General features: G+C 45.0%; 1 protein-coding gene and 2 pseudogenes across 15 annotated transcripts; 2 read left to right on the plus strand and 1 right to left on the minus strand.

Moving 5' to 3' along the window:
- Positions 1 to 31,869: 31,869 nt before the first annotated feature.
- Positions 31,870 to 41,819, plus strand: LOC136491738 (uncharacterized; annotated as a pseudogene).
- A 599-nt stretch (positions 41,820 to 42,418) lies between these two features.
- On the minus strand, positions 42,419 to 93,757 carry LOC136494710 (uncharacterized). Of its 15 annotated transcripts, none has more exons than XR_010768660.1 (15): positions 93,601 to 93,755; positions 93,127 to 93,172; positions 92,953 to 93,028; positions 91,928 to 92,011; positions 88,067 to 88,132; positions 87,817 to 87,948; positions 80,693 to 80,809; positions 80,420 to 80,460; positions 78,916 to 79,021; positions 71,026 to 71,061; positions 70,318 to 70,887; positions 69,542 to 69,684; positions 68,695 to 68,804; positions 67,018 to 67,310; positions 66,620 to 66,925 (listed from the first exon to the last, which is right to left on the minus strand). XR_010768660.1 is itself a non-coding variant. In XM_066490880.1 (15 exons), exons 1-6 carry the CDS (start codon positions 93,647 to 93,649, stop codon positions 87,897 to 87,899), a joined length of 369 nt encoding a protein of 122 aa, XP_066346977.1. In that variant the 5' UTR covers positions 93,650 to 93,757; the 3' UTR covers positions 66,620 to 66,925; positions 67,018 to 68,203; positions 68,299 to 68,804; positions 69,542 to 69,684; positions 70,318 to 70,887; positions 71,026 to 71,061; positions 78,916 to 79,021; positions 80,420 to 80,460; positions 80,693 to 80,809; positions 87,817 to 87,896. The 15 variants fall into 15 exon arrangements, 11 of the variants coding, with proteins under 11 accessions (XP_066346982.1, XP_066346983.1, XP_066346977.1 ...); XM_066490880.1 differs by having other exon boundaries at positions 67,018 to 68,203; positions 68,299 to 68,804; positions 93,131 to 93,172; positions 93,601 to 93,757; XM_066490879.1 differs by having other exon boundaries at positions 67,018 to 68,804; positions 70,768 to 70,887; positions 93,131 to 93,172; positions 93,601 to 93,757.
- A 15,909-nt stretch (positions 93,758 to 109,666) lies between these two features.
- On the plus strand, positions 109,667 to 111,570 carry LOC136491739 (uncharacterized; annotated as a pseudogene).
- Positions 111,571 to 125,155: the final 13,585 nt, after the last annotated feature.

Here is a 125,155-nt window from a genome sequence, read left to right on the forward strand (position 1 = left end):
AACTATGCGCTAGGGCTACCAACCACAATGGCCAGCTGAGCATGGCCAGGCGCATGCGCGGGCGATCGGCGCATCGATGTCATGGCTCAGGGGCACGGTGATTGCGCCTACGCGAGGAAAACCGACCGAGTGCGTGCCATGCACGCTTTTTAAAGCACTCAAAAAAACTAATCGGTTGTCCAAACACCCAAACCATCTTCACCATCCCTTAGAGGGTACATTAGGCCACTAAAACAACTTGTAACACTACCCTACTTCTTAACTAGGTTATCGTATAAAATTTACCAAACATCGCAATGTCTAGCTCACCAAAACTTCATGAAATCTTCTAAGTGTTGAATGACTTTCTATTTCTAGTTGCATTTCCAAACCCTTAAAATATAAGCTAGCAACATTATTTATCAACACCAAGTATTTCATTGTCATCTACAAAGGTTTGTACTTTCAAACTTTATTTAAGTTTTGCATATATGTTCTATATTTATTTTGTTCATAAGAAAAATTTATTTACAACCCTACTTGATAATTACGTGAAATCATGGAATAACTTTTTGATTAACATTCTATTGATCCTTCTACATTATGACACTTCATCTACTCATTTCACCACATGCCATTAACACACAAATACGATGCTCATGGCATGTTTCAGTAAATGATTTAAGATACAGTGTAACACCGAGGGTGTTACACTATTGGGCCTGCTATCAACATGGGCAATGAAAACTTTGGGCTAAGGACTGGCCTCATCATGATAGTGTAGGCAAACCCATTATGTGGTTTGCCAAGCGAGGACGCCAAACGCACATCTCCAACACTTCCTTGAGCTATGCGACACCATCGTCTTCAAGGACATCGCACCGGAGAGCATTAGGCTCCGCTTGTTTCCCTTCTCCCAAGTGTTGAAGACAAAACAATTGTTCTACAGGATTAAGGAAGTTGTCAACATGTGGGAAAAAGTGTTCCATGGCATTCCTCGCAAAAATTCTTCACCATGGGTAAAACCAATGCCCTACAGGGAAGAATTTCAAACTTACAGCAGAATGCAATGGAGTCCATCCCTGAGACATGGGAGAGGCTGCAAGAATACATCCTTTCCGTGCCCACACCATGATATGGAGAATTGGCTCGTGCTCTAAAAACTTCTATAATGGGTTAACCCCTATGTCAAGAGGGCACATCGATGCCGCTGCTAGAGGAGCTTTTCTCTCACTTACCATTAATGGAGCCATGGCTCTCATGAGAAGATGGTGTCAAATCAAGGGTGGAGCGACGAGAGGCTCCAAAATAAGCAACAAAAAGGCATGCATACCGTGAAGGAGACAGATATGCTTGCCACAAAAATAGATCTCTAGATGAAAAGACTTGACGAGCGTTGCCACAAAAAGGAGGCTATGTATGGCACCGTCCAGACCATCGACTCACATATGACATGTGAGGTCTGTGGAGAAAGTGGACACTCGGGGAATGACTGCCCCGAGACCCATGAGGATGCTGCCTACATCAATAACGGGTTCTGTCCACAAGGAGATAACAACAATTAGTCATGCTTCCAAGGAGATAATAATTATAATTCAAATTTCAATTAGAATTATAATTCAAACCAGCCCTCATTGAAAGAATTGGTCTTAGGACAAGCAAAAATTAATGAAAATCTTACCAAAAACTTGATGTTTAATGAAAAAATGCTAGAAAATATAAATACTAAAATTGAAAGTTTATCCTCCTCTGTGAAAAATAAACTTAGTATTAATAAAATGATAGAAACACAAATCGCTCAAATAACTGCTGCTAGTCCTGTCAATAACACGGGAAAAATCCCAGGGCAACACAAGAATTCCTCCGAGTTTGTTCATGCAGCTATAGATCAATGAAGGAGAGAAGGCGTGCCCGGGGACGAAAAAATGGAGCCAGGGGCGAAGGGGAAAGCGGCAGAGTTAGCTTAAAAACTAAAAAAGGCAAGAAAAGATTTCCAAAGGGGTAAAAGGGAAAAGGGGACGGCAAAAGAAAGGATGAGAAAAAAAATAAAAAAAATCATTCTAAAGTAATTAGAATATATTATCAGGCTCATTTTTAAAATATTTATGAAAACATTAAAATGTAATAAAACTTTTGTGGAAAATAAAAAATGGAGCAAATTCATGTTTGAAAAATGCCAAACCCCAATGGCTAGCTCCCACGTAGCCATTGGGAGCAAACCGCCAAAGGGGGCAACAACGGGCCCACTGCAGGTGCGGGCGCACCAGTGGTGCGGCCGCACCCTGCTGGCTGCCGTGCATGCCGCCACTCCTCCAATGGCTCCTAGCCTTTGCCTCCTGTCCCCCAGGTCAGTTTGGTGCCCTCTATAAATAGAGAGGCCAGGGTTGAGCCCTCACTGACCCCACTCTCTACTCATTTCACTCCCTCACTCCCTTTTGCTCTCTCACTCTTCTTGCAACATTTTTTGACAAAACCATTAGTACAAGGGCACTCTACATAATTTTCACAAGCTCTAGTCCACCAAACAAGGCACGTGGGTTGCTCAATTTATTGTTGCTAACCTTAACCCGCACTCAAGTTTTTGCTTGTTGTTTGTGTTGTTTTGCTACCATGGGCATGTTCGAGAAGAGGATTGTCGGTGCACTCAAAAAGATCACGAGGTCAAGCTCAAGTCACTCCCGTGGAAGCTCAAGCACGCACTTCACCAAGCTCGAAGAGAGCCTGATGCATGAAGACAAGGAAGTTTTGCCAACGGAGGAAGAACAGGAGCAAGAGCAGCCAGTGGAAGTGTAGGATGATGCTTCCTACCTCGGCTTGGAAGGAGATGAATTCATCCACATCAAGGACCACGAATTTGTCCACACGCCGACAAATGACCTAGACCTCCTCGAAAAGATAGGTTTGGATGTTGAATTCTCCAACATTTGGAAATCCATTTGATGGGAGGACATTTCTCCTGTTTGGGAGGAAGGTTCTCGCCTCCTGACTATCCAATTTTTATGCTCCTTGCAAGAAGTTGAGAATGGGATTACTTTTCGATTATTTGAAGAAGAATATTTTCTTACATGGAAAGATCTTAGTTCTCACTTAGCCTTTCAAAGAAAATGCTCAATTGACTTAGATCATTCTCTCAAAGGTTTTAATCGTCTTGAATTTTGGAGAGAAATTTCTGGTCAAAACGTAGTTCACAAATTTCAACCTCGAAATTGGAACATTCAACATCCTACTTTGAGGCTCATGCATCATTGGATTGCCATAACTTTGTTTCCTAGACAAGACATAAGATTTGTTCACAATGTTGAATTACAATTGCTCTATGCCATGATTAAAAAGATTAAAAATGCTCCCGTGAAAGATATGTTCAAACATTGGTTAGCCTTATTCAAGGCTTCTACATATATCTTGTGCACATCTCTTATTACACGTATTGCCACTAGTATTGTTGCGTTGGATGGTCAAGATATAGTTTACATTACTACTCCATGCATTATTATTAATGAGCATTACTTGTTGCTAGGACATCATTTGAAATATAATGAAATATGAAACCTTGTATTTTTTCTTCCCTGGATATACGAACAAAATCCTGTTACCTATCCTAGGGTTTCATTTGTATAAGTTTCAGGAGCTAACCTTTTCTCTTGAACCACAAGAGGAAGCACGCGGGAGTTTTGTGTCTGGCAGGTTAACAAGGAGCAAAGCTAGGAACGAGGCAGGTAGTTCACAGCAAACACAATTGTCACCCTCCTCAACTATGCCATAGGTGTACCATGCGGAGTGGTTCCCAGCTGGACAAGTGCCAGGGTTCACACTTGGGTCCATCTAGGCTGGGAACACACCCTGCAACCACACGAGGCTAGAGGGTCGGGATGGCCGGAGGCAGATGACATGGAGTGAGCAAGGCAATGGCGTCCCGCCCACTCCTCTGACTTCGAGGGGTTACCACCACCAGTCCAGCCACGATAGTCTGTTTTGGACCATCATGAGTGGGGTACAATCAACACCCAACTAGGAGGATTAGAGATCCGCATAAGTGAGATAGAAAATACTCTCAATACTCACGTGCAGGGTACAGTCCAATGGCAGCAACAATAGATGGCGCAAAAGAACACGTTGCTGAAGCAACAACACGATCAGTAGATGGCCTATTGGCGGTCAATGGGATACAATCCTAGACCATAGGCTTTGAGCTAGCCTTGGGGAGGAGCCTCGCAGAGGTAACTTGTATCTTTTATTTTTTGGATTTTATTTTCTTGCATTTATTTATTTATTAGCATTTAAAAAAAATCTAAAAATTTAAAAGACTAAAAAATAAAATATGATAAAAGCAACAAAAATATTCATTCCACTCCACATATGTGTATTAAGAATGTTTAGTTTCTCCTTTGTTGAAATGATGAATAGTAGCTCTGTTTTATAATTCATCTGAGCCTAGGCTATAACTTAGTATTCTCCAAGATTTATGTTTGTTGGCTAAAATGTCTTATCCTAAAAACTTGAAACTTGTGGGTTGCAAAGGCATGATCCTTTTCTAAGTTATTGTGAGTTATGATATGGTACAAATAGAATATGCTATGATTTTGTTCTAAGAGAAACTTGACATCCAGAGTTTTTAATTTTAAAAATGCTAAAATAAAAAGTTCCTCAATGGTTATCAATTCCTACCAAGGCCATATGACAATATGCAATGAATACAAACCTTAGTCATAGGCTGCTTGTTATTGCATTGAGCTTTATCAAATTGTTGTGACCCTTGTTGAGATTCTTGTCATGCACCCATGATCAAGATTCACGTACACCCACAAATACAATGCTGACTCTTACAATGAAAGTTACGCAAAAACATACTTTTTCATCCACCAAATAAATACTCCCTTCACATGTCATGAATCTCTCTCTAAAAATTTTCATGTGCCAAAAGGAAGTATGGGCTATGCTAAAAAAAGAAAAAGAGAAAAATATCCATGCTAAAAAGCATGAGAGAAAAAATGCATGCTAAAGAGCATGAGAAAAAGAAAAGAAAGAAAAAATAGCCCATACTTTCAAAATAAAAGGCACACATCAAAAAGAGAGAGTCATGATCAAAAGAGTACAAAAATATTTAGAATTAGGAAGATGCGAAAAAAATTTCACACACTTGCACTTCTTGATCAAAGTGTATGACCTCCATCTTCTTGGATCTGGTTTTTGACTTAGCAAAATATGTGATGCAAGTTTGCCTCATTTTCATACCTACCTAAAACTCCACCAAAAAGCCTTTAGAGGTAGGATGAAAAAGAAGACAAAAATATTAGATGCCTTGGTGAGGTTTATACACCTTGAGCGATCGAGTGAATCATTTGAGGAACTCAGGCCATGGTAGTGGCTTTATACCTCGCTGACAATCATCGGTGGAATCTGTTTGTAGCCTATTATGTTCAAGGGAATGGTAGTGGCTTTATACCTCACTAACAATCATCGGTACCAACTGATGCTAGAGGGCATGCCTTCGTTGAATGATAATTTGTGCTTGAGTTTGTTAAGCAACTACAATATCCTGATAGCTACCGCCTAATGTTAACTAACATTCAGTAGTTCCAAAAGATTCTCAGTTTCATGCTCCTTGAAAACCTGTATTGTTAAAACCCAACAAGAGTTAGTAATAAAATCATTTGTCAAACAGAATAAAGGGTGGATAAAAATGTTGTCTTATTTAAATTGCGGAAGAATACATTGTTATGCCACTTGTGAATTGTAATCAGCATAGTAGCAACTCCTGATCAACAACCAATGACTTAGCTGTTTGCTCAAGACGAGCAGAGGTTAATGTTAGATTATTTAGCTTCAACAATGCCTAGCAACGTGATCGTGTAGATAGATTCAGATGGTAGCACACGGGACACAAGGGTTTATACTGGTTCAGGGAATGGTAGCACGCTAAACCCTACTCTAGTGGTGTGGCTATTCTTCTTGTATTTGTATGCTTGGTTACAGGGGATGTTGCTCCTAGCTACGAGGTAGATTGGAACGGCGTATGGTGTCGTGGTGGACATGATGATCGCAGAGTCCTTACCCCTCCTTATATTGGCAGAGGGGTAGGGTTACAGCAAGGGTGATTGGCGCTACAGATTGGATTCCTAGTTTGTTACAATAGATCAATTCTATCCTACCATAGCTAAGATGGTGGCAGATATGCTTGATATGTCGTGATCTCCAAGTTGGTGGTTCCGCCTAGTCCTCACGGGCTTCTCCTTTGATCATCCTCGATGGGCCAGATATATGGTCGGTGAGAGTACTCTGGGCCCATATCTCTGATAGTAGCCCCCACAGGATTTAATGACGGGCTCATAGAGCTATACCATCCTTCGAGCATCACAAGTCCCTATAAGGTTCAAGTACCATAGGTCCCGATGAATATTTCTTGGGTACCGAGATGCTTGAATAAAGTCAGGAGGTCCCGAGTATCAGGACGACTATGTGCGCTGCACTGACTGGCAGTAATGCCTTCCTAAGTTTTGGGATTCCTTCGGGTGAACGCATCATCTGTGTGTCATTGAATCCTATAAAAGATAAGGATAGTGGTGCCTGGGAACTCAAACCCTTCAGTCTCCCATGCTCTTGCTTTGTGGAACCCTCTTGATGCCTAAGTGCATTTTTAATGCCAACCACCCACTCCATCACCATCCTCAGGGTGCTTATTTAAGCGGGGGGTAGGGAGGCTGGTGAGTCTCACCCCTTCTTTCCCCCAAATCCCCTAGCCTTAGACTGAGTGTGAGAGTGGTGATTCTGCTAGTGCGCCATGGTCCATGGCGTTCTTCAGCGGTTGCGCCATCGCTGGGAGAAGGCTTTTAAGATCAGGTTCCATGGTGGCCTGGCGATGTCCGTTCTCCTTAGGTGTTAGAGGAAGGTCTTTGAAGATGGGGAAGAATAATACCATTAGTGGCCCAAGTCGTCGAGGACATGGTGACTGAGCTCACTGATGGTCGGCGCGTGGTAGATCTCTAGGTCAGAATATTTGTAGGGAATCCTAGAGGGCAAAGGGCGTCCCGCTGCAAGAAAATTTTTGCCCCATAGATCTCCACCTGGGTGGTCTCGTGTATCGATTTAGAGGCTTGAGGCCATCAAATCGATGTCGTTCGCTCCTCCCTGACGCTGCAGAAGATGGTGCAGGCCATCCTCCTCTCGAGTCTCCTCCTCCTCTTGGATGCTAGAGGAAGCTACGTGAGGCAGAACTCCCCGAGGAGTCTTCTAGGTGTCATCCATACTCATGAAGGCTCGGAGGCGAGGTGAAGGTCATCGTGCATCTTCGTCCAACTTCTCTGCTTCATGAGGTGTCCATCTCTTGAGTGCGATAGTAGATCCTTCACTCACAAGGCTATCATAACCGTAGCAGTTTCTAATAGATTTGGGTTATTGTAAACCTGTTGATGTAAAATGTAGTAGAGTTTAATCAAAAAAGAATGACTTTTATTGATTTTGGACACTGCTACCTATGTCCCAATTTAATCGGGTAATTTGACGAATTTTGTTCAGTCGAACCAGCTTTGCATTTTTATGGGCCCCCTTCCCGACCCGATGGGTAGTTAGTACAACTATGGGTTATGTAGGTGATCCGAACTAAAAATTTACTCTGACCAAGTGTGGTCGTTCATGGCTCTAGAAGCCAGTGATCCCGAATGCTCAAGGATCACTTGGGCAAATAGTGAACACATGTAAACCTCTAGAGTTGTGGCGAATGCTATTCTATCGAGTTAATAATGGGTAGAACAGGTGATCATCCACTATCTAAAAGTAAAAGGACAAAGCCTGACCAGCTGGGGCATGTCATGAAACTCTTTTCCCAGATTCCAGGAGCTCGTACTTTGGTTGCAGCCAAGGGCTGACCAGTTTTCTGGTTTCCCACAAAGAGGCACACATCCGCTGAAACAAGGTACTTTGAGCCTGTTTGAACATTCGAGAGATTTACATAGCCTCGAGGCCAGAGGTTTTAGGATCGGCTGGTGACCCTCCCGAACATCCCCTTCACTCTAGAGATGGTAGGGTTTAGCTTTCACAGTTCTAGGCTAAAGCCACCGACTACACTTGTCGCTTTGGTGGACTACACTGGGCTATGGTGGGGCCCAAATGCTGGTCCACCCAATTTCACAAGCAATTTTGGGCCTTTGTCCTAGGGTACATAAGGGTTTTGACTAGAATTAGCCACCCTAATAGGTTAGCTGAGGGTGGAGACGGTCCGTCTCTTTGCGGCCACCAACAAAAGTAGTAGTACTCACTACTTGCTTACCATGACCTAGCAGACATTGTCACATCTAGATTATGCTTCTGGTAGTCATAGTGATGGCACCGAGAAAGACCCTGGCCAAGAAAACCAAAAACCATTAGTTTAGTAGGTGAAGAAGATATGAGATCGAAGAGCAAGGGGATGGAGTCCTGTCCCTAGTTCTCCGTGGGAAGTGTCGATGGCGATAGAGGAGGACATCAAGAATCTTGTGGTTGGGGGATTCCTAGGGTCAAGGGAACTTTCGGGTTACCGGTGTCCCTCAGCCAGGACATGCCCACCCTTGATTCTGGCGAGATCGGAGTCTTTGTCGACTTCTTTCACCATGGATTTGGGGTGCCCAACCACTAGTTCATCCAAGATCTCCTCTGATACCATGACACGTGGGTGCATCACCTGACCCTGAACGGGATCATGCTTCTAGCGATGTTCATTTCCTATTACGAGGACTTCGTAGGGGTCGAACCCCACTAGGCATTGTTCTATCGCTGCTTCGATGTTCTTCCTCAGTCAAACCGAAAGGTCACCGGCAACCTTTTGATCAAGGCAGCAGATAAATCTCCATTCTTTCACATCAATCTCCCTTCCAACGTCCCAAATTGGGCGAAGAAGTGGTTTTATGTTTACGATTGCTCGGCTCTGGCCTTTTTCCACAAGCTTCCACCCCCTCTGCTAATGGCAAAGAAAGATGAAGTCCCCGAGTCTGAGCTGGAAGAAGCAGACAAACTCAAGTGTGACCTATAGGATTATCACCAGAGGAGAGGGGTTACTGGTTAGGCTTGCCTGGTAGCTTTTTTTGGAGGTGGGTCTAGCCCTTGAGGGAATGTGCATCCCTGATGTGCGACACTCCTAACGCTGACTGCGCTTTAGTTGCTTGTTGTTACCGACAAGGTGTTGGGTCAAAAATCATAGCTCATAGGCAAAGACCGTGTTGGTATTTATTAACGCACACAGATAAATCTGCAAGTGCACAGATACCGATGTAGCTTTCACCCAGGAGTATTCTAGGGTATCGTATTTATCCATAGGGAAGCAATTGTAAAAGAAGTTGATAGCTAACCATCATGTATCTACTAACTTAGTATACCAACTAAACTAAAGTGGGGTAAGTGACATACAATAAAATAAGGTGACACATAAGAAATTCTACTCTAGAAAGGATAAAAGTGAAAGCATAGCTAAATGGGGAGGACAACAAGTGAGGGAGTTTCCTAAGTTCTTATCTATATTCTAGAGCAGACTAGATGGGATAACTAGGAATGGGTAAGACATAGCTATCACACAATAACACTTTGGAGCATAGTACCTTTCCAACCCTCAAAAGAAGTGAGAAATAGTGGTCGAGGGAAGGCTGCCAAAAAGCTCTATGAAAACACCAATCCAAACATGGTGGATTGCAAAGGCCTTACAGAGCTGTCACCTCTAGGGCTACCACAACTATCCATGGGATTGGGCATAAACTTAGGTAAACACTAGCCTAGACACCATGTACATGCTAACGATTACTACTCTAGTCACGTACGATAACTTAAGCACTCGATGCGAGCGGAGATCCCATACTAAGGTGTGATACAACTATACAAACCATACTTAGCTAAACAACATGACATGAACTAGATAAACAATAAAGAAGATACTAATATATTGCATAGAAAGTAATATATTGAAATAAGGAAAGTACTACAAGAGAGATACAAAGCTATACTATTCTCCTGAAGATCGCTCTAGACTCTAGGAAGAGCTCCTCTTCACTCTAACTCACACTAAAGCTCACACTAAGACTACATCTTGAGAGTAGAGATAGTTTCTCTTGTGGTGTGTGTTACAAGTGAGGGGTGAGGGTCCTATTTAGAGCCTAAGGTGGAGTAGGGGCTACTCCAGCGCCATGTCAGTGATCCTTGTGATGTCCTCTCCTTGCCCTTGGATCAAACCGCTACTGAAACTGACTTAACCAACGCTTGGGATGGCTTCCACTTGTGCTTCTTTGCATGATATCCAAAGGAGAGGCGGTGGAGCCAAAGTGGGGCTCTGGGTAGCACCCTTGTAGGGCTGGTTGGCCCCCTATGATAGTTGGGGCCTCCCCCTTTCTTCTAGAAGCTTGGCCCACATGTGATGAGTGGGTTTGGGTGGCTAAAGATGTTTGTCATGTTGGTTTATATTTCCATGACACGTCAATGATCCATGAGATGCTCCATTCGAGCCCTTGATGTTGAACCGACATTGAACCAACGCTTCTCAATGCTCTAGGCCACCTTCCCATGGATTAGTGATGTGGCAGGGCACTAGGTGGGGGCTGGGTGGTGCCACCATGGCACCGCGGCGGTGCCCCTTATGGGCCCTGCCTCTCCTGGACACATGGATGGCTTCTAGAAGGCTTGGTTTTGCTCCTCTTTGACTATTTTGTCCTTGCAAGCACAATTCTCCAAATACATGTGGAACCAAGTAAAATCTAAACATAAAATGTTGCTTCTTGCTTGATTTTATACATTTTATGACCAAGTGTTGATGTCAAAAGAGGGTGTTAAGAGCCATCAACCGACCATCTAGTGGAGCCCCCAAGCTTAAAGCCGAGAGGCGACGAGAACTCGGTAAGGTGTAAGTTGCTTGTTTGATCAGTTGATGACCCGTCCCGATTCCCTCGTGTAACTTGCTCTATTTTGTAGGATCATCGGAAGTATAGCTCTAGAGCCCCTTTGAACAAGGTTTGAGAGCAGACGACCGATGGTGCGGAGATGTCTACCAATAATGGTGAGATGTCTGCACTTCGAGAGGAGTTGAGTGCCATTGTCCCTACTCCTCGCCTGAGTCGTGCCTATCACAACGCGTCAGGTTTAGGCGTGTAGGGGAGGAGGCGTAGAGCTACAATAGAGTTTGGAAGCACCAATGAGGGTGATCGAGCCCCGAAGAGGAAGAAGAAGAGGCAACACTGAGCACAAGCATCAGTGGTGCCAGGTGCATTGGTTATATTTGGCTAGCTGTGGCCTCGGTGTATGTCGATTTTGCTTATCGTGAGATGTTCGTAGTGCCGAGGGCTCTGGGGTCACCCAAGCTTGCTGATGATAAGCCATCAGCCGGGACGGTCTCACTCTGTCAGCAACTTTGGCCCGAAGGTTAGACTATGTCCCCTTTAAGCAAAGTTCTGGAACCTCAGTAGGCGAGTTGAAGAAGCCTGCATTGTTGGATGTTCCTAGTGATGAGAACATGTAAGTCAATTCCTTCACCTTATTGTTTTGATCGAGCGATGAGCTCCTGATGCTTGTTTTTAGCACAACTCCAATCAAAGATCTCGTTGATCGAGGAGTTGCCTGAGGCGATTGATTTAGTCGGTGCTAATGAAATTCATAGGTCTAGAAGTTTGCCCAAACGAGAGTGAGGATTTGAGCATTTTAGAGATATTTGGGTTGCTGATACCTTACTGACATCGCGACTGGTATCAACACAGCGCACCGCCTTTAGAAGATACTCGGAAGATGTTTTCTTCTCCGGTTATCCAGGCGGGCCTGTGCAGGGTGAACCTACTTGGGCTCTCAGTGTGGATGCCCGAGGGAAAGAGCCTATCATTGAGCCAGGTCCATGGGCTTTCACCCATCAGGGTTGTCCCTAGAGGTTCTTCTAGAGGAGGGCCTCAAGAGGGTGTTGCTATGGGTCAACTCTCCTCCATAGGTGGACGATGTTCGCCTGGTCCCTCTCGGATGTTAGATCAACCAAGGAGGGTGAGGTCCATCGTTGCAAGCTTTCAACGCTGAAGGCAGGAGCTTGTTCAATGATGTCGAGAAGCAATGTCATCTTCTCTCTAGCTTCAGAGAGCTAGACGAGATGGCGAAGCATGCGGATAGTCTATCTGCTGTGCTATAAGCCCTTACTGATGTTATCAAGACCAAGAGCCTCTCGGCTGTGGATTCCCTTAGCGCTACCCTAGAGGTATGATCCATGTTGGGAGCTCCAGCCCCTGAGCATTCGCCTGGTTGTCGCACTAGGGGAACGTTGCCCTTGAGCTACACTCAGGGCCACACAATGGACCTGATGGGTCTAGCCCCTGAGTCTTTGGTTGATTCATTTTGAATGAAGTTAAGACTTATGTTGTCTCAAGCTTGTAGTATCTTCAAAAGAGTTCTTCGGCCAAGTTCACGTTCATCTGAGAGAGGTTCTCTCAGCTAGGCGATGAAGCAAAGGCACGGATAGCTAAGCTGGAGAAGGAGGTCATGGCCCTAAAGCGTCATCAGGATGAGACCCAAGGTAGGGTTTCCGCTAAGACCTTCTCCTTTAGCAGAAGTGGGTGCTTGCTCAAGAGGAGACAGAGAAGCTTCGGAAGCTAGATCCAAGGTGTGTGTTATTTCTAGCAATGAATCATGTTATGATTGTATGTGGGTTTTGACTGACACTTCTGTTAACAGCAGAGTCAGCTAAGGTGAGGCGCCTTAAGAACAAGCTTACTGAGTGTAAGTTTGATTACACAAACCTAGATGTTGTGGCTACTGAGGCTGAGCTGCTGCACGCAGGGATCCTTTCAGCCATGGAAGCGAAGTACATGTATCAAGTGACGTCCCTTGAAGACGAGCTCCCGGAGTGTAGTCGCAGCGGGCCATGCTACCTACCAGGTGGCCTATGCTCTACTGGGTGGGCTTGCCTCTTCGTTAGAGGTGGCTTCCTAGCTGAGGGGGATCCCAAGGCACCTAAAGGAAGTTGCCTAGTATGGCATATCCACCAGGGCACACATGGCGCTAGTGTCCATCGGGACAATCTACACTGACCTGAACATCGGCTTCATTAGGGGCAAAACCGGTTTGAAATGGATCCCTTGCTGTATAGTTGGATTCAACAACAGGCCATAGAGCACTCCGAGGCCATAATTCATGATGTAGATCTCTCCGTGATAGTATAGGGCAGTGTGCCTAACTCATCAGAAGATTCAGGCGGCGCTTGGGGCTGTATTGTAATGTGCTACACCTAACTTTTCATACTCTATCTTTTGTTGTCTTTAGTAGTTGATGCTGGTTAAGCTTTAGACTAACTACCTAGGGATTATTTGACCAAAATGAAATACTTTGATCAAGTCCACGCAAGGTCTTGTTAAGTCACTTATACCATTTCAAGGCCTATGAGACATTGATCGATTCGAGAGAAAGCATGAGTGGGCGGCATGCATGGTTATCATTGTAGCCCCTAAGCACGTTGATAAGTTAGTATAACATGTGAACATGCTAAATAGGAACATGACAGCTACAAAGCTTATCCCACGAGCCACTTAGAGAGGTTCTTCATAAGGTACTCAAGAGATCACAATTTATTCATGTAACAAATAAATGCTCTTTGCAAGATGTAAATGATAACTGAAATTTAGGAAAATAAAAAGGCTGACATAAACCATGGGTCATCGACTGCCTTCTCAAGGTCCAATAGCGAGGGCCATAGGGGTCAAAGCTGGCAGCGGGGTCAAGGACGATGGGTCGATGATGGTGATAGGCTGTTGCCTCAGAATCATCGATAAGAGCTTCTTTCCTGGCCTCGAGCAGGCGAGACTTAGAGCCCTTGAGTCCAGGTTGTTAGCCTCCTCATACTCGATAGCGTCTCTCTCTCATTGATAGGCGCTCTGCAAGTTTTTCCAACACCGTGATTATGTCGCACGGTCCTGGCATCTTCAGCTTGAGGTAGGCGTAGTTCAAGACTGCCATGAACTTGGCGTAACATGGCTTTCCCAGATATGGCGTTGTATGGTCCCTGGAAGTCAACGACTTCGAAGGAGAGTGTCTCCTTTCAGTAGTGTACCGCATCATTGAATGTCACATAGAGGTCTATCATGCTCAGGGGCATGACGTGTTGCCTAGGAATGATGCCGTGGAAGGGGGACTGCGATGCGTGCAGCTTCCTTATGTCCATGTTTAGTTTGTCGAAGGCATCCTTGTAAAGGATGTTGATGTCGTTGACTCCTTCCAAGAGGATCTTCATCACCCTCACATTCTCAATGACTATAGTCACCACCAGAGGGAATCAGCCCACCTCAACCACATGGTCTGGATGATTAGTTTGATCATAGGTAATTGGCTATTCTGACTAGCGTAGGTATAGCGGGGTAGCTGGTGGCGGTCACGTAGATCTATATGTGGGTTAGCTTTTGTAGCCTTCGATCTTGGTAGGCCTAAGGGCCATCAAAGATGAGCATGGAGTGCCTAGCAGCTACATCAAGATCTTAGTCATCATCATGGTCTTTGGAGTACCCATCTCGTTCTGTCCGCTTTTCAGCTTCTAGGATGACACGCTTATGATAAATGAGGCAATCCTTGGCGAGGTGGGTTATGATGAAGCCATGATTCTAACATGGGTTGTACATGATCCTTCTGAACATGTCTCAATAGGCCCTGCCTCTTGTGAGGGATCAAGTCCGTTCTTAGGATGGTGTACTCGAGTTTGATCGGCGGTGGAACCTGCTTCCTAGGAGTTGTTGAGTGCTAGGCAATGCCATGAGTATCGTGTTCCTACTTTCACGCGTTGATCAACAGACGCGCATCTTTTCCATTCCTTGATCGACCATAGATCAAGTTGGGGGGGCAATATGCTCCATGTCCTCCCATTGGTTGGCCTTGGTTCCTAGAAGGAGTTGCCGGCAATCGCGCAGGGTAGGCCTGTGGCATACCTCGAGAGTCTCCCTATTGAACCGCAACTTTTGAGTTATTGGGTGCGTCATCTGCTCAACTCTAGCGGTCGACTGAAGCAACCTGACAGTCTCATAGGGACGGTCAACTAGGTTCTAGCCACCCATTGGGTGAGTGTTCAAGGGATAGATCTCCTAAGTATTAAGAGACTTGTCGAGCTGTTGACGGAGGTGGTTGTTTTCTGCTTGGACATCGTCATTCTGGCGAAGAAGGCAGAGGCGTGCTTCATTGCTAGTCTCGTATGTGGCCTTAGGGATGGTAACATCTCCTAACGAAGGAGTAGCGCTATCAAGCATGAGCTTCTCGAGTGCTTCCCGAGGTGGCTTGGGACCTTATAGATTCATGTAACAGTCGGGTTGCTCTATGGACTTAGTGCCTTTCTCTTTGGGCAACTCCTCCTCTAGATTAGGATTTCGAGGAGGAATTGATTGTACTCTTCGAGATCAATGTCAAGCTTAGGCCCCTCATCCTCTGCCTGTTCCCAATCTTCTGGCAAATCAGCCATGTTTTCATTGCCATTGGCGATCATCCTGACAAACTGGGTAACCAGATTGTTGAAGCGCTCAGGGCAATGGGAACCGTATATAGAGTGATTCTCATGCGAGGTATGGCGGGTTCTGCCAGGGCTTATCAAAGCTAGCTTGAGTAGGTTGATGTCGCTTTCCTTAATCCAACCGGAAAGCTAGAAAGGAAGTGATCAGGAGGCAACAGTAGATCCGATCGGGGGCTCTAGTTTGGATCTTCCTAGAGTCGGAGGGTGGCCTCAAGATTGCTCTCTTGGTCAAGCTTTGTGAAGACAATCGCGTCTGTAGTGGTTCAGGTGTTGGGCAAGAGTGCGGGGCCCAACATCCACAGCTTCCTCCAATACGGCAAAGAATTCACAGATCAGGGGAGGTTGTTTTCTGCTCCTCCATAGATGATTTGGGTCCTTGCAGATGGAAGTCCCCAAACTAGTTAGCGATGAAGTATAGGCTGCCAAAGGTGATCTTCTCGCCTGGATGCATCTTCTCCACAGCGACATCGATATTGATGATGATTCCCATCTGAAACACAATATTAATTTGAACACGAAAGGCCCCTACCTGGCACACCAACTATCAAATTATTTAACTTCGACAATGCATAGCAATGTGATCATGTAGATAGATCCAGATGGTAGCACACAAGACACAATGGTTTATACTAGTTTGGGGCATGTTAGCATGCCAAACCCTACTTCAGTGGTGTGGCTATTCTTCTTGTATTCGTATGCTCAGTTACAGGGTTGTTGATCCTAGCTATGAGGTAGATTGGAATGGCGTATGGTGCCATGGTGGACGTGACGATCATAGAGTCCTTACCCCTCCTTAAATAGGCCGAGGGGTAGGGTTATAGTGAGGGCGATCGATGCTACAGATTGGATTCCTAGTTTGTTACAACACATCAATTCTATCCTACCATAGCTAGGATGGTGGTAGATAACCTCGATACGTCGTGATCTCTGTTGATATTTCCTAGCGTCGCTACCAGGTTTTGTAATCCACAGCAACGACGCCAGAAATGCTTGTTGACATTTCTTAGCATCGCTACCAGGTTTGTAATCCCCAGCAATGGTGCCAAAAAATGCTTATTGATATTTCTTATGCTCAAGTAGGATAATTATGCAAGCGCACAGAATATCATTGTAGCATTTCACCAGGGAGTATTCCAGGTATCATTATTTATATTTTATCATAGGGAAGCAAGGGTTAAAGATAGTGATAGTTTAAACATCATGTATCTACTAACTAATATACTGACTAGATTAAAGTGGGGGTAAGTGATATACACTAAAATGGGTGACACACATTGGTCAATCATGGAAAGGTAAATTGGAAACATAACTAAATAGTAGGATAATAATAAAGAGAACACTAGAATCCTAAATTACTTCTATTCAAGCACTACTCTAGCTAGTGACTATGGCCATAATGACAAACCAAGATAGTGCAAGGTAGGATGCAATAGCACTTGAGGCGTACCTGCCCCAAACTCACCTAGAGGGTTGATTGGGCACAAAGCACCACGAGCCCTATGATTTAACAACTAGACATATCATGGGGGAATAGATAGGATGGATAGGGCTATCAGTACCTACCAACTACCCTGATCTATCCAGAGGCCTAGCCACATTGCAAGGTGCCCCATAGTATAAGCACAACACTTACACTATTTGATACTACCCTAGCCTCACGTTAAGACTAAAGCATCAACTAGTGACAAACAACTCATGCTATTGAGAGCCCACTTAGGATAGGAATATAAGCATAACTAAAGCATAACTAGAGCACAAGACTAATACTTAAAGTAAAAGACTTGAAATAATACTTGCATAGAAAGTAACACACTAAAATAAATAAAAGTACTTACAAAAGAAAGATAGAGCTATACCAGACTCCTGAAGACTGCTCTAGAGCTCCCACCAAGACTAGCACTACTACTAGAGCTACATCTCTTATGAGTGAAGGTGCCAGTTACAAGTGAGGGAGAGGGGTTCTATTTATAGCCTAAGGTGGAGAAGGGGCTACTCCATCGCCACATCAACGATCCACGTGATGTTCTCTCCTTGCCCATGGATCAAACCACCAATGAACTTACCTTAAACTGACGCATAGGATTGCTCCAAAGTGTGTTTCCTTGCATGTGTCTGAAGGGAGAGGCGGTGGGAGTGGAAGTGGGGGCGTCGGGCGTCGTAGGTAGGGCATTGGCTGACCCTTGATTTCTCTGCCTTTCGATCGTAGGGCCTTGGTTGGCTCCCAAAGGTGGTTGTGAAGGCAGCACATGTGAAGATTTGGTCGGTAAGGCGGTTCCAAGGTCGGTTGGAGGGCTCCAAGTCCATGATAGTGGACCCATGGATCCAAGACCACTCCATTGTGACCATTGAATGCAAACCGACTTAAATCAACACTGGGACAGCTTGTGGAGCAGCTCCCACGGATCAGTGACATGGACAGTGCCAAGGTGGCACATGGGGGGCTAGGCGATGCCCTAGTGGGGGCCAGCCGATGGGCCCAAGTGGCCCCAAGGCTTTCTGCCACATCCACTTGTCTCCATGTGTCCATATTTGTCCACCTTTTTGCTTATTTTTTGCTCAAATTTCCTACATACAAATAAATCTCCATGTACAAGTGGAAATAGATGAATTATAAACATAAATCACTACCTATGTTGTTGTTTACACCCATTTTTTGTGCAATGTTTATGGTCAAAATAGGCATTTAGTGACCGTCAACAAGCTCCCCCACACTAAACCTTTGTTCGTCCCGAGCAAAGCGGGAAAACAAAGATTTAAGTGTATCTTGATATGAAACAAGACTTCAAAAGATATGATGCTAACATAAAAGATATACCAAGTCATACCTCGTACCTTGTGGATTTTGATGTGTCTACCATGTCACCTTGAGCGGTTGAAAGTGGAATAGCTTTGACACTAAGTCATCACTATCCCCTATTTAGCGTACTTGAAGTTTTTATAACTTTTGCAATTGAAAACTTAGCTCATACTTCTCCTCAAATGGTACTCTCAAGTCACTCAATGGTGTATGTATCCTCACCAAGGCAATGATATTTGCCTTCCTTCCTACTTCTAATAGGCTTATGTAGAGTTTGGGTAGGATAAAAGTAAAGCACACTTGCATTGCATATATTGCTAAGTCAAACAATGGATCCATGGAGAAAAATATTATACACTCGGATCAAGGAGTGCATGTGTGTGGAAATAAGATAATGATTATGATTACTCCATAGCAATGATTCTTTCTCCATCCTTTATATGAGAACAGGGCTAGTTTTTTTTCTCGACTATGGACTAAAATGTGTCCTCACATTTTTTTTCATAGACCTTCATGTGTCCACATTTTTTTTATTTTTTTTCTCGATACTATAGCCCATGCCTCATTTATGATGCTGATGGAGAAAAATCATGCTAGCAAACATGGAGTATTTATTTGGTGGAAATGTAAAGGCATGTTTTTGCTTACTTCTAGTGTAGAAGCATAGCATATATTTTGTGGAGTGTATGTGACCTTGATCTTAAGAGCATGATAAAATTCTCAACATATGTCAACAAAATTTGACAAAGCTCAATACAAACACAAGCAGTATGATGAGTACAGGCCCGATCTTCCGAGAGGTAGCCGGTAAGTTCGATTTGTGGAGATCTCGACGTTGGCGATCCGGCTTCAAATCAGACACGATTCGAACCCTGCAACCATTACACCACCGCTCCGTTGGTTATCAACCAAGCACAACTTGATTGACCTCGCCAAGAAGGCTTTTCCTGCAAGCGAATCGAAGCGCACAAGCAAGAAGGTAAAACACGCAATCTGAAATTGCAAATATGAATGACGCGAATATCAATAGAGGGTTCAAGAACTCGGTTCCAAAGGACTAATCGACACAGTGGAGGAGATCAAGAACGGGGGCCCTGGATCACTGTAAAAGGATTTGTCACCACAGTTACAATGAACGATTCAGTTTCTCGATGGAAAACTAAACTCTAAACAAAACCCAATTGTGTAGCGGCGGCGGCGGCTGTGTTTATAGTCTAAGACTTGACCTAGGGTTGGGGACGGCCAGGGGTTGGGCGCCCACAACTTGGGCTTAAGGCCCGACACGATACATGGCCAAGTTGGCCCAAATAGGTGACGCAGCACCTTGCCATGGTCACACAGAATGATCCACGGACCTTCTGGAGCTGGGACCAGATCCAAAACGACGGCATCGTCGTCCCCTTTCCAACGCATCCAAGAACGGCCCGTTTCGATGTCGTATGAGGAAGTTATGACCGAAACAGTGACGACGTGTCTACTGAATCCGAGGACGACGTGGCAGCTGAGTTGGAAACGAATTGCAACTTGGGGAAGACCATGGCGTCGGTGTGTCCAGCGTGGCGATGTCCTCATCATCCTCCCCTTCTCAAATTGGAGTCGTCCTCGACTCCATCTTGGCGATGTCCTCATTATCCCCTCCTTGTAGAATTGGAGTCGTCCTCGACTCCATCCCATCATCAGCGAACTCCTGCAAAAGGTTAGTGACAGCAGGCAATGCACCAAACATAAAAGGTTGACAAAACATAGTATAACATGGTGCATCAGGATTATCACATAACTCAGCAGTAGCAGGAGTTGTAGCAAGAAAAGCACCTCCTTTTAACTTAATCCCATTATGTTTAGCAATGTCTGTTGGAGGTTTATTTTTTATCTCATTAGCATGTTTAATAATGTCCGTAGGAGACAAAGGCAGCAATGTAATTTTCTTGTCCTTATTTATGATAGTGTATGTATTAGTTCTACCATGGTGTAAAGCATCATTATCAAATTCCCATGGGCGACCTAATAAAATGGAACAAGCTTGCATAGGGACAACATCAAAATTAGCAGTATCATGATAAGAACCTGTGAAAAAGCTAATGCGTGCTGATTTAGTTACCTTAGTCTTACCACTATTATTGAACCATTGAAGTTTATATGGATACGAATGTTGTCGTGTGGTCAAGCCAAGCTTGTCAACCAAATCTGAACTCACCAAGTTGTTGTAACTCCCGCTATCAATGATAGTGAGAACACGACAACCCTGCACAATGAGATACATGTGGAACAAATTGTGGCGTTGGATCTTCATCTCTTCTTCATGACCCACACGTGTACTCAACACACGCTGCACAAGAAGGCTAGGGTAGTCCGCGGCAGCAGCCACAGAGTCAATAGTGATGGCCTCCTTGTCATGATCGCCCTCGGTGGGATCTGCATCAATGTTAGCAGCAAGGGCTAAATCATCATCAACATCACTAGCACTTACATATCCATCCTCGGTAGCAATAAAAGCGCGACGACTGGGGCATTCCTTCATGACATGTCCCATGCCTTTGCATCGGTGGCAAATGATTTTAGAGCTGGACGAGGAGGAGCTAGTAGAAGCACCCGGAGTGCCACCTTTCTTCAGCTGTGGAAACTGCACATTAGACAATTTACTTACCCCGGAAGAAAATGGAGGTGTAGATGGCTGTGGTGCAACAGGAAGCTTGGGCGTCTCCGGCTCGGAACGCTGCTGAAAATTCCTCCCATTGTTAGACCTGAGAGGCTGGTGTTGTTTGCGTCCCTGTACTTCTCGTTCGGCCTTAATAGCAAGATGATACAATTGGGAAAAATTGCGCCATTCTTTGTAATCAAGTATGTTCTGTATATCATGGTTTAAACCACCAAAAAAATCTAGCACTAGCATCATCATCATCTTCATTTATACCACAACGTGCTAAACCAATAAGCAATTCTTGATAGTATGCTTCTACTCCTTTATCACCTTGTTTTAAAGTTTGTAGTTTCAAACGTAAATCACGTTGGTAATAAGGAGGAACAAAACGAGATTTCATACGTTGCTTTAAAACATTCCAAGTTTGAGGCACAGCAGCAGCATTATTGGCATTGCAAAGATCACTCCACCAGAACAAAGCAAAATTAGTAAACTCACTGGTAGCAAGTCTAACTCTATGCTCAGCAGGAACATTATGAGAATCAAATTTTTGTTGAACAGCAAGCTCCCAATCTAAATATGCCTCTGGATCAACATTACCAGCAAAAGGTGGTAGACTAAATTTAATTTTAGCAAAAGGATCATTATTACCATGATTATTACCTGCCATACCGCGACGATTGAAGTTGAGGCAGCGACGGGCACCACCGTCAGCATACGCATCTTCATCACCAGCATCTTCATCATCAGCACAATAAGGTGGAGGGCGTTGCTCAAGCTGTTCAATGCGGGTGACCAGATTGTTCACGTTGCGCATCAGCTCGGTCATAAGATTGCGTTGTTCAGTCATGAACGTTGCAAGCTCGCCCTTGGACACGCACTCATTGAAGTCCGTCGGAGTTCCTGCCATGGTTAGAAGATAGAAAAAGACAACACCAAAGTATTATCCCTATCAACTAAAAGGAAACAAGTGGTGGTGGTGAAAGTGGAATGCAAAATCACAAGCGGCTTACCACCGTCTTGCCTGTATTCTTACCAACGCCAAACAGGAGCTAAACCAAAGTGGCGAAGCAATATGTTGTTGAGCGTGGGTAACAGTTGCAAGATGAACCTGTGCTGATAGAAGAATATGTGGAGCTATGGGTAGGCACACAATATGACAGCAAGGATTAGCAATTAACGAGTGCAGAGTAGCGATTGTTCAATCTGGATCCAAAGTACAAATCACAGGTGCTGGCTAAGACGTGTCGAGACGTAGCGCAACAAGGTGAAAACAAAGGACGATCGAAAGAACTCACAGAACAAGCAAATAACCCGGATTTCTCCTTTTTCCTAAATTTTTCCCGGATTTTCCCAAAGGCACTAGTAGGAAACAAACTTTTTTTTTACTAATTTTTTTTATACTTTTCTCTGAACAAGGATCACAAAAGATGCAACCACAAAAATTGGCACCTACAACTGACGTGGGATGTGGTCTACAGAAATTCAGCACGTTCTCTGAAAAGCGTGCAAAAACTTTGACAATTTTTTTTTCTATATTTTCCCGAATTTTTTTGGCAATTCTGATGAAACCAAACAGGGCGAAGCCAAGTTTGGGTCGGGTCCAAATGGTGTCAAGAAGCTGCACAAAAAATTTCAGATTTTTCTAATAAACGAGCGAAAAGTTATGCCTATTTTACCGAAGGTATCTCAAGGTATGTTTTCTGGGAGGCACAACATGGCGGCGGCAGTTAGGGCAAAGCGTCTCTAAACTCTAACACCAATCACAGCAGCAGGTATTCGCCTGATGATGTAAGGAGGGCTGCGATGCAGGCAAAATAAGAGCGGCTGGCAACCTATCTAGGGTTTGCGCGGCGGCGAGAAGTTACACAAGGCGGCTAGCGGGGCAAGTCGAGTAATGTGGTGGCTTCGACTTGTTGTTTGGGAACGGTGGATGGGATAGCGGCGGAAAACAAAATCACAGCAACGGGCGATTGAACTACGACCACGAACACAATCCTAAACCAGCAACAAGACTCGACCACGGACACAAACTCAACAACACGAATCTGAAACGAAATTGCAAAGGCACAAAGGGCGATAGGACAGCGGAAATTGAAATATTTTTGGGCTTTTTGTGGACTCTAGGTAATGAACAAATATGAATCTAAGGCAAACGAGATTATACCTCGCGGTAAACCTGAAATATCTGATACCAATTGATGAGTACAGGCCCGATCTTCCGAGAGGTAGCCGGTAAGTTCGATTTGTGGAGATCTCGACGTTGGCGATCCGGCTTCAAATCAGACACGATTCGAACCCTGCAACCGTTACACCACCGCTCCGTTGGTTATCAACCAAGCACAACTTGATTGACCTCGCCAAGAAGGCTTTTCCTGCAAGCGAATCGAAGCGCACAAGCAAGAAGGTAAAACACGCAATCTGAAATTGCAAATATGAATGACGCGAATATCAATAGAGGGTTCAAGAACTCGGTTCCAAAGGACTAATCGACACAGTGGAGGAGATCAAGAACGGGGGCCCTGGATCACTGTAAAAGGATTTGTCACCACAGTTACAATGAACGATTCAGTTTCTCGATGGAAAACTAAACTCTAAACAAAACCCAATTGTGTAGCGGCGGCGGCGGCTGTGTTTATAGTCTAAGACTCGACCTAGGGTTGGGGACGGCCAGGGGTTGGGCGCCCACAACTTGGGCTTAAGGCCCGACATGATACATGGCCAAGTTGGCCCAAATAGGTGACGCGGCACCTTGCCGTGGTCACACAGAATGATCCACGGACCTTCTGGAGCTGGGACCAGATCCAAAACGACGGCATCGTCGTCCCCTTTCCAACGCATCCAAGAACGGCCCGTTTCGATATCGTATGAGGAAGTTATGACCGAAACAGTGATGACGTGTCTGCTGAATCCGAGGACGACGTGGCAGCTGAGTTGGAAACGAATTGCAACTTGGGGAAGACCATGGCGTCGGTGTGTCCAGCGTGGCGATGTCCTCATCACAGTATATGTGGAAGGTTTTCAACATGTAACATGATATTTGGCTTTGGTAGGAAATATCACCATTGAGGAGAAGTGAGGCTATTAATTGTGATGTTTTATCAAAACAAGAAATCTCCAAGAGCTTATATAGGAAGATAGGATTTCTTTAGTCTCTACCATATCTCACTTCACAACAACTTAGTTGACATGTTTTCCTAATATAGATGTGTCAACAAGTAATAAGTATACGAACTAGGAATAAAGTTTATGTTGACCAATCTTTATAAAGTCATATTCATAGTTTGGCATGATTCACATTTTAAGTTTGATTTTAGTATATAGCATTTTTCAACACATCAAACATATAGGAACAAAGCAAGAGTGGGTAGAGGGAGTGCAAACCAACGTGCCAAAGTGGCAGAGGCCTGAGAGGTGGTAGAGAAGAATCGATAGCCTCCCCCACACTAGGGCTTTTATGTCACTTGACAATAAAAGCCTAGTGTTGATGCTGGGGCATCCCTTAGAGTGTACTCCAATGTTGAATGTCAATTTGCTCAAGTTGTTGCCACCTTGTTGTTTTGACCCTCCATCCTTTTTGTGTTCAACCTGAAAGGTTTAGCAACAAATACCCAAAGGATACAAGTTCTACAAGATGCTTTTATTCTCACTTTACAAAGTTACTTCATTTTTTTAGGTGAGAACAAAGAGAAGAGACTAAACATTTTTTTAGAGTTCTTGGACATGTTCTCTCCTCATTCTTTTTAATCTTAAAACAATTAGTGAACAAAGATCCCAAAAAGAGTTTGTCCCAGAAGCATGTTTTCCCCTCATTGCTTTTTTAGAAAGGCTTTATTCAAGGAGTGGTTACAAGCTTATTATGCAAAGAGATAATGCAAGTAAGATAATGCAAGTAAGTCTTTATTTATTGTTTATTTTTATTTTAACCTAAGACAAGACTATTCTAATTTATTATGCATGAAATAAAAGGAAATGTAAAAAGTGAAAATTAAATACAGGATACACATTGATTTACCTGTCAGCGAGGACTTGTTTTGTCGAGTCAATTGATGACTTCCCCATTGAATTTAGTTTGAATTTCTTATTTCCGCCACACCATCTTGCTTCTTATTGAGTTCTATTTCCCACAAAGGTTAGTGGACAACATATACCCGAACGAATTCTCGAAGAAACAAGGGTGGCTATGACGACAAGTTGGCACTCCTATTTTGTTAGCATGGATAGTTTTTCCCATGTTCTTAGCTATTGTTTATTGTCCACCAAGTTCTTGCAAAAACTTTCACAAATAAAGCACAACATGACAAAAGAGAGATTAAAGTATTTACAACACACCCTTCAAAGATGAGAGGTGGCTCTTTTTCATGATGTGCAAAATTTTGTTGAAGCCTTTATCTCCATATTTGAATATATCTCAACAACTTACTCATTCATATTTACAATTTTACATGCGACCACTATCTACAAGAGTAGTTTTAGTTCAATAACTAAACCAGACTCCATGTCTAACTTAATTAAGGAAGGCTATTTAACCTAAGCACCATGCTTAATTTAAAAAGCCTATGGAAATATGATCAGTTCATCCAAACCTTAAACTAGGCACCAAGCTTAATTTAAAGGCTATAGATGTATGATCAACACTTCCAAACTAAAACATACTAGCATAAATGGAAGGAAGCATGAAAGCATATTAAGATTGATTCAAGTAGGGATGAGAATATTAATGGTGAACCAATTAAACAAGCATGCTATAGAAAGGAAAGCTAACTAAATGAATGCTATGATTTTGAAACAAGAAATCTAACTAAATGAATGCTTAAGCATAAATGTCTAGGCCTTAGCTTTTTCCCGTAGCGTGAACCATCAGCCGATATCATACCGAATATCATATTTAGCAAACATATGAATCTGTTGGTCCCTTTTAACTTACGTCTACTATGAAGCTAGAATAAGAACCCGAATAGATAGATAACAAAGGAAATTTGTCATCTACCTAGACTAGGAACAGTACTCAACTACAGTTCAGAGACTAGGAGCTACCCAAAGAAAGCACTAAGCATTTGCGATTCAAGCAAACATGGAATGGTGAGAATAAAATGAAAAGATAGGTTCTCACATAACTTGATTGATTTCGCTATCACCCAAAACTTGAGATGAAGTTGTGAGTGATGCAACGCCTTTGTTCCATCACATATGATGATTTCTTCTTTTGACAGTGACCTTTTCTCCATTTGCACATTGTTAGAAATGTATATATATACATACTTATGAGATGGCAAGGTGAAGGTGTTGATGATCCATGAATGACCAGACGCCCTAGGCTCTTGATGGTTTTCTTGTAGAAATAAGCCAGAAGGTCTAATGGTTGATTTTGCCCTGTTTATTCCACACTCAATAGGACAAGAATAATCCCACAAAAGCTAGTGGTAAACTAGATTAGCAGACATCAAGGTAACTATCAAAATCTTTATGCCAATTGCTTCCCCGGCAATGATGTCAGAAATGCTTGTTGACATCTCTTAGCGTCGCTACTAGGTTTTGTAATCCCCAGCAACCGCGCTAGAAATGCTTGTTGACATTTCTTAGTGTCGCTACCAGGTTTTGTAATCCGCGACAACGGCTCTAGAAATGCTTATTTATATTTCTTATGCTCCAGTAGATAATTCCGCAAGCGCATAGAATATCATTGTAGCATTTCACCCGGGAGTATTCCAGGTATCGTTATTTATATTTTACCATAGGGAAGCAAGGGTTAAAGATAGTGATAGTTAAACATCATGTATCTACTAACTAACATAACGACTAGATTAAAGTGGGAGTAAGTGATATACACTAAAATGGGTGACACACATTGATCCAATCATGGAATGGTAAATTGGAAACATAACTAAATAGCACGACAATAATAAAAAGAACACTAGAATCCTAAATTACTTCTATTCAAGCACTACTCTAGCTAGTGATTGTGGTTATACTAACAAACCAAGATAGTGCAAGGTAGGATGCAATAGCACTTGAGGCGTACCTGCCCCAAACTCACCCAGAGGGTTGATTGGGCACAAAGCACCATTAGCCCTATGATTTAACAACTAGACCTATCATGGGGGAATACATAGGATGGACAGGGCTATCACCACCTGCCAACTACCCCGATCTATCCGGAGGCCTAGCCACATTGCAAGGTACCCCACAGTATAAGCACCACGCTTACACAATTTCATACTACCCTAGCCTCATGTTAAGACTAAAGCATCAACTAGTGATGAACAACCATGCTAGTGAGAGCCCACTTATCATAGGAATCTAAGCATAACTAGTGCACAAGACTAATACTTAAAGTAGAAGACTTGAAATAATACTTGCATAGAAAGTAACACACTAAAATAAATAAAGTACTTACAAAAAAAAGATAGAGCTATACCAGACTCCTAAAGACTGCTCTAGAGCTCCCACCAAGACTAGCACTACTACTAGAGCTACATCTTGAGAGAGTAGAGAGAGCTACATCTCTTATGAGTGAAGGTGCCAATTACAAGTGAGGGAGAGGGGTTCTATTTATATAGCCTAAGGTCGAGTAGGGGCTACTCCATCCTTTTTGAGGGTCACTAACATCAATTATACACCATCAACATAACCTGCATTTATATTTAATTCCATCACCAAATAGAGGTATAGGGGTTTAAACTAATGAATTCCATGAGCTTTGGTAAATATTTGTATGTAGGAGGATTTATCCAGAAAACAGCTCTCGGGACCACTGCCATACACTCCAAACAAGCAAACCAACGACAAGTGATTCAACCCGTGAAAACTGCGAAAGACAACTCTAGAGGGTTCCAGAAGACACCATGCCAAAGCTTGGGCCAAACGGCCATGAAAGTGGGCCAGCCGGCCTAGCCCATTCATTGGTCAGCCTGTCATAGAGCTGGCTCGCCCTCGGCCACCTCGTACTCTTTCCTATGATCTACACCATTGATTTTAAGGCGGTGGTCGAGGGAGTTAACGCGGATCAATGATGTGGCGATTCCTTGCCCCCTACTCTACCTCGATTCCTTGCCCCCTAACCACCTTGGCCTATATATAGCAGCCTGTCGAGGACCAATACTAGGGTACCCGAAGAGGAGGGGCTAATGGTCATCAACATTAATTCATCCAAGCAGTCAAGAGCGTGACTATGGCTCTAATCGGCCCCTAGGTGCACGGGCTCCGCCTCAACCAACCTCTAGGGAGCCTCTAGGGGCGGGCTCTACCTCGCCCGACCCCAAGGTCGTGAGCTCTGCCTCGCCTAACCTTTGGGGTGGGCTCCACCTCGCCTAACCCTGAGGTCGTGGGCTCCGCCTAGCCCGACCCTAAGACCATGGTCCCCGCCTCGCCTGACCTCTAGGGGCAGGCTCCACCTCACCCAACCCTAAGGTCGTGGGCTCTGCCTCGACCGACCTTTAGGGGCAGGCTCGGCCTTGCTCGACCCCTCGGGTGTAGGCTCTGTCTCACCTGATGGGGTCCCATACCGCTGCCAACCACTCGAGGTCCAGGCGTATGGGCCTATATCAAAGCTCTAACACCAGGGAAGAGACCGGCACACCCCGATGTAACCCATGGCCATGATAGGCCATACCTAAGGATTCACATTAAGAACAGCGTCGGGCATACCGATGTTATTCTGCCTAACCCTCGATGAACACTAACAGGCGCATTAGTTCACCACGACGTCCGCTAGGATGAAGTGGAGCGCCATGATCGGTAGATGACGCCTGCGCATGGAGATAGTGATGGACAGGGCCACGACATGGCACCGTCCTTGTTTGTATCTATAGGGTCGGCGGGACTCGCACGAAGGAGAAGGACCCAGTGATCCTAAAGGCCTTTAGCTCTCTCTCATTCTTCTCTTTCCCTCCACTGTAACCTATGCTTTCTCTTGGCCTATAAAAGGGAAAGCAGGGCAAGCCATGAAGGGGATTGATCGATCAGACCAAACGAACCCATCGAATCAAACCGCAGACCGATCGGATTAACCCATCAAGGACTGATCAAGCCGAACCACGAGATAGCAAACACATGAGCACACGATTGACCAGCAACCAAGCTCTCAACACCCATTCACTCATTTCACTAGAGACTTGGGACCTGTCCCTCTCTTGCCCATTTGTAACCCCTACTACAAACTTTCAGTGCTAGTAACATGAGCAATAGTAACAAACTAGACGTAGGGACATTCTGCCTAAACTAGTATAAACCTCATGTCCTCTAAGCACACCATCCGAGCCAGACGCGCAATACTATAAATTTACTCGTTGGTGGTAATTCGAAACACCGATAGTTGGCACGCTAGGTAGGGGCCTTTTGGGCATCTCGACATCCACACCAGGCCTCGTATGGCTAGTCACAACGTCAGCTGGGTCCCGGACGTGCATGCGCGCTTCGGGGACCTAGACTTTGTCGTCACGACGGAGGGAGAGTTGGAACAGGATCCAACCACCATCCAACCTCTCCACTTCACCAGTCTCGATGCGATCGCCGAGGCGCTTGAGGAGCTGCAGCTGCACGCACCGGAGGCCCACACCCTCAGGAGCGACTAGCTCCTCGGCTTTGACTACGGGAGGTTAGAGCGCCAGCACGGCGCCTTCCTAGGACCCCGACCATCCTAGGATGACCTATGCCACCTCACCTTCTCATTCGCCAATGTCATGGCATAGCTTGCCGGAGGCGAGTCGCTCTCTCCGGAATACCTCATCTAGAGCGCCCCGATGGCACTCCCGCTCGGTCTGTGCAATGCCACAAAGACCGTTGGCCACCTTGTTGCACAACGCACTCCTCCATTCCCTAAGAACGACGAGTTTGTGGGGATGGCCGAATATGTCACGGAGTCTTTCCATGACCTCCTCATAGAAGAATTGGAGTCGTGCTCCAGCTCTGACTCTAGCAGGGGGAGCCATCACCCCTCTCGGGAGTGTTTCGTGACAGATACCCCCAAGGGACACGTCGAAAGCATCCACGAGGGAGAGGCTACCCCAACAAACGACCTCGATGACAAGGTTGAGGGGGATGCAGGGGCCCAACCTCGCCTGCGGATAGAGCAGCTGAAGGCCCGGCACCAAGAGCTCAAGGAAGCGTGACTCTAGCTCGAGCAGGAACACGTGGAGCTCGATTGAGACATCAAGCACCATGGAGACGGTTGGCGCGCGTGTCATGGCCTATGACAAGAACCGGATGATCATCAAGGACGATGAAGCCCTCCCACACTTCACCCGGGCGAGCCAGAACATCGTCGCTGTGGTGGCCTTGCTCTGGGGGCTTCTGGGGCTGCGACGCTCGAGGACCGTTAGGCCCACCATGAGATTCGCATGCTACTCGAGTGTGCGGCAGCGCAGTAGGCCAATAGATCGATGTCCCGATGACGCAAGCTCGATGCCAGCCAGCGAACGCCCTCAGAGCGACCCAACAAGAACGTGTCAGTCCACCAGGCGCCGTAAGGCAGCGAGCTGCGCACCATGGTCTCGCTGCAATAGTGTCTCAGCCACCACCGTGACGCACGCGACACCCTCGATGTCCACAGGCATGCTCACGGTGATGCGAGGGAGGGGGGTAGCCATGGCTACCACCTTGTCATGGTGGACGCTACAACAGCGGTGAGGATAGAAGCCCGAGCCCCCACTTGCTAGGACCTTAGGCCTTCGGCCGACACATCCTCAACGTCGTCATCCCACCATGGTACCGACCACCAACTAATATCCTAAAATACTCTAGGTTAACGAACCCCAGACTATGGCTTGAGAATTAGCGGCTTGCTTGCCAATCTAGTGGAACGGATAATAACAATTTCATTATCCACAACCTTCCATTGTTTCTGGCCAATTTGGCACGGACATGGTTGGAACACCTTCTGCCCAACAGAATCCAAAGTTGGGTAGACCTGAAAGAGATCTTCATGGGAAACTTTCAGGGCACATACAAGCATCCTCGGAACCCATGGGATCTCAAAAACTACTAACAGAAGGCCAGGGAAACCCTTCGTGGGTACATCCGGTGCTTCTCCCGGTAGTGCAATGAGCTGCCTAATGTCGTCGACACCGACATCATAGGAGCTTTCCTATCTGGGACCACCTATGAGTCCTTGGTCCATAAGCTAGGACATAAGGGCCCACAAACCACCAAGGAGCTCCTCGACGTCATCACTAGCCATGCCTTGGGCGAGGAGGTTCGACTGCCTCAAGGGCAAGGTGAAGTGGGACAAGGACGCCGGCGAAGGCACCTCCAACCATCCTAGCAAGAAGAAGAGCAAGTAGCGACGTGAGGGCTCGCTCATGGCCACCGCCGACCGCAAGGGGGTCGGAAGCCCGCATAGGGTACCCTGAACCACTTTGAGAAGCTACTCGAAGGGCCATGCCTAAACCATGCCTTCCCTGTCAAGTATCTATATAAGGACTGTGGCCTCATGAAGTGGTTCTTGTCCAGATGGTCCAACAAGGGGGAGCACAGGGGGGACCCCAACCCGGCCATAGACGATGCCGAAGAGAAGGACGGTGGCTTTCCAACACTAGATGTCTGCCTCATGATCTTCGGAGGGTCAGTGGCCTATGACTCCAAGCACCGCCAGAAGCTTGCACGCCGTGAGGTCTATACGGTCGAGCTAGCCGCGCCTTCCTCCGATGGTCGGAGTCTGCCATAACCTTTGATCGGACCAACCACCTAGAAAGCATCCCGCAATCGGGATGATATCTGATCGTGGTCGACCCGATCATCGGCACGAAGTGGCTCACCAAGGTACTGATGGATGGAGGCAGTGGCCTCAACATCATGTATGCTAAGACGCTCGACGCCATGGGCATCAACCAAGTGTGCATCATGCCTGAAAAGCAGGCCATGACACTCGGGCAGATCAATCTAACCGTCACCTTTGGGGATCTATCCAATTATAGTACAGAGACCCTCACCTTCAAGGTGGTCACGTTCCATGGAACCTACCACACCATCTAGGGATGTCCATGCTATGCAAAGTTCATGGCCGTCCCCAACTACACCTATCTGAAGTTGAAGATGTTGGGACCTTGTGGGGTCATTACCATTGGCACCTCCTTCAAGCGCGCCTACGAGTGCGAGGTCGAGTGCTGTGAACACACTGCAGCAAGCGTCGCCTTCAAAGAGCTCGCAGCCATCAGGAAGGAGGTCACCAAAGAAGCACCTAACCCCAAGCGGTCGACTAGGTCTTTTGAGCCTGTAGAGGGCGCCAATGAGGTCCTCATAGACCCTAGTGGCTCCAAGGGCAAAGCGGTGCGCATTGGCACCACGCTTTCCTCAAAATAGGAAACCACGCTCGTCAACTTCCTTCATGCCAACAGAGACATCTTTACATGGAAATCCTTAGACATGCCAAGCATTCCAAGAGAAGTCACCAAGCACGCCTTGAAGATCAGGCCAGGCTTCAAGCCAGTGAAGCAACGCCTACGTCGCTTCGACAAGGGGAAGCACAGGGCCATCGGCAAGGAGATTGCGAAGCTTTTGGCAGCCGGGTTCATCAAGGAAGTATACCACCCCAAGTGGTTAGCCAATCCTGTTCTTGTATGAAAGAATAGTGGGAAATGGAGAATATGTGTTGACTACATGGGTCTCAACAAAGCATGTCCAAAGGATCCATTTCCTTTGCCATGCATTGACCAAGTAGTCGACTCGACCTTAGGGTGCGAAACTCTTTGCTTCCTTGATGCGTACTCTAGGTACCATTAGATCATGATGAAAGAGTCTAACCAGCTCATGATATCTTTCATCACCCCATTTGGATCATTCGGCTATGTCACGATGCCGTTTGGTCTAAAGAACGATGGGCTACGTACCAGCGCTGTATGCTCAAGTGTTTCGGGGACCTCATTGGGCGAACCATTGAGGCCTACATAGACGACATCATGGTCAAGTCCAAATGGGCTGACCAGGTCATAGCTGACCTAGAGCAGACCATCGCGAAACTATGAGTAAATGGCATTAAGCACAACCCCGAGAAGTACATTTTTGGGGTCCCAAGGGGTATGCTACTGGGTATTATCGTGTCCGAGCGTGGCATCGAAGCCAACCTTGAGAAGATCTCAGCCATCATGAGGATGGGCCTGATTTAGAACGTAAAAGGGGTACAACGAGTTGTAGGGTGCCTCACCGCGCTCAGCCGCTTCATCTCACGCCTCGGCGAATGAGGTTTCCCCTTCTATTGGCTCCTAAAGAAGGCCGACCATTTTGAATGGATGCCCAAGACCTAGGAGGCACTTGACGGGGTCAAGCAGCTTCTAACAAAGGCCCCAAGAGCTGGTGACGATAGGTGTCTTTGCTAGCGATCAGTACAAGCCCTCGGTCCGCTACGATGAGCCAGAACAAGCCAGTGATGGGCCACCCGCCCAGGGCTCGAGGGCTGACCAGCCGACGGCTCCATCCTATGCCAAAGTCATGGAGCTTGAGGAGGGTCCAATGATAGAGCCCGACCCTCTGGCCGACTAGAGGACGCCTTACCTCAACTACCTCCTCCATGAGGCGCTGCTGAAGGGCAAGATGGAGGCTCATCGGCTCGAGCGTCGTGCCAAGTCCTTTGTCCTTATTGAGGGCGAGCTCTACAGGTGAAGCCACACTGGGATATAAAACCATAGTGTCACATACTCCTCAATTGGTGAGCAACTCCTACCAAAGCCAAATTTGACATCTTGCAAAGTCTCAAGCCTTCCACATAAGTTGCTTGTTATTGTATTGAGTTTGGTCAAGTCTTGTTGACCCTTGTTGAGAGATTTATCATGCTCCCAAGATCAATATCACGTGCACCCACATATACATGTTGCTCCTACGCTACGCAAAAACAAGCTTCCATCCACCAAAAACTCTGCTCCTACACTGGGGGTAAACATAAAAAAATGTTTGTTAGGCAAATACTCCATGTTCTAAAAAGATAATGATCTCTCTCTAAATATGTGGTTTTGAAGAAGAGACATGGGCTATGCAAAAAACTAAAAAATATATATGGACACATGAAGGTCCAAATATATATATAAAAATATGGACACATGAAGGTCCAAGTACAAAAGAAAAAAAAAGATGATAAGCACATGAAGGCTCATGTATCGAAAAGAGAAGGAAGAAAGATATCCATGTTTCAAAAATAATAAGTTATAGAGAGAGATCATATTCACAAAAAGAGTATAGTTTTAGTTTACCCTTTTTCACACACATGCACATTTTCATCTAAGAGTATGGCACTTCTCTCCTTGATCCTCGATTTGACTTTACAACATATGTAATACAGGTATGCCATATTGTTTATCCCTACCTAAATCTCTACATAAACCTTTTTAGAAGTAGGAGAAAACAAAAGAAGGCAAAACATTGCTATGCCTTGGTAAGGATTTATACACCATTGAGTGATTTGAGAGTGCCACTTGAGGAGTATAAAGTGAACTATGTTTTTTCTTGAGAAAAACTTCAAAAACTCCAAGTTGCTAATATGTGAAATTGGAAAGATGACTTTGTTTCAAGAACTGTTTTGCTTTTCAACAACCCAAGAAAACATGTTAGCTAACGCCACAAATCCCACTTGTGTAAAGAATGTGTTGAAATAGCTTTCATGTAAGCCATATATCTTAGAATGCTATGCTCATGATTACTTTTATCTCTAACTTTGCTCGAGGACGAGCAAAGGGGTAAGTGTGGGGGAGCTTGTTGGTGCTCCTTAATGATCAAATCTGATCGCCAATTAAGGCACAAAAAGAGGAGAAATTGGCAATCTTAAACACATATGCATTTACTATTGACCTAGTTCCACATGTATTTAGAGATTATTGTTTTGTAGGACACAAGTACAAATATATGGAAGAATACACCAAAAGGAGCTTTCCAATGCTGATTTGTGCAAAGGAATAATTAGAGAAGCCCATCAACTTAAATTTATCTGGGCAAAATACCCACCAAGGAGTAGCCCAGGAACCATCACCGACCCACCATGCGAAGGCGGTGGCGAGAGGGCCAGGTCAGGGGGTGGCCGACCCCCCATCGGCGCCTCTCTGCCGCCCCTTCGAATGATGGTGGCATGAGGGCATGTAGAAGGCAGTGAAGCATGTACTTCATGCCAAATATAGACGCACACACCGCTTTACTCCCTATATAAATAGAAGGGCAACACCCCCCTCTCAACACAACACCACAAGGAAGAAGAGCACACCTCACTTGAGTTAGAGCAACACTCCAAAGGGCTTTGGCCCTAGATAGCTAGTAGAGTAGTAAGGGAGAGATGTGAGGAAGAGCTCGGGGAAGCGCCGAACTTGTCGGTGTCTCCCCAGCTTGTACCTCGACGAGCATCTTTACTTCAATGGGTTCTCCAGCTAAGTGAGTATTCATGGTTCTTTTGGTTATAAAGTCTTTTGATTAGTTAAGCTTTACTCTTACTTATTTGTGGGTTTGTCGTTCATCCTTGCGGCGAATACTCTAGTAGAAGGGCCATGATAAAGATATATAACCCTTGCTAGCACGCTAGAGTAGTAGTCGATAGCATAGACGTGATGTCTAGGCTAGAAGCTACCTTCGTTTGCCTCATTTCCCACGGATGAGGGGTATGCGGCAAGTGGTAACAGCCCTGTTCGTCCCTCGTAATCCTCCACATCCGGGTTCGACGTATAGCTATAGGCCGGTATCGCTTGGCAGACCAGATGTAAGCCGGTGCCCAAAGTAAACAAGTAGAAGCAGAATTTATCTATCCTTAGACCCTAGAACCTTAGGAATCCACCTCAACCTCTACCTACTCTACCTTTGTGTTGTCCTTGAATGAAATAGCTAGAAGAGTACCTCCGTTCCCTATGGAAAACACGATACCCTAAATAGTTCTGGGTGAAGTGCTACAACGGTACTTACTGGCACTTGCGGATTATTTCTGTTTGCGTTAAGAAATACCAACACATACATATTTCAAATTTGCAACAGATCTTAAACGGAAATGTGAACCCCTTGATGAAGAGATACTTCATGATACTATGCAACAGGATTCTACTTCCCAGCAGCAGCAGCAGCAGCAACATTGGTTCACTCGACATCAGGAGGACTATGGATCATGAATTGTTCAGTGTTGTTGACTAGTCCCAGGTTGTATTCAATGATCTGTAGCTTGCTGTTCGCGCATGGCACGACCAGGATAAAACTCAACTCACTCAAACCATATATGGATGCGCCATTTTCCTAATTGTAATTCTCCTCGTCCCTATGAGTATTTAATTAAGCTAGCTCAATGTGTGCTGATGTTATTTTTGTGAGGTCTTAATGACTTGTCAATTTTTAGTGATGATATTTTCCTTGTTCCAATATGCTTGCTTCACCTATTCACCTACCTCACTATCATTTCACATTCCACTAACTAATCTGTCCTTTCACTTCGTGTTTTTGATTCCCCATAGTTCATCTTGTACTCAGTATCATTTATCCTAACTCATTACTTTGATTTCTTTCTCCTATTACCTTATTAAACTGCTAAGGCCTTTATTTGAGATTTACCGCATTAATTAATAACTCTTACCTATTTATACACCTACTTTTTATGAACAGCTTTACTATCTCGACAACATTGACCACCCCCTCTCCCCGGTGGACCGGACTTCCATTCCACGCATCACATTTTATGATAATGCTCTCATAGAGCACTTTACAGCTACTGATACAATTATAACTAGTGAGGGTGCACAGACTTTTGGTTTCCAACCTGTGAGACAGCTATCTCCTTTGTTATATTCTAACTTATTCCTTTCAACCATATTATAAGGGTCATGTTTTTGTCACTTTGACTTTATTTCATACAGTTCAAGAGCTGGAATACAACCTGCAATGATATTGCAGATGTCAGTGGTGTCCACTTGCAACACACAAACGTTGATAGGCCAGGAATGCCCCACTTTGACATCCCACACCTCCAGTTTTTGTTGTCTCAGCTCAGAGATGGTCTTACTAGCCTGCGTAAAGAGAGATTTGCCTAGTTTGATGATACGCTCCCGCAGAACACAAGGTCCATTGAGCATTCTATTGGAAACATTGTGAGAGCCCACACTAAGCTAGCTGAACACTGCCGTCCAATCTTACATGAACTCGTTGCATCATTATCTAGGCACAACAACAATCTAGTTCACACTTCCAGCACAATGCAAACACTCAGCGATCATGATACCCATGATTCTATCCACCGTACCCCGCCATCATCGTCCGGTCACCTTGTTCTATTTCATAAATAAGTCATCTCACCCTGTCTACTTGTTAAGGATCAAATATAGTGACAAAAGTTTACCACTTATGCCTAGGTCATGAGATTCACCCTCATTGTAGCTTTATTCCTGTTCGTACTTTACTTCCGAGCCAGATGCCTGACCATGCAACCAATTGCACCACTCTAGGTATACTCTACTCCTGCTATTGCATGTTTGCTTCTCCTTTCTGTGATATTTGTATTTGTTTTGCTATGTTTTCTCATAACAATCATGCCTTGTACATTTGTAGGTCCTAGCTCACTTACCCCCACACCACCCACTGGCCCATTTGGCTCACCTGTTCACAGTGTAGTTTCATCCCATCACATTTCTGAGCATTTACTTGTTCATAGTGTAGTTTCTGGTTCGCCCATCATAGTTTGTTTTCCTCTTGTTATCGTTTTCTCTTCCATTGTTCGAATGACTTGACATTTGATTCTTTTTAACAGGAATTCCTTCAAGGGGTACAACAGATTCCTATCAGGGCCCTAATGAAAGGTCCTAAATGGCTACAGGGGGTGAATAGCCTAATAAAACTTCAACAAAAACACTAGAGCAACTAATTAGTCAATTAGAAAGAGAAATTTTTTGCTCTAGCACTACACAAACGTTGCAAGCCACATATTCCAATAATTCTAGTAGATTATAATCTCTAGGCACACACAAAGGCTATGTCACTACTCTTACTCTAGTTGAGCTAACTAACAACAAGCTAGAAGCTAACCAAGCTACTCAACTAACTAGCAAGAGAGCTACACTACTCAAACTACCTCTACTACAAGTAAGTAAAGAAGTAATGCGAGAGAGGTAGAGAGTGGTATACCGATCGTGGCAAGAGAGATGATCAATCAATCAAATGAATACAAAGAGAATTCCAATACACAATTGACACAAGATTTTTCTCCCGAGGTTCATGTGCTTGCTGCATGCTAGTCCCCGTTGTGTCGACCATTCACTTGGTGGTTCGCAAGCTAATTGGCACCACGCCAAGCCCTAAACTAGAGCACCACAAGAACCTACCCACAAGTGAGGGTAAATCAATGATACGAGCAATTTACTAGAGTTACCTTTTGGCTCTTCGCCGGGGAAGCCACAAGATCCCTCACAAATCACCGAGAGATGGCCATGAACAATCACCAACTCATGCCAATGCTCCTCTGCTGCTCCAAGCCGTCTAAGTGGTAGCAACCACCAAGAAACCGCAGCTCAAATGATCCACAAGTGCCAGTAGATTCAATCACTCAAGCAAATGCACTTTGGATCACTCCCAACTCACTTGAATGCACAATCAAGCAAGAGATTGAATAAGAGAGGTTTGACTTAGCTCACTAGCAAGTATGGATGATCAAAATGTCCAAGAGAGTGAGCTAGAGCCGGCCAACAAGTATTTATAGAGCCCCTAAAGGAATAGAGCCATTATACCCCTTCATTTAGCTCACTGCGCGTCGACCGAATAGGCCTGCGTAATGACTAGACGCACCGGTACCTAGCGTCCGATCACTGGATGGCCACCACGCGTCCCTTGCATTTAACCTCGGCTGTCGATCTCCAATGGTCATCTCACGTACTCGCACACACTTAAGTTAGGACTAGACTCGCCTCTCGGGTGACCGGACTCGCCAGACCACGCGTCCAATCACGATCCTGAGAGGTCCAGAACGCGAAGTTTCTGATCGGACGCATTCTGTCAGCGATGACCGGACTCACCTAGAGTCCGGTCACCCCTCTGCGCTCTATGCCGGCTGAGGAATAGTGCCAAGGGACCATCAAGTCGTGCCCCTGTGCATGAGTCTAATCGCCGCTCGCTGTTGTGCCTCCTCTGTACACCATGACTAGACTTGTCAGCCAACGTTCGGTCGCTCGCTTGCGCCGAGTCTAGTCTAGCCACCACAGTCGATCGAGACCGAGGGTTAGGCACCAGACTCGTGCCCTCAGGGTCCGGTCCCACCGAAACCCAGAGTCTGGTCAACCTTCTCTTCACATTTTCAACTCCAATTACTTCACCTTTGTGCATGTGTGCCAACTCCAAGTATTTGAACACAAGTGTACATGAGTTAGCAACATTCTAAGCCAATTGCCAAGGGTCTTAAGTTAGCACAGTAGGTCCTAATGCATATGCATGATCAACAACACCTAGTGGCACTTGATAATCGCTTTAACCATGATTTTTTCCTCTTAATAGTATGGCTATCTATCCTAAATACACTCACACCCTCTATGGTGTCTTGAGTGCCAAAACAAAAACATATTTGATACATTTTCCTTGATCATCCTTGATTTTTGTTTCTCCTTCTTCTTTTTCAAGTTGGATCTTGATCACCATCATCACATGCATATCCATCTTCATCTCCATGGAATTCATCTTACTCCACCACTTGATCTTGGACCATCCTATCTTGTCTACACACTTAGATCAAGGATTAGTCCAATAGGTTTTATCAAATAGCCAAAACCAAACTATGACTTTTACCTAATTTATTTGGCACCTCATCAGGCACGATCGTCTATAGTTCCAATTCAGTTCTTATACCTTCAAACTGAAACCATAAATTTCATTGCCAATTCACTTCTTCATTCTCCCAGCTGAACCTACTCTTCACTCACAAACTTCAGTTCAAACCCTGATTATGGCCCCATTAGCAATCGCCACCATGGAAGACGGCAGCCCAAACACTTCTTCAGAGGGTTTACCATGCGTTTCTTTTTTGGCTTCATATTTTTTTCTATATTTTATTTCTAGAATTTTTCATCCAACTGCACTTTCAGCATGTGGGTTAAAAGTTCTTTATTTTTTGCGGCAATGGACCCATCAAGCCATCGACAATCCTTTGCTACGAAGACAAGTACATATGTCATATGTGATGATCATAAGGGCACATCCACGAGTCCTAAACTAATTCCACTTGGTCATGATAGTTCATCTAAGGTTCTCTCACAACTTATACCACCCTTCTTTTTTAACAAGTATCCTATTATTTTTTATTTCTAATATGCATTTACTAAGCTCTATTACTAGTTTTCTTAGTTTGCTTGTTCTTTCAGGATCAGTTGGTGGAAAAGGTGTCAAACATAGTTAATCGTGTAAGTACACCTAGCAGTTCACTCAATGTCACTCGTTTGCTATACATTCTAGTGTTTTTTAAATAAAAAATGTATGTTGTTACATAAAATTAGAATTGTTCCGAGCAACTTGTCCAAATCAACTGAAAAGGAGTTCCTAATAACTCGTAGTTACTATGTAGTTCTTTTCACGGACATGGCATAATTTCAATATCAGGCCCTCGTTTTATTTCAAACCTGTATAGTAGTATTTCGTTGCCTCCCCCCATTCCCATTGTGAGCATAACTCTCCTTATGGTCCATATGCTCCCAAACTGACTCAAGAAGGCACTAACACAACAATCGGATAAGGCACCACTTCTGTATTCAAGTGGCAGATTCTAGATGATGTGCCTATGTTCAAGTTTCCTGGAAAGAGATTAACGAAGAAGCCATTCAAGTTTTGTTCATCCTTCAAGCCTGGCATTATGTCTCATCCTCCACCCAATCTAGACATTTCATTGAGTATGCATGCCTTCCTGTGTGGAGATGACACTTCATTGAAAAGGTTCCTTCTGATTCCATTTGAAGACATCATACTCTTCCTTCCATTTTTCAGAATGCTTATTGAATTCCATTCAGGAAAACTTTGACGCACTTTGGGACACAATCATTGACTGGCCAAGATATTGCACTTTCCTTTGGCGTTGGGAAGTTCATAGACTTTGTGTTCATGTGTGGATTTGTGAAATGCAAAGCTGAAGATGACTTGCTTGTTCGTCCCGAATGTGGATACCGAATATTCCTACATCCTCTTGTCTCGGTACATCCCTACATTTTCAAACTAATCACTTCACTTTTCTTTTCTTCTTATAACATTGATAACATTCCAATCATACTGTACAGGACATTCTTAAGTCAGAGTCCTTCAATTTTGACAAATCTCAGCCTTAGTGCAGCCAGGACATTGTAGTAGACGTTATCAAGCGATGCCTCCCCACGATTGACTTAAAAAAGGTAAAGATGGCATGCGTATCATGTGCACATTTTTTTCTTCCTAGTTTTCATACCAATAGTTTACCGCTAAAATCTTATTTCTTTCATATACACATCTCGCAGATATTCCTTCCGGTCTTACATCTTCGTCATTGGTCTGTATATTGTATCAATCTTGGCTAAGTTCGTGTCAATGTTCTACACTCAATGAATTATAGTTCTAACAATGAGGCCACATGGGATACACACCATTCACCAATGGGCCAAATACTCATGCAACGCCTTAGTGTTGCACTATCTTTAGCTGCACCCCACACATTCCCCTAATTTGCAAATTGGAGACGTGTACCCATTTGGGTTTCATTTCAAAAGGATATAAATGACTCTGACATATTCTCCATGAAGTTTATTGAGTTCTATGAAGGTGAGGGTCATGGTTCTCTATAGACTACTATAGATCCGATATGAATCCTTTTTGCTTGTTAATATATCCCTCATTTTATTTTCCTTGTTTCTAACCTTTTTTCCTTCGAGGATCGGTCAAGAGAGTTGAGGGCAAAGATGCTACAATATCTAGCCTTCCATACTGCAAACAAAGTCCATGCTCCCCCTGAGCTTCTTCAGTTCCGTATTGGAGAGTTCCATCCTTCCTTCCATCCTATGTTTTATTAGTGGAAGGCAGCCCGATTCCTGAAGGCAGTCAAGGTCCTTTATTGGGCTGATCCTCATTATGTTACTATCCTAGGGAGTTTTGACGTAGGCTAAGTAAGCCATGTTTTAATCTTGTATTTACAGATTCATGAGTTCTCTTTGTTGGTTGATGGCACAGTCGAGCTGTCCTACTTATTGTCATGTTGAGCAAAGTTTCATATTTCTTGCTTGTAAAAATAGCTAGGTTCCAAGTACATTGTGATTTGGATTGTATGAAATGTGAAAATTGCTACAAAAATAGCCTTTGCATTTTGCTCCGATAGCTTAACCTTTCTTAATGATTTATCTTTATGCATGGATGGAGAAACTGTTTTATTTCTTGCTGAGTGTCAAAGTCCCATATGATGCTGCTGGTTTCATCTTTTCGAACCATGCTGGTCTATGTTTCATTTCTTTTGGTAATTCCAAATCCTGCAAGTATTAAACAGATTTAAGCTTACAACACCCAATTTACCATGTTCCTCGTCAAAGATAAATTAAATGTGTTAAATTGCACCATACAAAATATATTATTCAAGTACACACGCACCTTTCCATCTTTGTATGAATCCATCATTTCCTTACACCGATCCAAGCACCATACTTCTTTTCCTTTGTTTCCTTGGGTTCCTGTTGCCATGTTTTCCTCTTTTATAAATTGGATCCGTACGCTACCTAACGGGCAACAAGGTATCTGATATCACAGATTTAAGCTTACAACACCCAATTTACCATGTTCCTCATCAAAGATAAATTAAACGTGTTAAATTGCACCATACAAAAATATATTATTCAAGTACACACGCACGTTTCCATCTTTGTATGAATCCATCATTTCCTTACACCGATCCAAGCACCATACTTCTTTTCCTTTGTTTTCTTGGGTTCCTGTTGCCATGTTTTCCTCTTTTATAAATTGGATCCGTACGCTACCTAACGGGCAACAAGGTATCTGATATCACTTGATGTAGACTAGGCCCGATCTTCCGAAAGGTATGATAGCGTCGATTGGTGGAGACTCGACGTTCACGATCTAGGCTTCGAACCTAGACTGATTCGGACCCCCACAACCGTTACACCACTGCTCCGTTGGTTATCAACCACACGAACGAGATTGACCTCGCTGAAAGTGCATCTAGCCCTTTTGAGGGTTTTGGATGATTGAATGACAACGTGATTAAAGGACTAACCCGTTTGCTAAGTATGAACAGGTAATAGGTTATCTCACAAGGTACTTAATGAAAGCCAAAATGATGTATTGTTGTATAAACAATCTAGTTCAAGCACAAGACAACAATGCAAATGGAAATCATGTGAAGGCTTATTTCTTGTGGGATTTCCATGTACTATGTGAAAGCAAGCTCATGATTATTAGTTAATGAGACATAAGGGATTGCATATGGAATGGTCTCATATTTGAAGCTTGCTAAATTTAAATGAAAAAGATAACAATACATATGAATGGATGATTCAACACAAGATGTGACTTGATGGCTTGAGATGGTGAAGATAGCAAGGAAAGGCTTCGAGGTACTAAGCAAGGGTGAAGGGCAAGCGACGGCTTGGCGGCCGAAGAACCTAGCTAGGGTGAAGAATAAAGTACTTGCATTTAGTTGAGGTACTAATCAAGCTAAGATGGTCATATTTATGTGAAGGATAAAATCTATAATGAAGTATTTGATGGAAATGACTTGATACATCTGGGATTATTCAAACTTGATGAATGGAATCAAGTCACATGCTCAAGATGGCTATGCTCAAGTGAAAAGATCAACATCAACATGTTAGCACCCTTACTTGATGAAGATTGGAAAGGACGGCATCAATTCAAAAGAACAACTCAAGTGGTACAAATTCATATTTCCATTTATCTTGAGTTTAATAGGTATGTCGTACTATGAAGAGGGATGCATCATGTTGATAGATAATGTTTCATAAGTGCTCAAGCCAACCCATGTGAGTTTTGAGTATTTGAGCGACAAAAGTGCTAACTGATCACTTGCTGGTCTGACAATACCGGACGTGTCCGGTATTTGTCCAGCAGCTGTAAACTTGTTGTTCTCGGGTTGGTTCGTCGGGAGTTCCGACGCAGGTCGGGAGTTCCGACGGTCGGGAGTCCCAGCATGGGTCGGGAGTTCCGACGTGTCGCACTTCAACTGACTTGGAGGGTTCACTGTCCTGGTCATACCGGACATGTCCGGTATTCATACCGGACGTGTCCGGTATGGATGACCAGAGGCCAACGGCTAGTTTTCAAAAGCCGTGAGAGTCGGGAGTTCCGACGTAAGTCGGGAGTTCCGATGGTCGGGAGTTCCGACATGTGTCGGGAGTTCCGACACCTCACTAACTTTAACTCAGTTACATGTTTTTCAAAATTACTGAGGGTCGGGGGTTCTGACTTGAGTCGGGAGTTCCGACGGTCGGAAGTCTCGGCATTCTTCGGGAGTTCCGACACCTCACAACTTCACTGTAACTTAGTTACCGTTGGCGCAGTGTGAGTCATATCGGACATGTCCGGTATGCATACCGGACATGTCCGGTATTGCAACGGCTATAAAACGGCTAGTTTTTCAAGGGGGCTATAAATACCCCCAAGCCTCCACCTTTGGAGGCTGCTGATTCTGCTGTGATAGACACACGTTTTTGAGCCTTGCCAACTCTCCTAAACCCTCTCTTAGTGAGTGTGTGATCCAAATTGCAAAATCAATTTGTGGGTTGAGAAAGAATTTGAAAAAGAGAGCAAGCCACCACTTGAGCACTTGTGCATATTGTCAATCTCGTGATTCGCATTTGTTACTCTTGGACTCTTCGGTCCTAGACGGCTAGGCGTCGCCGGAGAGCAACCGAGAGATTGTGGTTGCTTCGGAAAGTTTGTAACGGTCGATTCCGCCGCCTCGGAATCATTTAGTGGAAGGAGGAAAAGGAGTTGGAAAAGACTCCGGCTAGAGTGACCTTCGTGGTACCCTCTAGGGCTGACCTTCGCTGGGTCGCCCGCAGCCCCCTCAACGGAGAGTAGGACTCGAACGAGTCCGAACTTCGGTAAAACAAATATCGTGTCTTAATTTGCATTTCATTTGATATTTGTGTTGCTCTAGCTGTACTGCAGGTTCTCTGTGTATATTGTCATCTCCATTAGGTGCCTGCAGTTTGGTTTGAAGATAGAAATCGAAAGGAGCAAGTTCAGGGCTGGTCTGCAGAAATCGTGTATACCGGACACGTCCGGTATTCATACCGGACACGTCCGGTATTTCCTGCCTGCACTGAAAATATTTATTCTCTGTTCTAACTTGGTGTTGCAGGGTTGTAGCTTCTATATATATTCTTTATACCTTGTTTACTTTGTGGCTAACTTATGAGGGGTGGTAGTACTCTTGATTTGGAGTTTCCATTTTGGAAACTCCCCTTTCTAATTGTTTCCGCATTTAAAGGTGTTAATTTTCAGAAACGCCTATTCACCCCCCTCTAGGCGGCATCATAGGTCCTTTCAATTGGTATCAGAGCGAGGTTCTCACCTAAAGCTTCACCGCCGTGAGAAAAGGATGTCGACGCCTATCGAGTTGGAGCCGGTGCTTCTCCAAAATGATGGTTCAAACTTTCTACCTTGGTCAATTAATGTACTCAATACTTTTAGAGATATTAGTCCTCTTGTTGAGCATATTGTGGATGCAAGCATACCTCTTCCTATAGTTGATTGGAGCAACTACAAAAATTTGTCAAAAGAGGAAGAGATATGCGTGCAACTCAATGCTCAAGCTATTAATGTCATTTTGAGTACATTAAGTGTAGAGGTTCAAGATGAGGCAATATTCAATGGACAACCACCTCCGGAGAGTGCTTATCTCATTTGGACTAGACTTTTTGATTTATATGGAAAATCCAAATGTGATGATGCACTTGAGATCGAGTCAATGGAAAGTGTGTCCATTGTGTCTTCATACAGCGAAGAAGCCTCACAAGACCTCAAGAGTACCGAGCCGAAGCAAGAGGTGCAAGCAGCACATGACGTGCTGTCTACCTGCACATACCGGACGTGTCCGGTATGCATACCGGACGTGTCCGGTATGGCCGAGGCAGCAGACCAGCAAGCAGCTGTTTGCAGCGATGCTCAAGCCCGATGGCGACCAAGTGATGAGTCAACCTCAGTATCTCATGATACTCATCACTTGTGTCTCATGGCCAAGAAAAGCAAGAAGAAGAATAACAAGAAAGATCAAGAAAAGGAGAAAGCACAAGTAGATGATCAAGATAAGAGTGATGTTGAAGTTGAAGACAACTACAACCTTGATCATCTCAACCATAAAGATAAGTTCATCATCATGAAGATAGTTGAAAAGAATGATGAGCTTGAAGAAGAGATTGAGAAGCAAGAGCAATCGCTTCAAAATCAAGAAAAGTTTCTCATCTCCAAATTGCAAGAGCTAAAGGCAATTAATGAGAGGTATGAAAAATTGTCAATTGAGCATGCTTTAGTTACTAACTCCTCTTCTAGTGTTTCACAACTAGAGAAGGAAAACTTTGAGCTCAAGGCAAGGCTAGATGAACTATCAAGCAAGTATAATGAGCTACAAGCAAATTATGATCATCTAAAGTGCTCTCATGAGAAAGTAGTAGAATCAAGCATCATGCTTGAGGTGGCTCATGAGGTTGTGATTACATCGGTAAAATTCTCTCAACCTCTCACACATCCGCTCACTAGTACACCATCTCAATTAAATATTTCTTGTACTAATGAATGTGCTACTCAAGCAAGCCAATCTTCGATTGAGCTAAATCTTATAGAAAACATAGAGCTCAAAGAAGAAGTGCAAAGATTAAAGAAAGATGTGATTCGATTGAAGGGTAAGGAGAAAGCACAACCTTCTCAAGATAACCGTGATAACATGGTGAAGAAGCTTGAGAAGGGTTCAAACCTTGCTTCCTCCAAAGCCCAACAAAAGAATCACATCTCAAGCAAGGCCAACACAACCAAGAGCAAGAAACATGGAAAAAGGATGTGCTATGGTTGTGGATTGTATGGACATGAGTGGGCTATGTGTCCACACAAGAGTTGGGCCGACAAAGTTGAAGCCGCCAATCAAAAGGCTTCTACCAAGAAATGCCCAATGTACAAAGAAGCAAGAAAGGAAGCCCAAGTTGCAACTAGAAGATGCTATGGGTGCAATGAGATGGGCCACAAGGTTGATAGATGTCCATACAAGCAAATCAAGCATAGAGCACACAAAGGCCGCATATGCTATGCTTGTAGAAGAAAGGGGCATCTAAGCTATGAATGCCCAAATGGTAAAACTCCTAAGCCAAACATATTTGTTTATAATGATATGCTTAGGAAGACCACAAATGGAGTTAGCACTAGTAAGGTGATGTGTTCACCACAAACTAATGCTAAAGCCATTTGGGTGCCTAAGCACTTATTGACTAACTCAAAAGGACCCAACAAGAGTTGGGTACCAAAGTGTGCTTAGGTTAATGATGTAGGTACTTGGTGATGAGATGAAGCCCTCGGGGTGGTTGAGCAAGCAATTTGACTATATTCACTCAATCTATCAACCAATTCTTATCTTAATCCCTTATATGGTTGACCCGAAGATAATACGATGAACATCTCATATATTTCATCCTCACCATTGGTAACACGTACCTAAACCTTTTAGGATAGCCATCTTGTTCATTTCATGTTCTATAGTTCACAAATAAGTACATTTGTGAAATAATGAAAGTGGCTAATTAATTTCACTTGAGATTCATCATGTTTGCCATATGATGCTTTTATTAGCTCTCTAGTAGACTAATTTATTTGTTGAGATGCAAGTATACAATAAATAAATATTACAGTTAAAATGAAGAATCACAAGCAGCAACTTAATTGGTTCTGTCTTTCACCTATCGGACGTGTCCGGCATTACTATCGGACGTGTCCGGTATGGACAGGGACAGAAGTCAGTGTTTCTGTTCTGTGTATTCCGGACGTGTCCGGTATACTACCGGACATGTCCGGTATTGCATGGACCAGAACACTAATTGTATTCCAACTGAGTATTTGATCCATATATTTTTTATATATCCCTAACTTACTCAGAAGCTTGTGTTTTATCAAATCTAAGTGGATTGTGAGCATCGCTTAAACTCACTTTTAACTATGGCAATCTTATTTGGTTTATGGTCAAAATGAAAAATTGGCTCTCAAATTTCTTATTAGAATAAAAGTGCTTGTTAAAAGTCATTCAAAATACGTGAAGCACTTATTTAGGGGGAGCTAAATTTCCATTTTGCACCATTGTGGACTAACAAATTTATCTAGCATTCTTTGTAGTTCTTTGGATGAAAATGTATCTAGCATGATTATTTGGCAATTGAGGTCAACATAAAGATCATCATGCTGCTTGTCTTCTTAGTGATATTCTTGCGGGCTCAAGGCAAAGGTATATGTTTACATACATACATTGTAAGTGCATCTAAGGCCCTGTATATGTTAGAATGTGCATTTGTGTGACATAGGAGAGATGTTTTTCAAAAATCCCTAACTAGCATGAGTAGGAAGTGTGAATTTGAAAAACTATTTGAATCTTGGTCTTTGTGACCTAGCCTTGCCATGTGATGATTATAGCTCTCCTTGATTGTTTGATTGGCTAATCACACATGACATGGCTCTCTTAAGTCCACAATCTACTTTGTCTCACTTTATCTCTCTCAAGCAAGCGAATTATTGTTTATGCCATTTATTTGGAAAAGAGAAAATAAATTGATGGCATTTGATAAGAAAAGTGATAGTACTCGGTTTGGATCAAGATCATACACCTTTTTGGACTGAGCAACAACAGAGAAAGGGTTTGGAAGAGTGAGAACACATTTTGGAATTATTTGGGCCAGCCCGCGTATACCGGACGTGTCCGGTATGCTAACGGACATGTCCGGTATGAGCGGGATTATAAAAACAGAGCTTACCCCTTCGGCCCAAACAGACTTGCCTCCTCCAAACCAACCAGCCGACGCCCTTCTTCTCCCATAGGGCGACCAAGGATCTCATCAAGGAAAAGAGAGAGAGGGAGATTGCATTGGAGAAGACTTGGATCAAGAATTGAAGGCCCGTGGATTTGGATTTCACATCGCTCTATCTTCTCTCCTCTCAAGGTACCCTAATCACGGACCTCGTCCGATCTACATGGTCAATGCAAGATTTTAAAATTCCTTCGGTCAATATGCTACATTGGTGATATAGAAGCAATGCCCAAAGTTTGGAATTGATCCGTGGTGGTTTGAATCGAGAAACCCCGGTTAGGGTTGCTAGTCGCCCATACCGGACGTGTCCGGTATGCTACCGGACGTGTCCGGTATGGCCCAGCAGAGCAGACTCCCTGCTGTTCTCTGACTCAATCCTATCTGAATGGTTTGTTAGGCTTAGTTTCTTTTGTATCTATGTTTTGCAAACCTTGTGACAACGGTGTGTCGAGGTGATTGTAAAACCTTGGATAAAAGAATCTATGTCTAACTACAATTCAAGAATAAGCTATGGGCATGTATCTAAAATTATTTGGAAATATTTGGATACAGGACAGCAGCCATGAGTGGACGACAGGAGCCGAGGTCCAAGCACAGGCATGATCCAGCACTTGAGAAGTACAAGAAGGCGAGACAGGATATGCATCCTGGATTTCAGCCTACCAGCAGGAGGTCCACCAGGGCTGCCTCTAGTGTAGCAGCTCAGTATGCAGAGGGGTCCGGGAGCTCTTCTTCTGACACAGACACTGATGAGTTCAGAATGGAGTCTAGAGATGAAAGAAAGAGGAAGAGCACTGATAGAGGATCAGATGGTGACAGCTCAGATGAGGAGCAGGAGATTGAGGAGGAGGAGTCCGTTCCTCCAGTTCAGCACCAGCCTGGTCAGGGGATGCATTATGGTCTTCTTGAGACATGTCTGCCCAATGTGCCCTCCTATGTTCCCAGAGTTGACTACAGGGGAAAGGGTATGACCAGGAAGGCTAGAGATGAGCGAAGGGTTGATCCGAGGAACTTACCTAAGGTTCAGTACGATCACCGCTTCCAGACAGCCTTTCACTTGGACTTCTACTCCAGTGTGATTCTTACCAGGAACCCAGTAATTGCCAGGTCTTAGTGGATTGACTGGCAATATATTAGAGAGTTGCAGAAGGCCTCAGTTGATCATGCTATTGCCATCTGCCAGAGCACAGGAGTTTATGAGATCATGGAGTTCCAGCATGACTGGAACACAGAGGTAGTAGCTCAGTTCTATGCTACTCTGTTCGTTGAGGAGGATGAGAGGCGGATGCACTGGATGCTTGAGGGCCAGTGGTACAGTGTTGACTATGATGTTTTTGCCGCCCAGCTTGGCTTCTCTGAGGATGATCTCCAGAGGGACAGGATCCACACCGAGCAGGTGTTACCTCCTGAGCAGCTCGCATATATGTATCCTCCTAGTGGTCAGAAAGGAGCTGTGGGGAAGGTTCTAGGTCTTCATCCTACCTACAGGTACCTGGACAGGATGTTCAGGAAGACTATTGACTGCAAGGGTGGAGACAAGGGCACCATTGCTGATTACTCCAGGAACCTACTCCACAGGATGGCACCTGATGCTCGGCCCTTCAGCGTGTTTGACTTTATTTGGTCCGAAATCAGGAGTGTTGGAGAGAGGCCCCTCAAGGGCTGTGGTTTTGCTCCTTATATCATGCATATGATTGAGCAGGTGACAGGGCACACATTTGAGTATGATAAGAGTCACAAGGCCCTGAAGATTATTGCAGATCTGCCTGAGACCGGGTTACCTCCAGCAGGACCAGGAGGAGCAGCAGCAGCACCAGAGGCAGATGCACCTGGGAGTGGTGCACCAGCAGGAGCTTCACCTTCACCATGTGCTCCTTCATGTTCTACTTCACGCTGTGGCAGTCCTCCTTCGCCTATCCGCAGGCTTTTTAGCTCCATATTTGGGATGTGCCGTGACATCCAGACCCAGCAGCAGAAGGAGAGGGAGGCTAGGAGGAAGGACACTTGGACTTTGAAGCAAATTGCTTCTAATCTTGAGCTTGATCCTCCTAGGTCTCCTCTATCAGATGAGGCAGCTAGTGAGCCTGAGACTGAGGAGCAGCAGCAGGCTAGATATGATAGAGAGTATGTTGAGTTCATACAGCGACAGCAGCAGCAGCAGGCACCTGAGCACCCTGACACTCTACCACTTCAGGCTCGTGTGCCTACTCACTCTCAGCCACGTCCCAGCACTGCAGACGATTATGCTACAGATTGGTGGAGTGACCTGACAGGTGGTGGTGGCTTCTACGAGACTGGTGGCTATGACGCGTCTGGTGCGGGTGGTTCTCGTCCAGCCGGTGTTGCACGCTCAGATGATGAGGATGCTGGTCGAGATGATGATGATGATGAGTGATCTCAGCTTTCCGTGACAGCTTGTAGCCCCTTTGTCCTTAGTATGTCATTGTTGGACCTTTGTGATGATAGATGACAAAGGGGGAGAGAGACTGATTAAAGCTTCAGGATAGTTTCATTTGCTTATCTTTGTACCTGAAGATATGTACTGCAGGCTGTAGTTTGTTTCTGAGCTTCATTGATGTATCCTGCAGGCTGTAGTTTGTTTCTGAGCTTCATTGATGTATCTTGGATTTGAGATAGATTGTATCATGTGAGAGATGAGACTTACTTATGCTTTATCTATGTATCTCTTGAGACATGATCTTTTTCTATATATATCAGTGGTTTCTGGACTTGAGAAAATTTGTAATGAGTGCTATGTGTGAATTACATGTGTCATATTTATTTTCATAAGGACTATGCATGCTACAATGAAAATATTTGATGTGATGCCTTTATATTTATTCTTGTATGATATATCATGTCATATGCATCACGGTTCCTCTTTGTCACACACACATGCACCCCACGGATGCAATGATTTAGGGGGAGTCTCCTATTTGTTTTAGTATGTGCAATTGACATTTGAGGTCATTTTGTGGATTCTAATCATAAGCACATATTAAGGGGGAGCCTCTCATAAATCATTGAACCCAAAAGTTTAAATGTTTATATCATTTTGTAAGCTTTAATCAAGTTGTCATCAATCACCAAAAAGGGGGAGATTGAAAGTGCATCTAGCCCTTTTGAGGGTTTTGGATGATTGAATGACAACGTGATTAAAGGACTAACCCATTTGCTAAGTATGAACAGGTAATAGGTTATCTCACAAGGTACTTAATGAAAGCCAAAATGATGTATTGTTGTATAAACAATCTAGTTCAAGCACAAGACAACAATGCAAATGGAAATCATGTGAAGGCTTATTTCTTGTGGGATTTCCATGTACTATGTGAAAGCAAGCTCATGATTATTAGTTAATGAGACATAAGGGATTGCATATGGAATGGTCTCATATTTGAAGCTTGCTAAATTTAAATGAAAAAGATAACAATACATATGAATGGATGATTCAACACAAGATGTGACTTGATGGCTTGAGATGGTGAAGATAGCAAGGAAAGGCTTCGAGGTACTAAGCAAGGGTGAAGGGCAAGCGACGGCTTGGCGGCCGAAGAACCTAGCTAGGGTGAAGAAGAAAGTACTTGCATTTAGTTGAGGTACTAATCAAGCTAAGATGGTCATATTTATGTGAAGGATAAAATCTATAATGAAGTATTTGATGGAAATGACTTGATACATCTGGGATTATTCAAACTTGATGAATGGAATCAAGTCACATGCTCAAGATGGCTATGCTCAAGTGAAAAGATCAACATCAACATGTTAGCACCCTTACTTGATGAAGATTGGAAAGGACGGCATCAATTCAAAAGAACAACTCAAGTGGTACAAATTCATATTTCCATTTATCTTGAGTTTAATAGGTATGCCGTACTATGAAGAGGGATGCATCATGTTGATAGATAATGTTTCATAAGTGCTCAAGCCAACCCATGTGAGTTTTGAGTATTTGAGCGACAAAAGTGCTAACTGATCACTTGCTGGTCTGGCAATACCGGACGTGTCCGGTATTCATACCGGACGTGTCCGGTATTTGTCCAGCAGCCGGAAACCTGTTGTTCTCGGGTTGGTTCGTCGGGAGTTCCGACGCAGGTTGGGAGTTCCGACGGTCGGGAGTCCCGGCATGGGTCGGGAGTTCCGACGTGTCGCACTTCAACTGACTTGGAGGGTTCACTGTCCTGGTCATACCGGACATGTCCGGTATTCATACCGGACGTGTCCGGTATGGATGACCAGAGGCCAACGGCTAGTTTTCAAAAGCCGTGAGAGTCGGGAGTTCCGACGTAAGTCGGGAGTTCCGATGGTCGGGAGTTCCAACATGTGTCGGGAGTTCCGACACCTCACTAACTTTAACTCAGTTACATGTTTTTCAAAATTACTGAGGGTCGGGGGTTCTGACTTGAGTCGGGAGTTCCGACAGTCGGAAGTCCCGGCATTCTTCGGGAGTTCCGACACCTCACAACTTCACTGTAACTTAGTTACCGTTGGCGCAGTGTGAGTCATACCGGACGTGTCCGGTATGCATACCGGACATGTCCGGTATTGCAACGGCTATAAAACGGCTAGTTTTTCAAGGGGGCTATAAATACCCCCAAGCCTCCACCTTTGGAGGCTGCTGATTCTGCTGTGATAGACACACGTTTTTGAGCCTTGCCAACTCTCCTAAACCCTCTCTTAGTGAGTGTGTGATCCAAATTGCAAAATCAATTTGTGGGTTGAGAAAGAATTTGAAAAAGAGAGCAAGCCACCACTTGAGCACTTGTGCATATTGTCAATCTCGTGATTCGCATTTGTTACTCTTGGACTCTTCGGTCCTAGACGGCTAGGCGTCGCCGGAGAGCAACCGAGAGATTGTGGTTGCTTCGGAAAGTTTGTAACGGTCGATTCCGCCGCCTCGGAATCATTTAGTGGAAGGAGGAAAAGGAGTTGGAAAAGACTCCGGCTAGAGTGACCTTCGTGGTACCCTCTAGGGCTGACCTTCGCTGGGTCACCCGCAGCCCCCTCAACGGAGAGTAGGACTCGAACGAGTCCGAACTTCGGTAAAACAAATATCGTGTCTTAATTTGCATTTCATTTGATATTTGTGTTGCTCTAGCTGTACTGCAGGTTCTCTGTGTATATTGTCATCTCCATTAGGTGCCTGCAGTTTGGTTTGAAGATAGAAATCGAAAGGAGCAAGTTCAGGGCTGGTCTGCAGAAATCGTGTATACCGGACACGTCCGGTATTCATACCGGACACGTCCGGTATTTCCTGCCTGCACTGAAAATATTTATTCTCTGTTCTAACTTGGTGTTGCAGGGTTGTAGCTTCTATATATATTCTTTATACCTTGTTTACTTTGTGGCTAACTTGTGAGGGGTGGTAGTACTCTTGATTTGGAGTTTCCATTTTGGAAACTCCCCTTTCTAATTGTTTCCGCATTTAAAGGTGTTAATTTTCAGAAACGCCTATTCACCCCCCTCTAGGCGGCATCCTAGGTCCTTTCACTCGCCGAGAAGGCTTTCCTACAAGCGAATCGAGAACACAAGCAAGAACGAGATAAACGCAATCTAAAATTGCAAATAAATATGAGGCTTATGATAATGAGAAAGAGTTCAAGCCTTTATTCGAAAGGACTAATCGTCACAGGCGAACAAGATCAAGAACTGGGGCCTTGGTTCATAGTAAGCAGCCTTGGCGGCACAGTTGCAGCAAAACAATGTATGTTTCACGAGAAAATCAAGAACTAAACAAAACCTCAAACCCTAAGGAGAGCGACAGCTGCTATTTATAGAGTCTTGGACGTCACCCCTGGACGCGCCCTCTAATGGGCCCAAACGCAAATTTTTTTGGCGCTCCCCAACTAGATTTGGCACCCCCACGAGGCGACGATGACATTATTGACCAGGCGACTGGTGGGCAGTGCCGGCGGCCACAGCCCCGGGCTCGGCAACGGGCAAGGCTGGCAGCCAAGCCCTGGGCTCGGCTGGTCGGTCCTCCGGCGGCCTCCGCTCCTATCTTATCCTCTCTAATCTCCATGGCAGCTGCTGGCCTGTAGGATCCGGACTTTTGGAGCTCGCCTCCTGTAAGTCTGATGATTGTTCAATTTCTAATATGCGATAAATGTAAATGTCAATTCCCGTAGCGCTGCAAAAGTTTGTGTAAGTAAATAGGCTTCAAAATACTATCGCTTTTTTTTACATGTTGCTTATGCACTCCATTGCTTAATCATGTAGGACTACATGCCAAGGTAGTGTTTCACTTTATGACATGCTTAGTAAGTTTTTTATATCAACTTATAAGATTATGTTCTTTGTTATATCTATTACATCTGTATATCGCTAGTAAGATTTCTAGCCTTCTATTATTTAGCCCCCTCCTCTTGCCCATTTTCTGGATCCACCACTGCCAATATTGATCACGATCACAAAAATTGGTTTCCTTTGTCAACATATTTACTCAGAACCATTAAATAAAATACAAATTCTTTTTACAAAGGTGAAGCACTTGTTTCATTCGGACCTTCAAGGATTCATTGTTCCAACACATTTGTGTTCATTCAATTTTTCCTATCGTTTCATTTTTTTGTCAAATATTGTTTTCTTGTTCTCGACATAGATACATATCACCAATTTATTCTGTAATTTTTATCACCAAATTCAACTCTCAAACCACACATATAATACTTCATTATCAATCGCCAATACTGTACGACCTAATTTATCATTCATCATAAAATTTTATTTAGCAAACCACAAATATAGTCTCGTGTACGTCTATAGATCCTTATACATTTCACTCGAAGCACTATGTCATGTGTACTGAACACAAATTCTTGCTCATCATTCTCTTGACAACAATTCAAAATTTCAACGGTTCCCACCCACACAATGACAAACTTTATGTGCTTCCAGTACCTTTGGGTAATTGTTGTTCGTTATTACAAATCACCATGAACAACATTAATCTTCATACACTGATGCCCTTACTGCTCAAATTCATTGACTTTTTTTATCTATTCTTCCGATTCTTGTAGCCTCTTCGCCTTGCTCCTCTGTCTCACCCTACATGATTTTATTGACCACCTAATGTTAACTCTCCTAACCTTATATACTTGTACAATATGCCCTTTAACTAACTAAAGCCTTTTGGGTCGACACTCACCGTGGTTATCTCAGCCTCGGTTGATCCATTCCGCACCAAAATCGGTGGTAACTCTCCGTCCACCATGCGTAGCCCCTCATAAACTTCTATTCCATGCCAGTAGGGCCAGTTCTTTACCTCTTCTTTCTTTGTGATTCAAAACTTTGTTAGTATACTCATCACAAAACTCCCAATCAAACCAAAACAAAATGGATTCATGCAAGCTATAACCTTTCCATCCATTCCCTTGTCGATGCCCACTCTATTTTGCCTTTTCTCCTCAATTTCTTCCTTGCCAGATGTCTTCCTAGTTCCCTTCATATCTCATTGTCGCCGGTACTAATGTGTGACCAGTAACTAACAAGCTAGGGAAATCCATTAGAGTTGACATGCCCCAACCTGGGCCTGGGCTTCCATTTCAGTCCAAGCGGGGCTGCAGCCATGGCACATATAAGGGCAGCCGTTAGGGTTCATGGAACCCTAACCGCTCCTCCTGGCAGTCCACCACCGGTGCATTGCTACTGCTTGTGTCAGCCATCGCCACTACAGCCAAATCTTCACCAGCCACCACCGTGAGTGCAGAGCCGGTCGGGGCCAAGCCGTAGCTGTAGCGCAGCTGCCGTCGTCGCGACTGGATGTCACCACCACCGAAATCCATTGTCTCCACCTTGTGTCTCCTCGTCCTCCTCCTATGGCAAGCTCAAGCCGAGACCCTCGCTCTAGCCATGGAGGCTGTAACACCCCAGGTGTTTGTCACTAGTTAAGCTATGGGTTTGAGCTCAAACATGACAAATTAAGTGACGATGAAGATGTCAAGGTCAAACCTATGGAAATGAGCCCCAACCTAAACTCGGATATTGCACCCTTGTTTTACATATAGGCCCTTTTAAAGATATATGCTTGGCTAGTGTTATTGGAATATCTTCATGTGTCTCACATCAATACCCATCTATATGGATCACTGGAAAAGTTTCATGAAGTTTGGAATCAAAAAGTCACATGAAATGATAAGTTATATCCTTATTGGAATGATTTTACTAAATACGTGAATTGCACTATTAAGTGAATGGAAATGTAGGTCATCAATCAAACCTTGCCACCTTGCTCAAACAACTCTACTTGCACTCATGAACAAAAGTCATGAAAGGTTCATGTTGAGAAAATGCCAAGAAAATGCTCCAATGGATCACAAAGGATAATTTAAGCTTTATCGTGGTCCTTCTTTGGTCAAAGTAGAACTATAGCTTCTACGCCTGTTTTGAAGTTGGACATTAAATAAAAGTTGAAGCTCATGTTAGGTAGAACAAATTTTGTTTAAGGATCAAGAGCTAATTTAGTGCCTAGCCGAGTCAAATGTCGCTCGCAAGATCGAATCCAGTGCTGTTTTCAGGGTTCGAAAATCGGCTAAGTCTGGAATGACTGAAATTCTCGATTCCGTTTCCATGTACCTGCCTTTGGTGATTTTTAGTTTGCAAATCATGTCGAACTTGGCCAAAATTATTTAAGCAAAGTTGTCGTCCTCATATAGCTCTACGACACAGTGCAATTGGTTTGGTTTTTCATCACTCCGTTTATGAGTTAGAAGAGGGTGAAGAATGCAGTTTCAGTCGACTTGAAACTGAAACTCTGGATTCAGTTTCAGGTAGCCTACTTTGCAGCCTTTTATCTCTCAAAATAGGCCGAATCAATCCTAGGTCCCTTAATCAAAGTTGTTGTACTCATGTAGCTCTATCGTACGGTCTAATTGGTTGATCAAATTACTAATCGTTTCGAGAGATATGGAGGGGAGAAAATCAAACTTCAGTCGTAAGTTTGAGGTGGTATTACATTTTTGAATCTTCAGAACAGTAGCAATGGCCGACCGGCCGTAGCGCTTCACCGCCGCGTGGCCCGACGCTCTCTCGCATGTCCACCACGTCGCCGCGCACATCGATTTAGAGAGCCCGAGCGCTCACTCATCCCTCGTCACTCGCCTCCCCACTCCCTCTGCCACCCCAGCGCCTCTCTCCGCTCTCCAGTCTGAGCGGTCACCATGGACAGTGAGTGGAGCTCCATGGCCGACCACCAAGCAGCACCGTGCCGCCCCAACCAACCTTGTCCTCCTCTTCCTGGCCTCGCGCTGCTCCTCTGTGCCATCTCCTCGGTCGCGCGGTCGTCTGCAGGCTGATGCCTCCGGCGCGCTGGCCGCTGGGCCGCTGCTGCTGCAGCTGGCCGCGGCATGGCTAGGCGCGGGCCACAGCTGGCCGCGGCTATGCCGGCGGTCCCTTCCCGCTGCCCTAGGGTCGCTTCCTCACCGGATTCCCAGAGCCCGGCCACGTCCTCGAGCCGATGCTCTGCTCTGTCTCCGTGAGGTTGAAGGAGGAGGACTCACGTGTATTTAGAAGCTCTTTCTTGGGTCCAGTTGCGAAACATGTGACTCATGTGAATAGTGCCATAAGGACTGGTTTGTGATTATTTTGCAAGAACTTTGAAAATGCATAGTAATTCATAGGAAATTCGTAAAATAGTAAATGTGGACCTTTTGGAATCCTTATGAAATTGTCTATGCAGTAGATCTATAAGATGTCATGTTTTAGTTAAAGTTTTAGCTGTAAAAATATATTTATGCCTCTAGGTTTTTAATTCTAGTTGTATTTGTCTTTTTCATAACTAAAGATCTAGGGCTCCAAATGAAGTGAATTTTTTGTGGCATGCTACTCATGTGATAGTTGAGGTGTGGTAAAAATTTCATGAGTATTGGATGAAGTATGAGTGAGTTATTGGTTTATCTTGCTCTCACATGATTTCTTGCTTTAGCAACTTGTCTTTTTCATAGAGGTTGCTATACATATTCAAATGGAGTGAAATTTGTACAGTATACTATTGAGAGGATATGTGAGCCACTGTAATTTTTGTAGAAATTATTGTATACTTTTGACATATGTTCATTAAGTCACCTTGTTATCTAAAATAAATTAAGAAATGCATTAAAAGAATTTATTTGGTCATGGACACTAGGTTTTCTGGTGTTCTTTAGTTATGTGTGACATGTTGGTAAAGTTGGTTTTGCCTAATTATGTGTTTGCAACATAAGTTAATATTTATTTTCTTGCAAATGTGGTTTTGGACAGATCTGGGAACCTAGCAAAGTTCTTTATGATAATGTGCTTTGTTGTGAAACTTGTTTATACAAAAGTTGTAGATAATTCATGTATCTAGCTGCTGTTAAAATTTGGTGGTATTTGGCCTTGTGGTTTGTGAGTTATGCATGTTTAAAGTTGGGTTTCAGAAATGACTGCTTTCTGTCAATTGTGGACCAGTTTCTGTAAATGGATATAATTGACTTAGTTAACTTGAGAATCATGATAAGATGATTAAAGATGAATTGTAGAAAATTCCATAAGCTTTCCAGATTGTCTTGTTGCATGTCTTTTGGATTAGTACAACTCCTGTTATGAGTAAAATTAGTTGCTGCTGTTGCAGCCTTGACTCTGTGATTTCTGTGAATAACTTGTTTGCTTGATATGAGTTTATGTGAGTGGCTTGCTCTCTATAGTTAGTGGTGTGAGGTTAGTTAAATAGCTATTGGTGTCTATGTCTTGCATAATCTTGTGTTTGTCTTGAATGTTTATGTGATGCATCTTGTGTTACAATTCATCACATTCAAACACACGTATCTTGCATCTCATCTAGGTGCGCTAGATGAACCACGTGAAGAACATGATGTTGGAGCCGAACCCGAAGATGATGTATGTAGGATCTATCCGAAAGATGGAAGGGCTAAGCAAGTGTTAGGACCTGTGATATCACCAGGATGGTGCAAGCTAACTGAACTGACTTGTGTCGGATCCTAGGCAAGCCCCGAAGCATTCTAAGTCTCCTACTTTATAAAAGCAATTCTTTCTATATACAAGTTATATATTGTTGCATTAAGTTGTAGGAGTTGATTGAAACCGTTGATGCATTTATTACTATCTTTGCCTACCTTATTACCTTTTTACCCTGTTAGGTCAGGATCGAATAACTGCTTAGCCTTGCTTAGACCGGTAGTGATCGGAGATATCCGGTCACCTACATTATAGGTGGTTACTGGAAGAATTTAGCTATGGAAAGAATGATATCCTGGAATTAACCATGTGTGATGGATAATTGGAGACCGGACGGAAAAAGTTGGAGGCAACCAGACAGGGTTCTAGGGTGCTGTTAGTTTCCGTCTGTGTCGATTAAGGACCGACCGTTGTTGGGCCTCGAGTCATGTTGAACGCATGCCTTACATTTAGCTGGCCGGATAAAGTACCTTCCGACCGCGAAGCTAGGAGATTTTTCAGGCCGAGTAGATTGCCCGCAGCGCACTGTGCCGGAGCAGGTGTGGTAGGACACGGGGGCGAGATGATAAGACCAAAGTGCAGTCGGTCGGCCCCTGGGTACATGTGGTTCCTGGCAAACTCGAGATTCCTGGAAAGTTGACTCGGTGATCAATATCTCACTTTAGCGGGTGAGTGAGGTTTGTGTAAGGAATAAATCACCAGCTGGTTAGGAATCGATTCGAATCACCATCGCTCCTGGATAGTGAGCACTTGACTCGAGTTACGGCATCGTAGTAATTATTATGGAACAATGATGGTTATCTGGATGATATGGGATATGCTAAATCTAAATTGGTAACTGGATGTTATTGATTAATCAAGTGATTGCTATAGTACAGGTGCTTACCTAGATGGATAGGTCATAATAAAGATGATGCAAAGTACTTAAAATGGTTTCTTCATGATAGCTTATGCTTTTCGCAAACAAGTCAGCTAGCCCACTAAAGAAAGCCATGCATAATCCTTGGTGTCGCTTTATTTTGGTTTAAGACGGGTAAGTCTAGCTGAGTACATTCGAGTACTCAGGGTTTATCCCACCTTGTTGCAGGTGATGTTCTCGACCTGTTGATGATGGTGGCTAACCACCAGTGGGCTCGGTGATTCTATACTTACTTCTCATCTATATGCTTTTGTCGGATGATGTCACTATGCTAGCCATATATTTGGAACTTATATTAATGTAATCATTTGAAAGCTATGTTGTTTTCACTAATCAGTTTTGAAACCCAAACTTGTACTATTATTTGTTAACCCATTTGTAATATTATTTCCGCTGCAACCCTGTGTATGTGATGTGTATTTGCTTAATCACGCGATCTTGGTTGTGATGTTGATTTACCGAGGTCTTTCGGGACACTCGGCGGACTACCGGGTTTATATGAGTGAAAGTATGGGTGTGTCAACGTGTTAGCAGAGACAACCGTACTTGATCTTGTATAAATTGGACGGTTTTGTCATAGAGGCTGGCTGACGGTGCAGTCTCTGGCGAGCTCCGCCACAAGGGTCATTCCTGCAAGCCTAGCTAGAACGATAGATCCACCTCCGTTGGCCCTTCCCAGGCCACTCAGAGGCGGGGAACCACCCCCTCCATAGTAGAGGAAGAGAGGTACCTGGCTTCGAGGGTGTTCCCCAACGGGAGGCCACTTCGGCGTAGGCCCAGGTGACCATTGGCCGCCACGTCAGTGTAGGAGTACGGGCGGATCGAAGGAGGGCCGGCGGGAATGCAACGTCGAGATCATAGGCGAATCCAGCTGGCCACATCTCTTAGGGCTTGTTCGGCTAGTTGAAAAACCAGCCGGATTTCACTGTGCGCGGATGAAAAATACTATTCACTCTCTCACAAATTCATCCAGATTCATCCAGATTCCTCCAAATTCCTCCCAGCGAACAGGGCCTTAGTCGCTTGGTTGTTGAAGAGTGGAGAGGCTACGCAGCAGGGTCGGCAGAGTCAATGCGGAGCTCTCGCCCATGGTCTTGACAAATAGCGTCAGGCCATGCTCTAGGCATATCCCAAGGGTGAGCAGCGGTCGAGATAGCAGGCGTCACATCAAACGACGGGCGCCCCTCCCTCTAGTGCGTATCGCAAGGAAGCGACAAGGAGGAGCCCGCTAGTGGATGTCGTGGAGCGCACGGCGAACGACGCTCTGCAACATGTGGCGGCGAAGGCCTCTAGCCTGAAGGCCTCTGACCATTGAAGTCTCCACTACATCGACGATGGTGTCCACCATGGAGTTCATCGAAGGTAATGGAGTTGTCATCCTTTACCTTGCAGTGAAGGTAGCGACACCGGCGAACTTGTCTCCGACGAGTCCTTCAACAACGACACCAGCAACCCTCTCTCGCGAACTCCTTCTCTTGTCTCCTCATAACGTAAGTGGAAAAGCGACATGTCTAATAACATGTTGAATGTATGTGAAAATGTATGGATGAAATGATGAACAGTGAATGTATATATACATGCCCAGAATGGGCAATTGTTTTGAGTGAAGTCCCTGACGTCTCTCTGTGTCTACAAGAACCGCCATTAGCAGTTGCTAATGACACGATTAATCTAATTTATCACTAACTAATTTATCTTAACAATACTTATTACTTAGCGCTATTATTATACTACAACATGATATCGAACCATTCACTGTATATAACCAATAATGAAAAAAAAAAACCGCTACAGAAAATAGGCCAAACTGAAGATTTATGGCCCTGAATGTAAAGGATATGTGCTGGAATTAGGCACTCCTAGTTAGTCGGAATGCCTAAAAAAATTGGAAGACGTATTTAGTAACTTTGCTTATTGGAGGATCAAAATCCTCCTGTGTTGTTCAAAATGTCTGTGCCACTAACTAAACTTCTAGAGAAATTTAGAGGCTATTTGGATAAATGGCCTGATCATCTAGGTCATCTCAAAATACGCAATGAACATTTTGGAAAATTCTTAATTGCAGGTAATAAGTAGTATACCATAATGAACACATTATTTTAATCAAATACTATATTATTCATTTGTTCAAAAACCTTTTGATCAAATACTAAACAGTGGCAAATCCAGATAGGTTAACATGAACCAGTATAGTTAAATGCCGTCCTAGTTATTTATCTAAGGAACTAAACATAGAGATGAAAATAAAACAAATAGTATGTGTCCTTCCTATTGGAAAGAATTGGGTCACAATCTGCTAGCTCTTTCTAGATAGAAGCTAGAATTCTAAGGTCATATAGTTTGAGTTTGTTGAGATAGGTATGGTCTTGCTATGGCCATAAAAGTACCGCAAAGATGATCCATAATCATCAGTCATATATTGTAGTTTAAGGGAAATATAGGTAGGCTAACCTAGCAAATTATTTCGTATCGCAATGAACACCAATCACTCCTAAATGCAAGCTATTATGACCAAATCAGTTTGCATGAGACAAAACTGATAGCTTGGTATGCAGGAACATTCATTCATTCCTAATCTGAAAGCCTAAAAATAACAGAGAAAATTTAATACAGGTACACCAAACTCAAACAAAAACCTTCAAGCCTAAAACCAAACTGAGTTTGAAACTATGAATTATCTGAGTGCACAGCTCAATTACCTGATCACCGGAATTGGTCTAAGTGAATAAAAAATCACCGTGAATGTAAGTCACCTAACACCAAATGTGGTACAGGAGATGCAGCACGAGACAAAGAAGAGGAGAACCTGCACAGACCACAGACATTGAAATAAGAATAATGCTGTGGTATGCTATGGAACATTCATAAGACAATATAGCATATTAAAAAAAAAAGAACACTGAAACAACATCTGCTCAGCGCAACACAACATCTGCAGCTTGAAGGAATCTAGATCTCCTAACTTTCTTGAGAAATAGAGACAGTCATTGAAGTAAAGAGATTTCTTTTGCTTTTGAGAAATAGTCATTGAACAATTTTTTCATAAGAAAGCAACAACAATGCACAAAATTCTGGTTGCAACTTATTGCTACTACATAGACAGCCCTGTGCTACCATTCAGTCGCTAAATCATAACACTTCAGTGATCCAGCTTCACCTAATGTGGGCTTGCTTCACTCAAAACATTGGATCCTATAGGAAACATATATTTCCTTCCGGCGGCTAGAACCTCTCTGTATAGTTAGACTGGAAGGTAACATCAAACTTAGAATTGAAAGCTCGACAAACAGGAACTCAGATTTTACAGGATGAGTTTGAGTCCATAGTGTAATACTTGACTATAATAGCACAGGCTATTCATATTATAGCTTCAGTCCATAGTGTTATTCTTGACCATTCCACAAGCTATTCAGAATAGAAAGCTTGAACAACAGACAACTGAAATAAAAATATCGATGGCGCTGCATAGCCTGTCAAATGGTTTTGAGCTGTGTTATTACTCTCTAGACTGAAAAGTAACCCACATAAATATTGAAGGTATTACTCCCTAGATTTATAAACAGTGTAGCACAATTATTAGGATATGTACCCATTTAAAAATAGACAATAGAGGAAATATTTCCTTTCTAATCTAAATGATTAAGACTGAAATGTCCTCTATGTTAACCTGTACCTGTTACAAGACTAAAAGGTTCCTGCCGGATTAAGAACAGGGATGAGCAGGGAGGGGTACTGCCGTCAAGGGGCAAGCCATGGTTGCCATCAAGGCAGCAGTGATCGGAGCTATCCGTGAGTACCCAACTTGGTGAGATGCAAGCCTAAAATGATGCAAGACTTTTGTAACATCTAAAACTATAAACCATCAAACTCAATGATAGAAGCCGGCTACATATAACTGAATGGCCAAACTGCAGATCATCTGATGGTCAATCCAAAGATTTGTTTGATGGCAAAACTAAAGATTTGTTTGATGGACAAACTGAACTGAGACTGAAACTATGAATGGCTGAAGCTCAACAGATTGGCAACAGATAAATGAAGCTGAAGATTGTCTTATGCACAAACTGAACACAAGATTTACTAATAAAACAAACACAAGATTTCCTGACTCCAGCATACAAAAATATCTTTAAGGTCGTTGATGTACAGAACTTGGCATAGAATGGGCTAGGTATACTAGAGTTAGTATGATAGTATAGTTTGGAGTCATTGGTTGTGCCCATTTTGTATCTTGAAAAGTGAAAGTTCCATGGCGGCTGAAAACTACAGGTAGACTATGTTATTCAATCAACTGTCATTACTACAGTAATGCACATCTGCTTATCTTCATGGTCAACAAATGATGACATGGAAGATGTTGAGCTTGAAGTGGTAAGATTGAAACTTGCCCATTATGCAGCAGAAAGATAGCCACAAGTACATGGCCTGATGACCATCTTGAGCAATGCTTTCTCCCTGTTTATTTATGTAGTTTTTGCCAGTTTTATTTAGTAAGAAAAATATTTAAAATCTATTTGTCGACTTCCATTTTTAAGGTGCTTTTAGGCTAATACATGTTTTCAGTTTTTTTTTTAAATAGAAACAGCTCTGTCCTTGAAAGCTTGAACTTGGCTTGAATCGAATTGAAATGCCAGATAATATGCACAGAGACAAACAATTTTGTTCCAGCCAAATCTTGACCTGATCAGTTGGATCAGTGATTAACTTACTGTTGATGCAAAACACATTCATGGCAATGGCATCCAACTCACAATTACTAGTGGTAGCTAAAGGATAATGGATTGCCATTTTATATGGTAGCCTGAACTTTGAAAAATTGATTGCTTATTGGGAGTGAAGAACTTCCTGTCTTGGTTGTTGAAGCGTAGTCTCTTATGAATTATCTTGTGTTTCTTAATATTTACTACAGTAATGCATATAGCAACAAGATACTTCACCATTGCCTGTGTTTGCCGCCTTCTCTAACTGAAGGTTTGCCATTGGAGCATTAGTTTAAAAAAATGCTCTTCAACTAATTAATGAATTATACAGAAGGCAAAGATGAGACATGAGAGACATTGAACTAAATGCGCCATTGGAGATCGTAGTTAACACATGATCCATCAAGATTGTTAACGGAACGCATATGTCCTACAAGAAAGGCAATACAATAAAATTCTCAATGCAATAACATTCAGATCAAAGCACACAGAACCGCAGGCGCAAATGTAATTAGATAAGATCCGAATAAAGGGAAGAGAAGGGGTGGACAACCTGTTGGGTTGCCGACGAAGAACTGACGAAGACCCGAGTGCCTGGCGTGCGGTGCAGCGCCTGCCCACACCCCCCCACCCCCCACCCCCCACCCCACCCCCGCGGCAGCAGCGCTGGTCGTCTCGGCACTTCACGCTGCCCAAGAACGTGGTCCGGGCGAACGCGCACGGATCGAGCGAAGGGCGGCACGCCGATCCGCAGCACCGGGTGTGCGGGCAGGAGGGAAGAACCTAAGGAGGGAGGGGGCGACAGCGCAGCCGTAGCGGTGGAGACGTGGAGTCGCGAGAGAGAGCAGGCGGGAAGGGCGGGAGGGGCGCGGTCGTGGGCTGCCGCTCGATCCGTTATTTTTGGAGAGGAGCTTGACCGGGTCGCACAGCTGTTAAAAATTTCAGGCGCCGGGCGAGTGGCAGATGGGGTGAAGCGAAATTAGTCGGGCAGATATATATCTCTCCGCAATTTTTTGTTGCAGAAGAAGAAATAGATTGTGTAGTTATTTCCATCAATTTGTCATAAACCCTATGACGGGCTTCCTTATTCGAAAATGAACCAATCCTGCTATCAGCAAATTGCAAGTGCTCCTGTGTGTAATATATAGTGTGCATTCCCTCGATAATTGATTTATCTCTAATCTTTCGCTTCGTTCAATGGCAAAGTTTTCTCAAATCCCATGGCACATATGGCAACGTACAGGGAATTCAGGTAGTATATATATTGCATTTCGGCAGTTCATCTCCAGTTTTATTCATATCATATACTAAAATACTAAATACACGACCGTATTATTAGACGCTTTGGTTATAGGTACAGCTTAGCATTTCACTGTGCGTCCTGGAGAGTTGCATCGTAGGTCGACCTTAGGCAATACTGTAGTTCCAACTCTTTCTTTACCGGCCGTGTCGAGGCAGCTTTTAGGGCCGACGTGGGATATCTCCGCTCGTCGGTGGAGCCGGTATAATACGACCGCGGGCGTGGATGGTGGCGGGAGCCGACACTTGAAATGATGCAGCCATAGTGTAGTGTTTTGGCAGTTAGTACACCATATCATGCCACAAGATTAGAAAAGAGCTGTTCAGAATAACTAACCATAAGCATCGCGGGCTCCATGGCAAAGGGAGCTGCTCAGGATAACGGTGGAGACGACGAGCAGTAGCGTGACCCGCAGGATCGCAAGGAGACAGGTGGTTTTGGTGCGGGATGCCATTGCGCTTGGCTTCCTGCGCCAGTTAAATTCTCGTCCCCAGCCCTGTGAGATCGAGATATATGCTGCTGCTTTGCTTAAACTGCCATCTCGGAGGTCGTAGTTATAGGCATCGAACACATCTCGATCATCCGAGACTTTTATTTGGCATGCATATATATATATTTCCTTTGATTGACTGCAGCGGAGCAAGCAATTTAAGTGGAAACCGGGAAGTCTGGCAGTCAGTGAGCTGGAGATTTTTCTCCAAGAAAAACAGAAGATGACTATGACTCGTTTCCTGGGCACCGTAGGTTTCGAGTCAGGTAAGGTTGGCCCTGGCCGTATCCTGAACCGGGCGAGACCGGCCAAGTAAACGAACGAACCGAGCCGACCGAACAAACAACAGCAGCTCTCGACGACCTTGACCCCCGACGAGTACGCCCCTTCCAAATGTAACCGTAACCACTACTAACCCAGGCCGTAGGCCTGAGCTCTTCTTGAGCAGCCATCTGTCCCGTCTCGATAATAAGTGTTCTAGCTCTACACTCTCTAGCTTTACTATTCGCTCTCTATTTGCGTTGATGCTAATTGGTGGTAGGAAATTGCCTACCTCGTTTCAAATTATAAATTATTGTTGGAAACTGATACCCTAGTATTTTGGATGTATTCATTGGCGTATGATGTGACTGTGTTCCTTTAAAAGGGTGAGTGGACGTGAGTGGCATTTGTGTTTGTAAAGGTATACATTATATATTATTTTTTAGAAAAAATGTCCATCTTTACCTTATTAACAAGTACATTGCGCACGCCCTTGCGCGCGTGCTGAAGTGAACGACTGATGTCGTCGTGAAACATACATGCTGAATAAATGGACTGAAGAGGATTAAGAGCAGGGTGGATAATGATTACACTGTATAGGAACACTGATTTTGTACAATGGGTTTCATGGTTAGCAGTAGCGCTGTCTAGAACATAACTAAGCAGTTCCTTTTGGACTAACTGGCCATTTGGATGCTTCTTTGCATATCAGCTGTTTAGTATTTTGGTTCATGGTCTGAAAGGCCGCTGTCGAAGGACACGGAGCTCCGCCTGGGGGAGTCTTATGTTTACAGATGGTGGTATATTATTCTTTTTTTGTGAATTTGTGAAAAGAATATGGGTGTTCTGTGTGAAGAAGGGTTTACCGGTGATCTGGTAGTGGCACATCAGCACATGCATTCTGTGTGGTAGCTGCAGCCTGAAGTAATCTGTGAAGGAACTGTTTGGTTTGATGTAATAGTGGATTATTTTATGGTTTGTTAAAATATTGACATTGTTCTGTAATGTACTGCTTGCAAAAATGTAGGAGTGATATACCCAAGGAATAAAATGCGGACGCGTCTTCATCCCTTAGTAGTAGGAGCAACATATGATTAATGACAATAATTGCATAGTTCATCGTATATTTTGATAGATGGGCAAGAAAATACTCTACGTAATAATAACTAACACAATCTATACTTGAGATGTTTTTCATGTCAATGGATATGCAGAATTAGTTCTCAACTGTGACTCAGATATTTGGAACCAAGAAATCTTACCCAGTGACACACACAAATTCACCGATGAGTGTGCTCGCCAACTCTGGTTTTCTGGTAAAGATAACCTGAGTTGGTTTGCCAATCAATATTGCAATGTGGGCTGCAAGATCCTGAAATGTAGTGTTTTGTGAGAACATATAATATTGTGTAACATGAGTTTAAATAATCTGAGAATAATCCATGGGGATTATTTATGGCTAACATCTATGAGGGCCATGCAAATTCTAGGGAAAATGCACCAGACAATGTAATTTTTCTTTTGAAAACAGCAACAATGTAAATCAAGCCAATATCCCCAACTGCTGAAACAGTAGGGATAAAAAATGGAAAAGAGAAAAAAAGGGCAAGGCTAGTAGTTGCGCAGGAGGTTGAATAAACCAGAAAAATGAAAAAGTCCATTGGTCTCATTTCATTTCATTGTCTGAATTCCCCAAGCTTTGTAACTTTACATGGACTACGATACATTAAGCTCCAAGAATCAATCATAGATGCAATGTAGAAATACTCTGACAATTTAGAATCGATTTTTTTGTTTATCTCTAGGAAAATAACGGAAACATATTTTTCCATATTCATGGAGGATAAATCAAAAGAAAATCCAACAGCCATGCAAAAGCACCTTTTTTGTTAAAGATGATGATCGCTGAACCATATTGCAAGAATTTTATAAAAGGGACAGCTTTGTGCAATCGGTGGTTGGTGACAAGCTTCTTTCAAAAAAAAATGCAGTTACTTTTAGTAGTTTCTGTTCTAGTTTGCATAAATTAATACAAAGAAAGTCTACGTATAGGAAATCAAAACAGAAATCTATTTTTGCATCTAACTTGTAACTATTTTTGCATCTTACCGCCTATGACCGGAAGGTCCCGGGTTCAAGTCACGGCCTCCTCGCATTGCACAGGCGAGGGTAAGGCTTGCCACTGACACCCTTCCCCAGACCCCGCACAGAGCGAGAGCTCTCTGCACTGGGTACGCCCCCTTAACTTGTAACTATTTTGCAAACATGCCTTCAGTCACATTGAGGATAATGAAGAAACCATCACTACGAATGGAGTGACAGTAAAAAAAAACTAGCATAGCTCCAAGGAAGAAGCAGGAATTAAGCATGCATCATATCCTGAAGTGTGCAATTTTCTAGTGGGTCAAGGCAAAAGGTGGTGCTGCATATTGACCTATTGGTTAATTGAGATTTCAGACAATATTCTCTTGCAACAAAGACTAAAGTTTGAACTTCAATGTGGAAGCAAAATTCGAGCAGACATCATTTTCCTAAGAACTAAGTACTTAACAGATCAAGTAATTTCTAAGATCATGTGACCACAAAATGACTGGCCTTGGCCAAGTGCCCAAGAGGGAATTGGGAGATGTGACCCTAAACCAAACCAGATTTGTCTGCCACTTTTGTTTGTTTATTGTCCTTTTATTACCATGGTAAATGCATTGGCCTTGTCCTTAGTCAACTGTACGAAAACAAACACATTCTTCATATATACACAAAAGCTCCATAACCAGCCCATGAAAATATACTCTAATTTTGACAAAAAGTGTGATTTTTATTACTTTGATAAAACAAAACAAACAATCTGAATGGTTCGTTGAGAGTAAATAGTAACAGGGACGTACTTATGGTGGTTCTTGTGGCCAACCTCACTGAATAGACCAACGCAGGCTAATTGCAGTAGCCAGTAGAGATGTTTACATGCAAGCAAAGAAAAAAGAATGGCTATTCCAGAAACATATGTGTGTGCACTTCTATTTAGGTTGGCACATGAAAAATTGCTACAGGCAAAGCAGGTAGCTATGAAGAAGAGAAAAGGTAAGAACTCTACTGCGAAGTCGGCAACGCAGCTATTGTGTTCCTACTATAGTATTATTTCTGTTAATAAAACATTCTTTGTAGGAAAGGCATGAGCATATGTGGTGAGACATGAAAACTGGACATGTGATGTGATGATTTGATTTCAGGTGTAGGGAAACATGGGAAATAAATAGAGAAAAACATCATCCTTTGATGCGCCACCAAAATGGTGCACAAAAAATCCATATAAACCAAATTACTTGTTGCCATCGTACCCAATTGCCTTCTGCCCCCATCGACCAATTGCACCATGTCTGATTCTAGACGATGAAACAAATGCGCCTCCAGCGACATTGGCACCAACAAGGAAACTCTCCTTTTTTCTCTAGCAAGATCTGTAATTATGTACACCCATGCGTACAAACAAAGGATCACAAATATCCAAAAAAGCAATAGCCACGACAGTAATGACGATATATCAACAAACGCATGAACACAACCAACAGGAGGTACACTAAGTTAGATGAACTGACCACTTTGTCATTATCATCTAGGCAAGATAGAAAATCCTGCAAGAAACAAAAGGACAGTTTCCAAATTAAGCTCCCTGCATAGGAACCGGGAACATGAACAGTGGGAAGCATATTAAATCAACTTTTAACCATAATGAATGCTGAAATATATCTGACTTCACATGTTTCTAAATGCAAGTATCTGTGTATATGTAGTCCATATTGCGCTGCAATTACATTAGATGAACTGGATTATATGTATTTTTCATTTTTTTTTAATGTACATAACATTTTGTCATGACCATATGAAAACAGAGATATTTTTACCAAGGAAATACTCTAACTCAGAAGGCTGCGAGTCTAGGCAACTACAGAAGGGTGTTGGTTGCTCTTCAATAATTTAATCTACCCATAGTCATAAGATCGGTAGTACAACAGCACATTATTAGAAAGAAAAACATGTGAAATTAGACAAATGTCAATTCATAATGAAATCATGTACCTCCACCAAATATTTCCATCCCTTGGCAAGAATGCTGCTTTATTGGCATGGGATCGGTTAAGAGGAGGATTTTTAAATAAATATATGATTATTGCTATCTATCACCATTTTGCAGGAATAATTTTTATGAGGCCTAACCAAAGAAACAGGACCATGATCTGTCATAGCTTTGCACAGTCCTGTCAATTTGAGAACAGGATTTTATTATAAATCAATGCTTGTATTTGTGTAGGCTGGATACAGAAAAATTAGGGCATAGTACCAGTGCTTGTTTTGGGCATATAAAATGAAAGTGCAGATGTATATTGAGGGCTATCTATCGTCACACTGACAGATTTTTCCAAAATCTTTACTATCTAGTGCTGCAGAAGCAGGAAATAAGAATGCATTGATGAGTACTGCCTGCAACCTTACCCTTTGGGTATGGTCAACTAGATGAAAAATGATCATGAAAGTACTGTGCAACAATGCTGATGCTTAATTATAGAACTATCTATCACACTCCTCAGATTAATAGTGTTAGAGTACCCATTAGTGTTAGGGTTAATTAGAGATAAGGGTCGCTTACTTAAGGGTCAAGTAAGCCTTGCTTGGGAGTCAAGTAAACCTCTCTATATAAGGAGAGAAGATGTATTAATCTAATCAAGCAAGAATTAAGAAGAAAATTCCTTCCCTCTTGCTCGGCCGTGGGCAAGGCCCCCGGCTGGCCTCTAGCCTCCCTCGCGTGAACAGTACCCATGGGTACGGTATCGCCGCGGGTACTGTAGCCCCGCCGCCTCTCCCCTCAATCCTAAGGGTCGCTTACTTAATAAGGGTCAAGTAAGTCTTGCTTGGGAGTCCAGTAAACCTCTCTATATAAAGAGAGAAGATGTATTAACCTAATCAAGCAAGAATTAAGAAGGAAATCCCTTCCCTCTTGTTCGGCCGTGGGCAAGGCCCCCGGCTGGCCTCCAGCCTCACTCGCGTGAACAGTACCCGCGGGTACTGTAGCTCCATGGGGTACTGTAGCTCCACCACCTCTCCCCCTCAGTCCTAGCAACCACATAACAATTTGGTACCAGAGACCTTGCCAATCATAGCCTCCTCCGCTGCCCCCATGTCCGCATCCTTGGGAGCGCCCCTGACGTTGGAATGTTTGGCCGCCGACGTGGCTGCAATTGCCCGCGGCATGGCTGCAATTGCCCGCGGCATGGCAGCCATGCAGGCGACCCTGGCCGCCCTCATCCCACCACCTCCCCCTCCACAACAGCCGGCACCACCACCACCTCCACAGCCGTAGGCGATCTCCCCCTACGGCATGCCCCAGACCAGCGGGACGGGGGTGCTGCGGTGGCCGGCCTCGCCGTCTCCCATCCCGTCATGGGCGATGGGCTCGACGACTCTACCCATTTACTTGATGCGTTCGTGGAACACGGGGTTCTTTGCCAGGGCCAGAGCGGACTTACTGTCCACCCTGAGCTCCACCGCTCTAGTGTCTCTGCCGAGGAGATCACCAAGCAGTCGAGCGAGCCAGAGCGCCTTTGTCAAAGCGGTGGAGGCCGCTATGTACTCGGCCTCGCAGCTGGATAGGGCCACCACCTGCTGCTTGATCGACTACCAGCTAACGAGGCACTTGCCGAGGAAGAAGAGGATCCCGCTCGTGCTCTTGCTGGTGTCGATGTCGCCGGCGTGGTCGCTATCGCTGTACCCGACGAAGTGTACCACCCCAGGGCACCTCGGGTAGTAGAGGCCGTGGTCGAGAGTCCCCGCAACGTAGCGGATGATCCTCTTCACAGCCTGCTGGTGCTCCATCATCGGTCGCTGCATGAACCGACTAATGTAGCCGACGGAGAATGCCAAGTCCGGCCATGTGTAGGCGAGGTAGCGAAGGCTCCCCACAAGACGCCGGTACTGCGTAGCGTCCACCTACTCCGTCGTGCTGTCGCGGCTCAGCTTCAGTCTCTCCTCCATCGGAGTGAGAGCTGGGTTGCAGTCGGTGAGCCCAGCTAGCTCAACGACGTGCTTGGCGTAGGCGGTCTGTCGAAGCGTAATTCCAGAGTCATCCTGGTGCACCTCGATTCCCAGGTAGAAGAAGAAAGGCCCCAGGTCACTCATCTGGAAGGTGGCCTTCATCTCTTCCTTGAATGCCGCCACCTCCGCATCCTTGGTGCCGGTGATCACCAAGTCATCGACGTAGACACCCACCAGCAGGGCATTTCCTCCATTGCCCATCGGTAGATGGCCGCCTCGTGCGGGCTTTGCTCGAAGCCCATCCCCTTTAGCGTGGAATCCAACTTGGCATTCCACGCCCTCGGTGCTTGCCGCAAGCCATAGAGGGCCTTGCGCAGGTGGAGTACCTTGCCCTCCTTGCTGGGGATCGCAAATCCCGGCGGCTGGTGCACGTAGACCTCCTCCTTCAAGTCGCCGTTAAGGAATGCCGACTTGACGTCCATGTGATGAACACACCGGCCCTCCAGGGCAGCTAGCGCAAGGAGGAGTCACACAGACTCCATCCGTGCCACAGGAGCAAAGGCGTCGTCGAAGTCGACCCCCTCCTGTTGCACGAAACCTCGTGCCACCAAGCGAGCCTTGTGCTTGACGATGGCGCCGGCTTCATCCCTCTTCAGCTTGTACACCCACTTAAGGGTGATCGCGTGGTGACCACGAGGAAGGTCAGCAAGCTCCCAGGTGCGGTTCTTCTCAACCGCATCCATCTCCAACTGCATCGCGGCGCGCCATGCCGCGTGTCTCTTGGCCTCTGCATACGACCGATGCTCGTCGTCGTCACACGCAAGGTGCAACTGCGCCTCCAGGTCGTGAGGCACCGGTCCCGGCACCGGCTGGTCACCGAGAAGGTTCTCCATCGTACGGTACCGCAATGGCTCACCGTCGTGGTACGCATCGATGCGCTCCTCGTCGTGAGAGAGCGGAGTAGCGAGCTCAACCGGGCTGTGCTCGACACGAGCTGGAGTAGACATGCCCGGAGAGGTGCCTGTCGATGCTGGAGTGCGTGGCGTTGCCGGCTGTGGTGGAGCCGGCGAAGAACTCATCGCAGCCGAGGTCCTGGCTGGAGAGCGTGGTGCTGTCGGAGTAGCAGGCGCCGGGGTCGGTGGAGGCTCGGGGACTGAGGTAGACGCGCTCGCCGAAGAAGAGCTGCCTACTCCCCCAACTCCCTCGAAGTGGACGTACTCGACAGTGAAGTCGTCGTACGTTGGAGCCGAGCCATCGTCCACCGCCTTGTCCCACGCCCATCCTCGCCGTTCGTCGAACACAACGTCGCGCGCCGTGCGCACACGCTGTGTCTTCGGGTCGAGGATGCGGTAGGCCTTCGAGCCCTCCGCGTAGCCGATGAACACTCCCGGAGTGCTCCTGTCGTCGAGCTTGCTGATGTGGCCAAGCTCCTTGGCGAACGCGAGGCAGCCGAAGACCCGCAAGTGGGAGACCGCCGGCTTACGCCCATGCCAAGCCTCGTACGGCATCCTGCCGTCGAGCGCCTTGGTAGATGAGCGGTTGAGGATGTAAACGGCCGACACCACCGCCTCTCCCCAGAAGACAGTCGACATCCCCCTCTGCTTGAGAAGGGCCCGAGCCATCCCCACAACCGTCTGGTTGCGCCGCTCGACGACGCCGTTCTGCTGCAGGCTGTACGGCACGGGGTAGTGACGCTGAATGCCCTCATCAGCGCAGTACGACGCGAATTCAGCCGCCGTGAATTCGCCGCCGTTGTCGGTGCACAGCACGCACAGCTTGCGGCCGCACTCCGCCTCCGCAACAGCCTGCGCGCGCCTGATGGCGTCCGCAGCCTCTCCCTTGCTGCCGAGGACCATCACCCACATGTAGCGGGAGAAGTCGTCGACGAGCAGCAGGAAGTAGCGTCGTCCTCCCGGTGTGGCCGGTGTCACCGGGCCACACAAGTCCCCGTGCACGAGCTCGAGCCTCTCCTTGGCTCGAAAGCTCGCCCGCTGGGGAAAGGGGAGTCGCCTCTGCTTCGTCAACATGCAGACGTCGCAGAGCTGCTCCACATGGTCGAGGCACGGCAGGCCTCGCACCATCTCCATGGCACTGAGCCGCTTCAGGGCCTCGAAGTGAAGGTGCCCGAAATGCTCGTGCCACTGCCACGCCTCGTCGTCCCGACGAGCAGCAAGACAAAGGGGTTGTGCCACCTGCACGTTAAGGACGTAGAGTCGATTTGCGCTTCTGGATACCTTGGCAAGAAGGCGACGACGGCGATCCCAAATCCTCATGACTCCATCCTCAACCACCACGCCCGAACCGTTCTCATCTAGCTGTCCCAAGCTGATGATGGAGTTCCTTAACGCGGGGATGTAGTAGACTCCAGTGAGCAGTTTGTGCTCACTAGACACGGCGGTGAAGATGATGGAGCCGACGCCCTTGATCTCCACGCCGGAGGCATCCCCAAACTTGACGGAGCCTCGAACGCTAGAGTCAAGCTCGGTGAAAAACTCCCATCGACCGATCATGTGATGGGTGGCGCCGGTGTCGAGGCACCACCTGTCAGTCTTGTCGTTGCCGGAGCTGTCGCCGAGGAGGGCGTGTGCTTTTGGCTCGTCAAGGTGGAGGAGAGCCACTGCGGCCGGTGCCGCTAGAGGTAGCTCGATGCTGGCATGTGCCATGAACAGAGCCAGCTCCTCCGCCTGTGCGACGTGAGCCTGGCCGCGTCGTGGCTGTCACAGTCCTTGGCCCAATGGCCAAGCTGGCCGTAGTTGCGGCAGGTGTCGTCTCGTGCCGGCTTGTGCCTGCCGGCGGCGCCGCCCTGGGCACCTCCGCGGGCATCACCCTTGGCACGTCCTCGCACCCCGGCCTGGGCGTCTCTGCGCGCCTTGCGCGGCTTGCCACGCTTGCGACCGCCTGTCGCGGAAGAAGGCTCCCCCTTCCTCCGGTCACCTTGGCTAGCGAGCCACTGCTCCCGAGTGAGAAGGAGCTTCCCGCTAGTGGTGATGGGCCCCGAGAGGGACTGTGGCTCATCGCTGTCGATAACCTTGAGGCAACCTATCGCCTCCTCGATCAACATCGTGGAGAGATCCAGCAGAGACTCGATCGAGCGAGCCATCTGCTTGTCCTTCTCGGGGACGCAGCGGAAGAGCTTTTCGACAGCTCTCTCCTCGCCGTAGGTGTCGTCGCCGAACTGCACCATCTTCGGCAACAGAGTGTTGAGACGGAGAGCAAAGTCATCAACGTCCTCACCTGGCTTGAAGGCCAGGTTCTCCCACTCCTTGCGAAGTGCCTGCAGTGTGGATTTGCGGGTGATGGATAAGTCTTATGTGTGGCTGGTCTTTGTGGGGTTGTGCTGCTCACAAGGTCCTTGTGGCTGTTTTTCTATTTTTAGGACAGCATCTTAGACTAGAGGACAGCATCTTAGACTAGAGGACAGCATCTTAGCTAGGACAGCATATTAGCATCTTAGACTAGCATCTTGGCATATGCTTGGCTGGCTAGCAGCCTATAAATATGTAACCCCAACCCCTCAGGTTGGCATGACATTTGTGTGAGAAATAGACAAGAAAATTGCCCCAACTCCTAGTGTCGTCCTCTCTCGATGAGAGTAAAAATTCTCCTACTACCAAGAGTGAGAATTCAGCGACTAACAGCGGGCGCGGGCGCTGCCGATGCGTGCCGCAGCAATGGTGTCCCAAGCCTTCTTGGCAGTCCGCTTGCTGGTAAGCGAGAACTGCATCTCGGGCGGGACTGCAGCGATGAGAGCATCCAGCGCCCGTCGATCTAGGTCGTAGTCGACGTCGCCGTACCGGACTGCCTCCCACATGTGCCGCACCTGGAGTTTTACCCTCATAACCGCAGCCCACTCGACGTAGTTGGTCTTGGTGAGGGTAGGCCACCCACCGCCGGGGCCGACATCCCTGACAACAGCCTGAAACCCGTGGTAACCACGGTACCGATCCGGGGAGAGAGAGCCACGCTGCCTGTGAAGGCCGCAATCTCCATCGACCCATGCGCCACTGTTGCCGTGCGCGCCTCCTCCAGGAGCGCCACCGTCGTGCGCGCCTCCTCCAGGAGCGCCGCCAGCGCATTCGTGCCTGTCTGGGCTGCCGCCACGCTCGTGGACGTGCGCGGCTGCCCCAGGAGCGCCACCGCCGTGCGCGCTTCCACCAGGAGCGCCGCCAATGCGTCCGCGCCTGTCTAGGCTGCCGCCACGCTCATGGGCGTGCGCGGCTGCCCACTACGCCACCCGTGCGCGGCTGCCCACTACGTCACCCGCGCTCGCGCTGCCTCCCTCTCTAGCAGCTCGAGGTCCGCGTTGGCACTGTCGTCAGCACAAACGGAGCTGCTGACGCTGCCGCGCAGAAACTCAACCTCCGCTGCCGCCGCACGCGCTGCATCCGTCGCCGCCGCTGCTTCCGCCTCCGCTCTGGCTGCTACCAGCTCCGCCGCTGCCAACCTCGATGCCCTTGCCGCCGCCGCAGCGGTCTCTATCGCCGCTCGCTCGCGTTCCTCTACCGCGGCAAGTTCGGCCTCCTGCCAACACCGCGTGCTCGAGGCGACCGAGCGCTGAGACTGCCCTGCGGACATGACGCGCTTCCAGGGGCTGCTGCGTGGGGAGAGGGCTGCTTCAGACGAGCTAGGAGAGGAGTGAACAGGAGCGGCCGGAGGAGTTGCTGCTGCCAACAGCTAGGGCTGTTGTGGGGCTGGGAGAGAAGATGAGCAAGAGATGCTCAGGCTATAGGATAATACGGCTCTGATACCACTTGGTAGTCGTTGAATTCTCACTCTCATCGAGAGAGGATGACACTAAGAGTTGGGGCAATTTTCTTGTCTATTTCTCACACAAACTCACACAAATGTCATACCAACCTGAGTGGTTGGGGTTACATATTTATAGGCTGCTAGCCGGCCAAGCATATGTCAAGATGCTAGTCTAAGATGCTAGTCTAAGATGCTAATATGATGTCCTAGCTAAGATGCTATCCTCTAGTCTAAGATGTCCTCTAGTCTAAGATGTTGTCCTAAAAACAGAAAAACAGCCAAAAGAACCATGTGAGCAGCAGAACCCCACACAGACCAACCACACATGAGACTTATCCATCAGTACACATGCAAGTTTGGCGTGCAGATGGTGTCGGCGTGCGGATGGTGTCCACCTTATGTTCAGGAGTCAAAAAAAAGTCCCAGTCCATTTCAGGTTGAGAATAATAAAATAAGACTATGTAAAAGGCTTGTTTTTTAGGTGTTAGGAGTCGAGTCAGCGTTATAAGTTCGTTCGGTTGCAGCTCGAGGACGAGCTGCATGTCCAGGTGGGGTGTAGTGTTAGAGTACCCATTAGTGTTAGGATTAATTAGAGATATGGGTCGCTTACTTAAAGGTCAAGTAAGCCTTACTTGGGAGTTAAGTAAACCTCTCTATATAAGGAGAGAAGATGTATTAATCTAATCAAGCAACAATTAAGAAGGAAATACCTTCCCTCTTGCTCGACCGTAGGCAAGGCCCCCGGTCGGCCTCCAGCCTCCCTCGCGTAAATAGTACCCGCAGGTACTGTAGCTCCACCGCCACTCCCCCTCAATCCTAGCAACCACATAATAAATACAAAAATAGAACCAGCGATAATAGCCACATATAGGTATTAAGCAAAGATATTGCAAACTGTAACCAACTTGATAAAACCATTGCAACTATCACACACATGAATCTTCTTTTGTTTGGTCAGTTTCTTGCATGCTCTTTTTTATCCTAATTTCCTCCTGGCAGAAAACATCATGCAGATGCAAACAACAAATAATGACCAAGAGTAGATGCCTGAAGGCCTCAGAAACACGGATACGGCACGGAAGGTGCGTATCCCGTATCGGATACGTATCCGATACGGATACGCCTGGGATACGGCCGGGATACGTCTCCGCGGCGTGTCCGAGTATCCCTGCTTATTTGGGCTGGAAACTAAGGAAAGGAAACGTTTCGGCCCGGTCGATACGGCCCAGCCCAACTTACCACCGTCCCATTCTTTGCCTTTGCCCTACTCCCGACCCCTCCCACGCGCAGTCCGCCTCACGCAGCCGCCTCCGCCTCCCGACTGGCCAACTCCCCCACGCAGCGCCCGTGTCCGCCGTCCACCGACGACCAGCCTCTGCCCTCGCCGGCGACAAGGAGCCCCCGCGACGACGACGAAGAGTTGCACCCCGCCTCCAGCAACAAGCCCCTGCGACGGCAACGAAGAGCTACGCCCGGTCGGCTGCAACGCCATCGAGCCCCTGCGACGGCCTCCTGTGCAGGGATGCGCCGCTGCTCGCCGGCCGCCTTTGCCGGGCCTCCGGTCATTCCGTGCCATCCTCCTCTAGACCGCCACGCCGGGGAGCACTCACCAGTCAGTCATGGTCGCGGCCAGCTCCCGTGATGCAGGGGAGAGGATGATTCAGCAGCAAAGCAAGCTGTCTACTCTGCTTCTGCATGTACATCCCCTTGCCTATTCTTGATCTACTCTACTTCTGCAGTTCTTGCTTTGCTCCTCACTTTCCCTTCCTGATTTACTGTTGCCCATTCTTGATTGCTTCATTGCAATAGGTGGCCTCTCCAAATTTGGTAGTGCTGGCACAAGCTAGTGCTAATCCTAGCATAGGATCCGTGGGCTGTGACTACCGGCCACAATCTCAACAGAGAACAGACATTAGGATTTCCTGTGACTCAAGTTTTAGACTTTCACAATTTTAATTTGTATTATTATTTATTTATTAAAAAATTAGTAAAATGTATCCGCGTATCATGTTTTCTAGAAAATTGCCGTATCCGCATATCCGTATCCTTCCAATACCGATACGCGTATCCGTATCCGTGCTGCATAGTTGAAGGCCACCGATGAAGAATAATTGATAGGATCTTTTTTATTAGCTTACTATATTTAATACATGCAAGATATTCAACTATAAGCACCATAAATTATAAATGGAATATACTAAGATAGGTACAAACCTCTCCGGGAAACGCTGCACCAACCTATTTCCATAAGCAACCTGCATCAAGGAACTATCACAAGGCAGCTGGAAAATTTAAAATTGGTCATGTCAACATGGTACAAATAACCTATAAAGCTCACATGGAACATCTATCACCCGATTTTAAGAACAAAACCAGATACACACCATATGTGAGCCCAGAAAGTCAAATCTCACATATAGCTACAAATAAGGGTAATATTAATAGACAATGCTCAATATATAACGTACTTAGTATAAAGAATATAACCTTAGACAACAAACAGCGGAAAGACAACTCTAATCTTCGGGTGAAGACTCCAATCCACAGGTACGACTGACTGGTTGATCACAAGCCTAATTCCTCCAAACTCTAGCAATCTGACACCTATTCAAGATTTTTCCAAAGATTTAAAAAGTAAAGCAAACGTAAGTACATGTTCTACACAACAAATATAACATAGGATTCAAGGGGCTCAAAAGACTGACACTAGTTTAACTGCGATTAGCTTTTAATAAGTCATGATTCTAACAAATGAGTAGCAACAAAGTTTATCACAAGCCCATGTAAACACATGATCAGATAAACATGAATTATGAATAACATAAACAGTAATCATTATTGAGCATCTATTCCGTAAGAGTCCAAGGCCGCTCGTGACCGTAAGCACGACTAATATACCAGTTTTACACTCTGCAGAGATTGTACACTTTCACTGTGTGTCATGATTTACCCTTTCGCCTGAGGTAGCTAATCTCTTAACCCACTTCTAAGGAAGGTCGGCATGGTTTATTATGAAGCCTTTCAAAGATTCGTCTAACAAGTTATGGCCATTAGATTCACTCGGTAAATAGATATAGAGCCCCCCTTTCCGATGTCACAATAACGCACAGGCTTTACACAACGAAACAGAGACCGCACTATACCCAATTCGTCAAGCTATTCTTACGCCAATAAAGATAACCACTAACAAGCTAAAAAAGGTTCTCATACTGAGCTAAAGCCAGAGTCATATAGCCCTCACATTTGTACTGTAAGTCCCGGATGTTCACTTACAGATAAGTCCTTAGAAACAGGAATCTACAGCACCATAAAAACAGCTCAATGCTCTAGCCGCCTGATTCCCTGTTACTAAAAACATCTTTTAGTGTTTATTGCATATTCCATTAGTCAAGTTACAAGATCATGGCTTTAGTTTAAGCACTAGCATCATGCTACCCAATGCAATACCCCATAGGTAACAAGGCACAAGGTAACAAAGCACTAGGAAATCCTTAGTGGCAGTCAAGATAGACGCAAGCAGTATGAATTAAATAATTAAAGGTGTATAGGACAACAACGAAGATCCCATGCTATAGTTGTCTTAAAACTCATATCCTTCTTCTACTGAATTGTAACCTCCAAAAGACTTCTTCTGGATCACCAACTTCTATTTCATCAACGTACTTCTCACCGACTGGACATGATTATAAAGCACTACACAATCATACACGAAGCAAACAATAGATCTAAATTACAACAGTACACCAAACATAAAATCAAGATAAAAAGTTTGTAAAACGAATCTACGTCTCGCTACAAACACACAGACGCGAAAAGCACTCTAATCGGAGCTACGGTGAAAAAGATACATCTACCGATGAATTTGCTTTATACGTAGAAAAGAAAACTATAGGCTTCATTTATTTTAACTATATAAAATCATATATATAAGATATTTTATAAATAATATAAATTGAATTAAGTCAAATTTAGATTTGAATTATAAAACTAAAGTATAACAAATCATATTTTATTTATAAAATCTAGTTGCATAATTATTATTCAAAGTAAAGTTTAAACCATGAAATTCCAGAAATAGTGCATCGCGGCACGCCATGCCGCGTATCTCTCGGCCTCTGCAAACGACCGAGGCTTGCCGTCATCACACGCAAGGTGCAACTGCGCCTCCAGGTCGTGAGGCACCGGTTCCGGCACCGGCTGGTCGCCGAGAAGGTTCTCCATCGTACGGTACCGCAACGGCTCGCCGTCGTGGTACGCGTCGATGCACTCCTCGTCGTGAGAGAACGGAGTAGCGAGCTCAACCGGGCTGTGCTCGACACGAGCTGGTGTTGGAGTAGACGTGCCCGGAGAGGTGCCTGTCGGTGCTGGAGTGCGTGGCGGTGCCAGCTGTGGGAGCCGGCGAATGACTCATCGCAACCGAGGTCCTAGCTGGAAAGCGTAGTGCTGTCGGAGTAGCAGGTGCCGGGGTCGGTGGAGGCTCGGAGACTGGGGTAGACGTGCTCGCCGAAGAAGAGCTGCCTACTCCTCCAGCTCCCTCGAAGTGGACGTACTCGACAGTGAAGTCATCGTACGTCGGAGCCGAGCCGTCGTCCACCGCCTTGTCCCACGCCCATCCTCGCCCTTCGTCGAACACAACGTCGCGCGCCGTGCGCACACACTGTGTCTTCGAGTCGAGGATGCGGTAGGCCTTCGAGCCCTCCGCGTCACCGATGAACACTCCCGGAGTGCTCCTATCGTCGAGCTTGCTGATGTGGCCAAGCTCCTTGGAAACGCGAGGCAGCCAAAGACCCGCAAGTGGGAGACCGCCGGCTTGCGCCCATGCCAAGCCTCGTACGGCGTCCTACCGTCGAGCGCCTTGGTAGGCGAGCGATTGAGGATGTAGACGGCCGCCACCACCACCTCTCCCCAGAAGACAGCCGGCATCCCCCTCTGCTTGAGAAGGGCCCGAGCCATCCCCACAACCATCTGGTTGCGCCGCTCGACGACGCCGTTCTGCTGCGGGCTGTACGGCGCGGAGTAGTGGCGCTGAATGCCCTCATCAGCGCAGTACGACGCGAATTCAACCGCTGTTGTCGGTGCGCAGCACGTGCAGCTTGCGGCTGCACTCCGCCTCCGCAGCAGCCTACGAGCGCCTGATGGCGTCCGCAGCCTCTCCCTTGCTGCCGAGGACCATCACCCACATGTAGCGGGAGAGGTCGTCGACGAGCAGCAAGAAGTAGCGTCGTCCTCCTGGTGTGGCCGGTGTCACCGGGCCGCACAAGTCCCCGTGCACAAGCTCGAGCCTCTCCTTAGCTCGAAAGCTCGCCCGCTGGGGTAAGGGGAGTCGCCTCTGCTTCGTCAACACGCAGACGTCGCAGAGCTACTCCACATGGTCGAGGCACGACAGGCCTCGCACCATCTCCATGGCACTGAGCCGCTTCAGGGCCTCGAAGTGAAGGTGCCCGAAGCGCTCGTGCCACTGCCACGCCTCGTCATCCCGACGAGCAGCGAGACAGAGGGGTTGTGCCACCTGCACGTTAAGGATGTAGAGTCGATTTGCGCTTCTGGATACCTTGGCAAGAAGGCGACGACGGCAATCCCAAATCCTCATAGCTTCATCCCCAACCACCACGCGCGAACCGTTCTCATCCAGCTATCACAAGCTGATGGAGTTCCTCGACGCGGGGATGTAGTAGACTCCGGTGAGCAGCCTGTGCTTACCAGACACGGCGGTGAAGATGATGAAGCCGACGCCCTTGATCTCCACGCCAGAGGCATCCCCAAACTTAACGGAGCCTCGGACGCTAGAGTCAAGCTCGGTGAAGAACTCTCGTCGACTGATCATGTGATGGGTGGCGCCGGTGTCGAGGCACCACCCGTCAGTCTTGTTGTTGTCGAAGCCGTCGCCGAGGAGGGTGTGTGCTTTTGGCTCGTCAAGGTGGAGGAGAGCCGCTGCAGCCAGTGCCGCTGGAGGTAGCTCGATACTTGCATGTGCCATGAACAGAGCTGGCTCCTCCTCCGCCTGTGCGACATGGGTCTAGCCGCGTCGTGGCTGTCGACAGTCCTTCGCCCAATGGCCAAGCTGGCCGCAATTGCGGCAGGCGTCGTCTCGTGCCGGTGGCGCCGCCCTGGGCGCCTCCGCGGGCATCACCCTTGGCACATCCTCGCGCCCCGCCCTGGGCGTCTCTACGCGGCTTGCCACGCTTGCGGCCGCCTGTCGCGGAAGAAGGCTCCCCCATCTTCCAGTCACCATGGCTGGCAAGCCACTGCTCCCGAGTGAGAAGGAGCTTCCCGCCAGTGGTGATGGGCCCCGAGAGAGACTGTGGCTCTTCGCTGTCGACGACCTTGAGGCGACCTATCGCCTCAATCAACATCATGGAGACATCCAGCAGAGACTCGATCGAGCGAGCCATCTGCTTGTACTTCTCGGGGACGCAGCGGAAGAGCTTTTCGACAGCTCTCTCCTCGCCGTAGGTGTCGTCGCCGAACTGCATCATCTTCTGCAACAGAGTGTTGAGACGGAGAGCGAAGTTATCAACATCCTCACCTGGTTTGAAGGCCAAGTTCTCCCACTCCTTACGAAGTGTCTGTAGTGTGGACTTGCGGGCGCGATCGCTGCCGATGCGTGCCGCATCGATGGCGTCCCAAGCCTCCTTGGCAGTCCACTTGCTGGTAAGCGAGAACTGCATCTCGAGCGGGACTGCAGCAATGAGGGCATCCAGCGCCCGTCGATCTAGGTCGTAGTCGACGTCACCGTACCGGACTGCCTCCCACATGTGCCGCACCTGGAGCTTTACCCTCATCACCGCAACCACTCGACGTAGTTGGTCTTGGTGAGGGTAGGCCACCCATCGCCGGGTCCGACATCCCTGACGACAGCCTGGAGCCCGTGGTAACCACGGTACCGATCCGGGGAGAGAGAGCCACGCTGCCTGTGAAGGTCGCGCTCTCCATCGACCCGTCCGCCACCGTTGCCGTGTGCACCTCCTCCAGGAGCGCCACTGCCATGTGCGCCTCCTCCAAGAGCGCCGCCGGCGCGTCCGCGCCTGTCTGGGCTGCCGCCGAGCTCGTGGGAGTGCGCAGCTCCCCCAGGAGCACCACCACCGTGCGCGCCTCCTCTAGGACCGCCGCCAGCGCGTCCGCGCCTGTCTAGACTGCCGCCACGCTCATGGGCGTGCACGGCTACCCCAAGAGCGCCACCGCCGTGCGCACCTCCTCCAAGAGCGCCGCCAGCGCGTCTACACCTGTCTGGGCTACCGCCACGCTCATGGGCGTGCGTGGCTGCCCACTGCGCCGCCCGCGCTCGCACTGCCTCCCTCTCTAGCAGCTCGAGGTCCGCGTCGGCGGTATCATCAGCAGAAATGGAGCTGCCGATGCTGCTGTGCAGAGCCTCGACCTCCGCTGCCACCGCACGCGCTGCATCCGCCGCCGCCGCTGCTACCGCCTCCACTCTGGCTACTGCCAGCTCCGCCGCTGCCTGCCTCGACGCCCTTGCTGTTGCCGCAGCGGTCTCTGCCGCCGCTCGCTCGCGTTCCTTTGCCGCGGCAAGTTCGGCCTCCTGCCGACGCCGCGTGCTCAAGGCGACCGAGCGTCGAGACTGTCCTGTGGACATGACGCGCTACCAGAGGGCTGCTGCGTGGGGAGAGGGCTGCTTCAGCACAGAGGGAGAGGAGTGGACAGGAGCGGCCAGAGGAGCTGCTGCTGCCAACAGCTGGGGCTGTTGTGGGGCTGAGAGACAAGATGAGCAAGAAATACTCAGGGTATAGAATAATACGGCTCTGATACCAGTTGTTAGTCGATGAATTCTTACTCTTGATAGTAGCAGAACTCTTACTCTCATCGAGAGAGGATGACACTAGGAGTTGGGGCAATTTTCTGATTTATTTCCAAATGCCATACCCACCTGAGGGGTTGAGGATACATATTTATAGGCTACTAGCCAGCCAAGCATATACCAAGATGCTAGCCTAAGATGCTAATATGCTGTCCTAATATGTTGTCCTCTAAGATGTTGTCCTAGCTAAAGACCAGCTGCAAGAATGATGTCCTCTCAGTTAAGATGCTGTTGCAGCCAGCCTCACAAAGACTGCCAACAGAGACTTATCCCATCATTCTCCCCCTAAGTCTTGGGCGTCGTCTTGTGGAAAAGTTGAACTATCCCGGTCATAGAGCAGAGCTCAAGGAACTTGATCCTCCCAAGGGGCTTGGTGAGCAGGTCCGCAAGCTGGTCCTTAGTGTTGATGTAGCTCGCCTTGATGCTCCCTTCCTCCAAACAGCCTCGGATGAAGTGGTATCAGAGCCGTATTATCCTGTAGCATGAGCATCTCTTGCTCATCTTCTCTCCCAGCCCCACAATAGCCCCAGCTGTTGGCAGCAGCAGCTCCTCCGGCCGCTCTTGTCCACTCCTCTCCCTCTGCACCTAAAGCAGCCCTCTCCCCACGCAGCAGCCCCCCAGTAGCGCGTCATGTCCGCAGGGCAGTCTCAGCGCTCGGTCGCCTCGAGCACACGGCGTCGGCAGGAGGCCGAACTTGCCGCGGCAGAGGAACGCGAGCGAGCGGCGGCAAAGACCGCTGCGGCGGCGGCAAGAGCGTCGAGGCTGGCAGCGACGGAGCTTGCAGCAGCCAGAGCGGAAGCAGAAGCAGCGGCGGCAGCGGATGCAGCGCGTGCGGCGGCAGCGGAGGTCGAGGTTCTGCGCGGCAGCATCGGCAGCTCCATTTCCGCTGACGACACCGCCGACGCGGACCTCGAGCTGCTAGAGAGGGAGGCAGCGCGAGCGCGGACGGCGCAGTGGGCAGCCGCGCACGCCCACGAGCGTGGCGGCAGCCCAGACAGGCGCGGACACGCTGGCGGCGCTCCTAGAGGAGGCGCGCACGGCGATGGCACTCCTGGGGCAGCCGCGCACGGCGGTGGCACTCCTGGGGCAGCCGCGCACGCCCACGAGAAGAAACTCTCCTATGTATGTTTGAAAGTGCCATAGGACAACAATAAGAAAAATAGGCTATTGGCTGTATTACAATGGGAACAGTAGATTTTTAAAACCCACAATACTTCAGATGCTATTCCTTGTGTATATTATTTTGTACTTTGAAAACTGTTGCAGGTATGTTGTAGAGGTTTTCTAAATGACGGTAACTTAGGATACCTGCATCTGAAGTATTGTGGTTTTTAGAGCATTTGAAGTAGCAGACAACCATGGAACCACCATTCCCTCGCTAACATTTGGTGCATTGTGTCCGCACCTGAGCATTCTATCAAACATCTTGCAAGCCGAACCATGGCATATGTACCTATCTTGGCATGAACTATCCTGTAGGTAAGCCTTCAATCATCAACTATGCTTCATGTCTATACTAACTGCGAGTATATGACATGAGTATCTATATAAGTGATTGAAAAAATATGACACAAAACTCTATTCTTTATCAGAACAAAAACACCTATTAGCAGCGACAGAATTGTAGTGCAAGCTTAGAGGTGCCATGTAATCATTGCAATAGAAACTGACATGATTTTCAATTGGGCCAACCACGAATAATCCAAGGGTTTCTTGCTGCTAGCAAACTAAATTTAACCCAAAAAAAGGAAACTAATTTTCCTATAATAGCGAATGATAATAGGGACGAGAGTTTTACCACCAATTTCATATTTTCACATCATTCAGGGCTCTCTTTCATCAGTAATAAGAATGAAACCTATGGCCATTTGCTTCATTTCATATAAGGTTCAGATGACCTGGTGACCAGGCTGAACTGTAGATGGCAAGGCTGCATGTATAAAACGTTATTTTGTGAACAATTAGGAAATTCAAAGGTGATATGGAAGCGTTAGTTGTGACTATTTTAGCAATTAGGGATCAAAGCGTATGGTTAAACACTGAAGTACCTATCTGTAGAACACATGATGAAGCTGCTCAGGGACTCGCACCAAAGAGCTGACATATCTAGCATCCTGAGAACAAGCATAATCAGAGTGGCTGCACCAAGCACATATCTTTTCAAATTTGACTATGAGGATGAAATGCTAAATGATAAGCAACTTCTTTTAGCTGTGCAAAATAGGATGCATACCACAAGAGAAAATAAACAATATATTAAAGGAAAATCTAATTCTCTACATCCTCCATATGCAGCCAACAACATCGTAGCAAAAATTATTTCAGACCATTTAATTTAGGAGGAAATCTATTCAACTGTTTATAGTTTGTTGAGAACATTTTCAGCATAGCTGGCAAGTTGTCACACCCTAAATTTCCTATTTTGGGTTGTGAATAGGAAACACTAAATAAAAAAAAAGACTTCAATATTTGTATAAAATTTTTCAAGATTAAGTAAGTTTCAAATTGTGTTTTTAAACTTTTCATATTAATACGACGGGCTTATTTTCTTGATGTGATGTTTGCTTGTTGCTTGACTTGATGTTACGAGTGAGTAAAATTTTCAACACACGTTTAGTAAGTTGTTTATCTTTCTCCAGCCCGTGCTTGTCTTTTCTAATAATTAAAATTCTTTATTTTCTAGCTTAATTCTTTCGTTGGAGCTTCCCAAACTCTTTTCGTTCTACTCCGAATCACTCATTTGAGTCTCATTCATCATCATATCTCTAAAAACTTCTCAGGAATTTTCTAGCTTTTCTGAAATTTGTTCCCACTTTTCCACGAGCATAATCTAATTTTTTTGGATGCTCCAAAATTTCTCATGAGCTCTAAATAATTTATTTGGGTTGCTCATGTTCCAAAATGTCTCTGAGAATTTTCCCCGAATTTTTGGAGCCTTCAGAGTATTTTTCGTGGCTTAAAAATAAATTCTAGACTTTTCTAGAATTATTTTATCCACAAAAATAATTAATTCCGAAAATAAGAAAATCTCATATTTTATTCTAACGTAGAAAGGCCCATGTCTTTATTTACTAATGGGCTTTAATATTTAATTAGGCCTATTGGTAAAGGTGGATGGTGCAACACCAATTAGTATCATATTGTTATTTGATGTAGCTGTGGAGAGTTTTCCGCTCTATATCTACGTACCGACCCCTTGGGCAAATTCCATCAAACTACCGTAAGGGAAGCCTCTAGTTTATGTAATCCCTCATGTAGTAAATAATTTTCTCTCTTCCTGTCTTCGTCTCCTTCGGCGGGGTTTTCCGGCCACCGTGATTGTCTCCTGCGAAAGTCAGCCATCCTACAAGGTTCGTCTCATGGTTCTCTACGCCGTAGGACCCTTCTATCAATCCGTCACCACATATGACTAAATCCCTTTGTTTTCCTTTTGCGGCGCGGGAGTTTCGGTGTCCTTCGTCTTCCAGCAGCTTGACCACGCCGTCTCGCCCGCGTGGTCAGCACCGCCGCCATCACATGGCTGTGTACGACCGTTCGACAAGCAACCTCAGCTGGCCAGCAAGCTCCTTCGAGCTGCCCTGTTGCCGTGGGCGTGCTCTGCAGCCGTGACCTGTCTAAGGCCGAGCCAGCAATCCCATGTGGGCCAGACCTCTGCGACAGTGCCCAGCCCCTGCCCCAAGGTCAAGCCGCCCCTGCTATCCTGCATCAACCGGAGCTCCATGGATGTTCATGATCTGTACGTACAGGTACAAGATAGAAGCTGTTATTTACGGTTTTGTCACCCGACGGGATTAGCAATAGTTTAATCGTTTTAACTCCGTTTCGTCTGGTTCAAGTTGTGTTAGATTTAGGTCGATATGCTTTACACAATAGTGTTAATACTTTTCAATTCACTTGTTTTTTCATATAAAGTAAATATTAAATTGACTAATGTGCATGCAACTAGTTTTCTAATTTATAATTTAAAAGCCATGTATGTATATGCTATGGTGTTTCATAAACTAATACTAATATGACTAATCACAAATATTAATATACTTTTAAATTATAAATTTTCTTAGTTTAACAAGACGTCAGATACAATTCTATTAGAGGTTCTCACGTGCTCCTTTATTTTGAAAAGTTAAAGTTTATTTTAGTTAAATAATACATACTAGTGTATAAATTAAAATATGATTAATTGAAACATATCACATATAATAGATAGACGTAGATGATCTTAGATATTTATTTCTTTTGCAAAGTAAATTTAAAATGACTTTAATATATTTTTCCATATAGTTAAATATATTAGATTAAATTATATGTATGCAACTAGTTTTTATAACTAAAATCAATATATAGGCTTTACCCTTTGGTATTTTGTACATAAATATTAATATAGTTAATTGCTAATAAAAATATGTTTTTAATTGTAAATTTTCTTAGCTCCAACATGCATCGCACGTAAACCCAATAGATGTTCTCACGTGCTCTTTTATCTTTGCAAATTTATAGTTTGAATGGCATCATTTTTATAAATAAAACATGACTAGGTTCAACTCGGCTTTTGAATTAAAACATACTTTGTTAAAACTGAACTAATATCTTTCTTATGGTTTTGCTTAATTAAAATAAATCAAGCGTGCAGGCTTTTCTTTTCTTTTATAAATAATATAAAACTCACGATTTTATGGTTTCTTTTTAACGATAGTTTGGCTATCGGCGTTTCTTACGTTCTCTCAGTCATAGTAACGAGTTCTCATTTAGTACGATGTTTTCTCCTGTGTAGTTTGTGTTGTTCTTAGTCTACTTTGTTTTCTTGTATGTTTGTTGGTGTGCTTTGATCCACGAGTAGAACAAGAATTGTTTGTAAGCACCGATGATGAGAAGCTGAGTACCGAAGCTACAGAAGTTGCTGAATGGAAGATAGAGTGAGGCTTCTGAGCAAGTTGCTTTGGGTGTAAAGCAAGTTAAAGGCAAGTATAGCTTGGGTTTTCTTTCTGTGACCATGATCTTGGGCTTGTTTAATGAAATGTGATATAAACATAAATGATGAATGTTATCCTTTGGCAAAAGCTGGGGCTTACAGTACAGCTATGAGGGTTATATGGCTCTAGCTCTAGTTGCTTAAGAAACCCTTTTCTAGCTGGTTAGAGGTCTGCGAGTTGGGTATAGGACAGCCTCTGTCCTGTTGAGCCTAGCTTTGGAATCAGCCTTTTACTTTATTTTTGGAAGGGAGGTTCCTATATCTGATGACCCTGCGGCCCTAGCCGGTTAGACGAGCTCTTGGGTGGCTTTATATGATTCTCTGTGTTTTGGGCCTAGCTAACCCAGGCATATGAGAATCATGATTCACAGTGAAAGTGTACACCTCTGCGCAAAGTTTGATAAACTGGTATACTAGCCGTGCCCACGGATACAGGCGGCCCAAAAAAACTGAGGGAATTATTGTATGTTCATTTAAATTGTTTATGTGCAATTCATTATTCAATTACACTTGATCATGTGGTTATGGATTACACTACCTTGTTGCTATATTTGCAGAGTTCGACATGGACTCACTCTTGCAATTTCCCCCACACCTCAGGCTGGATAACAGTCTGTCAGAGACTTGAGAAGTTGGGCTTGTGGTCAACCAGTCAGTTGGATCCAGTGGAGTGAAGTCTGCACCCGAAGATCAGAGTTGTCTATCCGTTGATTGCTTTCTAAGGTTATCTCTTTTGCTAAGTTCGCTATATATTAAGCATTATGAATTGATACTGCCCCTTCATTTGTAGCTATATGTGAGATTTGATTTCCAGGGCTCACATATGGTGTGCATTCGGCTTTGTCCTTGAAACCGGGTGTTACACAGGTGCTCTACCTCTCCGGAACATTTACTCTGTGATGGCATTCCAAATGCTCCATGATTCAAAAGGACATGTTACCTTTGAGGTAGAAACCTGCTGGCATTCAATTTACTTTCGGATTCTAGAAGGCACATCGTTGTCCCAGCTTGTAGCGAGGCTTCTCTATGGTGTATAGGATAGAAAAGGAGGAGAATTAGGCAATAACACAGGATTGAAAAATAACATGAAAGGCACAACAAACACAACGGAGCTGAGAAGGGAAATTTATCAGTCGTAGGACAACAGTAATGGTCACCAGCCACGCCGAGTGCACAAACAGAACACCATGCGTACTAACCAGAACACAGGGAGACCTCGCATGAAGAAGTACTGTGAACGTCAGGTAAAACCACGGGAACATGGAAATAGCACAGGAAGCAAGACAGTCTATCAAACCGACCAAGACAACGGCACACGCATGATGAGAACCATAGAATGACACAGCCACCAAAACTAGGGGGGTTTCCAAAGCACTAACACCACAGTGATCCCTGACTCTCTAACCATGACATTATATGAAGAAACGAAACTTGACACAAGCAAAGGCAACAGCATCGTGTAAAACCAAAGTACACAGTCAATCCTCGCAGAGATTAATCATAAAGCAGACCGTTCAACAGAATGGCAGCAGACTCAATAGAACAAATAACATTACCATCACTATTGAATAAACCGGGAACAAATATGAAAGTACAGCTAACCTGATCAGCACTACGCATGCAGTGAATAAGCACATAAAAAAAGAACAAACTAAGCCGCTGAGGAAAATGCCGGCAGTCTCATTAGAACAAACAATATGGCTATCCCTATTAAACCAGGAACAATTATGTAATCACGCCTAACCTGATCAACCTTGTAAGTAAGAGGAACACAGGCTATGAACCAGGCAGGGCCTAAAGGCCGGCAAAACAAATAGCAGTGACCTTAAAAATCAAGAATCCCTTATGCAAATCACAGCTATAAGCCTCGTAACAGAACACACAGGCAACCTATGCAGGTGCACACAAGTAGAGCAGAGCAACAGGTAAACGCGAGGTAATCACAGATGAGAGAAGAAGGATTACCTGCACAACAGACGTGTAAGCAACACAAGGACCTCCACTGATAACCAGCTGAGAGCGGCGGATGCTCCAGATGCGACTGCAGACGTTGCAAGCAAAGGAATCAGCACGAAAGAAGCAGAGGAATCGTGAACCTAGAAAATGTCGGCCCGCAGCGCCGGAGCAGCAACAAATTACCTACATAATGCGCCGGCGCCGGTAAACCGGTGGGCCCTGCACGAACCTGCAAACCAAGGCGAAGGTTAGCACAGCACTAAATCGGGCCGCACAAACAGAGCAGGGAAAGCAAAAGGGAGGGCGGCCGCAAAACGGCAGAATCAAGGGCAAAAGCCAGGAAACCGGACGGCAAAGAACAGGAGGTCAGGCACAAGAACGCGGCGGCCGAAATACGGCGGAGGAAGCCGGGCGGCGGCGGTGAGCACTGTAGCGCCGAACCCTAACAGACGGGAATCGTCCAGCAGAGGGACCAACACGGCGGTGATTAAGGCCGAATGCAGTAAGAAGGCAAGGCACAAGGCAAAACACAGCCATAGCAAGGAGGACGGAGCAGCGGATGGGGAAGCCGAGGAAGACGACGCAGAAACAAGGCGCGACGAACAACGGTACCGAAAAGCCGAAAGGGAAAAGAAGAAGCAAGGCACGGCAGCTCACGACGCAGGCTGGCGACGAAAAGGCGGGGCCCCGCGGCGAGGTCAGCCATGGCGACGGCGACGAGGACGGAGGGTAGCGTGAAGACGAAAAGCGGAGCGGAGGGATGGGAGACCGGCAGCCAATAGGATCTAAAAGGCCTCCGAGGCCAGAGGAGCGGGACGGCCCAATACGAGGGAAGCACGCGCGTGCACGGGATTAGACGACAGACGGAGCCGACGCCGTACAAATTAAGGTGACACGCGGTAACAAATCCAGAACGGATGAGGTAATCCAACGGCGTAAAAAAATTTCACTAACGTGGATACCCTGGTAACTCGCCGAGCTCGGCAGCCTTAATAAGAACAAAAAAAATGGAGGGTACAGCAGCCATGAAACGGTAAAAAAAGATAAGTTTCAGGTGGTTCGGCTAGCAGGTGGAATAGTAAATTTTGAATTATTTCGGATGGTTGAATAGTATTCTATGAGAGAAAATAAGCTAAACAAGCGGGAAGTAGTACAGCCAAACGCCTTGTTTCATTACTACACAAACCTTAACTGTAACGAACAAAAAGTTTAACCAAGGCGGTTTTTGCAACCGTCTCGATTGAAGGAAGTTTTAATAGGCTATTCGCCTTCCTCTATCCATCCATATAGGTCCTTTCACTCATGCAAACCTAGACATATATAGGAACCATATGCTAATCTATCATATGCCCTTATTTGTGTATACCATTTTTTGCTTCCTCATGCGGCCACGTTGCCTCCTATTCCTGCCCCACAGGCACGGAACCTTCCACGAAATTCCTGGCCCGTCTAGCCAACCCCCAGCACCGCCTTCCATAGAAAAAAATTCCCCGCCACGCTGCTCCCCGTCCTCGCCTGCACAGTACTCCTCCCCCCCCCCCCCCCGCGTACGCCGCCTCCCGCCCTTCCACCGCCGCCGTGGTGCAGATCTGCCACCCACCGCTTCTCCCTGCCCCTCTTCGTTGCGTCGCACCTGCCTCTGTCAGGCGGAGTACCGCGCGCTGATGCTCGCCCTTCGTCTCCTCCCCTCACCATCATCACGGCACGCCAACCCGCGACGCTAGACTCCAATGGCGCATGGTGGCGCCCCTACAACGGATGAGGCTGCTCACGTCGGCCTTTGCCACCAGAACCTGGCGCGTCGCCGAATCTTGTGTCTCCGCGGCTGCATCTGGCCATCCACCGCCCGACCCCACCAATAGTGCAAGCTCCCCTCACCTTTGCCGCCTCTACCTGGCTCCCGTTCCTCTCCTTCTCCCTGCCTCCCCCTCCTAGATCTTAGAGGCAGCACGCCGTAGCCGGCGGCTGTACCAACAGCGCGAGGTCCCCTCGCCTTGGCCGCATTTGCCTGGCTCCACTTCCTCTCCCGCCCCTCTTCCTCTCCCCCCCCCCCCCCTCCCAAGGCTATTTTGGTTCCCAATTTCTTCTACCTCTACTAACTCCTTGAGGAAATTTACATATGCTAATTTGGGCTGCAACTAGGTGCTATTATTATGATGCATGCATCTATCATAACAGTTTTATGGCTCACTTTATAGCTTGCTGACTGTTTCATTGAAATCCTTTCTGCAGAGTGGATATAGATGCTCAGGGGCTATGGCTACCTATGACTATGAGGAACTCTTAACTGAATCTACCATTATTCTTATATAGTAGACTGTTACGGCTTCATATGCTGGTATAATTTCAATTAGTTGATGTTTTTTTGTTAAGACATGATTGTTTGGTAGTGGTTTTTAGACCACCAATTTCTTTAGTTCATTCATGGCTTATTATTGGTGTACCCTGAAGAAATATCAGTACATTGTCAGGGCTTCATATGCTGGTATAATTTTAGATTGTTTCGTAGTAGTTTTAAGACCACCAGTTTCTTTAGTTCTTTTACACTAATTTGTCTTCTCTGCTTCCATTTGGTTTTTTAGGTACAGCAGAAGAGGTCAACTGAATGATGGATTTCCTTTAGTTGAAACTGAATTGTTGAAAATATATCCCGGCTCCGTTTACCTTTATGATATTTGCCCTGTTCGCTTGAACTTATCAGTCGTACCCACTGGTACAGAGATGGCCTTTACTCCCGGTGGAGAACCCTCTCTAGTCTCGGTTCCCCACCCGGGAGCAAGCATCCGGGACTAAAGGGGGTCCTTTAGTCCCGGGTCAGGAACTGGGACTAAAGGTGCCTCCTGACATGCCATGAGGCTGGCACCCTTTAGTCCCGGTTGGTAATACCAACCGGGACTAAAGGGTTTTTTTTCTTTTTTCTTTTCTTTTCATTTTTTTGTTTTTATTTTCAAAATAGATTTTCGAAGTTGTATTAGTATGTTTCGGTTCAAGCACAATGAACGTATTAAATGACACAATTCAAGCATAGAACTATATATATATATATGCATCCATGCATCATATATATATTTACATGCATGCATGCATATGTGTATTTTACAGTTGTTGTGATATAACAATTTCCCTTTCATCCTCTAGCTTGGCTTCCATGACAGTGTTGGGTCGAAGTAGAACTCGCCCTTGGAATCGATGACTTGGTCATTAAAAAATCCGGCTATAGACTCTTGAATTGCTTTGATCTGGTCTTGTCATATGACATTTTTCTTCAACCATCGAGCCTACAGGTTTGAATTAAAGAAAAATAAATTAATATATGTACATATATATATATATAAAGACATAGTAACATAATTAATAATAATAATTAAATGAATATATAGTGTATTTTTAACGTACTTTGAGTCTCTCTGTAGGAGTTCTTTGGGAGAGCTCCTTGATAAACTTGCAAATATAGTAACCACAGTAGTTGTTCCCCTATTCCTGCCTCAAACATCACTTTACGAGAAAAAGATTTGTCATCCAATCTGGTGATCCGGTGAAAGCTATATGTTTAATTAATAAAGATGATGCGATTTAGGGGACTTACTTTTAAAGGGATTACATTCAGTGGCGCTTTGTATTTTCCCATGTGTTGCTTCTCAATAAAGGTTTTCTAAACACTGCCCAATAAAAAATTTGTCACGTCATTAGATATAGTTAATCATCATGTTTGTGTGTATATATAGTTGCTAGAGATACCGAAATTATCTCTGAATAATATCTATCATATCTTGGTAGTCTTGTTGTGGTTTTCTCATCAAGTCATAGATTATTAAGTGACTTTTCACCAGATCGATGTCCATCAATATCCAATGATTGCTGTATGTGTTTATAGGATATAACGCATAACACTCATTAATTAACTAGAATCAACATATGAGCCATTAAGGATGATCGACATTATTAACACTTACTTGAAGTTGTAGGGAAAGAGTATATCCTTCTTGTGGCGTTGGTTCACTAAGAAGTTCATGAGGTTACTCTCTGACTCAGACTTTCAATTAGGCTTTGGAGTAACTAGGTCTTTGAATACTATATGGGGATCAATAAAACCAATTTCATTGCAGCCTTTCTTTCTACACTCTGTCATTGTAAATCTGCATATATATAGTACTTGTTAGGATAATTTATATGCATATACACACATATGATGAGTTTAATAATAGATCGAAAGAATTATTACTTACAGGCAATAGTAGCTAATGATAACTTTGTCCAGAGAGGTCAGGTGGCATAGTTGATGAAATTCTGCAAAGTCAACATATATAACATCATCGCCACGGAACCAATGTTCGTCTCTAATTCTGACACCAACACAGAAGTATCCACTGGTAGACGCCTGCATGTACCACTTATTTAGTAGGTACATTTGCGTCCCTAGATCACCTAAGGCTTGAGGGTTGTATAGACTCTGGCCTAGTATAATTTTTTTCTTCCAAATATCAACCTCCGCCGCACTCTTAATGTTTCCATCACCAAACATATGGTAAAGGTCGAGACCAGTCTCTTTAATAAATTCACTAAGGTGATCTAAATCGATATCCGTAGGTATGTTTGTCTGATGCATTAATCCTAAATTTGAACCATATTCATTACCAACAACTAGCGGGGGGACTGATTGGTGCGATTATTGTTCGAGTTGTGCAACTCCTTTCCCTACCCGCTTCTTTTTCTATGCCGCCTCAATTGACTTGGTGAGAATGTGGTCATAGTCCGTTAACGTTGCTTTGGACGGCTTATAAGATTCCCGCTGTTGTTGCTGGTAAGAAGCCACCTTTTTTCTTAGAATATCTGGAGCTATGAAGAAGTACGGTTTCTCCGGATTACTCCTTGCTTCTTGATCCTTTTAAGTTTGTCATAGAATCTGGACATATCTTTTTTATATGCATCAGTTACTTCTTCCTTCTCTTCAGATATTATTTTGGGAATAGCCCTTGGTTTTATGGTGGCTTTCTTTGCCGGTGGGGGCTGGTTCTTTGTTTGCGGGGCTGGCCTCTTGCTAGTACTTGGCTTCTTGGTAGGTGGGGCAGGGGAGGCATTGGAGACCTCCTTGGAGGTGGTGGCAGCGGCGTTGGAGACCTCCTTGGAGATGGTGTGGATGCAGCCTCGCCTTCCAACACATTGTCATCGTACAGAGCACTATGATGATCTGACGATTGAACAATTGGATTTAGGTTGGGGGAGGATCTGCTACAAAAAAAAGGAATGGCATATTATTATGAGCAGATTGTTAATTATTTAAGCCAATATAAATTAATGATGTAGTGTTTTCATCCACACCTATGGTGAGGTAGTTCAGGAGGAGGTGGAGGCGACATCCCGGGAATGATGATGTAGCGCTTGCGCCATAGAATGGATGTCTTCTCTACTTCTCCGAGAGTCTTCTCGCCATCACCTCTAGGAATGTCAAGAGGCAAATCACTAAAACCTTTTTCAGCTTTATCTACCGAGATGATAGCATATCCTTCTTAGATTATATTCCCATGAATCCTTAGTGTCTTGGTTCGGTCGATAGGATTAACAAGACCGATAGCCACCTTGATTGTGAAATTCCCCTTTGGAATGTGTAGCTCACACGATGTACAAGGTTCAGTGACGTCATCCACAAGGAAGCGCAGTCCTGTGTCCCCTTGATTTGGTATCTCCGTGGAAGCGCAGCTGCTTTTCAACTGAACAGATTGGCTAATGTTGATTCCTAGCTCTGATGTCTGCTTGCTTGCACTCACTGCTATTTGCACTTGCCTTCTAATTTCCTCCTGCATTCTTGCTTCAAGGTTTTTTTCTCGCTCCTGTGCTTCACACACAGCTTCCTCCAACCTCTAGAGCCGTTGTGCCTCTTCTTCCTTCTTTCTCTGGCGGCTTCTGTAGGAAGGTCTATCCTGAGGGAATCCATGCTCCCACGAGACACTTCCTTTGCCTCTAGTTCGGCCACCATGTTCAATAGTCCCGATAACATATGTCAGTTCATCCTTCTCTCTGTTGGGCCTGAACGCACCACTAGCAGTAGCTCTCTGAGCATAAAACAATCTTTCTACTGCTTCTTGCAGTCTTGCGCCATAAACGCACTTCCCTGTCTCCTAGTCCAGTGTTCCCCCATGAGCGAAAAACCAATTCTTTGCACGCTCTCTCCACTCAAGTGATTCTGGTGTGATATCCTTGGCAAGAAGGTCTGCTTCCATTTTGTTCCACTTCTTAATGGCAGTCGGGTAGCCATCTGATCCCAAGTTATGGTGGTATGTCTTCTGTTGGGCATTACGTTGGTTCTTTATCACTCGACTTACACCCTCTTCCGACGTCTTGTACTGTACAAACTCATCCCAATAGGGCCTCTGCTTTGAGATCGGGCCTAGGACAGTGAAATCTGGTGCTATGTTCTTCTTGACATACGTCGTGTATAGGTGTTTCTTCCAAGTCTGAAACTGGGTGGCCATCTTCTTCATTGCCCAATCCCTAACTCGCTCCTTCAATTCATCACCATCTATTATATCATCATAACCATCTGTTTGGAGCGTGAAATGTTCCAAGACATCATTCCAAATTAACATCTTGTCACGATCGGAGACAAAACTAATATGAGGAGCATTGGTCTTCTTCTATTCGCGGGTACTGATCGGGAGCCGGTCTCGTACAAGGTAACCACAGTGGTGCACGCATTTCGTTTTATTTCGCCCCCCCTGGTTCGCCTGTATCCACATTGAACTCCGAGATGATGAAGCGGCCCTCCAATGGCTTTTTGGGACCTCGAACATTTTTACTCTTCGTTGTAGTTGTTGATGTCGATCCAGAGGGCTACAAAACATAAACATTATTTTTAATGTCATGAGCACACATAAGACATATGATAATATAAATAGCTAATAATAAAAAATATATACTTGGCCAATATGTTGTTGCTCATTTTGTTCAAGAGCTAAGTACTGACTCCCGTCATCTGCATCCTCTTACATGTTATTTTTAGCACCATCATCGCCGGCAACTTGAGTGCCAGTGTTGATCAAATTCATCATCAACTCCTCCTCATCCATGTTTCTCGGGTCAACCATCTAGCTTTAAAAAACAAAACCAATATATAGTACGTCAAATCTTTGCTTACATGCGTAAAATCTACGAACAATATGCATTATTAAATCTTGCCCCTCGGTCACGGACGCAATTCACCACACTAGGGCGAACCGCGTCGGTACTAGGGTGAATTAGGGCTATACATAAATGGCCAAGGGTGAATTGCGTCGGTGACTAGGGCGAACCACGTCGATGACATCAACAACGCGGTTCACCCTAGTCACCGACGCAATTCGCCCTAGTGTGATTGTTTAGCGTTAACGATAATGATAATATGAGTGTTGATCGACTAAGCTGCGAGAGAGGGCGGTGTGACGAGAGTGGCGGTGCACCGCTCCGTCGTATATATGTTTGTACACATGGGTGAACGAGGGCGGCGGCGCTCCACCGTATAAACCCTAAACCCTAGGGCGAACGAGGGTGGCGGTGCTCCACCGTATAAACCCTAAACCCTAGGGCGAACGAGGGCAGCGGTGCTCCGTCGTATAAACCCTAACGAGGGCGGCGGTGCTCCGCTGCGGCCGGTGACCTTCTAGATTTTGTATTTCTATTTTAAGTTGTTTCTATTCCTATTGGATACGTGTTGTACATGTGCTCTCACTTTTTTATTTATTTTTCATTCCAAATTGTAATTTCCTGAAAGTGGAAGATAGCAAGCATAAAAATCTTCTAGAAGTTGTTATATGACGTATATGTGTGGTATTTTTGTTTTATCTTTTTTTTGTCATATATGACATGATAACTTTTGATTTGCTGAAAAAGTGAAAGACAACAAATGGAGAAATCAATATGTAGTCAATCCCGTCGTTTTTATGGGAAAAACAATCACAAAATCCAAGTGATTGTACTAGCTTGTTTCTTTCTGTGGATCAACAGTTCAGTACTTGCTATGTTAGAGCTGCCATGAAGTACGAACCAGAAATTACCTTCCAAAATGCCCGCATCAAACATATGTACTGTAATTCAAAACTATATATAAAACATTTTTTAAAAATCAAATTGCTTGGATAGCCAAAGTGTGAGAAAGAAAAAAAAATACTGGCTGCATGTCACTGTCAGCACCTGAACTCTCTCGTCCAACAAGAACCACCATGCCACATGTACAAAGCGCGCAAGGACCAAGTCCACGAAGAGAGCACAAAATCTGCCGTATAAACCCTAACGAGGGCGGCGGCGGTGCTCCGCTCGGGAACACGACAACGACGCGGGAGCACGGGACGGTCACCAGCCATAGTTGTACATGTGGACGAGGTGTGTAGAGAGTCATGGCGAACATACATCCGAGGACTTGCCTGGCTGTTTGCCGTCCGCCACGGAGATCGTTGGCGCGGGGATCGGCGTGGGACGAGCAGCGGCGCACGCTGGAGGAGAGAGAAAGCTGAGAGAACTCATCTCACGAATGCGGAGGCACATGTGGTGGAGGGCCGCACGAGGTCGTCGGCGCGAGGTGGGGTGGTGACTGGCGGCGGCGCGTGGAAGAAGAGGAGAAAGGGCGGCTGTTCGACGAGGAAGAAGAGGAGGGGATCGATCTATGCCAGACACTGGCGCTTATATACCAGGGAGATTTACTCCTGGTGCCAGCCACCAGCCGGGAGTAAAGGTCCTTTACTTCCAGTGCGTGTTTCCAACCGGGAGTAAATGTTTTTTTGGTGGGCCACGAAACTGCAGCCCACCATTACTCCCGGGTGGGCTTCCCACCCGGGAGTAAAGGTGGGCTGCAGTTTCATTTCCCGCATGTTTTGAGCAAATCTTTTTAATAAAATGCAATAGTCTTGTTAAATACATAGTAAATTAAATAAAAGACATAAAATTATTTTGTTAAAAATATGGATTTTTTTCTTTATTGCACATAGGAAAAATCTATAACCTAACTTTTTTTATTTTTTGTTATAATTATAAAACATAATGTAACTAATATTTATTATTTCTTTAATGCAAAAATATAGTGTTTAATTAAAATTATTAAAACTATTGGTTTTGGACATGAAATTTGTTTTCACATCATTTTAACGTTAATATTTTAATTTTTCATCACTCAATATCCTAATTTAACTTTTCGAGAGAGAAATCCCACCAAATCAAACATTGATTTAATTTGAAATGCGACATAATAAACATCTGAATTCACAATTATTATATAATATCTCAAACACACACTACATTAAATCACTATATCATTAAGTGGGCACAGCAGTGAACTTCTTCTTTACGTATGTCCCTTGGTTATGATCGTGTCGTAACCATAGAGTGTCCTCATCATTTAACAAGATGTTAGGGTCTTTGTTCACTTTGAAGGGCGAAATTCGATCATCTTTTTCATAATCTTCTGACATGTCCAACTTGTCCTCAATTCCCACGACGACTCTTTTCCCTGAAAGAACTATGTGGTCTTTGGCTCTTTGGTTGAGTCATTATCGTTTTTCCCTCTTTTTGGTTTGGTAGACATATCATTAACATAGAACACCTGATTCATATCCTTGGCAAGGACGAATGGTTCATCTTTGTACCCAATATTACTAAGGTCTACTGTTGTCATTCCATACTCGTTGTCTACTATTACCCCACCTCCGGTCACCTTGACCCATTTGCACTTGAACAATGGGATCTTCAAAGTAGGTGCATATTCTAGTTCCCATATTTCATCTATGTGGCCATAATATGTCTGCTTATTCTCATTCGGGTCTATGGCATCTATGCGGACACCATTGTTTTGGTTGATATTCCTTTTATCTTGGGCTACTGTGTAGAATATGTTCCCATTTATCTCGTACCCTTTGTATGTGACGATATGCCATGATGGTTGCATAGCCAATAAATACAGTTGCTCATGGATGCTCTCATCACCTTGACATTTTTTTCGCAACCAACCGCCGAAAGATTCTATGTGCTTATGCGTAATCCAAACTTCAGTCTTCTCTGGAAACTCGGATCGTAAGAGATCCTTGTATGTCTCAATATACGGATCTACCAAAGAGGAGTTCTATAGAACTATGTAGTGCGCTTTATTGAAATAATCATCCTCCGTACCAATATATGTTTTTCTCCCTAGTGTCTCCTTTCCGCTTAGTCTCCCCTCATGTCTCGATTCAGGAACACCAATCGAGTCAAGGTCGGAAATAAAGTCAACATAGAACTCAATGACCTCTTCTGTTCCATAGCCCTTAGCGATGCTTCCTTCTGGGCGAGCACGGTTGTGAACATATTTCTTCAGACTCCTATGAATCTCTCTAAGGGGAACATGTTGTGTAGGAACACAGGACCGAGAATGAAAATCTCCTTGACTAGGTGAACTAGGAGGTGTGTCATGATATCAAAGAAAGAAGGAGGGAACACCAACTCAAAGTTGACGAGACATTGAACCACATCATTCTGTAGTTTAGCTAGATCAATTGGATCAATTGCCTTATGAGAAATTGCATTGAGGAATGCACATAGCTTCACGGTGGCTAGACGTACATTTGGAGGTAGAATTCCTCTTAATGCAACTGGAAGTAATTGCGTCATGAGAACGTGACAGTCATGGGATTTAAAGTTATAGAATTTCTTCTCTGGCACATTTATAATACCCTTTATATTCGAGGAGAATCCAGATGGTACCTTGATGTTGTTTAAGCATTCAAACATGATTTCCTTCTCCTCTTTGCTTAGAGTGTAGCTAGCAGGATGTAAGTAATGGCATCCATCATTTGTCTTCTCTAGATGCAGGTTGTCTCTTTCTCTCAAACAACGCAGGTCCTGTCGTGCTTCAAATATGTCCTTAGGCTTTCCATACACACCCATGAAGCCTAGCAAGTTCACATAAAGATTCTTCGTCAGGTGCATCACATCGATCAAGCTGTGGACCTCTAGGACTTGCCAATAGGGTAGGTCCCAAAATATGGACTTCTTCCACATGGGTGCGTGGCTGTTAGTGTCGTTTAGAATAGGATGGCTGCCATGTCCTTTTCCAAAGACGACTTTCACATCATTGACCACATCGAGTACATCCTCACCGGTTTGGTTGCGAGGCTGGTCAGGTGGTCCGCCTTCCCTTTAAAATGCTTGCCATTCTTTCTTACGGGGTGATTTGCAGGAAGAAATTGACGATGGACAAGGTACATGACCTTTCGATATTTTTTCAAGAATACACCTCTAATATCACCAAAGCAATGTGTGCATGCATTATATCCCTTGTTTGACTGTCCTAAAAGATTACTTAGAGCAGGTCAATCATTGATTGTTACGAACAACAATGCTCGCAGATCAAAGTGTTCCTATTTATACTCATCCCACACACGTACACCTTCTTTATTCCACAAAATGAGAAGTTCATCAATAAGTGGTCTCAGATACACATCGATGTCATTGCCAGGTTGCTTTGGGCCTTGGATGAGCACAGGCATCATAATGAACTTCTGCTTCATGCATAACCAAGGAGGAAGGTTGTAGATACTTAGAGTAACAGGCCAAGTGCTATGACTACTGTTCTGCTCTCCAAAAGGATTGATACCATCTGTACTTAAAGCAAACCTTAAGTTTCTTGCGTCATTTACAAACTCCGGGAATTCTCTATCGATTGCTCTCCACTGAGACCCATCAACAGGGTGTCTCAACATATTGTCTACCTTACGGTCTTCTTTGTGCCATCGCAACAATTTTGCATGTTCTTTGTTTCTAAACAGATGTTTCAAGTGTGGTATTATAGGAGCATACCACATAACCTTGGCAGGGATTTTCTTCCGTGGACATTCGCCCTCAACATCACCAGGGTCATCTCGCCTGATCTTATACCACGATGCATGGCATACCGGGCATGCATCCAATTTCTCGTACTCTTTGCCACAGTACAGGATGCAGTCATTAGGACATGCATGTATCTTCTCGATTTCTAGCCCCATAGGACAGACAACTTGTTTTGCTTCGTAGATAGTGGCGAGCAATTCATTATCCTTCGGAAGCATCTTCTTTTGGATTTTTAGTAACTCTCCAAATCCCTTGTCAGATACACCATTCTTTGGCTTCCATTGCAGCAATTCTAGTGTGGTTTCCAACTTTTTCTGCCCTACATCACAAGTTGGGTACAACAATTTCTTGTGATCTTCTAGCATCCGCTCGAACTTGATCTTCTCCTTTTCACTTTCACATTCTCTTTGTGTGTCACGAATGACTTGACAAAGATCATCAGCAGGCTCATCTTGTGTGGCTACCTCTTCTTTAGCTTCTCCCATTGCAATATCATTGAAGCATGCACCATCGGAAATAATATCATTATCGTCCCATTGTTCTTCTTCACCTTCTTCCATTACAACACCGGTTTCTCCGTGCTTCGTCCAACGAATATAGTTTGGCATGAAATCCGACTTGAACAAGTGTGAATGAAGAGTCCTTGAGCAAGGATATTCCACCGTATTCTTACATATGGCACATGGACAGCACATGAAACTATCGCGTTTGTTTGCCTCGGCCATACGTAATAAAGAATGTACGCCGTCAATGAACTCTTGGGAGTGGCGATCAGCATTGTATATCTAATGCCGACTCATCTGCATTACATGACATAAATACCATATTAAAACCTAGATCATAATTAATTATTTATACAACATGTGTGCCACCACAAAAGGTACAAATTTATGAAAGCATCGCTACAATGTAGACAATCCCAACTACCACTAAAAGAACTAAAGCTAAAATACATTTCAGGAGCACAAGGATTTCGCGACCAATCTCAACTAAAATAGACAGATCCTCCGATTGTGCAACATCTTTGGGCTTCTTCGGCTGGATCACTGCCTCATTAGCCACCGTATCTGCCTGTTGTGAAAGATATTTTTGCATGAGTTCAACATACTCTTCCTCCCAGTAGAAGCCTGAACATCGTCCACTGCCATCCCACTAAAATTAAAACAAAAAATTAGAACTTTAATCACAACCATCATGAAAATAGGTATAAACTAACCATAATCATAAAATACGATAAAATAACTCATATTGCGATCCGGACACTTGTAGAAGATACGACCATTGTTGGAACCCTCCTTCTTCACTCGGTACTCCATCACAATCTTCGTCTCATCACGACACTTGCCGCATGGAATGAGAGGGAGGCCCGGCCTAACTCGCTTTGGAAACCCATGAGAGGCCGAGGACCCGGAAGCAGTTGCCATCTACTCTCTATACTCATTTTTAATACACTATAAATTTCTCATTTTATAAACAAATAAAATTAAAAAACTATAAAATTATCTATATCTCTAAACAATGAAGTGTGATATGCATACTAGAAATAAAAAGTGAATACTAATTTTGAATACCTACTTTAACCTTTCTTCATCCAAATATGCAAACTATAAGTTATTTTAAGCTCAAATTGTTTACAAATAAAAAAAAACACCATAAAAAGAATATATATATAGTGAACAATATGAGATAAGCCAATGATGAAAAATGAGTGTATGAGATTGGTAACCTTTACAACTGAAGAATCGACGGAGGAATCAAAGAAATCGACGGAGAAAACAAAGAATTGATGGAGGAACAATGGAGGAGGGAAGCAAGAACACTAGTGCAGTGAGCTTGAAAATGTGCTGAGCTCGGGCTCAGGGAGGAAGAAGGAGACGACCGGGATATAAAGGGGGGACCTTTAGTCCCGGTTGGTGGCTCCAACCGAGACTAAAGGTAACTTTCCAACCCCCGGCTCAGCCACGACCCGGGAGTAGACCTTTACTCCCGGTTGGTGGTTTCAACTGGGACTAAAGGTCCCTGCCACCTCTGTCTGGCGCAGTAGCCGTTGGGCAGGGACCTTTAGTCCCAGTTGGAGCCACCAACCGGGACTAAAGGTCTCTCTAGTCTCGGGCGCAAAAAATGCCGGGACTAGAGTCCATTTTGATCGAGGATCAAAGGTTTGTTCTCTACTAGTGACCGTTTCAACGAAATAACAGTGTTTTTCTCTCACAACAAATCAGCATCAGCATCAGCCGTTTTTTCGTGCATTGTGTCAAGGTTGCACAACATTAGGTAATGCTCTTCCTATGTGAAATTGTGCTAACTTCGGATTGAACTTTTCCGCATAATATTGCCGATTTATTCATGTACCTTATGCGGTCAGCTTTTCCTATTTGAAATACAGTCAGATTCTGTGGTTACCTACAGCTTAGTTTGGTTAAGCTGCGATCAGCTAACTGCTAAATCCTTGGCTGCACAGTGGAGCGGTGCTTCAAGTTCTGTTACTGCCCTGTTAGCTACCTGCTGAAATGTGCATCTAGAGTGAAACATACTATTACTACAGTTCCAGTCCATCAGGTAACCCACGCCCACGTATATTCATGGTCTCCTTCACAATAATTTTCTCGTCATCCGTCCAATATCAACCCAACTTTTTTCCTATGGCTGTTAATTTCGGAAACAATTGATTCGTTAAAAAGGATAAATGGCATTTGTAAATCACTAAAATGAAGAACCAGCTGGCTCATTGTTTAGGGCGGGGGTGAGATATATTTTTCTTCGAGCTTACTTTATGACAATTTATAATGCATAGCAACTCCTTATTTTTATCGTCTGCATATTCAGTTTGTTCCATGTATTATATACAATGTATACAACTGGTAAGATTTTATGGCACTCATTTGACTTTGATGGACCTAAGTATGCACAAAGGTTTGATTAGGTACCAGCTCCTTTGTGCTTATTCACTAAGTCATTTGTAATTGTCATGCTCCACATTTTCCAGTCCATGTATACTATACAATGCGATTAGTTCTCAGTTTGCCATCATTTCATTACTCATTGCCTCAGTAATCCAAGATTAAATATGGCATGATGTTGAAGTGATTGCACATTTCAAACCATCAAGGAAAATGACATTTCAGCCATTACAAGTACTTTATCTTTTCTAACCGTTTCAAGTTAGTGGGGCAATTGATATTCTACTCCAGGATGTCGTTCCAAAGTTGCCAAATTATATCGACATTTGAAACTTCTATACTTTTTCACTATATACCAAACAATAATGCCATGCCTACACTTATTTCCTTAATCCATGTTTTAATAGCAATGCTAATCATCATGAGATTGATATTCTCAATTCTATTATATCGCTACCAATGTCTACGTGCACACTGACATGCTATGTATATACAGCTTTCATCACTGAAGGAGCCAAATTCATCATAATTTTAGTTTTATGATGAATTTATGACGAAAAACGGTCATCACAGAAGTCACGTCATACTTGAACTTCCATGACGGATCTAGCAAATCATCATAGAAGTGGTTTGATCTGTGACAAAAAACAGACCGTCATAGAACTGTTTTGGCATACGTGGCAGGGGGCTGCCACGCTAGTGGGTACTTCCGTTGGAGATGCTTTCCACGTGTACATGCTATAGCCGGTTGCATTAGAGATGGTTCGGGTACATCTCACCTTTTTATTGCACAACGTGACCATCTTTGGTTCTTGCACATTTCAGGTTCTAACTGAACCACATGTCGGGTCCCTATTGTTCTACGTGTCAGTTTTCTACTGGCATAAGTGTCGTGTTGTCGTTGGATCACGTGTCACTTTTTTATTGGACCATGTGTCATATTTTTATTGGTCCACGTGTCTGTTTCTTATTTGACCACGCATCATGGTGATGTCCGTCCATGTGTCGTATTTTTATACGTCCATGTGGCTTGACGGTTTTCTTCCACGTGTCAGATTTTTAATAGCCATGTGTCGTGCCCTGGCCAATTCATGTGTCATGCACTGGATGGTCCATGTGTCGCATTTTTATTTGATCATGTGGCATGTCCTAGTCCTACCGCGTGTAGGACAATAATTATATCAGAAAAGTAATTCGAGATCATCACTACTGCATAGATTGACTACATAATTATTCAACCTGGCAATCAAATACCAACAATTAACATTTCTCACGTCAGCAGTAAGCCACTGACAGAGTATCACCATAACAAACCGTCACATGAGTCCACACAACATACCGCAAAAGTTCACCGCATCAAGCCGCGGTAGTTGAAGACCAAGAGCTTAAACGCATGACTTGCTCACAGAGCCTATTGCTCACAGACCGAGTGCCAAAACAAAAACATATTTGATACATTTGCCTTGATCATCCTTGATTTTTGTTTCTCTTTCTTCTTTTTCAAGTTGGATCTTGATCACCATCATCACATGCATATCCATCTTCATCTCCATGGAATTCATCTTACTCCACCACTTGATCTTGGACCATCCTATCTTGTCTACACACTTAGATCAAGGATTAGTCCAATAGGTTTTATCAAATAGCCAAAACCAAACTATGACTTTTACCTAATTTATTTGGCACCTCATTAGGCACGATCGTCTATAGTTCCAATTCAGTTCTTATACCTTCAAACTGAAACCATAAATTTCATTGCCAATTCACTTCTTCATTCTCCCAGCTGAACCTACTCTTCACTCACAAACTTCAGTTCAAACCCCGATTATGGCCCCATTAGCAAACGCCACCACGGAAGACGGCAGCCCAAACACTTCTTCAGAGGGTTTACCATGCGTTTCTTTTTTGGCTTCATATTTTTTTCTATATTTTATTTCTAGAATTTTTCATCCAACTGCACTTTCAGCATGTGGGTTAAAAATTCTTTATTTTTTGCGGCAATGGACCCATCAAGCCATCGACAATCCTTTGCTACGAACACAAGTACATATGTCATGTGATGATCATAAGGGCACATCCACGAGTCCTAAACTAATTCCACTTGGTCATGATAGTTCATCTAAGGTTCTCTCACAACTTATACCACCCTTCTTTTTAACAAGTATCCTATTATTTTTTATTTCTAATATGCATTTACTAAGCTCTATTACTAGTTTTCTTAGTTTGCTTGTTCTTTCAGGATCAGTTGGTGGAAAAGGTGTCAACATAGTTAATCGTGTAAGTACACCTAGCAGTTCACTCAATGTCACTCGTTTGCTATACATTCTAGTGTTTTTTAAATAAAAAATGTATGTTGTTACATAGAATTAGAATTGTTCCGAGCAACTTGTCCAAATCAACTGAAAAGGAGTTCCTAATAACTTGTAGTTACTATGTAGTTCTTTTCACGGACATGGCATAATTTCAATATCAGGCCCTCGTTTTATTTCAAACATGTACACTAGTATTTCGGTGCCTCCCCCCATTCCCATTGTGAGCATAACTCTCCTTATGGCCCATATCCTCCCAAACTGCCTCAAGAAGGCACTAACACAACAAATCGGATAAGGCACCACTTCTGTATTCAAGTGGCAGATTCTAGATGACGTGCCTATGTTCAAGTTTCCTGGAAAGAGATTAACGAAGAAGCCATCCAAGTTTTGTTCACCCTTCAAGCTTGGCATTATGTCTCATCCTCCACCCAATCTAGACATTTCATTGAGTATGCATGCCTTCCTGTGTGGAGATGACACTTCATTGAAAAGGTTCCTTCTGATTCCATTTGAAGACATCATACTCTTCCTTCCATTTTTCAGAATGCTTATTGAATTCCATTCAGGAAAACTTTGACGCACTTTGGGACACAATCATTGACTGGCCAAGATATTGCACTTTCCTTTGGCGTTGGGAAGTTCATAGACTTTGTGTTCATGTGTGGATTTGTGAAATGCAAAGCTGAAGATGACTTGCTTGTTCGTCCCGAATGTGGATATCGAATATTCCTACATCCTCTTGTCTCAGTACATCCCTACATTTTCAAACTAATCACTTCACTTTTCTTTTCTTCTTATAACATTGATAACATTCCAATCATACTGTACAGGACATTCTTAAGTCAGAGTCCTTCAATTTTGACAAATCTCAGCCTTAGTGTAGCCAGGACATTGTAGTAGACGTTATCAAGCGATGCCTCCCCACGATTGACTTAAAAAAGGTAAAGATGGCATGCGTATCATGTGCACATTTTTTTCTTCCTAGTTTTCATCCCAATAGTTTACCGCTAAAATCTTGTTTCTTTCGTATACACATCTCGCAGATATTCCTTCTGGTCTTACATCTTCGTCATTGGTCTGTATATTGTATCAATCTTGGCTAAGTTCGTGTCAATGTTCTACACTCAATGAATTATAGTTCTAACAATGAGGCCACATGGGATACACACCATTCACCAATGGGCCAAATACTCATGCAACGCCTTAGTGTTGCACTATCTTTAGCTGCACCCCACACATTCCCCTAATTTGCAAATTGGAGACGTGTACCCATTTGGGTTTCTTTTCAAAAGGATATAAATGACTCTGCCATATTCTCCATGAAGTTCATTGAGTTCTATGAAGGTGAGGGTCATGGTTCTCTACAGACTACTATAGATCCGATATGAATCCTTTTTGCTTGTTAATATATCCCTCATTTTATTTTCCTTGTTTCTAACCTTTTTTCCTTCGAGGATCGGTCAAGGGAGTTGAGGGCAGAGATGCTACAATATCTAGCCTTCCATACTGCAAACAAAGTCCATGCTCCCCCTGAGCTTCTTCAGTTCCGTATTGGAGAGTTCCATCCTTCCTTCCATCCTATGTTTTATTAGTGGAAGGCAGCCCGATTCCTGAAGGCAGTCAAGGTCCTTTATTGGGCTGATCCTCATTATGTTACTATCCTAGGGAGTTTTGACGTAGGCTAAGTAAGCCATGTTTTAATCTTGTATTTACAGATTCATGAGTTCTCTTTGTTGGTTGATGGCACAGTCGAGCTGTCCTACTTATTGTCATGTTGAGCAAAGTTTCATATTTCTTGCTTGTAAAAATAGCTAGGTTCCAAGTACATTGTGATTTGGATTGTATGAAATGTGAAAATTGCTACAAAAATAGCCTTTGCATTTTGCTCCGATAGCTTAACCTTTCTTAATGATTTATCTTTATGCATGGATGGAGAAACTGTTTTATTTCTTGCTGAGTGTCAAAGTCCCATATGATGCTGCTGGTTTCATCTTTTCGAACCATGCTGGTCTATGTTTCATTTCTTTTGGTAATTCCAAATCCTGCAAGTATTAAACAGATTTAAGCTTACAACACCCAATTTACCATGTTCCTCGTCAAAGATAAATTAAACGTGTTAAATTGCACCATACAAAAATATATTATTCAAGTCCACACGCACCTTTCCATCTTTGTATGAATCCATCATTTCCTTACACCGATCCAAGCACCATACTTCTTTTCCTTTGTTTCCTTGGGTTCCTGTTGCCATGTTTTCCTCTTTTATAAATTGGATCCGTACGCTACCTAACGTGCAACAAGGTATCTGATATCACTTGATGTAGACTAGGTCCGATCTTCCGAAAGGTATGATAGCGTCGATTGGTGGAGACTCGACGTTCACGATCTAGGCTTCGAACTAAGACTGAGATTGACCTCGCCGAGAAGGTTTTCCTGCAAGCGAATCGAGAACACAAGCAAGAATGAGATAAACACAATCTGAAATTGCAAATAAATATGAAGCTTATGATAATGAGAAAGAGTTCAAGTCTTTATTCGAAAGGACTAATCGCCACAGGCGAACAAGATCAAGAACTGGGGCCCTGGTTCACAACAAGCAGCCTTGGCGACACAATTGCAGCAAAACGATGTATGTTTCACGACGAAATCAAGAACTAAACAAAACCTCAAACCCTAAGGAGAGCGACAACTGCTATTTATAGAGTCTTGGGCGTCACCCCTGGACGCGCCCTCTAATGGGCCCAAACGCAAATTTTTTTGGCGCTCCGCAACTAGATTTGGCACCCCCACGAGGCGACGATGACATTATTGACCAGGCGACTGGTGGGCAGTGCCGACGGCCACAGCCTGGGGCTCGGCAACGGGCAAGGCTGGCAGCCAAGCCCTGGGCTCGGCTGGTCAGTCCTCCGGCGGCCTTCGCTCCTATCTTATCCATGGCAGCTGCTGGCCTGTAGGATCTGGACTTTTGGAGCTCGCCTCCTGTAAGTCTGGTTGTTCAATTTCTAATATGCGATAAATGTAAGGCTATGTTTAGTTAGAGGGAAAGTTGGAATTTGGCTACTGTAGCACTTTCGTTTTTATTTGGCAAACAGTGTTCAATCATGGACTAATTAGGCTCAAAACGTTCGTCTCGCGATTTCCAACCAAACTGTGTAATTAATTTTTTTCTCATCTATATCTAATGCTCCATGCACGTATCGCAAGATTCGATGTGGCGGGTACTGTAGCACTTTTTTGAAACTATTTTTGGAACTGAACACGGGCTAAATGTCAATTCCCGTAGCGTTGCAAAAGTTTATGTAAGTAAATAGGCTTCAAAATACTATCGCTTTTTTTTACATGTTGCTTATGCACTCCATTGCTTAATCATGTAGGACTACATGCCAAGGTAGTGTTTCACTTTGACATGCTTAGTAAGTTTTTTATATCAACTTATAAGATTATGTTCTTTGTTATATCTATTACATCTGTATATCACTAGTAAGATTTCTAGCCTTCTATTATTTAGCCCCCTCCTCTTGCCCATTTTCTGGATCCACCACTGCCAATATTGATCACGATCACAAAAATTGGTTTCCTTTGTCAACATATTTACACAGAACCATTAATTAAAATACAAATTCTTTTTACAAAGGTGAAGCACTTGTTTCATTCGGACCTTCAAGGATTCATTGTTCCAACACATTTGTGTTCATTCAATTTTTCCTATCGTTTCATTTTTTTGTCAAATATTGTTTTCTTGTTCTCGACATAGATACATATCACCAATTTATTCTGTAATTTTAATCACCAAATTCAACTCTCAAACCACACATATAATACTTCATTATCAATCGCCAATACTGTACGACCTAATTTATCATTCATCATAAAATTTTATTGAGCAAACCACAAATATAGTCTCGTGTACATCTATAGATCCTTATACATTTCACTCGGTCCACAGCGTAGCACTATGTCATGTGTACTGAACACAAATTCTTGCTCATCATTCTCTTGACAACAATTCAAAATTTCAACAGTTCCCACCCACACAATGACAAACTTTATGTGCTTCCACTACCTTTGGGTAATTGTTGTTCGTTATTACAAATCACCATGAACAACATTAATCTTCATACACTGATGCCCTTACTGCTCAAATTTATTGACTTTTTTTTTATCTATTCTTCCTATTCTTGTAGCCTCTTCGCCTTGCTCCTCTGCCTCACCCTACATGATTTTATTGACCACCTAATGTTAACTCTCCTAACCTTATATACTTGTACAATATGCCCTTTAACTAACTAAAGCCTTTTGGGTCAACACTCACCGTGGTTATCTCAGCCTCGGTTGATCCATTCCGCGCCAAAAGCGATGAAAGCATCTAGGCCCCTAGTAGAGTTTCGGTGATTAATGACAATACAAGATTACTATGACTAACACGTGTTTTGCAGAGGCAATTAAGTTAGGTCATGGTAATGGAGATCAATTGGGCAATCGAGTTGGTCATGCCCCTACGATGGGAATCGTTTCGGTTTTCAAAGGATTGACGACAAGGTTAAGGATGACTAGTTCTAAGTGTCGATTGGAGTTGGAGAGACACTTAGAGTAGTTTAGGACTTTGTTTTTCCTTTGGCCATACTATTAAGGGGGGTATGGACGGGTAGCTTGACCTAGTTGAGTCTAGTGAGTTAGGTGTGGTGCACACTTGTTAAAACTAGCTCTAGGTAGCTCCTACGAAGCCCTTTGATCCCATGGAGCAAACTTCATTCACAAATGATCGAGAGTTGGAAGTGAATGGAGGGTCAAATACTGACCGGACGCTGGCTCCGGTGCGACCGAACGCTGGCCACAGGGTCCGGTCAGTTCGTTTGACCAAGGAGAACAAGTCTGGTGTGACCGGACATTGGAAGGTCAATGTGATCGGACGCTGAGGGCCAGCGTTCGGTCGACTCCAGTAAGGGTCCAGACTTGAGAAAGTGTGACTAGACGCGTCCGGTCAATACTGACCGGACCCTAAGTATCTAGCGTCCAGTCGAGTACAGTAAGCATCCAAGAGCGACCGGACGCGTCCGGTCATTACTGACCAGACCCTGACAGCGTTCGGTCATCACTTGAAAACTGTTGCGCGGGTTGAACTGATCGGAGTGTCCGGTCAGCATGACCGGAGCGTCCGGTCACCCCGCAGAAGCTCATAACGGTTCATTTTTCAGGCTATCTTATAAATAGAAGCTCCACTCGTGTGTGGAGTCACTTTTGCTCATTCCAATAGCTGAGAAACAAGTTTGTGAGTGCCAAGAAGAGTAAGGTCCTAGTGAGGTGTTTGTGATTTGAGAATCCAAGAGTGAAACCTCATTAGTGAATCAAGAGTAGACAAGTGTGCATCCATCTTCTCATTAGGCTTTGCGTGGTCAAGTGAGAGTTTGTGCTTGTTACTCTTGGTGATCGCCATCACCTAGACGGCTTGGTGGTGATTGGGAGCTTGGTGTTCACCCGGCGGAGCTTGTGGGTGACCCAACTCAAGTTGTGAGCGGCTTTGGGTGATTCGCCGCGACGGAGTGTCGAAAAATCAACCCGTAGAGAGCACTTGATCCTTGCGCGGATCAAGGGGGAGCTACACCCTTGCGCGGGTGCTCCAACGAGGACTAGTGGGGAGTGGCGACTCTCCGATACCTCGGCAAAACATCGCCGCGTTCCTCTCTCCATTTACTTTGAGCATTTACTTTAAGTATTTACTGTGAGCAATTCAATACTTGTCTTTACATTCATAGAATTGCCATGCTAGAGTAAGTTTGGAACATAGGTTGCAAGTCTTTTGTGCGTTAATTTGATAGAAACACTTTTCTAGGCACAAGGGGTTAATTAGGCTATCCGTAGAATTTGATTATTGCAAGAAAATTTAGAATTAGCCCAATTCACCCCCCTCTTGGGCATCTTGATCCTTTCAATTGGTATCAGAGCCTCGTGCTCACGTTTATAAGCTTAACCGCTTAGAGTAAGATGTCTCACGGGGATGGATCTCCTCCTATCTTCGAGGGGGATGATTTTCCATATTGGAAAATTCGCATGGAGGCATACCTAGAAGCTCTAGACGTTGGAATTCTTAGAGCCGCCTCTCAAGGGTTCCCAACACCTAAGAATGCCGCACAACTTCAAGGCGATGAAGTGAACTATGAAAAATGGAATGCAAAGGCTCGCAACACCATCTTTAGAGGCCTTTGCAAAGATGTGTTCAATCATGTAAGGAACCACAAAGATACCCATGCACTATGGTCGGATGTTTGTGCGCTCCATGAGGGAACCAAGAGTGAGCGTGAGGAACGCTATCATCTTGTAATTAAAAAGCTAAATTCTTTTGAGATGCTTCCCAAAGAAAGTGCTAATGAAATGTATTCTCATTTAAATGTTCTTGTAGAGGAAGTCAATGGGCTTGGACTTACTCAAATGTCACCATCCGATGTTGTGAGAAAGATCTTGAGTGTCCTCCCCATTGACAAATATGGGCACATTATGACCGTGCTACATCAAGGTGATCTTTCCGCTGCTACACTGACACAAATCTTGGGAAAGATCAATGCTCATGAGATGTATATGCACATCACGCCACAAGATGGCTCATCCTCTACAAAGAAGAAAGAGAAAGACTTAGCATTCAAAGCTAGCCAAGATAAAGGCAAGGCAAGACCTGAGTATGAGAGCTCAAGTGATGAAGATGATGAAGAAAGTCTTGCTCTCATGGTTAAGAAGACCGCCAAGATGCTAAAGAAGCTAAACAAGAGTGGCATCAAGTTTGACGACAAGAAGAAGAAGTTCTTCACTAGCTCAAGAAGAAAGCCAATCTCCGAGATGGATTGCTACAATTGTGGCGAACTTGGCCATCTAGCTCATCAATATACAAAGCCTAAGAAAGACAAGTTCAAGAACAAGGGCAAGAAAGATGATTCAAGCAATGAAGATGAAGATGAGAAGAAAAAGAACAAGCCATATAAGAAGAGAGATGGCAAAAAGAGGGACTTCTACAAGAAGAAGAAGAGTGGCAAGGCCTACATTGTCGGTGATTGGCTCACGGACATTGATTCATCAAGCGGATCATCCGATGATGATAGTGACAATGAGAAGGTGGCCGCCATTGCTATTGATCTTGCATCCTCACCGCCACCATCGCCATCATCCTCTACACACCTATGCCTTATGGCCAAGGGTGAACGCAAAGTAACTAGGAGTGATGATAGTAGTGATGATGAGCAAGCTAGTGATGATGATAGCGATAGCGATGATGATTCACCTACATATGATGATCTTGTCAAAATACTAAGAAAATATACTAAGATCATTAGAAAGAGTAGAGCTACAAATGAAAAACTTGATGCTAAAAATGATTCACTCTTAGCTAAGTGTGATACATTAGAAAAGGCTAATGATGAGCTCAAAGAAATAAATGATTCTATATCATCCAAACTCAAGGAGCTCAAATCTTCTAAGAAAGAGCTTAAAGATAAACATGATAAACTTGAGTGGGTGCACAATGAGCTTATCACTAGTCACAACAAGCTAAAAGATGAATATACAACTCTAAAGATCAATTATGATACCCTTGTTATTGCACAAGAATTCTTACCAAATGAGCCACATGATGCTACTAACCATGTTGTTAAGATTGATATAGCTACCTCATGTGATGATTTAATTGGTGAGAGCATTGAGCATGGATCTAGTAGTAAAGGCAAGCAAGTGGTTGAGTGCAATGACTATGATGAGTATGTCAAGCTCAAGAGTGACAATGAGAAGCTCATGAAAGATCTTGAAGATATGAAAAGTCATAACACCATTGTGCTAGAAACTCTTGATCATGACAAAGAGTTGATCCTTGAGAATGAGAAGCTCAAAGAAGAAAACAAGAAACTCAAGGAAGAGAAGAACAATGATATTCTCAAGGAAGAGAACAAGAAGCTCAAGATAGAGAAAGAGCATCTCAAGGTGGGATTGAGCAAGTTTGCTAGAGGCAAGCATCTCCAAAGTGAGCTACTCATGAATACCGTTATGAAGATGGATAGAAGTGGCATTGGATATATGGCAAGTGTAGAGAAGAAGAAGGCTCAAGCTCAACACCAACAATCAAAGCCAAAGCCAAAGCCAAAGAGATGTTTTGAGTGTGGACAAGAAGGCCACTTTGCTCATGAGTGTCAAACTCCACCACCACAACCCTTGCCCAAGCATGCTAGACCCTTTGCTTTCAATGCTCACTATATGCTTAGAAAAGATTCTAGTGGAAAGATAAAAGTCATGTTCTTAGGACCCCCCAACAAGAGTAGGCCTAAGAGGATTTGGGTGGCTAAGTCACTTGTTGAGAAGGTGAAGGGCCCTCAACAAGTTTGGATTCCTAAAGTTTGAATCTCATGTGTGTAGGTGAACTACAAGACCGATGGAAGTCATTGGGTTATTGATAGTGGTTGCACTCAACATATGACCGGTGATCCTCGTATGTTCACCTCACTAGATGAAGAGGTAGATGGACAAGAAAAAATAACATTTGGAGATAATTCAAAGGGCAAGGTTAAAGGATTGGGCAAAGTGGCAATATCAAATGATCATTCCATCTCCAATGTGCTCTATGTTGCTTCATTGAGCTTCAACTTGCTATCCGTTGGGCAATTGTGTGATCTTGGCTTTCACCGAGAAGGAGGTTGTTGTATCCAAGGTAGATGACAATCAAGTGATATTCAATGGATTTAGATACAACAACTTATATCTAGTTGACTTCACCTCCGAAGATGCAAACTTGAAGACTTGCCTATTCATCAAAACAACACTTGGGTGGCTATGGCATAGAAGACTTGCTCATGTTGGGATGAGCTCACTCAAGAAGCTTATGAAGAATGATTTGGTGAGAGGGTTGAAGGATGTGAAGTTTGAGAAGGACAAGCTTTGTAGTGCATGTCAAGCCGGCAAGCAAGTTGCAAACACTCATCCAACCAAAGCTTTCATGTCAACCACAAGAGTGCTAGAACTCCTACACATGGATTTATTTGGACCAACAACATACAAGAGTTTGGGAGGAAATCTCTATTGTCTTATGATTGTAGATGACTATTCAAGGTATACATGGGTGTTCTTCCTTCATGATAAATCCGAAGTTGCATCTTGTTTCAAGAAGTTTGCCAAGAGAGCTCAAAATGAATTTGAAGTGAATCTCAAGAAGATAAGAAGTGACAATGGCAAAGAGTTTGACAACACAAACATAGAAGCTTATTGTGATGAAGTTGGAATCAAACATGAAGTCTCCACAACCTATACTCCTCAACAAAATGGTGTAGTTGAAAGGAAGAACCGAACTTTGATCACTCTTGCAAGGACAATGCTAGATGAGTATAACACCCCCGAAGCTCTATGGGCGAAAGCAATCAACACCGCATGTTATGCATCCAACCGCCTATTTCTTCAAAAGTTCCTTGTCAAGACACCAATGCCTACAAATGGACATCTCGACCTAGATGAGGGAGGTAACCCAGTTGATCAAACTCTCTATTGTTCTATAATTGGTAGCTTGTTATATTTAACCGCATCTAGGCCCGACATCATGTTTAGTGTGTGTATGTGTGCTAGATTTCAAGCTAGTCCTAAGAAAACACATTTAATTGTCGTAAAAAGAATCCTTAGGTATCTTAAGCACACACCAAGCATTGGCCTTTGGTATCCCAAAGGAGCTTTATTTGAATTAATTGGCTATTCCGATTCGGATTACGCCGGATGCAAAGTTGATAGAAAGAGCACATCCGGAGGGTGCCATTTGCTTGGTAGATCACTTGTGTCTTGGTCCTCCAAGAAACAAAATAGTGTGGCTTTGTCCACCGCTGAAGCGAAATACATTGCCGCGGGTGCATGTTGTGTACAAATTTTATACATGAAACAAACTTTGCTAGACTATGGTGTAGTTCTAGAAAAGGTACCTCTTTTGTGCGACAATGAAAGTGCGGTAAAACTTGCAAATAATCCGGTTCAACACTCTCGCACCAAGCATATAGATATCCGCCATCACTTTCTAAGAGATCATGTGGCTAAAAATGATATATCACTAGAAGGTGTAAGATCCGAAGATCAATTAGCGGATATCTTCACTAAACCGTTAGATGAGGCTACTTTTTGTAGATTGCGGAATGAGCTCAATGTACTTGATTTTAGTAACTTCACTAAAAATTGAGCTTGTGTTGTCCCTTGCATTCATTGTAATATACAACATGCTTAATTTGTGGCAATGTATATAGGGCTTATCTAACATGATTAAGATAACCGCCGAAAAGCGTGTGAAGAAGCTTAACCTTGGATCAAACTTGACAAGCAACTAGATTTACTTACAAGTATTGCATATGCATGAATGTTGTTTTGTTGTTTTGTTCCATTTGCCCTCTTGTTGTCTATTTTCTTAAAAAGAATTATAGCCTAAGGCAAAATATTTTGAAAAATATGAGGGTTTGAGAGAGGTCACTCACATCAGTCCCAATTGGTGTTTATTTGGATCTTATTCAAGTTGGGACTTGATTGGGAACAGGTAGCGCGAAGGAAGTTTGAAGATTTGCTGGAAAAAGTGCACCGGACGCTGCTGTCCAGCATCCGGTCAGTTCATAGGAGGTGAACTGCTAGTGAAGGAGTGACCGAACGCTGCGTCTGTGCGTCCGGTCAGGAGGGGATCCAGCGTCCGGTCGATCGAAGGAAGAATAAGTTGTACTGACTAGACCTTGCCTACGTCTGGTCATGGACCACCGGACACGTCCGGTCCCGATTCCAGAGGAATTGGACCTCTCTGGAATCGACTGGACGTTGGGTGGTAGCGTCCGGTCGCTACCACCGGAGCATCCGGTCAGTGGATCTCGCACGATTTCAGATCTCTTTTCTCCGTTTCCTTCTCTGTCGCGTTTGGGACCCTCATATAACTACTGCCTTTGTGTTCTTTCTCCTTGACCTAACCCGCGCCGCCGAATCCCACAGTGACCTAGCTAGCGCCGTCGCCTTCGCTGCCGCTACTAGCCCGCGCGCCGTAGCCCGTCGTAATCTCCCCTACCTACGCCGCCAGCAGCCATGCCCCGTGCCACGCTCCTTGCGCCGGCCACGCACGCCACCGCGCCTCCCTTTCCTGTGCTCGCCCAGCCCTCTCACCACCGCGCTCGCTCGGCCCTCTCGCCACCGCGCCGCCTAAGCCAAGCCCGTTGCCAAGCCTCACCGCACGCCTCCAGTCATCCTGCTGGTCATCAAGCGCCGTGTGCCCTAGCCCTACCTCCTCCATCGTTGGTAAGGCCTGACCTGTGCTCCAATTTTGATTTACCGGTGACCTAGATCAACAGCAGTGCACTAATTTCCAATCATCTAGGGCCACCGAATTCTTCAAAGCGGTTCGCAATCCCTAACCCTCGTCGGTTCCAAGGTTCCCCGCGCGACGTCTTTCCTTTTTCTTGGTTCGCCAGATCGTTAGGTAGCTTGCCCGTTGTCTCAATTTTGTACCTACATTGCTTGCTTCCTAGGTCTTCGCATCTAGTAGATATATTGTATTTATTCGTATATCTATCTATTCTATCGTGCAGCGAGCCGGTGTCGTTGTGGTTCTTGTGGCAGTTGGTAGTCAACTCGGAGCCAAGCTCGCGAGTAAGGATCGAGGCCAAGCCTCGAGAGTGTCAGTTTGTCTGTTGATCTTCATCAGCGGCAGCTCATCCTCTTGTCAGTTCAGATGGCTCGCACCAAGAACGTTGGTGGTGGCCCAGGTGATGATGATTGGAGGCCCCCGCCTCGCTAGCCTACAGGATCGAAGGGCAAGTCAACCAAGCAGGTGACATCCAAGAAGCGCAAGTACCCTGATGTAGAGAAAGCGAGAGCAGCAGCTGTTGCAGAGGCCGCAGAGCGTGCCGAGAGAGGTGGTGCACGTAGTGGAGTTGTCATTGTAGATCAGCCGGTTTCACCAGCAGTGAGAGCTGCGCTTGAGGAGGTTGAGCGTTGTCACGGTAGTCCAGCTGGGACTGCCATGTTTGCAGGCCGACGGGTTGCCATTGAGGAGGGTCAGTCAGCAGAGCATGAGCCAGTTCAGCAGACTCAGGAGGACGAGCAGGCACAACAGACCTAGGAGGCCGAGGGGACAGAGCTGGCACCCCAGCTTCGCCGCTCTAGACAGACCCGTGTACTAGTCTCACCGAGGCCGCCGTCATAGCGGAGGGGATCACGTCCACCACCTAGACCATAGGGTCCACCTCTAGTGGTGCATCTCGACTTGAGGGCCGCCACGGCCAGATAGGTTCAGCAGCTGCGATTTGTAGAGTTTGAGGTTTGGTTTCCTCCAAGGAGGGATAAGAGAGCAGTTGAGGGTTTCTACACGCCACTGCAGGAAGATTTCTACAATGCTTATCTCAATAGTGGGGCAGTGTTCAGATCTCAGAGAGTCTGTCGCATAGAGTCTATTGTGGCAGCAGCCGGAGAGCACATTCAGCCTTACTTATCATATCTGCCAGGGTTGACAGATTTGATTGGACGGACTGGAATATATGTACCATCTTGGGTTCGTCAGTTTTATGCTTCACTCTTCATCGATCCATATCATAGATTTATTCACTTTGCTTTCAGAGGCAGAGACTACAGAGTGACGAGTGGGAGGACCAGAGAGATACTAAGGCTATAGGATCAGCCTGTCAAGATGCATGAGGTTTGTTATGGACAGCAGGAGCCTCCTAGGCGTCCTCATGGAGGGTTGGTGCCTCCTACAGATTTAGTGCGACATTGCTTCAAGGAGCCTTTTGGTGAGGGGTCGAGCAGGAACCCCAGTGACTTGACTCCTATAGCGAGAGTGCTAGAGGCCATTATCAGGAGGACACTGCTTCCCAGGTTGGGATACAGGGAGGGCCTAACTCGCTTACAGCTCTGGCTTCTCAATGCCCTGATGCAGCAGACAGTATTTGATATATGGGACCTCCTTCTTTCAGAGATGGAGGATACAATAGCTGAGGGATTCAAGGGTCATAGGCAGCTTCCCTATGCTCACTGAATCACGTTTCTCATCCGTAGAGTAGTGCTTGATAAGCCCCCAGGTATGATGGATGAGTATACAGGTGCCACCATAGAGTTCCCAACTTACAACTTGTCATAGAGGATCAGACACAGCACTCCTCAGGCACCTAGATAGCCTAGCCGTCGTCCCGACGTGCCAGAGTCCGTAGCTCAGCAGGATGAGATTATTAGAGGGATTGCAGCCACTGAGGAGGAGGAGCTAGAGGCACAGCACAAGGTGAGCGAGTATAGTGACAGCTCTGACGATGACTACCAGCCTATTCCTTAGATGCCTCCACGCAGACACGATGCAGAGGCCGGTAGCTCTAGTTCTGCTCCACCTGCTTCGTAGACAGACCCCGCTCTCATTGCTATTCTTGAGCGGATGTAGCAGACACAGGATAGACAGGCATAGGAGACAGCTGCTACATTTGCCCAGTTTTAGGCTCGATAGGACGAGTTCCAGAGGCAGCAGCAGGTCATGCAACAGCAGCAGCAGCAGATGCATCAGCAGCAGATACTCTTGCAGCAGCAGCTTATGGGTTTCATGCAGCACATAGTGACAGCTCTTGGGGCCCCACAGCCACAGCCTTCGCCCTAGCTTGCTCAGCCTGCTACCACTTCGACGACTCTAGTAGTACAGCCCAGTGGGCTCTAGAGTCTGGGACAGCCTCCAGCTCAGTTTGCTTCACCTCTTGTACAGGTGTCCCAGTGGTTAGCTTCACCCGTGTTAGCCCCGCAGTTCACTCCACTTCAGACGTGCTTCACACCGGAGCAGTCACCCTCGCTATTTGTGCCTGACACATCAGTCTCCAGGAGTCTTGGAGCATCTTTCAGCGAGCTGACTAGCATGCCCATACCACCTCATATGCATGCCGCCGGTCCTTCTACAGTAGCCCCAGTCGCAGTGACTACTCAGAGGCTTCCTAGCTCAGTCACATCATCAGATCCTACAGATGTACCAGCAGCTTCATAGGCAGCACCTATCCCAGCTCAGACCCAGACCGTTTCAACGACACTTCCTGCCACCGAGGGTTAGTCAGTTCAGAGCTCGGGGTCAGATGATGATGGTGCCCAGTTCCAGCTTGCTCCACGCACTTCAGCGCCCGGTTCGTCCGCTGCAGCCTCGCCGACCGATCCTTAGATTTTGGTGTTTGACGCCAAAGGGGGAGAGGGAGTTCGAGTATGTAGTCTCAGGGGGAGCTACATTTAGGGGGAGCTAGTTATATAGTATTAGCTTATTATATACATTTGGAGTTTTATTTGTGTGATATACTATTACTTATGCATTCGTGTGTTTGCTTTCACGCATATTATTCTATCTATGAGATAGTGTTATCTATGTGATTGTGATATATGACATGTGTGCTTTCTACTTTGCATTATTTAAATATCATATCACTTGTGTTATGCTCATTTGCCTTTGCTTCCGCGTTTATACTTCGAAGCAAATGAGCTTTGTTACTCGTACTCATGCTTAATTCATATTTTTTGAGTACATTGTGTTGGCTTGGGTCATATAAGCTTGACTAACACTTTTGTTCTTACCAACAAAAGCTTATATGAACTAAGCCCGTCAAAAACCTCACTCTTTCACATACTCGAGGTGGTATTGTCATCAATTACCAAAAAGGGGGAGATTGAAGGCATCTAGGCCCCTAGTAGGGTTTCGATGATTAATGACAATACAAGATTACTATGACTAACGTGTGTTTTACAGAGGCAATTAAGTTAGGTCATGGTAATGGAGATCAATTGGGCAATCGAGTTGGTCATGCCCCTACGATAGAAATTGTTTTGGTTTTCAAACGGTTGACAATAAGGTTAAGGATGACTAGTTCTAAGTGTCGATTGAAGTTGGAGAGATGCTTAGAGTAGTTTAGGACTTTGTTTTTCCTTTGGCCGTACTATTAAGGGGGTATTGGACGGGTAGCTTGACCTAGTTGAGTCTAGTGAGTTAGGTGTGGTGCACACTTATTAAAACTAGCTCTAGGTAGCTCCTACGAAGCCCTTTGATCCCATGGAGCAAACTTCATTCATAAATGATCGAGAGTTGGAAGTGAATGGAGGGTCAAATACTGACCAGACACTGGCTCCGGTGCGACCGGACGCTGGCCGCAGGGTCCGGTCAGTTCATTTGACCAAGGAGAACAAGTTTGGTGTGACTGGACGCTG

The sequence above is a fragment of the Miscanthus floridulus genome, chromosome 11 (genome assembly GCF_019320115.1).
Source record: "Miscanthus floridulus cultivar M001 chromosome 11, ASM1932011v1, whole genome shotgun sequence".
Lineage (NCBI taxonomy): Eukaryota > Viridiplantae > Streptophyta > Magnoliopsida > Poales > Poaceae > Miscanthus > Miscanthus floridulus.

Excerpts from the sequence above, each read along its gene's own strand:
- LOC136494710 (XM_066490885.1), bottom strand. The coding sequence starts at position 93,649 with ATGGCTGACCTCGCCGCGGGGCCCCGCCTTTTCGTCGCCAGCCTGCGT. Across the intron at positions 92,012-92,952 it reads CTTACACGTCTGTTGTGCAG|AGAAGCCTCGCTACAAGCTG; the intron begins GTAATCCTTCTT and ends TATACACCATAG. Across the intron at positions 88,133-91,927 it reads AGCAGGTTTCTACCTCAAAG|GATGCTAGATATGTCAGCTC; the intron begins GTAACATGTCCT and ends GCTTGTTCTCAG.